The following is a 144,179-nucleotide window of genomic DNA, read 5'->3' on the forward strand; positions in this document are numbered from 1 at the left end:
CCAAGTCTTATCCATATTCTTAATCAAAATTTTAAAACATCAAAATCAAAAGCATAGAATGACTACCAAGAGATACAGTGCTGTGAAAAAGTATCTGTCCCCATCCTGATTTCTTATGTTTTTGTGTATATCTCATATTAATTTTTTTCAGAAATTATAACAAAATCTGAGCTAAAACAAAGGCAACTTGAGTAAACACAAAATACAGTTTTTTAAAGATAATGTTATTTAATAAAGCAAAAAAAATTAGCCAATACCAACTGAGCCTGTATGAAAAATATATTTGCCCCCGTAGTCCATAAAAAAATTGATGAAAATGCATTCATTATGGGGATCAGCTGGACTAGACACAACCAGGCCTGATTACTGCAAACCCTATTAAATCAAATCAACACTTAGAACTTTTTCAGCAGCATGAAGTCGGTTAAAAGGACTTACTCAGTAACACAGTTGAAAGAAATTCCAGAATTGATGAGGAAGAAGGTGAATGAAAAAACAAAGCTATTTCAAAGGCTCTGGGACTCCAAGGGACCATCCTGTTACATCACATTGCATTACAACACAGAATTCCACAAAAAGAACATCAAGCATGGTGGTGGAAGTGTGATGGTGTGGGGATGCTTTGCTGCTTCAGGGCCTGGGCAACTTGCAGTGATTGAGGAAAACATGAATTCTGCCCTCTACCAGAAAATCCTAAAGGAGAATGTCCGGTCTTCAGTCCGTAAGTTGAAACTCAAGGGCAACTAGATTACTGTATGCAGCAAGACAATGATCCAAAGTGTTGGAGTAAGTCCTAGTCCTAGAAGTAAGTGAAAGACCGATCTCCAGTTATCGGAAGCAAAACCAGATTTTAAGTTTAAGGTGGCAATTAGTTATTCCCATTGGTGATAGGTGTTGGATAACTTCTTTTTTTTTTTTGCTTCAATAATGTTGGTTGCCTTTATTTTATGTTATATTTTGGTTGAAGATCTAAAACTGTTTAGTATGAGACATACACAACCAGAAGAAATCAGGATACTTTTTCACAGCACTGTAAATGACTGGAAATACAGAAAACATGTACACAGACTCAGTAATGCTCATGAGGGATATAGCAAAATGACTTAAGTGACTAATGAGATACTTATGATTGGCGTGTCTGTGCTCAAGCCTCCATCTTGCATGATTTCATAATTCAGATTAACATTTTAAATGCCCAATATGTTAAAACTATACAGCATCCCTGTGTATTTCAGCTGTGTGTATATAATACATATAATATAATAATAATATATATAATAATAATATAATATAATAATAATAATAATAATATATATATATATATATATATATATATATATATATATATATATATATATATATATATATTATTAAGGATGCCAATATTTCTAGAGCTGAATCTATGTGGTGTGGTAACAATCAAAATGTACTGGTCTTAATTGCATACAGATTTGAGAGGACTGCATTTTTTCTGAGTTTCATGAAAGGCACATCGAGCTGAGAACCTTTCACCTTCTCTCCTTTGTTTCCCGCTGCAGGGATGCTCATTTTGAGAAAGTGATGACAGCCAGCACTCTGTGTGTGGAGGAAAATCTTTGTTCTTTGTGCAGACAGGTTTGATTTTTACCTGTGTGGATTTGAAAAGGAGCTGGTAGCTACAAGGCCCAGTGATGCAGTGATGTAGCTTTCCTCTAAATAAAAAACTAATAAATAATAATAATAATAATAATAATAATAATAATAATAATAATGTTGCTGATATTGGGAAGTGGTATCTGATAAATGTCAATGCATCAGTGATGGAATAACATCATGGTGAATAGCACTGTGAACATTATTATTATTACATTCTAATTGTGTTATTGAATTTATTTTCTTGTAGGGATGAAACAGAAATTAACCAATTTCAGTGTGCACATAAGCCTTTAATGCCACTAGAGGGCGCTTTAACCTTAAATATACGATGCTGTAGGTGAGGGTATTTTAAAGCTGCCTCTAGGATAGTATGTGTAACTAGGTTTCTAAGTATGATATAAAGTTAGTCAATTAATACAATATAAAATCCTACACCAACATTACAGCTTTTATAACCCACCATTGATAAAAAAAAAAAATAGAAGAAAAAAAGAAAGAAAAAAAAGATTATACTCTTGAACTGGAAAGATAGAAGCCAAATTTCTATAAAACCTAGAATGGATCACTCCACTATAGAATCACAGCAAATCTAAAAATGATTTGAGCACACCTGGTCACACTAATTACAGTGGCCTCATTCAGCAGGATAATACACCATGCCACACTGCAAAAATTGTTCAGGAATGGTACCTCTATACCGCTTATCCTACACAGGGTCGCAGGGGTCTTGGGGCAAAGGCGGGGGACACCCTGGTTGGTGTGCCAACCCATCGCACATCCAGTCACACACACTGCAGACAATTTGGAAATGTCAATCAGCCTACAATATATCTTTGGACTGGGGGAGGATATCAGAGTACCCAGAGGAAAGCTGCAAAGCACAGGGAGATCACGCAAACTCCACACAGGACAGAGGCGGGAATTGAACCCCCGACCTTGGAGGTGTGAGGCAAACATGCTAACCACTAATTTAAAAAGTTTTTTGTTTTTTTTTAATATGCTTGGAGAGTAAACGATTTGATTAAGAAAAATGTCACGGATCTATTCAATGTTTACACAGAGTTCTACAGGACACACTTCCACAATGACTTCCAGTGATAGTACATGGAGTGGTACGTCAGTGGCACCTTTATCTAGCTCATCCCTCAAACTCTATTCACTTTGTGTATTCAGTAGAAGAGCGAGAATGGCATTAGCATTGCACAGCTCTATATTAAACACGAGACATCTACACTCACGGTCCACTTTATTAGGAATACCTGTACACCTGCTCATTTATGCAGTTATCCAATCAGCCAATCACGTACCAGCAGCACAATGCATAATATCATGCAGATGCAGGTTAAGAGCTTCAGTTAATGTTTACATTAAACATCAGAATGGGGGGAAATGTGATCTCCATGACTTTAACCATGGTGTGGCTTTTGGTAACAGATGGACTGGTTTTTTGTATTTCAGAAACTGTTGATCTCCTGGGAATTTCACATACAACAGTTTCTAGATTTTACACAGAATGGTGTCAAAAAAACAAAAACCCATCCTGTGAGCGGAGGGTCTGCAGACTGAAACATTTTGTTGATGAGAGAGATCAGAGGAGAATGACCAGAATGGTTTGAGCTGACAGGGAGTCTGTAGTAACTGAAATAAGCACTCCAATTGCGGTAAGCAGAAAAGCATCTCAGAATTCAAAATATAGCAAATCTTGAGGTGGATGGGCTACAACAGCAGAAGACCACATCAGGTTCCACTCCTGTCAGCCAAGAACAGGGATCTGAGGCTATCATTGGCACTCACTGAAACTGGACGGTTAAAGACTGCAAAAAGGTGATTTTTTTTTTTCTAATCTTCAGCTATCCAGTTTGGGTGAGCCTATGCCCATGATAGTATCAGTGTCCTTTTCCTGGCTGACAGGAGTGGAACCTGATGTGGTCTTCTGCTGTTGTAGCCCATCCACCTCAAGGTCTGATGTGTGGTGCATGCTGAGATACTTTTCTGTTCAGTATGGTTCTAAAGAGTGATTATATGAGTTTCTATATCCCTCCTGGCAAGTTCAAAGTTTCATTCCTGACATATTTACTGACAGCAAATAAAAGAACATTATTATATAATAATAGAACAATGTGGGTGAAAGCTCTTGCCAGAAGCAAAGGATTGAAATATGATCTTCAGTAGACATAGTGGAGGAAAGGAACAGGTCATTTATTCAGTCAGTCATCTTCAGTAAGCACTTTATTCTAGTCAGGGTAGAGGTGGGAATGGAGACTATCCCGGGCCTGTCTATCACATGGCAAAATGCACACACACATTTGCACATTCATTCACACCTAAGGAGCATTTTAGAGTCATTCAATCTCCTACTAGCTTGTTTTTTAAGAGGTGGAAGGGAACTTGAGAACCCAGACAAATCCAACACTGAGTGTAAAATAAATTTCACAGACACCCTTTGGATATAATCCAGCTGTTCAAATAATAGGGTCATTATTGAAATGTATACGATAATATTTTGGCCATAGAGCTTTTTATTCCTTTCATTCAAAGAACACATTATGTCTATTTCGACATTATTTGTAGGCCTTTTGGATTAAACACATTCAGGTGAATAGGGACCCTGCATGTCCAAATTTAAAGACAGAAGCAACAATCTAAATTCTTATTACTATTTCAAAAATTGATGTCTCATCATAAGCACAATGAATGTCTGAACCTTTTACTGTCATTATGTGTGCATTTCTTGAGCTACTATATAACCTGTTAAATAACGTTTGAGTTTGTCATCTTTCGATTAATGATTACATGTTGGTGTAAATCCTTTATCATGTGTAGCATTTTGTTTTATTTAATAGACTTTCGTGTTCAATGCTTAGTGGGAAGCACATTTGACTCACACCTCTGGGGTTGGTGGTTGGAATCCCATCTCCACCCTGTGTGTGCGGAGTTTGCATGTTCTCCCCATGCTTCGAGGGTTTCCTCCGGGTACTCCGGTTTCCTCCCCCAGTCCAAAGACATGTGTTGTAGGCTGATTGGCTTTTCCAAATTGTCTGTAGTGTGTGAATGGGTGCGTAGATATGTGTATGATTGTGCCCTGCAATGAGTTGGTACCCCGTCCATGGTGCCTTGCAGGCTCCAGGCTCCCCATGATAAGTGCTTCCTGTGTAGGATAAGTGGTATGGAAAATGGATGAATGGATGGATGGATGGATGGATGGATAGTGTCCGAAGAGGTAGATAGTAAGGCGCTACATTTAAAAAATATTACTTTTAAGAGTAGGTTTAACTGGCCATACTCAAGTAAATTTTTTATCACAGATATGTACTTTTACTTCACTACATTTGGTGGCGTTCCTCCGTTACTGTTAAATATCAATGAATATATGTAGTTTTAATAATTACTTCATATCACGTATAATGAGGTCGCGAGTCTCACAATACGCTGCAGCGGTCTGAATGCAGATACAACAACTGCTCGAAGAAGGGGAAGAAGCTAGTGAGGCATGACATACACGCAAGCACGCACGCACACACACAAACATACTAACATACACAAACACTCGCTCTCTCTACACACACTTTCTATTCTGTTCTGTTCCACAGTCTGGTGTTTTGTTCTCCGTTGTCTTGGTTAAATGCAGATGCTGACAAGATTGGGCTGTTAACATGTTGTGAAAATAAAGTCAGTCAACCACTGGGAAAATGTTTTTTTTTGTTTGTTTTGTTGTTTTTTTTTTGGGGGGGGGGCAAGGGGAGATTTTGTGCTGAAAATGACATGTTTTGTGTTATTGTACCCATCACAGGACTGGGATATGCTGCTCTATCTTGAACCCAGGTTTTATATCATATAAACAGAACAGACAGATTTTCAAGGAGAGGTGGGACTCCACAGTTCTCAGTGTAGTCTGAGATTTAGGATTTTCCCTTTATTTGAATCAAATCCAAAGTTACTAATAACTTGCTACTTGAGTAGTCTTCTCTTCAGCTACTTTATTACTCTTAGTGAAGTAATTATTAACATTATTACGTTTACTGTTACTTGAGTCATTCTTTTTATAAGTAGTTTTACTTGTACTCGAGTAAACATTTTTGGCTACACTACTCACCTCGGAGTGTCCAATGACAAACATTTATTTCATTTGGGTTACTGACCAGAAGGTCAGGTGTTCAAGTCCCAGCACCTCCAAGCTGCCACTGGGCCCTTAAGCAAGGTCCTTACCCATATCTGCTCCTGGAGCACCATATCATGGCTGACCCTGCGCTCTGACCCCTGGTTCCTAACAAGCTGGGATATGCAAAAAAAGTATAATGTATATGTGACAAATAAAACTTCTTGTTATCTTTCTCCTGTAAAGGACATTGTGTGTATGAATGACCTAACATACCTGTTTATAGGAATTTTAGACCTTATAATTTCTTGTTGCTCTGGTATATTATCCCAATTCAGGTGCTACCAATCACTCTTTTATGCACCAAAGAATACACTCTGTAAACAAAAAAAGAAAAGATCTTTCAGGGTATTTTGGTTTGACCCTCAAAAGAAATCGTAAAGGTTATGTTTGGGTACTTACAACAGATAGTTTCCCATTCTTGAAAGGTTTTAAGTAGAATCCCTTTCAAGAGCCAGAACTATCCAAAGAATCAAGGAATAATCTCTTTCCAAAGGGAATAAATTAGTAACTGTGGCACAGACAAGAAGTTACTGCTCTAGCGAATCTCACAATATAATCAAACACCCCTCCCCACAGTAACACTTACTGCTATTTTAGCTCTATGGGAGTATTTTGGGAATAATATGTGATCAAGTCTGAGAGAATATGTGTGAATTCATCAATATTCTCCAACACAGAAAAAGATTTAGAAAGCATTTCACAGGTATGCACGTAAATTCTAATCGAAGGTCTTAGAACAATTTATAATGCTATAATTTCCTGAGGAGGTACTCTAGGGGAATGTGCACGAATGACCTCTATGTGTTGCTCTAAAATGCCACTTTGATAGCCGGCTGTCTGGCTGTTCAGTCCCAGCTGCACTTTCTGGGTGCAGACGTCACTGTTGTGCCAAACACTGCAGTGAGATGCTATTTCTGTTTCCATTGCTCACAGGTGTTCTGAAATGCCTGCGTCTTAGTAAGAACAGACCCAAATTAATAGCAAATTGAATTCATTTTATAGGGTTCAACCCAAATAAATATCAATTTGGCCCTAACATCAACCCAGGTCACATTAAATGTCAGCCTTTTATTGTTTACTAATAATTTCCAAGGCTTGGAAGGTTTATGGAGTAGAACTTTGGCACTTTTTGCGATTCTAGTTTTATTAGGCCTGTTTTTAAAAAAAAATTTCCACATTATGCCGTGTATTTTCACAAGGGGACTCCCATGTGTTTATGGGCTTTTATTGCCTATTTTATTGCTATTGTTTTGTTCAAAATCATGATCTCATTTCTGTTGTAACTATTCATCTAAAGGCACAAAGCATCCGTATATCAGAATGTGAAGCGTTGGTCTTTGTGCAGACCTAAACGTTACAAAATTCCCCCAAACTGCTCATCCTTTATCCTCAAGCATCACAATTTTTATTTTTTAAACGTACTGTACCTGCTGTTAAAATTAGTATGAAGTATTTCAGGCTGTAAATATAACTTGAAATACCCTTTACCACTAGCTGCCAAACGCAGAGACAATAACGGCTCTTTCATGCACACATTTTTAAAGTGCTCTGTGCCACCAGGGATGATAGACATTATCCTCTCTTACATTTGCATAGAAAGGGCTAATTAGGAGAAGCACAAAAGCTGAGACCATTTATTGCAGAGGCACGCACCGGCTTATTAAGTCAGAAAAAATTTCTTTGACAAATAATGAGGAAAACTGAGCTAACATTATATTACAGTCGCTGCAAGCTGGTGAGTGTTTTATAATTGCAAACCGATGAACGCTGAGTTAAAAGCCACTTGACATTTTAACCAGAGTTTCTCAATGTAAATGTGAGGATTTTTTTGTGTTCCAACAAATGGCATCCTATGAGGTGTATTGATGGATCTTTTTCTGGCTTTGTCAACAGCATGAACATCTCTTCAGACTGAACCCAGTTGGTGACAGAGATGCAGATGGCTGCTCGGATGCTGCATAAGTAGGAGTAGTCTTAGCTTGTACAAATATGATGAAAAGGTTTGTGGGAGTGTGGACTGTGTATCTATGTGTGGAGTTAAACAAAGGGTAGTGTGATGTGAAGGTCATCTGTGTGGTAAATATTTCATGCTTAGTTCTAGCATGGCGCATGGATTTAGAGAAAATCGTTATATCATTTTAGAAGTGCTGTTTCCTCAAGTAATCATATGTGTAAAGCAGTGGTATTATGAAGAAGAAATAAAGTTCGGTGTGTAATGTGCAAGTGAATCATATACTCTGATTCATATGTAGGTAAGTTGACTTTTGTCTTACAGTTTGGAAGTTTGGAAGAATTATTGCGTCAATGCAAATTGTGAAAAATTTTGTAGGCGATTCTCTATGGATGGCCCATATTGAGGATGCAAGATGGCGGATGTTGGCGGCAGGAATGCACAGAGTGCTTCGAGTAAACTTTCGAGTAAATCTTGAATAAAACCAGTGATTTACATGGCTACTGATGGCCAAGTTATAATGGAGGATGAATTTTAAACGTTCTTGTTATTAAGATGAAGTCTTTGAACTAGGATGACATTATTTCATTGGCTGTGAATCACTTTGGGTCAGAATGGATTGAGAACTCTAAAAATGATCTCTTTGAACTCTGGCCTAGCTCTGCTCAACACTTTTTGTACCACATAAGTGGCTGCAAAAGGATGTGAATAACGTTAAGAGCTGTTTAAAACTGCTTAACGAGGCTGACGAAGACATCCCTCATTTTCTGTCACAGTAGTTGGTTGAACTACCGCCGATGACTTTTAATAGCCTTGATGTTTCTTGCCTGCTTGGGAAAATTGAACATTTAAGCATGGATACTTCTGCTATGAAACAGGTCATGTCTACACAGACTAATATTTGTGAATATCTTTGGGTGGTGACGGCGGATGTAAATCAACAGCTATGTGTGATTGAACAACCTGAACCTGACAGAGAGGATGCGTATAATTCCCCAGGTAAACGAGGAGGCTCAGAGCCTGGGTGTGGAGGCTCATGCGTCCTCAGTTTGTGAGCAACCTGGTTTGGATAGAGCGAGTAGTGCGACTGACCCCCTGATCAGAAAGGAGGCCCCAAGTCGGTGCACACAGAGTACTGCATGGATATTTGAAGCTTTGGCCCTGGATGTCGGCATAGTAGAAGGAGCACCAGATGTGGAGCCGAAAAATGACTCTGGTGAAGGAGGTTCACCGTTTTAAATATGTGAGTGAGAACGTATTGTACATCCCAAACCCTGTCTAAACCAACCCAGAGGGAAGAAGCTAACAAGTATTGTTGGAACTTGTGCTGGGGGAATATACAAGTTGTGAAGACTAAACTGGTGAGTCTTTTTGCCACAGAATTTTCGCCTGACTTAGACTCAGGAGACATTTGCTAACTATTTGAAAGCTAAACTCCATTGTGATGTTACTTATCGAAAGATGGACACTACTCAGAACCGATACAGTTCTTTTAAAGTAACTGTTGAGTGTGATAAGGTGGACAATATACAGTATATGAGCCACAGCTCTGGCCTGATGGGGTATTTGTATGTCGATTCTATGAGGCGTGCAGGTCCAGTGGATGTAGAAACCCCTAGTGGTGTAAGAAGTGTGTGGGTATCTGAGGCGCATGGGCCTGCTGTAATGAAGTCGTGAACATGATTTCTGAATCTTATACTTGTGTCATATAATTCGCATGGGTTGCGTTTGGGATTTAAATTATGACGATGAAGTGCCGCACCAGTGCTATAAGTTGTAGGGACAGGCAAATATGCTGGCTTGTAAATTTTATAAGTGTACAGATGATGTTAAAATAGCTATTTTTTGAGCTTACTGTACTTCTCTTTATACTGCACACTTCTGGTGTAAAACACAAGGTGGCATTTAATGATGTGTTCAGAATTTTGCTTAAGCTCCCAAGGTGGACAAATGCAAACCAAATGTTTGTATTTAATAATGTACCCACTTTGTGTGCTGTATTAAGGAATTACAATGGGGGAAATAAGAATTGGACGCATAAATATTTTTTCATAATATATTTCCAATGAGGCTATTCACATGAAATTTTCACCAGACATCAGTATTAACTCAGGAAATCTGGAAATATAAAGAATTCACAACATTAAAGTCCATAAATAAAGTTATGTGTAATAAAGTGGAATGACACAGGAAAAAAGTATTGAACACAGGCAAGGAACCAGCTGAAACCACCTGAAATCCGTAAGTAATTGTACCTCCTATCTGTGCAAATTAATATCAGCTGGGTTAGTAAATTGATGGTCTATAAAAAGGCTTTTCGTTACTAAGGTGTCACACAAGAAACATCTCATGATGGGTAAAAGCAAAGAGCTCTCCCAAGACCTTCACAACCTTATTGTTGTGAAACATATTGATGGAATCGGATACAGACGTTTTTCAAAAAAAGAGATTAGCAAACCTGTACAAAGTATATGGATAAAGTCGTAAATAGAATTAAATGAATGTCTACAATTTGTGCTTGGATGAGTTTACTAAATAACACACCACAAATCAGGATATCCTGAAAAGAATGCAAGCTTGAAAATAAGGTATAGGGTATACAGTATACGTTTCAATTCCTATAATAATTGTGTGTCGTATGTTATATGAGAGAGAAAGATATAATGAGAGAGGAAAGGGTGGAGGAGAAAAATATGGGTTTTCTCAGACCAACAATAAGGGCTTGTTGACATAATTAAACAGTAGAGGCCACCCTAACCAGCACAGTCCATAATTATCCAGACAATCTTAAGGAAAAAGGTACTAAACCATACCTTTTGCTGGGGTGGTATGACTATGCTATGAAGCTTATCAGGTATACGCTCACCTTTTGTATCTTTCTACAAAAAGTATATATTTCCTAGAAAGGTGCATGTAGTGTACCTTTAAAGCTTTAGTATAAAAACTAGGGTCTATTATGGGCCATTAATGTTCCTTATATCAGTGCCCCCATGTATCGGTAACCCCCCAACATGATTCAACTATGATTCAACTATTTCTCTCTATATATAATATTTTGGCTGTTTAATAGAGCTGTAGAGCTTTTTAATCCTTTCCATTCACACAACACATTAGATCCAAGTTGCCATTATTTGTAGGCCTGAGTTGTTGATGTTCCTAATCCATTCACTTGAACTAGGGGGAAAGGGGGGTGCATGGTAGCTTAGTGATTCCTGCCTCCCGGAGTTTGCATGTTTTCCCCGTGCCTCAGTGTTTCCTCCGGGTTCTCTGGCTTCCTCCCCTAGTCCAAAGGCATGCCTTGCTGATTGCGATCTCTAAATTGAACTGTTAAACATGCTATAAGAACTCAATAATAAATATGTTTGATAAAAGTAACCATAATGTGTGAATGTATGTAAGATTGTGCCCTGCAATGTGTTGGCACACCTAGGGTGTCCCCCACCTCATGCCCCAAGTGCCCTGGGATAGGCTCCAAGCTCCTCCCCTTGACCCTGTGTAGGATAAGCAGTACAGAAAATGGATGGATGGATGGATGGATAAAGGTGACCTGTAATTTTCATCACTGTGACCAAATGAATGGGAAGAAAACCAAAATGTCTCTGCTCTGAGAACCTTCAAATCATTTTAAAGATATTCACGTGATATTCCAGGTGAAAGATAAATACATAATAAAGGTACAAAAGATGTATGTCCTCTTAAAGGTACACCAGAGTGACAAGGAAAGGTGCAGTTTAGTACTGTTTTTAAGAATGCCTGGTTGTTATTATTGTCACGTAGGAGGGCAGGTGGAGAGACAGAGAGAGAAAAAAAGGAAACAAAACTGTCCAGGTTTTAAATAGCATGTGATTTTAATAATATGTGGTCTTTCCAGTTCTAGATACAACCATGCATGATTCAGTAGTTTGAACTTTTGTTTGGATGTATGGTATGACGATCTCGAAACGGGAGGCGGGAAGGTCCTGGAGCGCTCGCGCTGCAGTTCACCAATGAGGCGCGCGCCTCGAAACTACCCGCCACTTTGAGCGCGCTCGAGCGGAATTACGGCAGCGACCGCACACGCAGTGTGTCCGTGTGTACAAACATGAGGGGATTATCATCCGTGAGACGAGCAGTGTGTGCGAATGTGCAGGAACGCGACGGAGACAAATAGAGACAAATGTGCGGCACGTTGCGTGTCTCGTCTAGCCCGGTTTCTGGCTGACTACAAACTGTCCTCCTCGGTGTCTCGAGAGAAATAACAGCAGCCATGGAGAAGCAGCGCGAGCAGCAAGTGAAGGGGACATCGCGGAAATCCAAGGCCACTAAGCACAAGGATAAAAAGCGAGCCGCTGGGAAAGCGTTCCGTAAGAAGTCGTTCAAATCAGTCGGGACTTTCGTGGCGAAGATTTTCAAAAGTTTAGGTGCCTGGACTCACGGCAGAGACGCGGCCGAGCCGCTGGACGCAGAGGACGATGACGGCGGATTCCGGGTTGGAGCGCCTTGTACGAATTTAGCGAACGTGAAAGAAGACGAGAGGGAGCGTGGAGTGAAAATGTCCACGCTTCAGTCGCGCGCTTCACTGAAAGAGCGGCTTTCATTGTCTTATGGTGATAAGACTCCCGGGGTTTTGGGGCTGAAGAACCACGGGAACACCTGCTTCATGAACGCGGTAGTGCAGTGCCTGAGCAACACCGACCTGCTGGCTGAGTACCTCGGATTGGAGCATTATAAGATGGATATTGGTGAAAACACGATGAATCACGTGAAGAAAGTGAGGAGTGAAGACGCGCAGCTCGCGCCGGGAGAGGTGACTGAGCAGCTGGCGGCGCTCGTGAGGGCGCTCTGGACGCTGGACTACACTCCTCAACTCTCAGTGGAGTTTAAGGTGACACAAAACTTCACTCTTTCTCTCATTAATTCAATAAAAAAACATTTCCCCTACTCGTGTTAGGGAACTCGGTGTGTTTTTAACTTATCTTTGCGATTTATCACGCGTATAAGCCACAACCTTTAGGTTAGTAACTGTGGAAACTAAGCAAACAGGAAGTAGTTTTTTGTTTTGTTTTTTTACAATCAGCTGTGCTGGGAATAGCATACTACAGAAAGTATCAGTCACATGACTACCAAGGGTCAAATTCACTTGTGGACTCCGTGTTACTTCAGAATTGCGTTAGACTGCTTCTATTATGTGTCGGATATTTTCAGTAACTATGACCAGACCAGAAATGAGACCCTTTTTTGACGTTTAGCGCCCCCCCAAAAAAAGAGAAAATGATGCAATGTCTCGACAGAGAAAGTCAGTTCTAAGCCGGTGAAGAAACGCTGTAGCTTTCATTCTGTAACAGGAATGTAAGGTAATTACAGGTAATTAGCATAAATAGCTCTTTCTCGTGCATTTAGCGAGCTTTTGTAAGAAACTAGGAGTATTAACTGTAGCATATTTCTCAATAAATTCCAGAAATCATTCGTATTATACAAGTAGTAATCAATTCATTCAGAAAGGTGTACAAAAATCACCATTAAATATACTTAACACAAAGAGAAAGACGGATTCATGCATATAATTGGCTTCTGCTGATGAATTTGTGGTCCCTGGTTCAAGTCGCATGTCCATATGGGTTTCCTCCCAGCTCCCGAAAGCATGGCCTTATAGGTGGATTGACTGTACTAAAATTGCCCCAGATGTAAATAGCTATGTTTCAATCCATTTCATTTTATGCAACTTTAGAGATACTGCATTAAAAAAAACACTAGGTGGAAACGCCAGATGTGAAAAAAATCTCCAAAATGTGCATAAAAAACTTGTGCGCTCAATTGAGGCGGATAGTTGTTTGATTAAATAAGAAGACAAGCGCATAAGCTACGATGGAAACACACAAAAAGTCATGTGACTTTGACTCAACAAATCATGTGATTGGATACTTGGCTCAGAAAAGTAAAAACCAGGGCACAGTGGGTCAGCGTACCTGGTCTAACCAGAGGATCAATCTCATACACAGCATCTCAAATGTTGTTTTTGTCGCTCTGAAATGCCTGACCCAAAGTTTGTCATCAAAATGATTTGGTACAATTACCTCCCAGAACTGTCTCACACGATTCAGTTCCCAAATATCAGCCATCCGCTTCTGATCACAAGATCATATGACGTTTCTGATAGCCGGATAACTGAAGGATATGTGAAAACCAAAGTTCAATTTCTTACATTCATATGGCTGTACTCGTGTTTGACGCATATAAATCGAAGAGGGCTTTGGCTGAATGTGTGTTCTGATGATGTCACATTACACATCTTGGTCCAAGTCTGCGGTAATCTTGAAACATTGCAAGCTCCTCTGAATATTGCAGCGTTTGCTTGATTTTGCATTCATTTCTGTGATTGCAAAAATCTTGAAATCCTGGAGAGACTCATTTATTTATATATATAAATATATATATATATATATATATATATATAGGGGAGAAAATAGCTACAGTGGCTTCCTTGGTTGCAACAACTTCCATTTCCAAAATCCGAGGACACTTATAATAAAAGAGTAGGGGTATACCCCGGTGTCCTGGTGAAATTCCCCCATTGGCCCTTCTCTATCACGGCCCCCTAATAATCCCCACCTCTGAATTGGCTACATCACTCTCCTCTCCACTTATATCTGGTGTGTGGTGGGCGTTCTGGCGCACCATGGCTGCCGTCGCATCATCCAGGTGGATGCTACACACTAGTGGAGGTTGAGAAGATCCTGATCTTCTCTAATCTAATGAAATGGGAAACAAGCGTGGACCAAAATTTCAGACCCCATCAATGTTAATGGCAAGGTGTTGACATTTAGCAAGTAAAGATTTAGGGCCTTTTATTTACTTTTATGAGCTAGAGTCATCCAAAAATTACAGACTTTGCCTTTACTATTTGGTTCACCTTGTGATACAAAAGCCAGTTTATGGACTATTTGGCAAAAAAGCCACAACGTTGAAGGATAGATACCAGATGCCACACCTTTTGCAAATCACACACTGCACTTGAGATGTGTAGTATCAGATTATACCCTTTTCTTCGCATGTTTATTTCCTCAGAAATAACATCCACACATCGTCTACTGCTTTTGGGATAAAGAACAAAAAATCCACCTAAAATATTTAGCACTGTAGGGCTGAAATAATCGATTTGCCTGTCTGCTGAAATGGGAAAAAGTGCATACTAGGGTTTATTCACCATATCAGTGTATCAGGTTATATTTCACAGTACAAACTACATTCGTAAGCCTTTTTGATTGACTGCTATTAATATGATCTGTCCAAACCCCCCCCCCCCCCACACACACTCACACACATTTTCATTTATTTTAAGACCTTGCTGTTTTGTCTATCATAAAATCTGAGGTCATCGAGTGCGTCTACAGGCACTGAGCTGGCATTACTCATAGCGCTGTAGTCTCTCACCACAAACCTCCATCAAATTCCTGCAAATAGTCTACTCTTTTATTGAGAATAAAATAAATTGTATTTAATAGTGACATACAAGCATTTGTCTGAGGACGTATTTAAATAGGACAAGTCTCAGAGTGTAGGTACAAATTGTTGTCGGTGTGATTAAATGTGCTGTATGTAGTAAGTAATTATAAGACAAAAAGCTCAACATCAGTTTTACATCAGATTTTATTATTTTGTGAAATTGGTAAGGCAGCTTGACTCAAAAAATTAAATGTGTTGAACTCAGATGTTGGGTGAGGAGCACTGGGGTTCACTTGGCGTTCCAGTTCATCCCAAAGGTGTTCAGTGGGGTTGAGATCAGGGCTCCGTTCAGGCAACTCGAGTTCTTTCACTCCAAATTTGTCAGACCATGTCTTCACGAAGCTCGCTTTGTGCACAGGGGCATTGTCATGCTGGAACAGGTCTGGGCCTCTTTGGTCCAGTGAAGGGAAATTGTAATGCTACACAAAACAAAGATACCTTATGCAAATGTGTGCTTTCAACTTTGTGGCAACAGTTTGGGAAAGAACCACATAAGGGTGTGATGGTCAGGTGTCCACATAGTGTACACCCATTTATTAGACTTTATCTAGCTGTTCCTATACCCGTTCTTTGGGGTTATATGAGGTCGGATTGTGTGAGATAGCCAACTTTAATTATGAACACTAATATAACATGATATAACTGTTAGGAAAATGTTAATTAGACAAACATGTAAACTTACATTTATTCACTTATAGCTGGAGTTCTGTCTTCTGCACCAGATTTTCCTTTCAAATTTGGGCCAATGAGGTGAATGGGAAGAGAGCTATCCTTATGCCTTTTGAATAGGACAGCTTTTATTTTCAGACCATGCAAATGCTGCCTACTTAGGCAACTGTGTCCTAAATTCATTAGAGAGGCAGTAAAGTTTCCATGATCGCAATATTTTTTTGTATTGCATATTATGGTGTATAGTATTTTTTTTTTATATATATATAGAGAAGAAACAGTATTGGACTTGCCTGGTTGTGGGAGCAAGCTTTGAGCTTTTATGCTTTCATTATAAAGTAGAAATAAAGGTGGCATCTGTTAGGTTAGTACTGAGTAGACATTTTCAGGTCTCGTTGGGCTTTTTCCTCTCAGACTGCATTAGGCCACTCCTTGGAGGAAAGAATAATCTCACCTGTTTTATTTAAATTTATAGATGACTGCAGATTTTATAACAAGTTCTCAGTGCTAAGTGTTTTTTTTTTTTTTTTTTTAACTGTTTGTGCTATGCGTTACCTGCTAGAGACTCAGATCCGCTCTGATACATTACCGTCATTATGGAGGTCTTTGTACTGATCATTAAAATGGAGGGAGAATAGTTTTAACGTAGTGTTAAGGCTTGTGATGGCGTAAAGGGCTGGGTGATAGGACCAGAGCCAAATAATGAACACAGCATTATTTTACATTTTTTAAAGTTCCAAATGAAAGAAATCTGCTAACCCAGGGCTGTACATTGCACCATTATTGCCACACAGTCACACATGCAAGGAGAAATTCATCCTGTGGTAAAACAGCTTAGGTCACAGTTGTATGTGTGAGTAAGAACTGTGCGCATGTGTCTGTTTGTTTTTGTGGTCTACATATCACGATCCAAGTAATAGCATGTTAATGCTAATCATGGGATGACGACATCAAGTGTACTCTGAATCACAAATGATCTGTTTCTCGTGGCACAAACAAAACAACAAGACGAATACTTTATACTGCTATAAAAACATCCTATTTTACACTCTAAAAAGCCTAAATATATAACATAATTGGTGACAAGACCACAAGACAAGAAAGTAGAAATTGATACGAAAGGTTTGATTGATATAGTATGTACAGAACCAAATAAATGTTGTGGTACCCCCTCCTGACTACCATGGGCAGTGAAAAGATATACACCTGTGTGCCTTCTTGTGAGCATGCTCATGCATGCAGAGACCTTTCAACAAAGTCTCACAGTAATATGTGATGCAGTATTTGCAATAAATACTGCTGTCATAGTGCCATCTTTCTCTTTCTTCTTCTCGCCTTGTAGACAAATCTCAGTCCACACATACACCATATGGAGTTATTCTCTCAACAGCTTGTGACTGCATTCTGAGCTACAGGTTTCCTGTCCTCCAAAGCTTTGCAATAGCATGTGGTTCTGTGCTGCTAGCCTGGTCAAGTGATTTTTCCGTCACCAAACCATGTGCTGTTCAATACTATGTGTGGTAAGTTAGATGGATTTCCGTTAATACTCAGCTCTGAGGCTGGAGTCAGATTTCCCTCAACAACAGACCCCTCGTTATCTTCACTTGGGGTCAGATTTCCATGATTTTGTGGTTTCTCATTACACACAGGCCTCTTAGCCAAAAGAGCCATGATGCCAAGAGCCAAGACTTGCCTTCATGCAGCCGGTGTCTGAATCCTTTAGAAAACAGACATCCGCTTTGTGCTCATTTCCGTGGCATTGACCATCTGAAGGACGCAGCGTCTGACTCGGACATCTCCTACCCTGACTGTGCAGTGATGCCGACCGACACAGCATGCTCGTCTGGCATATTTAGATCCTGATTCACAGTCAAATCACATCCAATGTCAACTGATAAACATAAGAAATCAGTCCAGAAAACAGTCGTAGCAGTTTTCGAGTTGGCAAAGCTGAGTGGGTGGCTGAAATCATAGATTCAGGATCTGAGATCACACTAATTCAAGACTCACATCCCTCAACAGAGGTTTCCGTATAGCCCGATGACTAATCATCCTCCTCTCTCCTCCTCGACTATGTCTATAGCCACATCCAGGAGATTGTTCCAAGCTGACATTGAACTAGCATGTGAATTGTCATGTTCAATACTGGCCTCAACGCTGTCTGAAAATGGGTCTGGCTCGGTCCCTGCTAAGTCACAGACATGACAGCCTCTTAAAATGGCCACAGCCTAAGTAGGACTGGATGGTGCTAGGCAACTCAAAAGTGCTCTTTCAAGCAACTTACTTCAGAATTCACTACGCAAGCAGTTCAAGCATTTTGGACTCCACGCATTATAGCTAATATGACGGATCATGAGCAGGTCAGGCTCAATCACTTTTCTGCCATTGATTGCTCTGTTGCATAACTGGTAGGTTCACCAGACGACGAGGCGACTCTGTGTTGGTCTGGTTAATGACCTAACACCAACTTGTGTAGGTCGGATGGTCTTAATTTATGCCTTAATCTAGAACTAGAAGCGAGTTGTTTTTAAGCAATGAAATGACCCTGTAATTTAAACCTCCCACTGTATAGTACACTTCCAGCTTACTATAGCTATCATTCATCCAACACATTCCATCATAACGAGGAGATGAGGTAGCAGGAGGGGCTAAACTGAAGAATGTGTGAAGTACTGATTTATTTGATCCTGGTTTGTGCTTTAGTTAATATCAGCATTGCTGAAGCACAGTTTATATTTAGTCAGCTCTTATTATGGTCTAAGTGACATAATGAGAGCATTATAGATGAGGGTTGGGGGCAGTGAAGTTAGTTAGGGTTGAAGAGTGTAAACTGCTGATGCAAAAGATTACTGAAATGCTGTATAAGCAACTAAATAATATCATTTCTTTCAAGTTTTTCAGAACAATTACTCACTTTACATGATGTTCTGATTTCTATTCCCTTAGGGGACAGACAGCTTGTCTAGGCTGTGTTTTTTCTTGCTGTGCTGTTATTTTAAGTGAGAAATGCATCGTGTTCCTCGTGGTTATGGTTTGGGATGTAGCAGAGGATGTTACTCCGTTATTCTTATCATTGCGTAATGCTATGTTTATTGCTTCTTAAGTTGGTATCATTATATCTAAATGTATTTAATTAGACTAACAGATGCCCATTTGTTCTTGGCAACTAGATGTAGGCGATGGGCAACCATTTAATGCATTTAATACCCCCCTTGGCAATCATATTTTCTTTTTTCTTATTTCAGGGCAATTATAAATAAATAAAAAATTAATAACATTCTACAAAAGCTTTAATGATCATCTACCTTGAAAGTACTGGCCAAATGCTTGAGTTTCAAGAACCCTGCAGGCAGTGTGTGTGCGTGTGTGTGTTCAACAGTTTTCAGTTTTGAAGCTTCTACACGCACCAAATACTTTTGGCATGCTGACACGGCGAAACAAACTTGTTTAACTGCGGTGTCAAAATGACAAATACCCTGTTCACTTTGCAGCATAACACACAAACTGATGCAACTTACAATGACTAAATTTGCCTGAGTGAAAGAAAGTCATGAATTTTGTCCACATTAGGAGCACAGTATCCTGGTATCTTTGATGGAGATAAAAAAAAATATATATATCCGAGCAACTCGCAGTACAAACACCTCCATCAGCTACAAAATATGCTTGCTCAGTTCAAGAAAACACATAATTTACAACCACGGAGAAAAAAGTTGGAGGCCAAAGCCTTGTGAAAGGGGTGCTAAAATATATGATGAGCTAAAAGGCAAATGTATATACCCTGTATGTCTATGAACACCACAATGCCACAAATCAGGCTTGCTTGCTATGATTTTTCAACATAGTTTTATAGTTGTGAAAAATGGGAAAACCTTTTATACGGCTTTACCTGCTAGATTTTCAAACGAAGAAGAGATGTTGAAATCTGATGCTGCAGACAATCTAGGGCTGATCGTGCTTACAGGAGGAAGGCCTGTTTGGCCTGTTATCAGAGACGATTAATTATTAGTTAAGATGTTCTGTTAATTTTACAGTACATGCACCACTTGCAGCTCCTTGAGCAACTTTATGATTGGATTGGATTGGATTCTGTGTCACTTTAAATAAAAGCGTGTACCAAAAAGTTCAATGCAAAATGTAAATGTAAAGCAGGAACGTCCGGGATAAGATGTCCAAAGTACTGAAAGTATTAGTATTTATTCTTTTCTAAAAACGTCAGCTCAACCTTAGTTTTGCCCTAAGAGAGAATCAGGTGGAGGATGAGACATGACGTTGACCGTCGAAAGTGAATGCGAGGGTGAAGATATGGCTCAACCTACTTCCTAACTACATAGTGGTGTCTCTGTTTCAAGTAATGTGGGACCAGAATTGTTACAGCTAAATTCTTAACATAGTTGTAGAGAGATAAGAGTGTTTGGAGGTTACACGTGAGCAGAAACTCAAACAAAGCAGCTGTTTAATGGACAGGTGACCCGTGTAAACCTGAAGGCAAGGCTGGCCATTTCCTAGGTCTTGTATTTAGTTGGTATAATTTCCTATTTTTTTAGAACTGCTTATGTTTCATGTTGTAGTCACATTGTATCACCTACATATAAATGAACTGTGTCACCGTTGAGTCCTCGACAGTTGGGTGTAAGCATGTTGTCTTTTGTTTGGGGTTGGAAAGCATACAAGGCTTATCTTTCCACAGCATTTGTGTCTTGTTAGGGATGTAGTATTGGTTTCCAATTTCAAGCCTTGTTTTATAATATAGTACAATTCAGTCAGCTGCTCTTCTCCACTTAATTAATAGGATGATGAAAAATAAGCGCACCCATGTCATTACAAAATTTTAAAGTGTAGTTTATCTACAGGATGTCCCAAAAGTCACCATACATAGGTGTTTGCCAGCACCACATTGGTTGTGCCTTCGTCAGTGGATGTTCGTAGACGTCCTTTCCTCATTTGCTCCACAACACTTCCAGTCTTTTTGAATTTGATAATGAGATTGGTAAGAGTGTGGTGTGTGATGTGCTTGCCATGTTTCCTGCTAAAGTCCTTCACAACGTTGTGACAGCTTTCAGCTCCAGCCATGAGAATGCTTTCAGTACATTGTTCTTTTGTTAAAGTCATTCTTAAAGGCTGAAAAAAAAAAATAATTAATATATATATATATATATATATATATATATATATATATATATATATATATATATATATATATATATATATATATATATATATATATATTAGAACCTAAGTATGGAAAATTTTGGAAGACATTTTGCCCCCATGCATTGTACAAAATAGCACAGTTTGAAGGCTCCTTATTGGAGACAAAAAAACAACAACCACCAGCTGGTTTTACTCATAAAATCATCAGTGCTATATGTGTTATTCAGAGCTTAATAGGCATTATTGCCGTGTACATAGAATTTGGCTACTTTTGAATGACCGTGTTTTTTAATAAATCATTATCAATTATGACAAAATGTGTAACAATACAAGACCATTTTAGGACCGTTTTGTCACATAGATGTGGCAACCCTGGGCATACCATGTATATTAGGAACACGTACATCAATACCTCCACATCTAAAAGAAATTCATCACAGTAAACAGGAATTGGCTATTTTTCAAATAGTCAGCCATATGAAAAATAGGAAAAGGTTTATTTATATACAAGTATTATTATATTATATTTTATATTTTTATTTTTACATATATACAAAGCAACATTCTGTACACTGTTGTCTTTTTTTTTTCTTTTTTTTTAATTACACTAATTAGTAACCAAAGGCTTTATTTAAGAGGAATTTAAGTTATTAAGGCATTGTCATCACTACTGAAAGATACTTTCTTTTGCACAGCTCTGTGGTTGACCATTTCCATTGAATTGCACTTCACAAAGGAATACATTTATTAGGCAGTCCCAGGCAGTTTTTTTTTTTTCTGTTAAACGTGATGAGCTACATCCTTAGCACACTGTCTGTTCATTTCAGACAGACTGTGAGAGCATTTTGCAGCTGCATCAAGTTACATTTTGTAACTCCTAATGTACGTCCATCTGGTACGGAGCGTCATTCCTTTGCTATACCTAGCATGCTGGGGTGAAGAGGTTCCTAAGGTTTAGGTCATGAAATTGTAATTCTGTTTATAAGGTGGTGTTTTTATAGCACCATTTTAGATGAAAGTGTGCTGCCCTCCCTGTGCCCTTTGAAACCCATAACAGCAGTGTTTATACTTCAGAGTCAGGTCTGAAGCTCTACAGCACACTTAAAATCTATGGTAAATGGGTCAAGTGGATCATCTACAAAAAGCTAAAAATATAAAGCTATCACTTTAATACAGTGTGACTTTTGGACAGCATGGAATTGAAAAAAAAAATCTCAAAACATTATTATAATAATAATACAGAGTGATGCTGGATTAATGCTCAATTGGGTTAAAACATAAATGAACATCTCTCACTGTCTAAATGTATGTAAGGAAACATTTCTAAAGCTTAACTGCTTAATACTGCCATTTATCAGATTAAGTCTATTAGATGAAGCACTGGCTGACTCACTTCACCCTTGGGAGAGTACAGTTTCGTTCTGTCAGCTCTGTAATATGATACCCTGGAGAGCAAAGAGCAGCTTTTATGATAATAGCCCTTCATAAGTTACACTTATCACATTCACAGTCACAGTCCCATTGTTCTCTTTCTTAATAAGACTATTTTAAGCAATGACCTATGGGAATTTATTAAAACATTCATAAAATAATCTTTTTCACCTTCTTGACTTCCAGGTAAAGAGATCCAATTTTAGCTCGGTTAGTATTTCATTAGGTGCCGCTTTCAGTTCGGCGCTGTGATTTATTTCAGCCGTTAGTGTGAAAGCCGTGTTTTTTGGATTCCACTGTGTGAAAATATTCAGAGGAACAAATCAAAAAGGTGTTAAATTGTCCTTGCTGTGGCATTTGCAAGGCTGCTGATTTACTCTGTGCTCAGAGTCAGCTCAGCAGGCTGTGTGAATGCTTCTGTGAGGAACAGAGTAGCGTGAGGGGGAGGAGAATGTTTACTGGACTTCAGATGAAGAAAGCATTCTTCCCCAACAGAGCTGCAAATGTCAGACCTTTAACATGTAGCTCACTCCCAGGATGTTTGAGGTAATATTTTTACCAGCAAGTCAACAAAAAATTCCCATGCTCCTCATTTTACCCTGACACTAGCTACAATATTTAAAGATCCTCTTGTTGTTATTATTATTACTATTATTATTATTTTAAGGCACCTTTATATTACTCCTGGTGTCCAGTGGGTTCTACCCTGAAATAATTACTACATATGAATCATCAAAATAAATTTGTAATAAAATGTATATCTACCTTTCCAGCCTGTTTTCACTGAGAATGCCCATTAGTTATTATTACTAAAGTCCCCAATATTCATTAGTTTTCATTAACTTGCTCAGCAAAGCGAAGCGTTTTACACATCAACATATGTAAATGTAAACATACACTGTCAAAAATGTCCATGGTTTTAACTGTAAACGAATGTAAAAAAATCAAAGTTAAAAAACAGTAAATGATCACATTCCATTTTTACTATTGTAAGCCCTGGATAGCATCACAAATTGCATACTAGCGTACTAAATACTATGAGCAAAATGCACAGCTATTATTTCATACAGTAGCATAGATGTACTACATACCGTATATACTTAGAAGAATAGTATACCGTTTGGGACACAGTTTGTCAAGCAATGTCTTACTTCTACAGGCATAAGTTCAATAAACCTACTCATTATTCAGACTTAGTAAATGGTTTTATTTTGTCTTCAGTTGGTTTAAACAGGCTTCTGCAAATTTAATCTCTCCCCTTCATTTGTATTATTTTGCTCATGCAATCTAGTTACTGGAGTAACTGTGTAAATTCACAAAGTAAAACATCAAATAATGTGTTAATGTGTTTTCAATATAGTTCAGGGTGAACTGAATTTTCAAATAACTCTTTTTGTTTTTGCATTTTCCATACTGTCCCAACTTTTTCGGAATTGGGGTTGTATTTCCCGGTGTTTACATCTAGATGTGTTAAACAATATAAAACACAGAACTTTTTGTATCAGACCACCCAATATTTAGGTGAGCAAAAGTATAGGAACAGATAAGTCTTGAAGTAAATTAAAGTAAATAGCACTTAATATTTGGTTGCATAGCCCTTGCTTGAAATAACTGCACCAAGTCTGTGACTCAATGACATCACCAGGCTTTTTACTGCAGCCTCTTTCAGTTGTTGTTGTTGTTGTTTGTTTCGGGGGGTTTCTCACTTCAGTCTCCTTTTCAGGAGGTGAAATGCTGCTCAATTCGGTTGAGTGGTTTGCATTTTGTGGTTTGGCCTCTATATTTCTGCTCTCAAAGTCTTCAAACAGTGGACTGTGATACCTTCGCCCCTACCCTGTGGAGGTTGTTGATGTCACTGACTGTTGTATTTGGGTTTTCTTCGAAGCTCTCACAATTTTTCTGTCATCTGTTGTTGTTGTTGTTGTTGTTATTGTTGTTGTTGTTGTTTCCTTGGCTGACCCATTCTGTATCTGTTGCTCATTACACCAGTGGCTTCTTTCTTTTTCAGGACATTCCAAATATGTATTGGATATGCCCAAAGTTTGTGCAGTGCCTCTGATTGATTGCCCCTCTTTTTTGAAAATGGCTTGTTTTTCTCCCATAGACAACTCTCAGATCTTCATGTTGGCATATCCTTTTTAATAACAAAGGCATTCATCACAGGTGAAACTGAAGGCTAAAACCAAGAGTAGACATTCAAAGCAATTTATTGTTTAAACAATCAGTCTAACAGGACACACCTAGGTAACAAGAAACACCTGTCAGTCACAAATTGGATGGTCTGATGCAAAATGTGCTGTGTTACATCTTGTTTAACACATCTACATCTAAATACCAGGAAATTAAAACTGAAATTCTAAACTCTCTTCTCATATTCATCCTTTGATCTCAAACCCAAATGTCTTCAGTCTGCAGCAAAAACGAATGAATGAAAATGAATTGGCCTTGCCGTTTCAGTAGTTTTGGAAGAGATTGTAAGTAACATTTAGAGAATCAGGACCCAAATGGCCAAGATGTATAGTTATCTATACATTTACTAGAAAAAAAACAAACCAAGGTAAATGAAGCTCTTATATCTGATGTACTGGAATGTCAGGCATCAACATGGCAGAAGATTTTACTTACTAGGCCCAGCTTTGCATTACAACACAGAACAGAGGTCAACTTGTCCCATGCTTGCATTTCTTGAAGCTGTTCCATAAAGTTCATAAAGTGTTCAAGCTATATTCAGTATGACAAAGCACCAAAATGACCTCCATAATACTGTAAATATATCCTCTTCAAGGTGTTAATAAAAACAAAGTCTTTTTATTGGTTAGGACCGTGTATGTGAGTTATACAATGTGTCCTTACACATGCCTGCTTGCAGCAGATGACTCTTATAATCAGCTCTGTTTCCCTGAGGTGAATCAGCAGGCCCTGTCATATCTTAATAATTAGTAGCATTCACCTTGAACAAAGTTTACAGAACAACTGCTTTGAAGATGAAAGAAGGGGGTGGCACATCCTGTGGTGTGTTTTATTGCGAAGACCAGCTTTATCTCCTTTTGATGGTGGCTCTGAAGTAGATGATTGTTTTTCAATGCTTCTCTGTGTGTCTGATATTTAGGATTATTAAATTATCTTAGTCGGTAGTTCTTGTTATAATCTGTCATTTCCTTCCAGCTGTTAGCTGAGGTTCAATCAGTATTAAAATAGAGATTTATGCAATTTTATTCACACCTAACTTGGTATAATGTGATAGCTGCCGAGAAGAAATGTTAACATGCTGAAAGATGAAGGTGTTTTTAAAATGGATTATTTAAAAATTCTAATGTGGTTCTTGGAAATTGCTTATTTAACATGGCACAAACATGGCATTGACATGACTCTGTGAAAACATGCTAATATTCTAGAGTATTATTTATTTAAGTAACTTCATAAATATGCTAATACAGGGTTGAAAAGCACAGCTAGTGTATGGCAAGTTTGATTGGTTATGCTAAATTCTACCTAGGTGTGAATGAGTGTGTGAATGTGTGTGCGCATGATGCCCCGTAATAGACTGGAGCTTAAGCTTGACCAAGATAGAAAGCACTTACTGAAGATGAATGAATGAATGAATGAATGAATACACACACAATACTGTGATTGTGGATTCATCAGGATATTAACACTCGGCCTGCGTTGCATTGGGAATGAGGTTACCCAGGCAGAATTTTGTCCAGATGAAAAGACCTGAAAGAGTAGCTTCAAATTCAGTCCACACTGAATGCATTGCATACATCATGGAATTGGCAAGCGCCTTTTTTTTTTATCAAGAAACTGAATTTCCATTTCCAAATGTACAGCAGTTATAACATCAATAGAATATGGGAAATGCCGACGACTGATCTTGGGCCAGCTGTAATTACAACACCGCTAAATTAAAAACATGACATGAGACAAGTGGACAGGTCATGACATATCACTAACATAGAAACATTTTGCTTTGCAACTACAGATTGCACTTAAAATAAACTCTTAAAGATTCTCTAAAAAAAAAAAAAACTCTTTTAAAGACCATAAAGATGATTGTAGTGATATCAATGATCATATAGTGTGATTTAAAAAAATGTTGGTCTGATTTTATGTGATTAATTAATGGTTTTTAATTAAGACTAAAATTATAACAGTATAAAAGATGAATAAGTAACGAAAAAATCCAGGCTATTGGTTTTTCTTTTATTTGGGTCTCAACTTAAACACACCGCTCCCACAGCGTCTGATGTCCTTAGTAGACTTTTCTGTCTTGAAGTCCCTGGATTGAAAAAACGTCCACAGCATTCCATTATAAATTTGATCTTTTATCTTATATTTCATAAAAGAGTTATAAAAGTTATAAAAGAGTTCTACCATATCAATGGTTTCTTACCATGACAGTAAGTCGTCCACGGAGACATAATGTACCAGACGATGTAGCAAAAGCAAGCGGACTAGCTCGTGAGGCTAGGCATTCCTTGAATTTCAGCTCTTGTTTCCTCTAAGAATTTGAATTTCAGTGAAATAATAAAATGATTTGTATTTCATTTAAACATGCTTGGGTTTTTTTTAGATACAGAATGGTGAAGAATAATCAGAGCTGTTGTTATATGTCTATGATTGCTCACTTCCTATGCTAACAAAGTAATGATTAGCAGCACATAAACATCACTCAGCTATGCAGCAGAATGCAATTTACATCCACCAGCTGGTCTGTTTTGCATCCCAGTTCATAGCAAGCTGTCATTTTCTGTATCAGATCGCTGGCTGCTATTTTTGAGCATCACGCCTGTTTGAGGTATTAAATGGACAGCACACAAACAGGATACACAAAAAATTATGAAAAATTCATGAAGCTGGAGTTTGCTGACAGCAGAATTCAAATAGAAGCTTGCTTGTTACTTTGTGGTGTGAATTTGATTTTATGATAAACACATGCTCATACCTACTGATTGAGGTAAGTGAAAGGCTTTCAGATGTACTGAATCAGACGTATCTTGCCTCTTAATTCCAGACGATTGTGTCCAAGTATGGCTCTCAGTTCCGAGGGAATTCCCAACACGATGCTCTGGAGTTCCTGCTGTGGCTGCTTGACCGCATCCATGAAGACGTCAACTCCTCATTATCGTCCCCATATGGAAAAGACAGGATCAAAACCAGTGGAAAGGTCAGTGTATATATAATGGGATTTAATTAGATTAATTTAGGCTGCACAGAACTCAGTTTTACAAGCGAGGGTGAAGAGATGTTGACGGAGATAAATGCCTCAGGATTGAAGTCACGTATTCTGAGGTTCATTAGGGCCTTTCCACACTTGGCTCAAATAATCGACTCTGTACACAAAATTTATTCTGAGCTTGTTTGTTGGGGAGAGCTTTTCATCTCAGGTTTATTATCATACAAGAGCAGTTCCTTCCAGACCATGGACTGATTAGGAAAGGAATAAGACAAGACAGGGTGTGCTGTTCTAGGAAAATAATTAATGACATAGTTAATAGTTTTCCAATATTAACACATCTTGGCGTGAAACAAAGCAAACCATTAGGGTTTGCTATTTCAAATATAAGGATAGCTACAGTAGCAAACATTACCTACCTACTGTAGCTAGGTTAGCACTGCGTAGGTTTACCTACAGTTTAAATTCTAGTTCTTACCTGTGTGAAATAATTGATGCCATGCTCCTTTATTAAAACTTTATTAAAACTTTTAAATTAATAAACTAATGGAAAATGAAAATTAAACAGATTTCTACTTCAGGTAAATATTTTGGCACTTAGATCTACAGTAAAATTAACAATACGGTATGTATCGCTGTATTATTTCAGTAGTGGTGTTACTGTAACAGTATACTACGGTTCTTTGATACAGTATGATCTGCCAGAAGTGCAAATATTTTCTGACAATACATGCTGCTGTTTTGAACTGTTAAACACATTACATGGGTTTGTACAGGTGTTTTACTGTAAAAATGACAGAATTTTCTTACAGTGCACTTTCAAAAGTATGCAAATTTAACCGAGTGGGGAAAAAACTTCTCTCTGACAGAAACTTCATTTAATTTGGCCTCAGTTGACTATTTTTTTTTCTGTTTTGAAAGTTTTTAGTTGACTTGGATGAGATACTTACTCTATAAGTAAGTACCTAATAATTATATATGAATTTATTAATAATAATTTTCTCTTTGTGCCTTTGTTGAATTCCCTGCTAGAAAAAAATACCTCAAAACAATAGAAACATCATAGAATTTGTAATGGTTTTTATGGAAACTGTAATGGTTCTTGTGGGTCTGTATTGGTAGTTTGTTGCCTTCTATTGGTGGCATGTTGTGTTTTTTGGGTACCATTAAGGACCTATGACCTTACTATAACCTACTACATAATGGAAATCCTATAGTAATCGTTTTAATGGTTAACAGATGATGGCTTATAATGGTATTTTAGTGGAAACCATTAGAATTTATCTGATGGTTTCTATTGTGGTTTTTTTTAGCAAGGTTGTTGCTTTTTAATAGAGGTTGGTCTGTGTGAGAGAGAGAGAGAGACACTAAAGGAGAGAGCTGATGAAGCTTACGTTTCAGAACTGGGTTAGCATTTCTCATTCTTCTTTCCTACACCTCTAGGCTATGCCTTTGGTTATAGCCCAGCATTCCCCTGTTTTGGGTAGTAATTAGGCAGTGCTGTCATCTGTACTACTGACACATTTTTTTAAACTAATTTATTATTGAAAGAATGTTTTATTCACACCTGTTTTCAGAATCTGAATCTTTTGGTGCATCAGGGTTATCTTCGTGCAGGTGTTAAAAAAATTTCAATAAGATAAAAATGTGTTGATTAATTTTCTATAACAGCAGCTTTGGCAGTAGTGCTGGCTGCAAGGCAAATCACAGCTGTATATTATTGTTCTTGGTCTAATTTGACTTTGTTTCTATATTAACAGCTGAGTCATTAAATATTACAAATCATGACCAGATTAAAAACCTTGTGTAGTTGTTGTTCCAAGGGATTTTGCATTATTTTGGAAGGCGTCTCCAGTGTCAGCTTAAGAAGATACGGTACAGTCAGAGGTAAAGCAGTAATTTAGTTATAATGTAAGTGATATCTAAACTAACATCTCATGTACGTTCCACAACATTAAATTGTTAGAATGGTTAGAGTTGTAAGGGAAATAGCCCGGGGGGCAGAGCACAGATACGCAGGAAACTGGTTGCAGTGATACAGTGATTAATCTTTTATTTTCTCTTAGGTGGTGCTGTCTGAAGTGAGGAGGTGTGTGTGGGTGAGTGTGGGAGGTTTTGTGGGGGGGTGTGGCTCACGTTGCGACGCTCTCGAGGGCTTGTCGGGATTCCCTAGAAGTGTGTGGGGTTTTCCCTGCCGTCATCCACCGTCGGGTGTAAGCTCACCAGCTGGCGTCTTCGTCCGCACCCGGACCTTCGGGAAGAGAACGAGAGAGAGAGAGAGAGAGATTAGAGAAATTGTGTTGCCGTATCTGAGGTCGGAATACCTTTAGGCAGCAAAAGGACGCACACGTGGTCTGCGAGTTAGTACTCTCCCCTGCACGGGCGGAAGAGTGTCCTCTTATACTCTTCCCCCGTCGCCTGAGTGGTGGAATTCTCCCGACTGACTCCCCAATCGCCGGCCAGTGTTGTGTCGGCGGTTCCGCCCCACTGTGACGGTCCTTCCAGCTGATGTTGTGTTTGGCGCGAGGCTGTCCGCTTCGTGCCTGCTCGGCAGTTGGGGAAGGAGCGACTTTCTTATCCTGCGCGCCGGCTGTCGGTCCGTCGCGACAGTACCCCCCCCCCCCCCCCCCCAGCTCCGAGCCTACTGCCGCTGGGTGGCGGGCCCAGAGCGTGTCTCGCTGCGAGAGCCCATCTGCATTCCCACGTTGAGCCCCCGCCCGGTGTTGGACCTGGAATGAGGAGTCCTGTAAGGCGAGGAACCAGCGGGTTACCCTGGCGTTCGTGTCTTTGACCTTGGCCATCCACTGTAAGGGGGCGTGGTCCGTTACTAGGACGAAGTGCAGGCCAGCCAGGTAGTACCGCAGCTCCTCGATGGCCCACTTTATTGCCAGGGCCTCTCGCTCCACGGCTGCGTATTTCCTCTCAGCGGGGGACAACTTCCGGCTGAAATAGAGGACTGGGTGTTCTTCTCCGTCGATGGTTTGTGAGAGAACGGCACCAAGCCTGGTTTCGGATGCATCGGTGTGCACCGTGAATGGGAGGGTGAAGTCCGGGTTGCTCAGTACTGGCGCGCTGGTGAGGGTACATTTCAGGGCTTGGAAGGCCCTCTCCGCTTCGGCTGACCACTTAACCTGGTCCGGCTGGCCCTTCTTTGTGAGATCTGAGAGGGGGGAAGCTACAGCAGAGAAATTAGGCACAAACCTCCGGTAGTACCCCGCCAACCCCAAGAAGGCACGTACCTGTTTCTTTGACGTGGGTCGAGGGTAGTCCTTTACGGCTTCGATTTTCTTTGCTTGGGGCTTCAGCATCCCCCGGCCAATACGATATCCCAGGTACTGGGCCTCAGTCAGCCCTAGGTGGCATTTCTTGGGGTTGGCTGTCAGGCTGGCCTCCCGGAGCCCCTTCAGGACCTCCCCCAGATGAAACAGGTGGTCCAACCAAGTGGAGGAGTGGATGACTACATTGTCCAGGTAGGCAGCTGCAAACATGCGGTGGGGCCGCAGGAGGATGTCCAACCTCTGGAACGTTGCAGGTGCTCCGTGCAGCCCAAAGGGGAGAACCCGGTACTGCCAGTGGCCGGTGGCCGTGCTAAAGGCCGTCTTGGGCCTTGCGTCTGGCGCTAGCGCGACTTGCCAGTAACCTTTGGTCAGGTCCAGGGTAGATATGAACCGGGCCCTCCCCAGTCGCTCCACGAGGTCGTCCACTCGGGGTAGGGGGTAGCTATCAAACTCCGATACCTGGTTCAGCTTCCGGAAATCATTGCAAAGCTGTATACTCCCGTCCGGCTTCGGTACAACGACGATAGGGCTGGACCAGGGGCTGCTGGACTCCTCTGACGCGATCCTGCAGCATTCGGTCAATCTCTTCATCGATGGCTTTGCGCCGGGCCTCTGGAACACGGTAGGGCCTTTGTCTTACCACTACGCTGGGAGGAGTTTTAATCTCGTGGTGGACCAGCTGTGTCATCCCTGGGGAGGTAGAAAACACATCGGAGAATTGGTCCACCAACTCGGTGAGCTCCTGTTTCTGTGCGGGGGTAAGGTCCTCCCCCAAATCGACCAAGGTACGCTTGCCGTGATCTGTGTCCCGGGCCGCATACGCCGACACTACCGGTGCCGGTTCTACCCACTTCTTCAGAAGGTTCACGTGGTAGAGCTTCTCTTCCCCGCGCTTACCCACTGTTGCAGGCGGTAGTCGACGGGGCCTCGGCGCTCGAGGAATGTATGAGGGCCTTGCCACCGGGCCAGGAATTTACAGGCACTGTTGGGTACTAGTAGGAGGACCTGATCCCCCGGTTGGAATTCCCGGGGCTGCGCCGGGCGGTTGTATACCCTTTGTTGATCTTTCTGCGCGGTGCGCATGTGCTCCTGGACTATTGGTGTTACCCGGTCAATCTTCGCTTGCATTTCCTGCACATATTCAACAACTGAGCGAAATGGGGACGGTTGCTCCTCCCAGGCTTCACGGGCCACGTCCATTAGTCCCTGAGGGCGCCGTCCAAAAAGGAGCTCAAAGGGGGTGAAGCCCGTGGACGCCTTGGGGCACTCTCGGACGGCAAAGAGCACGTAGGGAAGGAGGAGGTCCCAATTCCTCCCTTCCTTGTCCACCACCCGGCGTAGCATCCGTTTGAGTGTCTGGTTGAATCGCTCGACCAGCCCGTTGGTTTGCGGGTGGTAGACCGATGTCTTAAGGTGCTTCACCTGTAACAGTCGACACAGATCAGACATTAGTTTGGATACAAAAGGCGTACCTTGGTCGGTCAGCACGTCCTTTGGGATCCCCACCCGACTGAACAGGAGTACCAGCTCCCTGGCGATGTTGTGGGAGGTGGCTTTGCGCAGCGGCACCGCCTCAGGGTACCGGGTGGCATAGTCCACAATGACCAGGATGTACTCATGGCCCTGGGCAGACTTGGGAACGGGGCCCACGAGGTCCATGCCCACTCGCTCGAAGGGGACGCCGATAATGGGCAGAGGGATAAGGGGTGCCGGCGGGGGCCTACGTGGGGCGCTGCGCTGGCACTGAGGGCATTGCTGGCAGAAGCCCCTGACCACCGCGTCCATCCCGGGCCACACAAAGTGATCCCTCAGATTTTCCAAGGTGTTTCGCGCCCCCAGGTGGCCCCCGAGGGGATGGGTGTGGGCCAGATGCATTACGGTTTGTGTCTTCGATTTGGGTACCACCAGGAGGTCCACCTGCTCCCCGCGGTGGCAGGCCCGTTGATAGAGGAGCCCGCCCCGGACGAGGAAGTAAGAGGTTGGGAGTCTCAAGTTAGGGCTCTGGTCGACTCCCTCCATCACTCGCACCTGGGCCCAGCAGTGCTTCAGGCGGTCGTCTTCCTTCTGCTCCCGTCCGAACTTCCCCTCCCAGTTCACCTGGAGAAAGACAGAGGATTAGCGTGTAGGGGGGTCTTACCTTCTGTGGCGGCGTCTCCGTCGTCCTGGGCCAGGTAGGCCTGCTGGGCCCGGGTCCTCTTCGTGCGTTGCCGCGGCCTGCCAGATTCGATAGCCGAGCCCATCGGGAATCCTGGCCAGTCCCTTCCAAGGTGCAGGGGCACCGGGAGATCGGGGATCACGCCCACCTGGAGGGGCCAGACCCTGGCTTCATCCCGAATCTGGACCTCAGCTGCCGGAACTTCCCGGGTGTCCCCATGGATGCAGGTTACGGGGAGAACCCCCCTCGGGCAAAGTCCTTTGGGGAGAATGGATGGTCGGGCGAGGGTCACCCTGCTCCCGGTGTCCAGCAGGGCAGTTACAGGGCTCCCCTCGACCCACACCGTCAGGATGGGGCCATCCGGCGGTTGCCGTAAATGGAGGGCGCACCCCGCTAACCACGGCTTCTGGGTCGGCCTGGCGGGTTCCAGCTCTGGCTCCGTGGGCATGGGCTCGTCCACGGGGGTTACACGGATGGGTGACCTCCGGCGGGTCCTCCAGGTGCCGGGACGGTGTTGGCAGTCGGGCCGGGGGCCAGAGGCACCAAGGGTCGTGTCGGGGGGCCGCTGTTCACCTTGGCCGAGCTCCAGGGTGGCCATTGTCCGCTCGAGGGCAGTTAGGAGCTCCTGGGGCGTTGCCTGCACCTCTACGGCCTGGCGTTCTGTGCTGGGTAACGCCCTCAGGAAACGGTCTACGGCCACTTTTTCCACCACCTTTTGGAGCCACCTTTTGGTTATCCGGACGAGGGTGTTCAGCTGTCCGCATGGTCGGGACCCCGGTCGATAGGCCCAGCGATGGAACTCCGTCGCTGCCTGTTAGGGGGTTCGCCCACACCAAGCCAGGACTCCCTCCTTCATCGCCCTGTAGTCAGCAGCCTCCTCCGGCACGAGGGCATAGTAGGCCGTGCGTGCCTCTCCCGTGAGCAGTGGGCCGAGGGCGTGGGGCCAGTCATCCTGGTCCCATCCCTCTCGGCGGGCAATACTCTCAAAGGCCTCGAAGTACGCCTCGAGATCATCTTCGGGGGGGAAGCAGGCGGCGGATCTCGCGTCCCGGATCGGGGAGGGGCGTGGAGGCAGCGGGGGTCTCGGTCCTCAGGGCAACCAGCGTCTGGGTTGCGACCTGGAGGCTTTCGGCCAGCTGCTGTGTAATGGTTTGCTGCTGGATGCTAGTTTCCGCAGGTGTTTTAGTGCGGGGTCCATGTCTCCCCCCCCCCCTTTTTCCCGTTATTTATTTATTTAACCCCCCCCCCCTTTTTTTTTTTTGGTTGGCGGGTCTGTGCTCTATGCCCACATCTTCCACCAGTGTAAGGGAAATAGCCCGGGGGTGGAGCACAGATACGCAGGAAACTGGTTGCAGTGATACAGTGATTAATCTCTTATTTTCTCTTACGTGGTGCTGTCTGAAGTGAGGAGTAGTGTGTGGGTGAGTGTGGGAGGTTTTGTGGGGGGGTGTGGCTGGCATTGCGACACTCTCGAGGGCATGTCGGGATTCCCTAGAAGTGTGTGGGGTTTTCCCGTGCCGTCATCCACCGTTGGGTGTAAGCTCACCAGCTGGCGTCTTCGTCCGCACCCGAACCTTCGGGAAGAGAACGAGAGAGAGAGAGAGATTAGAGAAATTATGTTGCCGTATCTGAGGTCGGAATACCTTTAGGCAGCAAAAGGACGCACACGTGGTCTGCGAGTTAGTACTCTCCCCTGCACGGGCGGAAGAGCGTCCTCTTATACTCTTCCCCCGTCGCCTGAGTGGTGGAATTCTCCCAACTGACTCCCCAATCGCCGGCCGGTGTTGTGTCTGCGGTTCTGCCCCACCGTGTCGGTCCTTCTAGCTGATGTTGTGTTTGGCGCGAGGCTGTCTGCTTCATGCCTGCGCGGCAGTGGAGGAAGGAGCGACTTTCTTATCCTGCGCGCCGGCTGTCGGTCCGTCGCGACAGAGTGTACATATCATTCTTTAATAAATAAACAATTGTCAGTGTTGGAAGATAGCTGTGGTATAAGAGGAAGAAAACACTTCAGGATGTGCTGTTATTGTGTTGGGCTACATCTCACAACCATGTCATAGACCATCTTTTATTCCTTTACAATATATACAAACTGATACCTTAAAAAGTTCTGTTTGATTTTCTTTAGCAGAAATATTCTGATGTACTAGGATTTTCTTAGTAAAGGCGTTAACAAAAGTCCAATAATATAACAACATTTTATCTTCTTAACATCTAACTGAAAAAGTTTTTCCATGCCACAAAACGCATGAGACATTTTGTAAGTATTAACATATATAAAGTATCTACAATGGCCTTATTGAATGCTCCAACTTCGATGTTTTGGGATTTTTGGCGTGAAGGAAAAATGCTACACAGGTGATGCTCTCACTGGAGATGAGGGAGGGAGTGCGTGAGTCTTCTGACCCATTTATTTTAATTCATACTGTCCTAGCTCCATTAACATATATACAGAGGGATGAAATATCATGCCTCTAGGGTCACAGAAGACACCACAGAGCTTACAGGACCACAGATGACCATCTGAATGTGCAAATAGTGCGACAAAGTAAGACAAGAACAGAGCAAGTACAGTACAATGCACTACAATACATTTTGGGAACACTAAGGATAAGTACAAAGTAAACACTACACTGAATAACAGGATAATAGAGATGGCATAATCGATTGTTTGACTGCACATTGAATGCATTATAAGCAAATATTGCATGGGCCCAGTTTCCTAAAAGCATCAGCAAGTTAAGGCCATCTTTAACTTGTGTTCACTGTGCTGCTCGCTCTAGCATTTTATAGAGCATTGATCACACATCGGGAAAGATGCTGTACTTTCCTGAAAGGCAGGATTGGGTTTCGTTGCCCTTTTGCGAAGAAGCAGAGGTCAGAGAACATGTCTGTCATCATGATCACCATGATGATAAAACCACTGGTCTCAAAGTCTTCCATCAAAGATAAGTCACTTTGATAACAAAATATCATCTTGACTGATATTTAGTTCACGTCAGTGCGTCGCTTGCATTAGCTTATAGTGATTCAGCAGACTGGTTGGAATTAGACCATTAAGATTAAGATGTTTACACAGGTGAATCTTCATGTTCAATCTAATCTGTTTTTATTATGTTAATGCAAACGTAGTTTTAGGTGGGGCAAAAAAGGGTTCTAAAACCAAAATGTGTGACATGTTATGGTAATTATACTTGCAAAGACACACACACACACACACACACACACACACAGTGTCCTGTTAATATACTAGCATGTACAAGTATATATTTGAAGAGAAGTGCAAATGTTTTTGACCATACTATTGTTAACTATTTTTGTTAAATTTTGGTTTAAGATAAATAGACCCAGATCTAGAAATACACCATATGGCCAAAAGTTTGTGGATACCTGACCATCACACCCATGTGTGCATGGGTTGCTGTTGTAATGACCTTTACTCTTCTGGGGAGACTTTCCACTAGATTATGAAATGTGCCTGTGAGGATTTGCCCATTCATTCCACAGGAGTATTAGTGGGGTCAATCACCGATGTCAGATGAGGAGGCCTGGCACATTGTCGGTGTTCCAGTACATCTTGCAGATGTTCAGTGGGGTTGAAGTCAGGGCTCTGTGCAAGCCACTTGAGCTCTTCCACTCCAACCTTGTCTTTATGAAGCTCGCTTTGTGTTCAGGGGCATTGTCATGCTGGAACATCTTTGGTTTAGGCCCCATAGTTCCAATGAAGGAAACTCTTAAGACAGTCTAGACAGTTGTGTGCTGGCAACAGCTTGGGGAGGGCTCACATATGGCTGTGATGGTCAGGTGTCCACATACTTTTGGCCATATAGTGTAGGTCTATGTGAACTGCGAAATGTTGGAGACTTTATTTTATTGGAAAACAAATCTAGCTGTAACTGGGAAAGGGTGATCTGGATCACTCTAATCATAGCACACAAGATACAGTATATTTGTTACAGTTGCTGCTAACACTGTCATCAAATATTGGATTATAGTAGCTTACAGTCTTAACTGTGATATAAATGTTTCACTAAACAAGTGCACTTGCCTTTACTAAAGCACTCATTTAGAGTCTCATTAGAATCTCAGAGTGCAGAATGAATAAGTCCTTATGTACAAAGATTTAGGTATTTGATGGAAAGCGTGTTTGTTTTCTAATAATAAAAACCTCAAACCTGATTAAGAACATTTGACTGGGAGTGTAATAGTTTACTTGCTTTTCCTTTTACACACATTTATATTAAGTTAATATTAATAAACGTAATATATAATATGCATACAGTGGTGCTTGAAAGTTTGTGAATTTTAAATTAGAATTTTCTATATCTCTGCATAAATATGACCTAAAACCAGATCAGATTTTCACACAAGTCCTAAAAGTAGATTAAAAAGAACCCAATTAAACAAATGAGACAAAAATATTTTACTCACTTATTTATTGAGTAAAATTATCCAATATTACATATCTGTGAATGGCAAAGGTATATGAACCTTTGCTTTCAGTATCTGGTGTGACCCCCTTGTTCAGCAATAACTGCAACTAAACGTTTCCGGTAACTGTTGATCAGTCCTGTACATTGACTTGGAGGAATTTTAGCCCATTCCTCAGTACAGAACAGCTTTGGTTGGTGAGTTTCCTATATGAATTGATTAGATTAAGGTCAGGACTTTGACTTGGCCAGTCCAAAACATTAACTTTATTCTACTGTAACCATTCTTTGGTAGAATGACTTGTGTGCTTAGGGTCGTTGTCTTGCTGCATTGACCCTCTTTCTCTTGAGATTCAGTTTACAGATGTCCTGACATTTTCCTTCAGAATTCATTGTTCCATCAGTGATTGCATGTTGTCCTGACCAAGATGCAGCAAAACAAGCCCAAACAATGATCCCACCACCAGCATGTTTCACAAATGGGATTAGGTCCTTATGCTGGAATGCAGTGTTTTACTTTCTCCAAACATAATGATTATCATTTAACAAACAAAAAAAGCCTTCTGGCTTTTCCACGTGATCTTTAACAAACTGCAGACAAGCAACAATGTTCTTTTTGGACAGCAGTGGCTTTCTCCTTGCAACCCTGCCATGCACACCATTGTTGTTCATTGTTCTCCTGATGGTGGACTCATGAGCATTAACATTAGGCAGAGAGAGAGAGAGAAATCTCCTTTGTTCGTGCCATGATACACTTCCTCAAACATGTGTTGTGAAGATCAGACTTTGATAGATCCCTGTTCTTTAAATAAAACAGGATGTTCACTCACACCTTTGCAGCCTATTGATTGAAAACACCTGACTCTAATTTCACCTTCAAATTTGCTGCTAATCCTAGAGGTTCACATACTTTTGCCACTCACAGATATATCACAGAGATCATTTTCCTCAACAAAGTATTACCAAGTATACTTTCTTTTTGTCTCATTTATTAAATTGGGATCTTTTTGTCTCCTTCTAGGACTTGTGTGAAAATCTGGTCATATTTATGCAGAAATATAGAACATTCTAGAAGGTTCACAAACTTTCAAGCCCCACTGTACATACAGCATATGTCAACCAGGAAGAAAAATATGTGTAGTAAAACCAGTTTGTGGACTCGTAAATGATTCAGTGGTAAAATGTTCACCTCTCTTTGGAATCCCATCAATGCCATAGCAAGAATGCCCTTCCTTTCCCCCGCTCAAAAAGCTATGTCTGCTTCACACATCTCAGAGGATACACCATTACAGTTCGGAAGCCTTTGTGTGATAGAAAGTGAACTTAAAGTGAGGTTTCAAGTGTACATTCAGGTCAATGTTTAGTTTACTCTGCTATAGTGAACTAAAGTCATTAATAAGTATATAGCAACTGTTTAATAACATCTTAACAATATTCTTCAGAGTAAACTCAAAACTGTAGTTTTTATACTTGCAAGTATATAGTTCACTGATAATATATAAAGTAGTCAAACATAGTATTTTAAATATGGCAAAACATACTATATTGCTGTAGCACATGGTTAGATGAGGCAGGATATCAGTGTGAAAACTCAATATGTGAGAGCATGGGTCAACACTCAGGCAGGCTTGACATATCCATATACAGAATAGAGGAAGTGCACACAGGAAGGAGCACAGCAAATGTATGGGACTTGGACTTAACACAGAGCAGCGGGACCTCATTGGGTAACATAGCAATGATGGGACATGGGTGGATACAGGACTAGAACAGAAATAAAAGCATATGGAAATTTAAATTAAAGCACATAACATGAACACAGAGCAAAATGATATGAAAGAAGCGACTGTCTCACATGGAATTCCTGACAATCAGAAGACAGGCCAGTTTCGTTGCTTGCTTATAGGTCTGCTGTTTGTCAGTTCTGATATTACTGTAAGCTAAAAGCTGATTAATCTTCATCGTTGGCTGTATGACTGTGTAAATGATTGTCTTTCTTCTTCATGTATTATATATTTTTGCTTGCTGGTTCCAACTTTGGTTTCTGCATACACTCCTTATATGAGTGACTTTGTAGAGCGTAAGTTCTATGTGTGCATCGACACTAAAAAATACATTCTTTCCATCTTTAAGTGTTACTTGTCAAACTGTTTCCAGTTTCAGAGTGTAAATGTGCTATGGTGTCTCAGAAGGGTCTCTTCTAGGTCCCTGTTATAATATCCAGCCTCTTGGACATGTACATTCACGTCTACTTTTAATGGATTTTAGTAAATCAAATCAAATAAAAACTAGAGGCAGATTTATATTTAACTTATTAACGATTATAAATTAGTCCATTACCATCTTTACCATGAATACTTTGACCTTTTTTATCTCGTGTAGGTAAACCACTTTGAGCAGTGGGCCATAAATTTCCAAACATACTGTAAATATATACAAGTGCGAAGGGAAGAAAATGTCATGTAACAAGTATCTAGACTGTGTAGTGAGTCCTGTACAGAGTAAGCAATACAGGACAGTGTGCAGCCACCAGAGCTTCTGTGCTTCTCATTTTTATCAGTGCGAGAACACGTGGGCTGATAGGGCACCGCTTGGTACTGGAAGAATCCAACTCCCACAGCACTGTAACTTTTTATGGGGATTTGCTCACGTAGGGAGGATGCCTACCGCTCAGCTTTTGTCCTTCATGACTTCCTTTCTTTCTCTTTCTTTATTCACTGTTGTTCATGGTTCCTTGCCAATGTAAAGTTGTTTCCTTTGAACCCCAGAGTGGAGCACATGGAGTGTGATTGAAAAAGGGGAGGAAAATCTCGAGGCCCTCCTTCAGTGTTTCACACTGTTGGACTGAGTTACTGCATGTACTTTATGGAGAGCAGAATCCCAGAGTTTTGTGTCCTGACAGCTTTTTTGTTTTCAGTTTCACGGTATCGTGAACATTAAGGGGAAAAAGTGACGTGAAGTGTTGGTCAACTTGTGTGGTTGCCCTAGAGTGAAAAATTAAAGAACACTTGGGGGAGGAAAAAAACAGCGCTATAATAGGTACCAGATTCAATTTGGGACAGTATGATGCCCAGAAGGCCAAAAAAACCCTCATTTGGACTGTCAAGCACTAGAATTATTAAAGCTGCATGGTGACTTAAAATTAACTCAGCAAAGCACCTGCTATGGGCCAAAAATGCTGCTGTTTTCCTCTGATCCTGGTTTTTGGAGTCAGGCGCTGGTTAGTATGAGGTAGGCCCCTGAAAATCCCTTCATTCACGAGTCGCTGCACATCCCAGCAAGGAGGAGGGTGAGGAGCCCAGGCTTACCCCCTGCTCTTGTTTCTGTAATTGTTTTAAACATGCACTGGGTCATTTAACAAGCAGTAGACTCCAGAAAATAGGGGACTTTCCTCATCTGTGGCCCATGAGGAGACTTCTGTCAAGATCTCATATTATATCTATTGCACAAGTTTTAATGGAGGTTGACAATTTCGCCCTTGTTAATATGCAAGTTCACCCTCTTTTGGCATTCGCTTTGGTTTGTTTACAAGGCATTACTTTGGAAACAGAGCTGGTGTGAAGCCATCTCTAGAAGGAATGAAAGCAGGCTTTTGTGAGGAGGCCAAAGAAAGAGGAGCTTGTTTCACACATTTGAGCTTTGAAAGAGAAGAGAAAGAGAGGTGCGAAAGTACATTGCTGTGCAGGGGAGCTTCAAGAGATAGAGAAAGCAATTCCATGTACAAAATTGAGACAGGCAGGCTCCAAAAATAGTTTCAGCAGTATAGACATACTGTCCTTTTCTCCGGAGTTTTCTGCAAGGCTGCTCCAATGATATTGCAAAATCTGGAGAGAAATGATTGGTTCACTTTTTTTTGCGTCATGCGATGTGTAATCACTAGAAATCTGCCAGTGGATAAATTGGGATGTGTATCCATCGTCAGAATGGGAGTCTCAGATATGGACTGCAGCTCAAATCTCAGTCAGCACTAAAAGACAGACAGAAATGACTGTGATAAAGCTGTGTGAAAGACCTGAGCCCAGCTGTGCAAAAGAGGAAATAGGCAAGAACTCTGTGGGGAGAACCTGAACCAATCACCATTGATTACTCCAGGAAACTGGAGCACAGTGCATATGTCTGTGGCAAGAGTTCAGCATGGGCACAAAAAAGAGAACCATCTGGCACAGAAATTATAATCGTTTCAGGATATATTGGATTGCATTGTTCATTGTCTATTTGTTTATTTGCTACAAATGTGTCTGAAATATCATGACCCTGCCATGACTATTGTACTCCTCAGACATTTTCATTACACAACTCAAGAAAGAAACCTTCCGGTCCTGTGGCTCCTACTGTATGTGCATTGTGTAGCACACTGATGTCAGAGTGAAGTCATGTTGTACCTCTGGATTTCCTCTTCCTCCGCTTTGATTTGTTGAGTCCCTTCGGATGTAAATGACTTCCTGTGAACTTGAGCAACCCAGATACAAATTCTGACCTAAGAAAAATCTGATCCCCCCCTCAAGAGCACCTTACAGAGTTTAGGGGTGCAGTTTTGAAGAAGAAGCTATGCAGTTGAATCTTAACTGTAGTTTGAGTGGGTTCTTGTGTCAACACTTGTGTCTATGGGATAATGCTCATTCTGGTGCTCTATTATAGTATACTATAGCTCTACTTTAACTGTCACTGTCTCTGCCTAGAGCCTTATTCTTGAAAACGGTCTTTTCTAATTTAACAGCCGTCTGCAGGGAAAGCGCAGACTGCAGTAAAAGACATAATTACATTTTGAGTGTCCGGAAAGCAGACACACTTTTAGACACCGCTTGAGAATACTAATACATTACCTGCCAAGCCAAAAAAGGACAGTATATCCAGTATATGGTCAGGGAGGTACTTTATGACATGTAGTGCTTTTCCACCAGACAGTGCAGTCGGGCATGACAATATAACAAATCCTAGTTCCCACATTTCCGTTACCAAGTGACCCATACTGTATTGTAAGTATGCATGCTGAATTTCCTTTCACTTACCAGGCTTCAATGCATGCCAACTCGGGATATGTGGGACCATCGTCACAGAATCGTCTTGATAATGTCTGTGGTTAGAATTGCCTTTCTACCTTAACGGAAAACAGATTTTTATTCTAAATATTATTAATTTTATACCACAACAATTCTGCCAATGCAAACCATTTTTATTTATGCTGTAGAAACAAGTTACTTCCTGTTATTACTTGCGTTATAGCAGTACCAGCCTCTCGTTTTCTCTCTCTCTCTCTCTCTCTCTCTCTCGCTCTCTCTCTCACTCTCTCTCTCTCTCTCTCTCTCTCTCTCTTTTGAAGTTAACAAGCCAAAAAAGCAGCTTGTTATGTTGCAGAGAAATGCACAAAGGAAAGGCATGAGGTGCTCTATTGTGAAGACTTTCCTATGTCAGAAAGCACTGACCGTAGAGGCTCCTTCCAAAACTGCCAAATAAACTTCACAGAAAACTGATAGGACTACATCCCTCTGATGTAGCCTGGAGCTGCTAAGAAAATCTGCCTTAACAGAGATCATTTCCATCTGTTCAGGTGCTTCTTAGAGTTATGAGTGCATATTATTCATTTCACATATTCATATCCAGCACTGAGCATCAATGGGGAGAGCTGAAAGGAAATAAATGCCATTTTGTGTCTGGTTCTGAAAGGCTGCCAAGGACTCTTCTCCATGGAGGACGTTTTTTTTCTCTTGCTTCTCTCTCTCTGTCTCTCTCTCTCTCTCTCTCTCTCTCTCTCTCTCTCTCTATCTCTCCCACCCCCCACCCCCCCTTTTTGCATTAGGCCTGCAAGAATCTCCATAGAAACCAGCACTGGGCAGGACCTCAGTTCCTCTCAGTATGAAAAAGGTGGGAGAGGGAGAGACAATGAGACAGACAGAGAGGGGCGGTGGGGGACAGGGAGGTCGGGGGTTGAGGTAAATTGTACCTCATCGATTGCACCCAAATTGGATTGCTGGATTATCCTGCAGAAAAATATAACTGATCCAGATCTGCGAAGATCCCATTTGTGTGATTGGTTGGGCAGCTTGGTTTTGTGAATCAAACCAAATATGCTATAAATAGCATCATCTCAGCCCAGTGTTTTTGGTTCTGATGGGAAAATGAGTCACTAACAAATGAGTCAGCTACTGTGTTCAACCTATGATGACTCTCCTCATATGTCAAGGCTGGGGGGTGGTGATTTAAGCATTCTTAAAGTACCATGTTGTTAAAAATACCAGTGATGCCATGGTGTAGGACAGAGAAAGTATCAAAGTCTTCCAATGACTTTGTCAATCACAGGCACATTCTGATGGAGTTGCAGTTCTCCTTCCCTTAGGCTATTTGGAAATCTGTCTTGGCTCTATTGGGTAGTCAGCAAAAGAACTATTCAATGATAGATGGGCCTTTAAAGCAAAATAAGCTCAATTAGAAGTACATCCTGGCTTTCACAAAGCAATAAAGTGTCTCTAAAAATTGTTTCTCCAGAGAGTGTGAGAAGGAATTGCCCCTAGGGATGAATGAGTATGTGAATGTATGTGTCCATGGTGTGTTCCTGTCTAGATCCACCAATGGCCCTGACCAAAATGAAGCAGTTACTGAAGATGAACAGGAAGGAGTGCACTGATACATAATTATACTTCAGACACATCAGTAATTTTTAGACCTTTTATTGTTCTTGAAGATCAGTTAAAATTCCAGTTTGTTACTAAACAAGTGGCGCATGTCTGTCTTTCCACCCTCAGTCCTGCAAGCTCCTCACTCATAGTCAGCCATAATCCATGCAAGCAGTAGTCATGCACTCAGAGTTTCAGCTACATTCTGGTTACTGCTCTCAGTGAGACTCCCAATAGAGTCTTTCACTCAGTCGCAATGTCAGATGCTCCGTCCATAGCCCGTGAAGCATCTGATGCCTACTGTTCACTTTGCTGTAATCCTTGTGTATTGAAAGATGGTTAGTCATACTTGTGGTTTGAAAGGAATGTCATACAAAACAGGGTTTGATCATATTCTTCAGATAGTCACATGCTGGTGCCTGTTTGTCTTTGTAGGCAAGCTGTGTTGTAAGTCTGATTGGAATGGCTACCGGAAGCTACTGGAGGGAGCACAGCAATGAGGTGTTGTGGAAGAACGTGGGGAGGATGGAAACCTGCCAGGAGCAAGTTTGAGTAGTTCAATCTCAAGATGATGAACTTCATAAACACCCGAGTCGATTAGGTAGCTTTTATATGAATGCATTTTCCATGGCCCATGTAATGGATTTGATGCATAATGATCGTGAGAGATTTATAGGAACAGGACGCAGAGCAATTGGTGAAGTGAAGTAAAAATCGATGCAATAACGCTGAACAAAGTTTGACTTTATGTAAATGAGAAGTGAAGCGAACAAATGGCTAGAGTGAGGGTTGGTGACCCTTGGTTGGTGAATCCTTTCTTGAAATAACTCTTGGAAAAAATGCTTGGTTTTTAAAAAAAATAATAATTGTGTCCTAGTTGAGTATCAACCAGATGGTGATGCACAAATAAAACAAGCTCTCAAAATATAGCTGGTTCTAAACAAGCCCAAACACACCTTAAACAGTGCATGAGCTATTTGGCGAGGAATGACTCGCACAGTCATCTGACCATACCCTAATAGAGCTGTTCTGGCTCAAAACGTGTCCAGTCAGCTCCACAAACCTCCAGAAGCTCCTGCAAGAATCTCACAGGAATGCTCCGACAAAAACAGCTGTTCATAGGAAGAAAATATTTAATGGTTATAGATGATTTTTAGTTATTTTCACAAATATTCGTGTGTGCGATGGTTTTCGTCAAATCAAACCTGGTTAGTCTTTGTTATATTAAGATATTGCAAATCAAAAAAAAAAAAATTTTGCTAGAAAAATTTGGAAGATCTAGGCATCCACAACTATTTGACAGGCAGTCGCTGTATACTTGGTGCACTTAAATCTATTATTGGCCTTGCTTAAGTATCACCCTCAACAGTCAGTTTAATAGTGTAGTTGTCCTGGGAACAGCTGCTATAATATGCCCCAGGTAGAGGTGCTCTTCCTCTTCCCCTCTTCTCTCTCTCTCTCTCTCTCTCTCTCTCTCTCTCTCTCTCTCTCTCTCTCTCTCAGTCCTCTGAAATGGCTATTTTTAGAGAGGACCTCAGCAGGTAGTCTTGCTATCACTTGAATAAGAGGCCCATTATTCATTTATACTGTGTGTGTTTCTATGTCTTTGTCAATTCCGAAGCTGTGCACGTTTTTCATGCACCTTCTTTTTCCATCGGAGTTGCACTTTTCAGGGGTGCTTGTCCATCCTTCTGTTTTCACGAACCTAAATTATTCATCATTTTGCTGATGTGGAGCTATAAAATTCTTTCAAAGCCCATCAGCACGATTGGCTGCACGCTTGTATGCATGACTGGTGTGTGTGTACCATGTTGGATGGCGTAATGTCACTAGGGTTAATTCAAGTGGATTCAAATCAGCCAGGACTGATGATACATCCCTTTTGGGCACTGGGCTATGTTCTGAGGCCGTGGTATGGACTATGTGATCTTTTGCTAATCACTACAATCTTGCCTCAGTTATAAAAAGATGTGCTTCTAAATGATCCTGATGGTTATGATTATGATTCTTGATTCATGAGGCATCGCATCCATTTTTAATGCTGGCTCTCTCAAAAGAAAACGCACCTTCAGCTGAGTCCTCTTTTTATTTATGAACATTCGTAAAGTGAATGCAGGTTGTCAGAGCCCTAACTCTGAGTTCTGCTGCTGCATTAGTCCAATCCACTTGCTCCAGCCTGTGTCTATGGACAGGCCTTCAGTTCAGTGCATTCAAATCAACAGCCTACTCATTCAGCACTCTGCTTCATTTGACATGCCGGGTCAAATTAGATGATGACAGCGGCGCCTTTTCCAGCCTACACAATAGCCTGGGGTTTAAAGTTCCTGTCAGTTGTTTTAGAGCTAAATCTTATCTGCATGAGCTTTACCGCTATAGTCATTTCAGAGTGTCAGTGGAGTTCATTTTGCTGTTGCAGACAAACCTTTGATACAAAAATCCCTAGTTTAAAACAAAAGTGAGTGTCAGGCTCTCCAGTGGTGGACAAATCATAAATTTACTAGCACCTCAAATAAAAGCGCTAATGTTTTGCCTAGTCCTATATTTTGGTTGCCTGGAAACTGACTAGGCTAAAAAAGTAGTAGTGATTGTAATGTAATAATGTTTGGTAAGCTACAATTACAGACCAAGGGAAACTAATGAATATTCGTTCATTATCTTCATGTAATAAAGTTTCTAACGTAGCACATTGAGTTCACGCGCTTGACAAAAAGTTTGCAAACTGTTGGCCAGTGTTTCAGCTGTTGCATGTGTAAGAAATTACAGACTGCCTCTAAGCAAATTTCACGCCACAAGGTAGGTTTTAGAAGAAGCTCATCCCCAAAAAGGCTTACTTATCATACAGTTCATCTCAGTCTCAGCAATATGTGGAGCATACTACCTGAATTGACTTTCAAATCTATTATAGCGTGGGAGCAGCAGTGGAACATCAAGAACCGTCTCTGAACAAGGGGTAAGTGTCCGTAATTATCATTCAGAAATGCATCTTTCTGGACAATAGCATCACCCAAACATTTGGGTGTTTGGGTGACCCAACCCAAACATTTGTGGTCACATCTGTAACGGCATCAATAATGTGAGACCGGAAAGTGATCACTTCGGATGTTATCCTTAATTTACATTTAGAGCGAGACTTCATTTACATTGCAAAACTGGTTTGAAAAAAAATGTCTGAGCTGATATTAATCGAGGTTCACTTTGACTCCGGTGAACCCGAAGTGCTTCATGTACTTTATCAACACTGCAATAAAGTTACTCTTCGTTGTGGTCTTCGACATCCTTGATTAAAGTCTGACTCGTGTCTTTATTATCTCTTAATATGTTTAACTATGAGGTGACTGCTATTTATTAGTCTATATGATTGTTTTTCGCATGACATTTTTTGTTGGTCACTGTTGCTCAGTTCATGATTGGCCGATAATATCTGGCCGATATCTGTGTGTTGCAGCAGGCGGCAGGATTCAGAACGACTAACACGTGCTATAGTTACATCATCGAGGTGCATCGCACCACCATGAAGCACATTATGTTTATTCATATGGAGCAAATGCGAGCGTTTGTGTGCAAAAGTCAGTTGAATGCTTGAATGTAAAGCATTTCTCTTTTTGTCAGATTCCATTCATGGGAACAGAGCAGTTATTTCTTACGCAAGGTTTGTTTTCACAAGACGGTAACGACTAGGGATCATCTATTCTTTGTCACTGATCCTCCAAGTAAAAGAAATTGTAACGGTTGTGTAGATTTATTAGAAAGGTATTTGATTGAGGAATGTACAGTGATTGTGGGCTTTTAAAAGTCATGTAGTGGGCAGTTAGTTCTAGACAAAAGTTGCCAGTCACTCTGAGTAGATTTGATGTAACCTTAAAGTCTGTTTTCCAAATAACATGGTGTTAGTTCTACCATGAGAAAGAGACAACACTGACAAAGTCATTATTACTCTGGCAGTTTGCTACAAAGACACAATCATTTCTTGAATATAGAAAAACACTGGATGTGTCTTGAAGTCTCATTTATATTTCTTAAAATATATGAAATGTACTTTAAATGCATGAAATAACTATAACTACTACTCATCGCTATCTCCACCCCTCCAACTCACTGTCCATCACACTTTGTAATGTAATGCATTAACTTATTTGAACGTATTTTCAATAACCAAAGAAAACATTATAACCTTATAATAGATTTCAACTGACAGATAATTTGACTTCTTTCTAGTAATAAATGCTTTAAATGAGCAAAATTTACCTGCCAATAGAACAAGACTATTTCAAGTTTGAAATTAGTGTTGTTTTTATTTTTTAAATGTCTAGAAATAGGTTTAATAAGCCACCTATCCATCCAGTGCCCGTGCCACTTATCCTACACAGGGTCGCAGGGAGCCTGGACACCCTGGATGGGGTGCACACACATTCACACACTAGGATTGATTTGGAAATGCCAATCAGCTTACAATGCCTGTCTTTGGACTGGGGAGGAAACCAGAGTACCCAGAGAAAACCCCTGAAGCACAGGGAGAATACCTAAGCTACACTCACACAGGGTGGAGGTGGGATTTGAACCCCCAATGCCAGAGTTGCGAGGCAAACGTGCAAACCACTAAGCCACCATGCCTTCCTGATCCTAAATTCTGTTTGTTTTCATGCTATAATAGGAAATATTAAATAATATTGACTATATTGAAGATATTTTCACTTGGTAAGATGTCTGAAATAAGCCTATTTTAAATCCTGTTTCACTGCTTTGCAGAGTAAAATAAATGTATGTATGGAGATAATTCTTGCATTTTGGCGTGACTGATTTTTCTTAGAATGGTTCTGCATGAACCGTGTAGCCCTGCTGTGTTACTGCTGTCCCCTTTCCCATTCTCTCTACTGTATACTATGCTCCATGAATACAAATGTGGGCCATGTCTATTGCCAGGGGCTATTCTGCATGCCCTCCCATGAAGTGCGAATGGTATATATGATTTTAGTCCACTTCAGCTACACAATGTAATTTGAAGCAGCTATCCAAATCCCAGAAATGTACTACTCCGATGTTGGTGCAAACATGCTGGATTGGAAAGTCATTTTTTCCCCCAGACTCTCCTAGTGACTGTCAGATTACGCCCAGTTAACAGTTCTCTACCTTAACATTTTAGACCATTAGCTTTTGCACAGCAAGATGCCTGACGAGTTCTATTTGAGGAAAATAGTACAATTCTGACGTTAGCATTATTCATCCGCTCTTACCTGTTGCGTAGTTGTAGGCAGGAGCCACTGGGAAATATGACTAAGAGGAAAAGAGGGAAAGGCTATTGTGGGATGTTGCCATGTGAAAATGGAACAACTGATGTTAAAATGCAGTAAATAAGTACATCTCTTGTGAACATTTGACTTTTATTTAATGAGAATATTGTTGAGATGAAGATGATGAGACTGCCATATATGCTTGTAGCAGGTTTTGATCCATAATTCTAAATCACTACTTGCAAATATGTCAAAACTATAAATATGTTTTAACTATAACTTTTAACAGTATAAGCCTGTGGTACTAGCATCAGAGGATGCAGTGTATACACTGTCCGAGGTAATTAAAGTCTAGTAATATACACTATATACAAATTTTCAGGTGAGAGACACAGTGGATAGAAAAAGATTTTTTGATGAAAAAAATTTAAACCAATGTGAGTTCTTTTCTTACCTTTAATGTGACATAACAACCAGCAAAATTCAACTGACACACAAATAGAATTGTTTTGGGATTCGGATATTTGTATTAGATGCATGTAGATATCAGTCAGTCAGGTAGCTTAGTTTCCAAAATAAAAATGAACATAAGTGGCTGGTATTTAATATAGCATGTTTTACAAACCCAAGGTCACTTTGAGTTACTCTTTGAGGTAGATCTTCATATTTGTAGGCCATTCCTTATTAAGTGTAGTTTTTCTTTTTCTTGACTGCTCAATAATAAACTCGCACTAAATCCATCAAATTCTGGTGAGTTTTGATTCAGTTACTGATGAAACATGAGCTGTTTCATTAATACCTGAACAGGAGGCTTTAGACGAACGATGTCAAAGCTCTGGCCAAGTCCGCCACTGAGAAGTGACACCTTTGCCAGCCTGCAGGTTTGGCAGTGTATCAAATGATTCCTGAGTGGACCTGCTATCTCACACACCACCAGACTGGCTTTTTCCTCCGGGTCTTTTGATGTTGTTCACCTTCCTGCTCTCCCTCAAGGAGCTCATTAGCTGTAGATGATGTTTATTAGTGAGAACTGGACTGGGCAGCAATAATATTGAAAGTTTCACACACCCTACAAGCTGCTTTGATCAGTTTCTCTTAATGGTGGGATATTCCCCAGCAATTAAATGCTATGAGAGACGGACAAATAAGATGTTATGAAATTTGACATTGAAGTCTTAATCTGTTAATTGGTATGAGAGAACCTCAGACACGACAAGAGGCAGAAAATATCAGACCAAGGTTTCTCAAACCTTTTGTCCAAACGACTCCAAATGTACATGATACATTTTCTCTGAGCCTAAGCCTCAACATTTTGGTTTCTCCTTGTTATTGACCATCATGCTTGTAAAATCCATATTCAGTAAATATTTCAGCATCTTTTCAAGATTCCTTTCTCGACGTTCGTTATACCACGGAGTCAAAGTCACTCATTGTGATTGAGGAACTAGTGGAGGTAGATGGACGGAGAAATTTGTCCATTTTTGGTGCTGAGCTCCTATGCTAGGAGGAACAGCATGTCAGAATAGTGAAGAAGACTATAATAGCATTTTACAGCTCATAATTTAAATGTGACTTGTTTGAATGTGGCTCCCAGTTCAAAATAGTAGCATACACAATCCAGCTTCATAGTTAGAGCTATATTCGTAATTATAATTTGTAAAACAAATGAATAAACAAAAGAGGATATTGTGAGTTTCTCGCAATACTCCAATTGTAAATCAAGCGACCCCACATAGGATCGTGACCCGTAGTTTGGGAACTTCTGTAACAGACCGTGTGGAGGGTACTGTGGCAACTGATTCCTAAATTAATTGGTTTTACAGTCATGACTGTAAAGACTGCCGTGTACTGAATAAGCTATTCATATGAAAAGATTATCATTTTAATTGTATTGCATTTTTAGAAGTAGTTCAATAGGCAACACTATGTTGTTGTTATTGTTATTATTATTATTATTATTATTATTATTATGTGCTTCCAGTGTCGATGGCTCAAATAACACTGGATATCACAAAAGATTCTTCGAATTTCTTTGTTGGGTGTGGGTAAATTGATCTATGTGTAAGATGCTAATTTATCTGGTATTGGCAAATGTAGAACATTACTTGCAGGAGATGACCACAAGTTTTCAAACTTTCATAAAGTGATGTCACACACGTCCAGCTGTTAAAATATGTAATCAGCCACAATTCCAATATCTCAACCTTTTTTGCGTTGACTTCCTACTATTTGTGTAATCCTCCATAAATGCATATGTATGAAGCAAACACACTTGTGTGTTGCCATGTACACTGCACATTTAGGCTTGTACACTAGTTTCATATACAGCACACATTATTCCTAATTTCTTGGACAAAACTAGGCACCTGAGCTTGTGACATGCACTTATGAAGTGGCTGCCTGTATACCTTTGCATATCTGGACTTTATTATATCATTATATTAGCTATTACAACACTGGACTATTCTATTACGGGGTTGGAGAGAATGGGGTTATTTATGGTAAGCTCACCTGTACCACACGGTGTGTGATTTATTAAATGTCTTGATTCGAGCGTAAAGTGATTAGAGATTTTTGAACTCTCCTGCTGCGTGTTGCAAGAGGATCCTGCAGTCTTAATTGTTAACCTTGAAAAAATATATTTGTGATGGTTTAACCTAGGTAAATAAGGTTATATGACTTTTATGAAATATGATATGGTTACATGTAAATTTGTTCCTGAATATTAACCGCATGCCGTGTTTACTTGTAGGTAACATTCAAAACAAAGTCTATTCCTTTTGTACTTATTTGAGCCATTGGCGTGACAGTGGACATGAGAATAGAAGTCCAACTTCCTAGTCAACCAGCAGCATCGGAGGGGAAAAAGCATACTTCTTAACCCCTGGAAAAATAGATGTAAGCTGTTTTATTAATATGGTCTACGGAGAAGTCCATTCATTTTACCTCTTTGCAAGTTGGAGTGATTTAACCTCAAACCGAACTTATTTTGTGGACAATCCACAACAGTAAACATAACTATAAATGATAAACTATAAAAAGTATATGTCATCATTTAATTTAAAGGAAAGAAAGAAAATTGTAATCATTAGCTAATTGTTGTGGTATACAAGGAAGAAAACAATTTTGTTGGAAAATAATTTTTCACATTTGGCACCTGACTACTCTGTCATGAGTTATTTTCCTATAACCGTATGCTCCATTGTGGTTTACTACGTACTTAAGGTTTGGCACAATGGGGGAAAGCGATAAAGCATTTCATCCTTTATTACTATACAGTATGTTGTACTTATTTGCCTTCCCAGTACGTTAATATGAAAATAAACAATTAGACAGGATTATCGCATGATTGCAGCGTGACACGTATTACAGTGTCAACATCATTTGTGATCACCTGTGCTTTTCTCAGAACTCTCTGGGAAACAGTTCCTGAAAAGCACACAGTGGCCAACTTCATACTACAGTAACATTTTTGGCATTTTAACTTAATACATTGTAAGAGCATCGAAGAAGAAGAAGACGTGCATATGCATGTTTATATGTGTGCCTACCTGTATATAGTATTATTTAAACAGACTGAACCCATCATATGAACCCGCACTCTGTGTTTCACTCACCACAGTGTCCAGGCCAGCCAGGAGGATTCAGTGAGGTGATAAGGTCGTGTGCAGAATGCACGCTCTGAAGTGTTTTTCCTTTGGTCTGTGGAAAGATAATAGCAGAATGTATTTATGAAGCAGTCCACTTAGCACAATGGCACTGCTAATAGAGCTGCATGCAGAATTGTGCATGGAAATCTGTTGAGATCTCAAAAGTTACTGAATTCAATAAAATAAGGGCTTTAAAATTTTGCTACACTATGGTATATGGCCAGATGTTTGTAGACACCTGACCATCACACCCATATGTCTGCCTTCCCAAACGGTTGCCAGACACTTGGAAGCACACAATTGAAGAGGACCAAACCTGTTCCAGCATGACAACGCCCCTGTGCACAAAGCAAGCTCCATGAGGACATTGTTTGCCAGGGTGAGTGTGGAAGAACTGGACTGCTAATCTCAACCCCATTGAACACCTTTGGGATGAACTGGAATGCTGACTGCACCTTAGGTCTTCCTGGGGTGAGGTCTGCCTGACTGCACTAATGAGCACAAATCCTGACAGCTGTACTCCAAAGACTAGTTGAAAGTCTTCCCAGAAGAATGGAGGTTGTTATAACAGCAAAAGGGAACTAAATTTGGATGGATGTTCAATGAGCACACACAGGTGTTATGGTCAGGTGTCCACAAACTTTTGGCCATGTAGTGTACAATTTAATGCATAATTGAGTCCTGATATACACTTACCAAACAAAAATCAATACCTGATTTCAAATTTTTTGATTACACTTGTTTTGATTACACCCTATTATATGACTATTGTTTGCTCGATCATGTCTAGTAATATTCTGTTCTGAATATTCATTCAGTATGGTATGATCTGTATACTGATAAGACATTATGATTCCTTTTAGTATTAAAATTTAACTTGTGTGGATTTTATCCTGGTTTAATGTATTAGGTTTCCATCCTTATAAATAATTCATTCATAAATTTGCTGCACCAGCAGCACTGAAAAGCTCGTCTCTGCACCTTTAACTCCACCAGAGACGCTACTGAACCTTTCAACCTCGCGAGCTATTAAGAATAGAGCTGTAGAGTATTTTGTCCCACATTGTATGCTCAAGTGCCACTTTGCATGCATATCAAGACCCTAATTATTGGCTAAGGAGACTTGGATTAGAATGGGGGAGGAAGAGAGAGAGAGAGAGAGAGAGAGAGAGAGAGGGGGTAATAAAAGAAAGGAATATGAAAGAAGAGATGCATGAGGAAAATGCCAGGGGAAGGTAAGAGAGATTGGGTGGAGCAGAACTTGAAGTGTGAGAAAGCCTAATGAAAAAAGGAAATGCATTTCCCAAGTGCAAAGACGCCTCTTTGAGAACTTAATGAATAGTTTTCAATCACGTGACTGGCGCGAAGACCTGGAGGGCAAAACATCGTTCCAAAATGGCAGCTAACACTGGACACTCCATATGGAACCTTAGTACAGGCCGTCAATTATCCATCTGTTTCATGACACGAATATTTCAATCACCTCTCAAAAGAAGAAAAACAAAGATATTTGAACAAACTGCAAGTTTTGGGCACTTGCGATCCATATACAGCACCTGCCGCAGTATTTCAATCACTGAAAACAGCACAGTCCCTGCCAGAGCTCCACTTTGGCGATGTTTGCATATATCTTGTGAAGAATCCATCCTCTTACACTGCCACCAGGATGAAAGCGTACTTCGTTGTCAGAGCAAAGGTGAGCGCTATTTAGCTAATGTTAGTTTCAGGTTCACCGTAGTCCACGTTCTAGGGCAGTAATATTTCGGTTAGGTTAACACAATATCTAATGACCTTGGAAAAAAAAAAGTTTTGATTTGATTTATGTCAGGTAAACCATTCCTACAGTTTCAAAGTGTTAGTGCATCCGACTGAACAAAAACTGTCTGGCATTTTGGCTGACAAATCTGGTCAAAATAACTCCCGGGTAGCGGAAGAAAGCCCTCCAGAATGGTGTTCCCATATGAATGTGATGTCACGTGAAAACTATGAATAAGATCAGATAAGATAATACTTTATTAATCCCCAGATGGAGAAATTAGGGATAGATCAAGTTTCATTCATATGCCACTACAAAATGACATTCTTCCATATTTTAGATTATGCACTTAGTTAGATTACACATACTTGAATTTGTGGGGTGCACGGTGGCTTAGTGGTTAGCACATTCGCCTCACACCTCCAGGGTCGGGGTTCGATTCCCACTGTGGCCCTGTGTGTGTGCGGAGTTTGTGTTCTCCCCGTGCTGCAGGAGTTTCCTGCGGGTACTCCGCCTTCCTCCGCCAGCCCAAAGACATGCCCAAAGACACACAGTAGTGTCCGGTCTAAAGTGTCCGTAGTGTGTGAATGTGTATGTGATTGTGCCCTGCGATGGATTGGCACCCTGTCCAGGGTGTACCCCACACCGGGTGTGCCCGATGCTCCCTGGGAGCTCCAGGTTTCCCTGTGACCCTGAAGAAAGGATAAGTGGTATAGAAGATGGATGGATACTTGAATTTTGAATGTGCTGAGGGTTTTTTTTTCTAAAACCTAGACCTCTAACTTCTTTTCTAACTTTTGTGTGTTCATTTTTTAATCTGCTTTATATTTATATTTATACAGCACATCTCTGAATTCGACATGTCCTCTGTCTCCCTCATAGCTGGTGTAGGCATCAACTACTCACTGTGCTGCTGCTTCTCCATGATAACCTAGTAATGAAGAGTCAGTTGTATCAAACACTATCAACGATAACCAGATTCCCCTCCTTTCCTCTACTCAGCATCACTCCTTAATTTACATGCCTGTTGTGAGTAGCTCAGTACTCAACTGTCTGTTGACGACCTTGTGGCGATTGTGTGATTTCTCTTTGTTGGTTTTACCTGGCTTTTCCTTTTATCTACTTCCAAAGCTTGTCTCACTTTAAATGAAAACATGACCATGAGTGCTGGAGAGATGTACTTTCTATGGAAGGGTTCAGAAGTGGCCTGTTTTCTCACTCTGCATTACAAAGGCCTTTGGTTAATAAACTTGGAGAAGTTTCGAGGTGCATATCTATGGAATGAGAAATTTATTTGTATTTACAGTTAAATTGTAATTGTATTTCAAGGCTTCAATTTGTGTACAAGGTTTCAAACAAAATGCACTAATAATCAGGCGTAGACATTCAAATTCAGTTTTTGCTGGCACAATCCATTACAAATTCAAAAACCTAGTTCAAAACACTACATCCGGGGTCTTCTTTCCAGAAATGCAAACAAGAACAGATTTGATCACCACCATTTCAGCCATTGAGCAGTGGTTTGATTCAATGATGTAGTGTTTTGAAACTTTGAATTTAAAGAACTGAATTTAAAGAACCCCCATTTTTAATTTTTTTTTATTTTCCACACCTCTTTATACCAACCCATCGCAGGACACAATCGCACACACACATTACAGACAATTTAGAAAAGCCAATCAGCCTACGATGCATGAGGAAGGAAACCGGAGTACCCGGAGGAACAGGGAGAGCACGCAGGCTCCTCACACACAAATTCAAGCCATCAGTTTCAGTTTGACGTAATCAAACTAGAAAATTCACAAGCATAAAATACAGATTTGTGAATATAAAATTTAGATTGTAATGTTGACATTTTAATTCACATTTCTCATTCCTTTATCCTGTACTATAGCTGGGTGTAAACACATTGTAAGGTTTTATATGACATATGTTAAACACTCTATTTGTGAAGGGATAATATATCCATGAGAGGTCCGATTTTCGATATGAAAGTGTAAGGGGAGGAGAAACAATGATGCTTCTCTTTAATCTACTCCCGTTCCCATCCCATGATTTTAATTAGATCCTGGTGTAAGTGTGAAAGTGAGGCCAGACCTTTGTTTGTTCCCATGATGATTAGGACATTTGGTGTAGCAGCTCAGTTTCACAGTGTGGAAGAGAGGAACCTAAGGTGTTTGGCTTTAGATCACACCAAATGTAAACCCACTTGTCCAACAGACAGCTTACAAAAGACTTCAGGCTATTGATCTCAGCTCAGGAAAATCCATGCTGTAAAAAGGAATAGTAATAATAATAATGGCACTTGAACGATACATTTACTTTTGTCATCTCCAGCTAGAAACGAATGCTTTTCTAGTAAGACGCGTTTAAGGAAAAAATGACGGTATTTGACAGAAACTTTAAGTGTATATTGAACCACTGTTTTTTTTGTTGTTGTTTCAGGATATTGCAGGAGGGGAGGAATTAGCTAACTCTGAGCTTCCAGATCAGCAGCCTGGTGTACGTCACAGCTTTGTACAGGAGCACTTCCAGGCCCAGTACAAGTGAGTGCCTGTAACCACAACTATACTGCACTACAGCTACACTAACGTGTGCAGCTCAACAGGGTGTTTCACTTCATACAAGCTGCACATACAGTAGGGTTGAAATGTCTGCCTTCTTTAGAAACAGCTTCCTCAGATGATACATTATATTCCAGCAGAGTGTATTTAAATTTTAGAGTATATTTTTCATTCAGCTGGTCATGTGTTGTTGGGAACTGATATTGACACTGTATAGTATCCTATGCATCATGTTATCATTACTCCTGATTTTAGTGCTACAGGGTGTCCCAGAAGTCTCCATACATCAGGGACTATGCTTGTCAGCACCATGTCGGTTGTACCTTCGTCAGTGGATGTTCATGGACGTCCACTTCTCACTTGGTCCACAACAGGCTTTTTGAATTTGCTAATTAATAAGTTTGGCAACAGTGTGATATGCTTGCCATGTTTCCTGTAAAAGGCCATCACAACCTTGCGAGAGCTTCCCGATCCAGCCATGAGAATGATTTCAATATGTTCTTCTTTTGTCAAAGGCATTCTTAAAGGCTGTCTCAAAAATATATACATATATATAATATAAACTGAGTATGAAAAAATTTTGGAAGAAGAAGAATTTTTACTGAAAAGTGTTCATTTCCCCTATGTGTGGTAGTGTTGCGCGATCTTCTCTGTAGTCAGATCGTCCTATCATCAGCCTGTGAGCTCACATGATATTATCGTGCGCGAGGACAGGGTAGGACTGGGTAGGAGTTATTATTTGCTAATTTATTAACTCATTTTCTACTCATTTATTGACTTCTTTATTTACTCTTTATCTACTTATTCAGTTATTTACTTACTTATATTATCATTGGAAATGACACGTGGAAAATGAGAATCGTTGTGTGTCATTTTGTGAGCAAAGGGAGTTTGTGGTAACGAAAAATGTCATGTCGCCTATTTGGCAATATTTCGGTTTTAAACCAGACGCCAAAGGCATCCCAAGTTCCCAAGTAATATTTCCCAAGTTCGGGGAGGGAATGGGGAAGGTGGAGGCAGGCTTGAAACAAGTTAAAAGGCTCTTTATTCTTTTACTTTCACTTTTCGGTGGTTCGACTTTATACAATACATACACACACACACACACACGGCTCGTTGCTGGTCTGCTTTCTCTCTTTCTCCCATTTCTCCAGGGCTCTCTCTCCTGAAAGCACAGCAAGACACAAATAAATCACTTTCCCTAATTACACACAGGTAAGAATAGTCACGCGTCACCTGTCGGTCCCCCCACCCTCCTTTCACAGCCGCCGCTCCACCATGCCCCTGCTGCCACAAATACTGTACATTAATGGGAAAACGCGCCAAGTATCATCTTCACATATCGTCAAAGGCATCAGCTATCCACCGTATCTCTGATTGTCACCGAACCCCGATATCGTCTATTGGCACAAGCCTAATGTGTGGAGACTTTTCGGACAACCTGTATTATAAGTTTAATGGGTGTCACGGTGGTAAAGAATGCAGTATTAGTACAACGTAGCTCCAGGGTATAATTCTGAGCTCGGAAAAATGTATGAATTTTCTTTAACTTGTGAAATAAGAACTGTCCTATATAGTGGATTTATTTGTAATCTCTGTGGAACACTGACAAGAGTGTAAAACATCCAAGAAAATCTTAGCCCAAAGTGGAGTTTTAACAATGCTCTTGTTTGTTTTTTTGTTTTTTGAAAGTCATCTTGTTTAGAGCACTACAGTGGTATGACTTTCCGACACAGGCTGGGCAACAGCGAGCAATATTTGAGAGCATTCCATAACGTTAAGGTTCATAAGCTCACGGTTTGGGATTTGAGTCCTCTCTGGACATATGAAGAGAGAGATTTGTCTTTTTATCTGGTTAAAATTGGAGTGTCTTTGAGGTAGGATGTTAACCCTGCATTCCAACAGCATGCTCCACTCTCGCTTTAAGGCAAGAACATCCAGGAGGTACTCATCATATACCCTCCCACACAGTGTAGTTCAGCCTTAAACTCACTCACTCACTCACTCACTCTCTCACACACACACACACACACACACACACACAACACAATCAATGATGTTTTCAACCCCCAGGGAAAATTAATGCCCCGTGGCCAGGATTTTTAAAGCTTGATATCAGCTTTTTCATTTTGGTGAGCTGTGAGGTTGGGATTTGTTATATAGTGGTAATGTGCTACCTCATTATAATGATAGGGATTTAGGATTTCAGCAGGATTAGCCTGTTTGGACACAAAATATAGTGTTCAGGTGCTTTAATTTTCTAATAGTTATCCACATAGTATATGCATAATGTCTGTCACAATGATCTTCAGTTTGTGTTTGAGACAGACAGCTCACAATAATCTACCTCAGTTATACACAGAGCCCTCCAGACAGCTTGTAAACGCAGACCAGCACACAGATGGATCATAATAGGGAGAAACCTGTTCCCTTCAACAAGGCCTTGTGTTTTAGCTAGCATGCTAGCAGAACCTGGCTAGCTTGCTACTACTGCCTTTGTGCTGTGACATGACATGAGTGATTTGGTCAGCAATTCACAAACTGTTTCCAGTCACAATGAAGCACAAAACAGCCGACATTAGTAAGCTAACGCATTAAGTAAAATGCAAATTGTAGTTAAAAGAGAGTGGTTTTATACTTTAAGCTTGTAAGTTTTTATTCCCATAACTCTTCTGTAATACTTGGGAGATCTTGATAACGGCAGCAGATAGAACTATATTTTCAGGTTGGGGGCACGTCACTTAACCACATGCTAACAAATGTTTATGACTAGATCAGTGCTAGCACTCTGACACTAATGGTAATAGTAGTAATGGTGGTATGTAATGTCTGGGAGCTCTAAGAAAAGGTGGGCAACTCACAGACCTCCATTATTTAAATTAGAGTGAGTATACAATGTCCTTTTTAAATGTGGTTTTTGTTTTTTATTTTCTTAATAATCTGCCGGTGCTTGATTATGCCTGAAAGCAAGCTCCTGCTGGACTGAACCTGCTTCACTGTTGGCTAATGTGAGTGAATAGCAAAGAACGAGAGAAACACACACTGACTGAGACACATCACGGCATGACCAATATTATCAGTGACTAAGTGTGGGATTTAATGATTTAGAGATTAATTAAACAATTTGAGTTTAATGAGACATGTAAGAGTATTTTTTTTTCCTGGACTGCCATCATTTTTGTGATCAATACCCATCAGTCTCTGTTTCTGTGGAGTTGTTTTCTGTCGGTCTTAGAGGAGCTACCGCACAGATATAGACCAGTGTTTCTGACAGATCTGAAATGTACGAGTCAGGAGGGCAGACGCTGGTTTATACACATTTTTATAGATATTTTGAGTAGGATGGATATTGTGTAAGTATTACAAATAACCCTCATGCTGCCTCAAGAGAGTCAAACACACATCAAACATGCTCACTAGAGCTGGCTCTGGCTCTGCATTCTTACACTTTGTGCTCTGAGAAACAAATGTCGATAAGATTGACTTAATGCCGTTTGGTCACAGTTGCACTGTGTGATTAGCGACAAAAGGACATTATGGCTCTATAGATATGCAGCTGTAGATATGCAAGTCGGCTGTCTGCGTTCACAAATGACACATGACTTACTTGCACAGCTGAAGAAGAGCCGTGGAATTCTGAGCACAGACTCACTGAGGTGGTTTTAAAGCATGATTATTTGAGTTCACCACAGTTGTAAAGAGTGATTATTTGAGTTACTGTAGCCTTCCTATAATCCCAGGTGTTTCTAAAATACTCCGACCAGCCCATCTGTTACCAACAGCCATGCCATTGTCAAAGGGGGTCAATGGGATCACATTTCCCCCACATTTTTTCTGATGTTCGATGTGAACATTAACTGAAGCTCTTGACTTGCATCTGCATGATTTTATGCACTGAACTACTGCTACGTTATTGGCTGATATATATATATGTGTGTGTGTGTGTGTGTGTGTGTGTGTATATATATATATATATATATATATATATATATATATATATATATATATATATATATATATATATAATATAAATTTTTATATAAGAAAATAAATTTGGCACTCGCTGAATTATCTGGGCAGGGCGCCCAAGTATCATCACTGTGGTCCATCCCTCCACAGCACTGTTACTGGAAAGCCTGATTTTATAGTTCTGAAGAAGTTTTGATGGCTTATGACATGCATATTGGATTTTTCACGGGATTGCAAATGCCTTTTTTGGGGACTGTGCCAACTCATTGCCAACTCAAATGCTATGAAAATGATTTAACCTAAGAAGCTGTGTTTTTTTTTTTTTCTTTTCTTTTCAGTGCCAACTTTGGAAACAGCTTCAGTTCATGGTTGCTAAATAAACTTTATGCTTATGTTTTAGTAGCAGTAAACTATCATGATACATCGTGTAACCAATTACTGACTCATATCCACTGTTAACAGCTGTTAAAGACAACGTCCTATAAACATCTCACCAGACATCCTTTATGTTTTTCCACTCACTTTCTTCTCAAAATGAAAGTGGCAGATAAGTGGTTTAGTTTTCAGCCAGTGACGTCTATCCAACCTGAAACAGTGTAACTTTTCTACGTCAGCACACCACCTGAGCGTGTCCAATCCAGACTGCAGAGATTGTCACTCACAAACACGCGCGCACACACACACACACACACACACACACACACAAAACTTCAAGTTACACAAACAGCCACAACTTTGATTTATTTGGGGATTTGTAATGGCTTTATCCTTGCAAATTTTTCTTGATCCGGATAGGTCCAGATACTTTCTCTAAGTTATCCAGCTAGGATATGCAGCTACCATCTAGTACATTAATGTCTGTGGTCCTGTGCTCATTAATACTTTACAAAATGTAAAACAATAAAAATAAAATGTTAAAAATCATAAAGTCCTTCTACACTAAAAAGAAATTAGCCTGCAAACATGTGTGTGTGTGTTATCATCCGATAATCATCTGCTCTGGGTTCCATAATGTTCACTGTAGTATATACGTAAAGGTTTACTGCATGCAAAATGAAAGTGTTAAAATTCATTTAAAAAAAAAAACAGTCTTTTATTTATATATATATATATATATATATATATATATATATATATATATATATATTTTTTTTTTTTCTTAAAGTATACATTATAATTTATCAGGGTAAGAATTTACCTCTGTTTGTGGTCTTATTCCAGTATTTTAAGTGGGACGATGTACAGTATGTGCTCTGTCTTTCATAACCCTAACCCAACACCTAGAGTGTTCATACATACATCCATCCATCCATCTTCTATACCGCTTATCCTTTAGGGTCAGGGGGAACCTGGAGCCTGTCCCAGGGAGCATGGGGCACAAGGCGGGGTACATCCTGGACAGGGTGCCAGTCCATCGCAGGGCTCAATCACATACACATTCACACACCAATTAATACACTATGGACACTTTGGACATGCCAATCAGCCTACCATGCATGTCATTGGACTGGGGGAGGAAACCGGAGTACCCGGAGGAAACCCCTGCAGCACGGGGAGAACATGCAGACTCCACACACACAGGACCACGGTGGAACCCCCGACCCCGGATTGAACCCCCGACCCTGGAGGTGTGAGGTGAACGTGCTAACCACTAAGCCACCGTGCACCCTTCATACATAATACTGTAAAATTGCTGAAAATCATTACAGTGGTATTAAGACAAGAAGTTTTATTTACAGACCTCTAGTGCACTGCTCTCTGCCAGAATCTTAATTTTGGAAACCGTACATGCTCTGGTTTCCATAAGCCTAACCCTAGTCATAAATAATATTCTTGATTATGATATAGTTCAAACAGTGTTACATAACACCCGCTATTATGAATCTGAAGCTATATGTAAAACGTGTGATGATATCAGCTGTCATTATCCGTGGTGTTCTCCAATATTTGCCATCTTGCACTTGTCACATCGCTGCCAATGTAACAAAACATGCTAGGTAAACATTTATGTTAAAAACATGCTTATGCCCATTAATCTATTCCCAGCGCACCTAAAAGAGTGTTGTGAACACTTAACCAGGAAACAGGAAGCAATGTTCTCATCTCGTAACTCATTAACCACTGTTATTTCACCATAGTGAATTTCTCTTCCTTGGCATTTCCCTCGCTGCTGTTTCTGACTTGTGCAGTTGTTAATGCCTACTGTTGTTTATATACTATTTAAGATTCTAAGTAAGACATTTGACGAAGACAAGAAAATAAACAGCAATCTGATGTGTTGTAACACATGGGAGCCAGATGCAGCTGAAGATAAAAATCTTTTTATTAAATGTTTTCCAATAACCATGGTTCAAATTTAAAGCAGGGGTGAGAGTACAGATATCACAGCCAAATACACAATCACACCCACCAACAAGTCTAAAAAAATAAAATAAATAAAAAACAAACAAAAAAAAAAAGGCTGAAACCAGCAGTGCCTCGTGACCATAGATTTTGGACGACACTGATAACAACACAGCCTCAAAAAAAAATTCGAGAGGCTTTCACAATTGATTTGTGTTAAAGGCTATTATCTAGTGATTTTTTTTTTCTTCCAGCAACTCATTCTGAACATAGACATACCTTTGTTCAGCTGTGTTCGATTGAGCAGATTATTTTCCTTTCACTATTGTCAGTGTACAAGCTGTACACAGAAGAGCAACCAGGGTTGCCAGGTTTCAGCAAAATTTCCAGGGAACTGAAAAAGGGAGACTTTTTTTTAAGCATTTGTGTGGAAAACAATGCACACACTTTTCTGATTAATTTGTATTATCCACTAATTAATCCTCCTTTCAATCTTCCAATCTTTGCATGATAGGCACACTATCTGCACTTTTGTCGGTAGAAGGATTTAATTTAGATTATTTGTTATAAACCAAGAACTTGGTGGCTGTGGTGTGCCCCGGTTTGGCGTATAAACCGTACATGTAACCCTGGCAACTCTGTAATTAACAATCCTGTCAACTGTCTCTCTTAAAATTGAAAATGTTCATAGAGCTAGCACGGGGCAGAGTGCTTGCTGCCCCAATGGGCCTCTAATAATGCTTGTTACAGTTTCCATTGTTGACCACTAGGTGCAATAATAATTAACCTAAGTGGACCTTTCTAGATGCAAAACATCACTGGAACATCTGCTTATATCTGTCAAATACCAACATTATTTTTTACATCATTGGCCACTCAAAAGAGGTCATTATTATTTCAGTGGAATTTAAAATGTATGGAGCTGTGAATGAGGACTTTTCTAAAATTTGTTTTGGCTCCGTCCCATGTTTGCCTATGGAAGAGCCACCACTGAAGAGAACACCAGAACTATCTGAAACAATGCAACATAAAAACCAGGACATTTGTAAAACATTTACATTTTATTAAAGTTGAACCACTATTGCCAATTAAATAAGGAAAGAAGTGAGAACCAAGCACAAGTGTTCCAAGTGCATTTTCAATTAAAATAATATATTACATTACAGATTTTGGCAGACACCCTTACCCAGAGCAACTTACAATTATCTCATTTATACAACTGAGTGGTTGAGGGTTAAGGGCCTTGCTCAAGGGCCCAGCAGTGGCAGCTTGGCAGTGCTGGGATTTAAACTCATGACCTTCCAAGCAGAAGGTCAACGTCTTAACCACTAAGCTACCACGTCCCTGTTCCCTATATATATTTCTTGCTTGGATTTTCTTATTGTAGAGTATTTAACTTGAACAAATTTATTGTAATTTAACCTAATATACAGGGTGTTCAAACAAGACCTAGATCAGAAGAATCAGCAGCAGGAGTGGCAAGGGTGAAGCAGGAAAAGTCTTCACCATGGTTTTTTTTTTTTTCTTTTCCCCTCCCAAGCTGTTAGGTATTTGTGGTCATTCATTTATTTGTGTTTTCCTTCCTGAAAGTGTCCTAATTTAAAGGGAGCAAATACCAGAAAGATGACGTGTAGAGACTCGCAACAATGTCACAGCACATCTTCAGTCTTCTGTTGCCTAATATAGTAAACCAGTCCTGCTTCATTACATCCACAGTCTCATATCGTGACGTCATGATGGCTTTAGTACACGCTCCAGTTTATTTAAACAGGACTTGGGAAGAGATCTGTGGCATAAGGAGTGGCCTGGTCAAAGCATGACTACACACCCAGTACAAACATCCACCAAATGTTCTTCCAAAACACTGAATTGTTTTAGATAATCCAGAAAAACTAGTCCATTGAACATAGTTTCCCTTCTTTATCAAGGTTGAGCAAACCTGTTTTCCTACCAAAGATCCTTTTTCATGATTAAACCATGAAACAGAACAGTATCGTATTCCTGTAAAACACGTTCCTGCATCCACAGTAGGGTTTTCACAGGGACATTCCTGTCCAAAGTTCACATTCGACGCTTGGTGTATTGACCTCACAACTCGGTGCTATTTAGAGAGACACGTATGTATAAGTTTAGTTTATATCTACACAACTGGTTTATAAGAAACAAGACAAAGTAAAAAGTGTAAACCATTATCAGCTAAACATTTAACTTGCTAACTTCATGCCCAATAAATATACGGTCCAGTTTAACAGGAACACCTGTACATCTGCTCATTTATGCAGTTATCCAATCAACCATCATGTGGCAGCAGCACAATGCATAAAATCATGCAGACACAGGTTAAGAGCTTCAGTTAACGTTCATATCAAACATCAGAATGGGGAAAAGGTCTGATCTCTGTGATTTTAACTGTGTCTTGGTTGTTGATGCCAGATGGGCTGGTTTGAGTATTTTAGAAGCTGCTGATCTCCTGGGATTTTCACACACAACAGTCTCTAGAGTTTACACAGAACGCACAACACATCAAACCTTGACGTGGATGGGCTACAACAGTAGAAGACCACATCAGGTTCCACTCCAGTCAGCCAAAAACAAGAATCTGAGGCTATCTTGAGCACAGACTCACTCAAACTGGACAGTTGAAGATTAGAAACAATAATCACCTGGTCTTATTCCAGTCTTCAACTGTCCAGATTTAGTTGTGAAATCCCAGGAGATCAGCAGATTCTGAAATACTCAAACCAGCCCACCTGGTGCCAAAAACCATGCCACAGTTAAAATCACAGAGATCACACGTTTTTGTTTTTTTTTCTTCTGATGTTCGATGTGAACATTAACTGAAGCGCTTGGCGTGTATCTGCATGATTTTATGCATTGGCTGACTGGATTACTACGTAAATGAGGTGTACTGGTGTTCCTATTAAATTGGACATTGAGTGTACATGAATAATGAATTTGGAAGCACCTCAAGTGAGTTAGTTGGCTAGTTAACAGCAAATAAACTGGCTTACAAGCTGATTCTTAATTTCTACTGTCTTTTGCTTATTACCCAAACATCTCAAATGTAAGGTTGCCATCTTAGGTAAATAAAAGTTATTTTCTCTGTCTGTCCGAGATCCTCTTTAGCGCAATGTCTTTTTAAAAATATATTTTTAATTGATCCAAACCGGGTCAAGGTCACAGCAAGGTCAGTTTTTTTCAATTGCTTCCTTTCTGTTGGAGATGTATTTTAAGGGTATTTGGCATAGAGACTCGTAACAAGACGCATCTCAGCCGTGAATTCTACTTGTTTAAGTGTGTTTATAACCATGATTTAACCCTGTCATGCATGTAGGGTCTACACTCATGGGCAGTCAGTTTGATGCTCTTTTATTATATTTTAGGAAAGCATAAGATAAAAAATTACCTCCAAATCACTTATTTGTTAGTTATTTAGTTTTTATCAATCTTTAGTAACTTTATACATAAAATATATATATATATATATATTTTTTTTACATAAAATAAAAAAATAAAATACACAAAATTAAAAAATGTAATCATGATGAAAGAATTTAAGTAAAAATGTTTTTGATCCAGACATTACTTAAGATTTTTTTTAAAGGGTTTTGTTTGTTGATTTTTTTAAAATAACGTTTATTTGTTTGTTTTTTACCATTTTGCATCATGCAGCAGTCCTACACTGTAAACTTTGTACGGTCCGAAGCATTACATATTTTTTATTATTTCTGCATTCTGTTTTAACCTCACGGACAATCGGTTTCCTTTTTTTAATATATAATATTTCGACAGAATCAAAATTCATACATCATGCAATTTTAGAGGTTAGCACATTTGCCTCGAACCTCCAGGGTTGCGGGTTCGATTCCTACCTCCCGCCCCGTGTGCACGGAGCTTACATGTTCTCTCTGTGCTTCAGGAGTTTCCTCCAGGTACTCAGGTTTCCTCCCCCCGTCCAAAGGCATGCGTTGTAGGCTGATTGGCATCTCTAAATTGTCCGTAGTGTGTTTGCGAGAGCGATTGTTCCATCCAGGTTGCCTGGGATAGGCTCCGGGCTCTCCGAGACCCTGTGTAGGATACAGTACAGAAAATGGATGAATGAATCTGGATATGCATATAAATAATTTAGGCATGAATGGGTTACTTAACAGCTGATTTGCTGATATATTTTTAATGAAATTGTAAAGTATTTAAAGTGTAGATGTTTCAAGTGTAAAAAAATAATTAATTGCAGATTTTTTGTGTGTAAACATTAAATAAAACTTTGAATTCACTTAATTAATTTCTTCTATGTATGCATGTATACATATCATAGAAAATTATTGAAGTATCATCATATTATATATATATATATATATGATATGATATATATATGATATATATATAATATATCAGATTATATTTTTGCCCTAATTCGATCACTTATTTATATTGATAACAGCATGTTTGAAGGGTGCTGAGTTGTTATATGAAGTTCAATCCTTTTTGCATATGTGGTTTACAAGCGTCGTGCTTTCAGTGCATACAGGCAGCTCTAAGTAGAGCACTCAGCAGCTCATCTGTGCAGCTGGAGTGAGATGTTTGTATGCAGGGAGCAGCTACAGCTGATCGGTGTCTTTTCAGGAATAGAGACTCAGTGGGTGAGCTTCAGCTCTGTTATTGAAGGAGGGAGCAGGCAGCTGGCTGGAGCTGAATAGACCTTTCTTAAGCCTCTCTCTCTCTCTCTCTCTCTATTCCAGCTGTTGAATATTGATGCTGTTATTGTTCCCATTTGTCTTATTAGCTGTGGTTTTGTCTTCAGTTGTCATTGAATTATTAGTAGACTGATATTTTAACATGTCTGGATCGGATTAATTGGATCATCTCATTATCTGTTAGCGGGAAACGCTGCATTATTTTCAGAGAAAAGTTCATGTGTGACTTAGGAGTAAGCTACAGAGCTTTTAAAAAGGCAGTGGTAAGAATGATGCAATAAACTGGAAACGTTTGTCTGTATCCGTTCCATCTGTCTAGTCAAACAAAATTCTCACTTGTGGTTTTTTTTTTTTCTTCTATTTCTTTCTTTTTTTTTTTTTACTCTCCTGTTTTCTGACATCACATCCTTTACAATTGATCTTACTGCCTTTAATATTCCCGTACAGGTATGTTAGTTTGTTAGTAATGAAAGACGACAGGGCGTGCTGTTATAGAAAATAATAAGCGATAAGGTGATGGAGTGGAGGATTGCTCCCACACTGAAGTCGATTATTTTCCTCTAACAGCATGTGCCATGATGTTTACACTGCAGCAATTTCCTACCGTTTATACATTTTTGTTTATTAATGAATAATGAACATCTGTGAAACAAGTTATCTCCTGCTTACATTGTAGGAGATATAAACAGTTGTTCCCTCACAGCTCTCTATTTTTTTCCCTGTCATGAAGTTAATAATCAAAAAAAATGTATATTAGTGCAGTTTTAAAAAAAAATTTGAAATAGAGTATTTCAGATAGGACTTTCAGGTAGAACCCCGTTAGGAAGTAAAACAAACAAAAAAAAACTTCCAGGTGAACTCTATCCTAATATCCGAATTTTTATATGCATATATTTTGTTCTTCTCTTTCCTAGGTCATCTCTGACATGTCCTCATTGCCTTAAGCAGAGTCACACCTTTGATCCATTCCTTTGCATCTCTCTTCCCATCCCTTTGCGTCAGACCAGGTGAGTATAGTTCAACTCAATTCCATGTGTTTATATATATCATAACAGCTGACCTCAGATAATCTCTTGGTGTCTTAATATTTTTGACCTGCTATAGAGCAGGGGTCATTGGGTTCAGTACTGGAGAGCTGGCTGACATTATTTCCAGCAATTGAGTTTCAATCTTGCAATTCTGACTTTTTTCTCACAATTATGAGTTTGATATTTTTTCTCACAACTGCGAGTTCATATCGCACAATTTTGACTTTATTTCTCGCAATTACGAGTTTACATCTCACAATTCTAATTTTTTTTCTCGCAATTTATATGTCCACTAATATCTGTTGATATTTGGTAGAGTCCATGGTGCCATGTATCCTAACAAAATGTCCAGGTCCTCTGGCAGAAAAACAGTCCCAAAACGTTAAAGAGCCACCACCATGTTTAACCGTGGGCATGAGGTACTTTTCCATATGGCTACCTCTCTGTGTACATCAAAACCACCTCTGGTGTTTACTGCCAAAAAGCTCTATTTTGGTTTCATCTGACTATAGAACCCGATCCCATTTGAAGTTCCAGTAGTGTCTGGCAAACTGAAGACGCTTGAGTTTGTTTTTGGATGAGAGTAGAGGCTTTTTTCTTGAAACCCTTCCAACCAACTTGTGGTGATGTAGGTGACTACGGATTGTAGTTTTGGAGACTTTCTGACCCCAAGATGCAACTAACTTCTGCAATTCTCCAGCTGTGATCCTTGGAGATTTTTTGGCCATTCGAACCATCCTCTTCACAGTGCGTTGAGACAATATAGACACACTTCCCATTCCAGGTTGATTCATAACATTTGCAGTTCACTGTAACTTCTTAATTAATGCCCTGATGGTGGAAATGGACATTTTCAGTGTTTGTGCTATTTTCTTATAGCCACTTCCCATTTTGTGAAGCTCAACAACCTTTTGCCACACATCACAGCTATATTCCTTGGTCTTACCCATTGTTATGAATGACTAAAGGAATTTGGCCTATGTGCTACCTCATATTTATCCCCCTGTGAAACAGGAAGACATGGTTGAACAATTTCCTGTTCCTAGTCACGCAGGTGTACTGAAAAATGTAAAATATCAGTGGGAATATACTTCAAATATATTTTTCTCATATGAATTCATGGGGTGCCAATAATTGTTGCACACCTATATTTAACAAAGATATTTTTTAATAAACCTGTTGTATGTGCAAATGTTTTATATCAATGAGAGCAGAGTATTACATATTTTTAAGTACATATTTTAATATATATATAATATAGCTATAGATATGTGGGGTAGTGAAGCTACCTCCCTCAAATGAGTTTTTTGAGGGTGGGTTGTCTGCTAGTGTTAAAAAAGTAAACAAAAATCGAAATACTTTGCAGTATCGAATCGCAATTCTGAAAAATCGCAGTACATATCGATTCGGCACCGACATCATGATCGTATCGAATCGGGAGATAAGAGTATCGTTCCGGCCCTATCACCTGTTATGCAATACATAGGAACAGAAGAAATATCTATTTATAGTAGCACTCCTGGAAGCTAAGCGCATAGAAGAACAGGGCCGAGCTGTTTGGTTACATTCAGAGACAATCGACTGAAAGGGCTCCTCCTAATAACAGAAACAATAGCGTATTCAGACTGGGACCATGAGGCACACCGCACCCTGTGAGCACTGTGCTTGGGCCTGCAGGGGAAATCCTGACATTTTAGAGGAGTAGCCTATTCACATGTATAAACACTCAGATGCTCGGAGAACATGCTCTCATACACTAATTTACATATATTGCACAAGTAGATATGTGGACACTGGTATACACTTGAATTGTGTTTGAATCGTGCGTATTTAAACTGTTACTGCTGAACTAAAGGTCACATGATAACACAATGGCTATTGAGTTCCACTAATGATAAGCCTTAACAATAAGGACAGCACGTGACAGTTTATGAGATTTCCCTTCTGTTCAGTACAGTGTTTGATCAAGATTTTATTTACACTAAGAAACAGTGAGCTGGAACGTCAGGGCTGTTTTCGCTCACTTTTTTTTTTGATACAATGCCAAGACCGTGTGAATGACACGGGCTGCTCCAGCAGGGAGGTAAGTCTGGTAATTAGAGAGGCTGATTTAGTGGTAAGCTGCCTTAGTGTTGTCAGAGGTGGGCAGCCTCTCCGTCCTACACTCACACCCCTCCTGTTATGGTGCTAGGGTGTGCTTGGCACTGCATCTCTCTCTCTTTCACACACAAACACACACACAGAAGGTTAATAAGGGCTTTTCCTCAGACTTCATATCCTCTGCATCCAATTTACTTTCTTTCCAGCTGAGTCTTTTCAAATGTGTCTCTTAATTGAATTTAGCAAATGAAGGGTGCACTGCGTTAAAGAATCTATCGCCTGAGATGTATTTGATACACAATAGTAAGCTGCATTTAAGGCTTCTTTTTTTTAACTTGCTATAAATGAGGGCAGACAAGCAGGATGCAGCTTTTATCACAGACACACACACACACACACATGCACACACATGCATAAACCCAGATTATTCTCAACACTTCACTGTTCATTCCTAGTCTACTGAAGCAGTTCAGTAGGCAGATATCTCTTAAGTAGATACGCTTCATGGGTGTAGTCTCGGCTCTTTGTGGCTTATCAGCAGAAAGCCTTTCAGTCTTAAAATGTGAAAGGATCAAGGTTAAGTACAGCACCCTGCTTAAAATATATGCAAAGTTTTGTTTTTTTTTAAATTACATATATATTTACATTTATTCATTTAGCAGATGCTTTTATCCAAAGCGGCTTACAAATGAGGAAATACAAGCAAAGCGATATAACAAGCGGAGGACAATACAAGTAGTGGTACAATACAAGATTTATAATTGAGTTCTAGAGAAGCAAAGTGCGCAGAATAGAAGTGTAAGAGCCCGAGAATTTTAAAAAATTTATTTACATATTTATTTTTATAAATAATGTGAGGGTTGGCATTTTAGATGTTAGTTAAGTGTTCACGGAAGAGGTGGGTCTTTAGCTGTTTTTTGAAGATGGTGAGAGATTCTGCGGTCCAGATTGAGGTTGGAAGTTCATTCCACCACTGAGGGACAGTTAGTGTGAAGGTTCTGGAAAGGGACCTTGAGCCACGCTGAGTAGGCACTACTAAGCATCGGTCGTTAACCGATCGCAGATTGCGTGAGGGAACGTAAGCCTTCAGGAGAGTGTTGAGGTAGGGAGGTGGTGTTCCAGACTAAGTCTTATATGTGAGCATCAAGGCCTTGAATTTGATACGGGAGGCTACTGGAAGCAAGTGGAGGGAGATGAAGAGGCGTGTGACGTGGGTCCTTTTGGGCTGGTTGAAGACGAGGCGTGCTGCTGCATTCTGAATCATCTGAAGGGGTTTGATGGAGCTGGCTGGGAGGCCCAAGAGTAGTGCATTGCAGTAGTCCAGTTTTGAGATGACAAGAGCCTGGACTAGCAGCTGTGTAGCCTGTTCGGTGAGATAGGGTCTGATCTTCTTAATGTTATACAGAATGAACCTACAAGATCGTGCAGATATAAAAAGTCATATAAATTTAATATAACAAGTAATATAAATGTTATATAAATGATTTGAATTCAGGAAATGAAGGGTGCGTTGAGGTTACAGAAGTTATAGCCTTGGTTCCCTGGATTATTCTTGCTCTGGTACATGGGCATAACCTCGTTTGGAAAAGTGCTAGACAAGAATGATGGGGAAAAAAAGAACACCTGCATGATCGATTGGTAACCAGGCCAAATTGGGCCATTTTTCTCATCTCACAGAAGAAAAGACACACTTTGTTTAGCTGATATGGTTTACATCAGCTACATTGTCTCTTTGCCGGGAGCTAGGGGTGGGTGATATGACAAAAATAACACATCATAATTCTGTGATGCACGATATGGATCACGATATAGGGTTGCTAACAAATTGCAAATAAAACAGTAGTTACATTTAAAAAATAAAAATAAAAACTTCTTGAATGCTTCAATTAATGTCTACAAACATTATTTTCTTCATACATTTTATTTAAATGAGAAATGAATTTAGAATTTTTTTTTTTTTTTTTTTTTAATGTATTAAAGATGTCATATATCAAGGAGGTAACTCTGGACTTCAGTTCCCATCAGCCACTGCACTGTACTACAATATGTCACATGACCACCTGCACCTGAATCACATCTCTGTTAACGAGCACACTTTTTTATTTTTATATATATATATATATATATATATATATATATATATATATATATAGCCATTGTTCGCACTGCTTCCCCGTCTTACGTTTGCCTTAGACTACCGTGTTCCATGTTACCGTGTTTTGGTCTTGTTAATTTATTGTGTAGTCTGTACCACAGTGTTTTGCATCAGTCTAAGTATCCTTTGTGTTTTGGTTGGTTTGTATAATAAAACGTCGAAATTCTGCGATTGCTTCCACATCTACCTTTGAAGCGTGACAAGATGAAGTAGAAATTGTTTATAAGTTAAATCTGTTCTGTGGTATGGATTTACCGACATGTATTATTATGGTGACCTACAAAATCCTATCTTTGTTGAACTCAGTTTTCCATTTTCCTTTTTGTTTAAACTGCACTCCAAAATCAAGTACAGATGTAGGTAGAAATGGTTATAAAGAACATGATACAGGGAACTATATAAAAATATCTACAATGGCCAGGCCTTTGTAGTTGAAGTTGAAGTTTCGGGTCAGTGAATGGAGCTGAGTTTCTCCCAGTGGAATGCCACAAAACTGAGTCATTACCCAGAATTAGGAACATTTCCCACAGCCAGGGAGAACATTAGGAACACTTCCCACATCCAATCGATTAAACGGCAGCCTTCTCTGTTTATTGTGACACAGCCTTGGTGGGTGTCCATAAACAGATTAGCATGTTTGTGTGTAATAGGCTTTTGTCAGGTTAATTGCATGTCTGAAGGTTTTCATTTACAGGCTTGGATTGCATTACCATTTCATTTCATGGATGTGTGTTCTTCTGGAAAGAAAAAAACACACACACACAAACAGCCCGTAAATTGAAGGGAAGTAGGATATGTTATGCTGTACACTGCCTTTCTCTGTACATGGAGAATATTTTTGTCTTCACCTGCAAAGAAGGAATCCAAACCGTGTTTTTAAGATGTTTTTCTTTATACTATATGTCAAATATTTTAATATGGTTTGTTAAAAAAGATACAAAGAACATTGGAGCTGGAAATATTGATTTAAATGAATGTATTGCTATGACATGGAAATGAAACTTTAACTGAAGGAGTGGATAAATTAGTAGTCCAGGCACAGAGGACAAGAAAATGATGTGTCTAAGCCATTATTTTTTCATTTTGATTTTTTTTTCATAGTTGTCAGGTGGACAAGTAGGCTAGCTTGTGTGATGTAATGATTTAATCATCCATACATGATTTTACAGTGCCACAGTGTCCAGAAACATTTATTCTGAATATATTTTACAACCCCAACTTCGAAAAAGTTGGGACAGTATGGAAAATGCGGGAAAAAAACAAAGTCTCATTTGAAAATTCAATTCACTCTGTACATTATTACCACATTATTTGATGTTTTACTTTGTGAATTTAATTTCTTTTTGAAAATATACACTCATTTCAAATCTGATGACTGCAACACACTGCAAAAAAGTTGGGACAGTTGACTGTTTACCCCTGTGTAACATCACCTTTTCTTATAATAACACGTATTAAGCGTTTGAGCTTCGTGTTGAAGTGATGCACCTCAGTCCTGTAAATAAAGAGCACACTACGTGTTCCCATTGCTTGCTGCACTACACACATTGACCTTTTTTTACTAGTTACTAATAATTGCCATGCACAGATGACCATCAAACTTTTCATAATCAGGAACACAGCAATGTGGAAACACGAAAAAAAAAGTGCAGTACAAATCTGTCATGTAACTCTGCTCACCTTGCATTAAACATGTCAACAAATAATAGAGATGCTGGTCAGACTCACATTATAGATATTATGTACTGTTTGCAGTGAAAACACCACATCTCATAGCCATATTTGCTGACTATTTGTCAAGGGCACAAACACCATGTACTGAAAGGATGATGATGATCCTACTCAAGTCATCCATAGACTATCCTAGCCGAGTCATCCACTATGTGTATGCATCAGTATTATTACCTAACTCTCTTTCCATACTTTATTACAATATATTATGGATGATTAGGTTTCTGGACAAACCAAAAGTTGTTTTCTATTACTTTCACTAAATAATGGAAGTATTCATTATATATCATTTATCCAGCCCGGTATCCTGGATGAAGGGTTTCACACACTGTGTAGAGTTCAGACAAAAGTGCACAAGTTCTTTAGTCATGGGTTGTTTAACGATCACTGATGCACGTGCAGATTTTAAAAGGAAAATAACAGGAATATACAGTATAACTATATAATCTATTTAGAACCAAACAAAAGTCACACTATTCACATATTTTAAAATTCAGTACTAAAGTAGGAGCGTCCATAAATTGTGAACAGTATCAGTTTCGGTTTCTGCACCATTCAGACCTCTGTCTCCCAAAACGCTTTCATCTGGTTTTCGTCTCTTTGTTGTTCTCGGCTGTGTGCTGAGCTGTACGGTTCACTGCACTGGACCTCTTGAACCCTATTACTTTCCCCATGCTGTCCCCCTTTAAAGCTGCTGACCCACAAATCCTCACCCCTGACTGACACAACACACATCGTCCCTGCTGTGTGACCTCTGAGTTGTGACACCATGAACCAAGTGTATACTCAACCAACAATACTCAAGGTCACCTGGGACAACAGCGATAGTCTAATAAACGTCATACATGTTACATATTTTTTCCATATGCTTGATTTTGTTGAAATTTGTTGATCAGTTTCTCTTTGAGAAATACAATTTGCTTTTATTTCCAGAACATGGCTTTGATGTTGTCTGTCAGTTCATCCACAAAGTGGATGCTCCCATAGGTGTAGCATGTGTAGAATGTCAATGAAAAGTGATCTGTGAACATTACCTAGAAAGTAACTGCAGTTTTAGATGAGCTGCAGACTCATCCATGTGACCAAACCAGACTTGAACTCCCTGTTGAAAAATCTAGTTTAGTTTTTCAAGCTACCAATAGACAAAACAAAGGCTGAGCTGGTCAAACTGGTAGGCCATCTTTGTCCGCTGGTAATTGGTGATAGACGGAAACAGTTTATTGTTACAAGATAGATGGAAATGTTTATTGATCAATTTGGTCAACTTTCTAGCTGGCAAAGATGTTCTTCCAACTGCAGCAGCTCAGGGATGTTAAATATCTATACATTTTGGAACCTTGTCAACTGGTTTATTATTAATACTGTACTTACTTACATTTTCTACAACATCAATAAAATAAGTCTTCCATATAGTGATGGTATAAGCCTATGGTTGGTGATCTGTTTGATATACGGGAGCTGCATTTAAGGCTCCTATCCACTAAAAATGGGCAGTCAAGCAGGATTTGAGTTATCATCACACATTTGCGTATACACAGATTATTCCTAGTCTACTGAGGCAGTTCAAAAGAGAGCCCTCTTTTAAGTATATACAGTGGTGCTTGAAAGTTTGTTAACCCTTTTCTAGAATTTTCTAGATATCTGCATAAATATGACCTAAAACACCATCAGGTTTTCACACAAGCCTAAAGGTAGACAAAGAGAACCCAATTAAACAAATGAGACAAAAATATTATACTTGCTCATTTATTTATTGAGGAAAAGTATCCAAGATAACATATCTGTGAGTGGCAAAAGTATATGAACCTTTTAGTATCTTCTAGTATCTGGTTTGACCCTGTTGTGCAGCACTGACTGCAACTAAACATTTCTTGTGACTGTTGATCAGTCCTGCACTCTTGGGGGCATTTTAGCCCATTCCTCAGTACAGAACAACTTCAAGTCTGGGATGATGGTGGGTTTTCTTAATAAACTGCTTACTTCATGTCTTTTCACAGGATTTTAATTGGATTAAGGTCAGGACCTTGGGGAGCTCCTTGTCTACTTTTAGGACTTGTGTGAAAACCTGATGATGTTTTAGGTCATATTTATGCAGAAATATAGAAACTTTCAAGCACCACAGGTTACATGCTTCATGGGTGTATTCTTGGCTAAAGTCAATCTGTTGTCAGGATCAAAAGGTCAGAGGATCAAGGCCAATTCAAAATGCACGTGAATAATGATTCAATTATTTAGATATTGCAAATAAAACAATGTAATTTGTATATAATTAATGCTGAATGTATTGATTTATTCATTCAATTGTTGACATGAACTTTTATGATTACTATATCATTATAATCATTGTATTACTTTGTGTGTGTGTGTGATTTAGGCCAGTGTGTGTAACTCTGGTGTTCAGCACTAAAGGGCAGAGGTACTTAAGAGTGGGACTGGCTGTGCCTTTATTCGGCTCTCTGGCCTGTCTGCGCAGAATGGTGGCAGATGAGGGAAAGATTTCCCCGGACCAAGTGAGTGCGCGCGCACACACACACACACACACACACACACACACACATATTATTCTCATTTACTTTTATTGTCCTTGTATGGGTTAAATTGAGTTCAACTTTTAAAAAATGTTATTACTCCAGAGAACATCCAGTGCTTTGCTCTACACTGAAAAGAACAGGCTGTAGTTACAGATAAATCAGGCTTTATATGTACATGTACAAGCCCACCAAGCTTACTTGGACAAACCCCCATGTGCCCCCAAAGAAACCTACACATACACGACGTCAACGTCATATTCAATATGCCTTTAATGCTTTCATGAGTGAATAATGAAATCCTGATAAGAATTTTTTTTCTCTGTGAGTTTTTACTCTTCTTTGAGCATAAAAAATTATTTTACCTTCATTTTACTTTTACATACATTTTTCAAAAAGCTATTGAAGTGTCCACTCCAGTGGACTTCATGCTTTCAAACGAAGAATTAATGTAGCGGTGCAACTACTAATCGATATTAATCAATTATGAAAATCTTTGACAATGAATCTCATTATCAATTAGTCGGTCTGCAGCACGGGGTACATTTACTACGTTATTTCTGTTCTGAAAACACGCATCAGAGAGTAAATACTAAAGTTGTGTCCCAAATGACATACTACTCAACTGTCTAGTGTATGAACTTTAGATAATATTGTCTCAAATGAAACACTAGCGTTTTTTAACTAACCGGAAGTATAAGCCGCTTCCCAGTCGATGGCACATGACATCATACGCACACTATGCAACACTGCTAGCTTTAGCAGATACCCAGAGTCAACATCAATATATTTCTTGTTAACTGTTTGTTAGCGTTACCGTTTAAGCCCAACATGACCTCCGTCACCATCAGACGGAGGCGTAATCGTCAAGTGACGGCGGGAAAAATGTGTGTGACCTCCAAGTCCTCTAAGGCAAGGGAGCATTTTATATTAAATGCCGTGGAGAAGATTGTAACCTGCAAACTTTACAAAGCGGAGTTTGTGTAGCACGGAAGCATGACAGTGATGCACGAGCACAAACTTGCTCCACTGTATGCAAGGGGTTGAGGATACTGGTGTGAGTTCTTAAAAGGTTTAGTTTAATTTAAGTTTATTGTGATTATACACTGTATTTGTACTTGCAGTGTAACTTCTGTCCTGTATTAAAACGGAAGTGCTCTATTAGTAGTGAGGCCACGTTGCTCCTCCCTCGCGGTGTAGATGCGGTGAAAAAGAGTGGGAGTGCAAGTAAGATCTGTATTGTCTAATTAAAATGGTACGATGAAAGTAAACACGAATAAAAAAAATATGCCTAAAGCAGTGAGTTAACCTTCTTGGGCCTCCCACCCTGCCTGGCACCAGGACAGCTTCCCTGCTTGTCCCCTACTGTCAGGTACTTTCCCCCTTTGCGCTGAGTGTCGGAGCGCTCGGCACGCTTAAGCTGCCTGTAGCACGACAGCGCACTTCTGGATTGGCGTGACTTTGTTTACTTTGCCATGTGTGATTTGTTTTGGTTTCTGTCCTCTCTCCACCCCTATTTTGTGATTTGGTTGTTTCCCTTATGTGTCATCGTTGTCCATAGCTGTTTCTGTTTCCCCCTTTGATTAATTTTCTATTTATACCCTTGTGTTTCTGCATTACGTCGCGAAGTATTGTTTTTAGTGTTTGCCGCCTGAGCCATACCGAGGCTCTGTGTTTATTGTTCTGGTTAGTTTCGAGTCTGTGTCAATGACCAAAGAATGAGCTGTCTGACCAAGGGACCAAGCATTAATGCATACAGCACTCTAAGCTGAAAATCTGAAAATCCAACACCAAAAGTTCCTGTTTCTCTCTCTCTGTCCAAAATAAGTGTCCATTCCTCCATGAGTTTTTATACCTCAGTCTCTAAAAATGTAGAAGAACAACTCATTTGCATTCAGAAGCCCTGTCTCTGAGGTCGATGCACTGAGAGCACTTGCGTGTGAAGGGTATGTTGAGAATGCAGACATGTACAGTGTGAACTGCACAACGTACATCGTGGCCGAGTTCCAGCTTCCTCCACCGCTCTCTGTCATCCTTCCTCTCCTGCTATTCTGCTCTCTTCTTTTGTTTATTGTTCAAGTGTGCCAACTGTGCCACTGCCTCCGATATTGAAGTGAGAAATCATTCAATTTATTTCAGTTCATTAGCACTTGCTGTAGCAGCTGGGTACAACAATTGAAACAATATGGAGGCTGAAGTTTAGTCATTATTGATAGTGCTTTTTACAGAGCTCAAATGAATGAGCATTAGATTTAGTAGCTCCACTAATATCTCATATAAGTAGGAATTAGCAGGCGATTTAAAAATATTTGCTAAGGCCATTAGTTAAAAGTGGTTCAAGTTTGTCACACTCAAATACTTTTTTGGATCTAGTCTTTTAGAGTAAAAAGCACTGTTAAAAATATGTCTGCTCTGTCTCTTTCTTGTCCTCTAGGTGATTTTGAGTGAAATTTACACGACTGGTTTCCAGCGCTCTTTTTTTGATGATGATGACTTGACCAGCATCGCAGAAAATGACGTCATTTATGCCTTCCAAGCCCCGCCCCTTTACATCCGGGGAGGATCCACTAGAATATCAGGTAAACACAAAAATATTATCTAACACTACTTTTCTTAGTCAACCCAAAGGTAGTATCTGCGAAATATCTCCCCAAGCCACAGATGTTCTGGCATTCTGCCATCAACCTATCCACTTATTGTCAATGAACATAGGTTACATAAATTCTCTAGACTCGAATCTAATCTAAAGCACAATATACACTCTCAGATATAAAAGTACTTTTTCTTTTCATTGGGCTGATACCATCAAGGGTACATCATTTGTACTTTTAGTGTGCATATTTTACCTGGGACGGTGTACGTTGTGTATCTTTTAATTAGCTTTTACTCGAAAGCTTTAAAGGTAGTGACTCAATTATGTACCTTAAATTATTTTTAAGGTGTACTGTAATCACATTTCCAGGTTAAATATACATATCAAAGGTAGAAAAGCCTAGTACAGATTCAACAAGACAAAATGAAGATACAGTTGTGCTCATAAGTTTACATACACCATGAACAATCTGCAAAAGTTAATAATATTTAAAAATAATAATAAGAGGGGTCATAAAGAATTTGTTTTTTATTTAGTACTGCCTTGAATAATCGATTTCACATAAGATGTTTACATATAGTCCACAAGACACAGTAATAACTGAATTTACACAAATGAACCAGTTGAAAAGTTTTACGTACGCTTGATTCTTAATACCGTGTGTTAAGTGGATGATCAACGACTTTATTTTTGTCATAGTTGTTCATGAGTCCCTTGTTTGTCCTGAGTAGATAAACTGCCCACTGTTGTTTTTCAGAATTTTCATTATTATTAATAATACTTTATAATTTAATACTGTAAATTATTTTTACAGTATTATTGACTGTATTATTTAATCTTCTGAGAAATGTGTAAATATCTTGTGTAGATTGTATGTGAAGGGCAGTACTACATGAAAAATATAAGATCTTTAAACCAAAAATGAATAACAATTTACACCGATCATCCTGTTCAAAAGTTTACATCCCCCTGGCTCTGAATGTATCGTGTTGCCTTCTTGAGCATCAGTGAATATTTGCACCTTTTATACTTTTATAATAGTGTATGAGTCCCGCAATTTTGTATATATCTTAATATAAACATAATAATTTATTTTCCTAGATGATTGTATGGGCAATGGTGAACATTTATCTGTGCTGATGGAATGCTAGTAAAAGTGTTTATTATAAAAACTGCATTATAAGAACATTATTGCTTTTCTAGGCTTTGAAGGTTATACAGGTACACGGTTGACGTTAATATAATGACAGAAACGAGTATGATCTCAGCACTTACCGACGGCTTGTAGGTCACGCGCATGCCATTGCTGCAGACAGCCTTCCCTGTTTTGGAGTGGAATAAAAGGAATCAGTATCATTCATGTCATTTAATATTTTAGAAACCCCTGTTTAACCTCTGTCTTCAACTACATAAAGTTCTAATGTGTAAAACTGAAAGGTATGTGGCATAAATATGTGACAGCAGTATGAAGTATTCTGACACTTTCCAGGCTGGCGTAGAAATTGGCTTTGTAGCGCGTTGCGCATTTGATCTGTCCAGATCACATAATGGTGATGATGTGACCAAATACACATTACCATGTCACACACTGTAAAAAATCTTGATTAAAATATTTATAATCTCATAAGTAGAATTCACTTTAGTTAAGAGCTAGAGAAAAAATGCAGAAATCTGTATTCATGACATTATAAGAAGTTTTCATAAAAAAAATGAAACTCACTATTTCTGTCTGTGTGCCAACTTATTACAATAAGCTTTGACAGAAGTTTTTTTTTTTAATGTTTACATATGTTTATATTATATTGTTTGTAAAAGTTTTATATCGTGAAGGGCTTAGGCAGGTTTTATATAGGCCTATGAACTACATATGAACTGTCCTTAACATTTAACACAATTAATAACTGATGCCTGTAGGAATATTGGAATGGATTTCATGAAGGGCTTATGTAGGTCTGTATGAGTGCTGCCTTTAAGTAAAGTGTTATAAGAAGTGGAATTAGTGGATTTTCATCAGCACTGCCTGTGTGACCGTCCCCACACTCCACTTGTCCCTGTAGTGTATGTGACGGCATATTCTTTCTGTTTTACACAAACGTTACACAAACACGCTGAAGCCAGGACCGATCTGTGTTTTTCTCTACTGTCTGCACCACACAAATTACAGATTGTTTTGAACAGACCCACACATACACACAAACAAAGACGTCCTTCTCTTCTGTGTTTGTGCTATTCACAAGTGCTGCGCTTCACTGAAAGACAAACACAGTACACGTGGTGTTGGTGAAGGGGCTTAACACTTGCTGAAAGGCCCCCATAATTAAAGCAGGCTCCATTGTATTTACATGCCCGTCTGAACCTGTGGCACATGTTTACTAGGAAGCGACAGACACAAGAAGGCTGGAAGATGGAGTCAGGGAAGGAAGACAGTATTCTAAGTGTACCGAGTGTGGTTATTCTTAGTCTCTTCCACCTTCAAGACTCTGGCGGTCTGAAAGCTGCTCCTGTAATATTATTTAGCTCAGTGTGTGAAGCCAGCTTGGGTTTTGGGATTGTCCTTTGGTCATTTCTTTGTGGACGTAAGACAAAGGATAGCCCTACAGGGGGGCGAGGTGTTTAATTAAAGATCTGACAGTTTGGGCTCATGCTGACACTCAGCTCAGAGGAGCTCTCAGGCAGCTGTGAGGGGATTTGGATTGATGCTCAGTGTTAGTCACTGAAAGAAAGGGCGAGATGATAAAGATGATGTACCTTGAACTTGTCCATTGATCCTTCGATGTCATTTCATTAGAGTTGTAAGGTAATTAATATCATTCATTATGAGGTGTTAGACGCAGATAACATGATTAGATTGGAGGAAAGTGTGTAGCCTATCTATAATTTAGGTTCTTTTTCAACCACATACACACACTGCACAAGTTTTACTGCACAGCAATATCTTCTGGACTGTACTCATTTACCACACAGGACTGGTTGTTCTCTCTTAATGAAGTCATTTTTAGAGCCCTGTGCTGCCTTTGATGCAAATCATAATTGCAGTGGAACAATTTGTTGAAAGTTGAAGTTCAGACAATAAGACAAAAATGCAGCTTGTCATGTTACAGAGAAAACCTCCTGCAACTTCTTATTCTATGATAGAAAAAAGTTACAGCTTTACTTCTAGCTGTTGCAAAGCACTGACACTGGAGACTCCTTCCAAAAAGGCTAAATAAATACACTATATGGCTCAATGTATATGGACTCCTGACCATCGCATGTATATGTGGGCCTTCCTCAAACAAGGTTTGAAGCACACAGTTATATAGGATGTCATTGTGTGCTATAGCATTAAGAATTTCCTTTCACTGGAACTAAGAAGCCCAGACATGTTCCAGCATGACAGTGCCCCTGTGCACAATGCGAGCTCCATGAAGACATGGTTTGCCATGGTTGGTGTGGAAGAACTCAAGTGGCCTGAACAGAGCTCTGACCTCAACACCACTGAACACCTTTGGGATGAACTGGAACACCGACTACGTGCAAGGGGCAATGTCTCTCCCCTCATCTGAAGGGAGCGTCCCATCCTTTCGTAGGAGAGAGCTATCTTCATCCCAGTCACTTCACACTTTAAAACATTCGTGTGTGCATGTCAAAGGTCCAGTTTGAATGCTGCCAAGACAATACGTCATCTGCAAACAACAGCCGTTCCCTCTATTGGACATCTCTCCAACCTTGGCTGCATCCTGAGACAAGACACGCCCTTGATGGTGTCTGATACCTTAAATTGTTTTGAATGAATGCCAAAAATGTGGACACAACTCTCACTGTACTCATACATACACTGTATTGCACAAACCCAGGTACTCCTGCAGTAACTCCTGCAAATGCTGAGGAACATCATAATATGCTTTCTCCAAATCCAAAAAAATGCAACAACAAAATAGTTGAATATTGTCTCAAAGTACTGACCCATGTATTTACTGTATTGTTTTGCCCTTGTTGTGTTTTACTGGAACTGTGATTTGCACCTGGTTAGTATCTTACATTGTTGCAGTATTTCCATTTTATGTAGTCATATTTAAACAGCTCCTTTATTATCTTTAATGTTGCAATGTGTTACTGAAGGCACCATCCATCAGGAATCATCCTATCATCCCACAGTATTTGTGAGTATGAATGATATGACAATAAAAATATGATAGGATAAAGTGTATCTAGGTGCATGCATACCATGAAAGATGAATGAACGGCAATCATTTTGATTTCAGGTCTGTCGTGTGGCAGAAATGGACCAAAACTTGTTCTGGCAACAGAGTGACCTGATTTAAAGCTATCAGAGCACTCTATAGTAACATATAAGGAGATCTTTCTGGGTTTTTTTTTTTTATGAATGTGCTTCACCTCTCACTACATAAAATCAGTCCAAAATAACTTGGAAGTTATTCATGCAGAAGACCGTGCATGATGTACCAAAGGAAAGCCATAGCTCAATTGTAGCGTTGTAGATTGTGAATAAATATAGAGTGCCACTTATTTCCCCTCAGTAAAAGAAAATGAATGACCTTGGTGTTTGGTGTTAAGTTTGTGTGAGGAATGTGATCGACTCTGCCATTCATGCAAGTTTTCCTCTGAGGAGAACCGAACAAGGGTTTTACTATCATGAGAAGGTGGTGCATTCTATGGCGGTATGAGATATTCTGGAGATGTCGTGAAATATACACTATGTTGTTTTATATATATTGAAACTGGACAGATGAAGATTGGGAAAATGTAGTCTTTTCCAGATTTGGTGAGCTTGTGCACACTGTATGCTCAGATTCCTGTTCTTGGATGGCAAGAGTAGAACCAGATGTGGTCTTCTGCTGTTTTAACTTCAGTGTTCAAAATTTGGTGCATTCTGAGATGGTTTTCTGCTCAACGTGGTTGTAAAAAGTGTTAATTTGAGTTCCCGTTGCCTTCCTGTCAGCTCAGACCAGTCTGGCCATTCTCCTCTAACCTCTTCAGGCACCATTCTGTGTAAACTCTATAGGCTGTTGTGCATGAAAGTGTTCTAGTGGAGGAAAGTATCAGTAGTTGCTTCTGCTAATGATCACCAGAATGCAAGGAGCTTGAAATATTATGATTCAGTGATATTCTGGGATCAATACTTTCTTCCCGTTTTAGAGCACCATTACTCTTCAGATCTATGTGTACCATTGTTGCATTTTGTTTAATGCTACTTGTTTTGGTGTAGTTCTTTATTGTCTCCTCGGTTTTGTTTTTCGAATTCAAGGCTCTTAAAAATGAGACAAATAGTCTCCAAGGGAGACTGTGTAATAAATATAATAAATGCATTCTTTCTGCTAGATAAATCTGCTGTTCTATCAAAATGCTTACCGAAATTTAAGGTTCCTCCTAAGCAAACTTTATTCTAGGCAGCAAGAATATTCTCGGCTTAATTAAATAGACATTTCACACTTTTTGTGAATAATGAGCGCAGATGACAAGTCTCAAATGGGTCAGTTAACAGGCGAAGTCTTGAGATGTCCTGTACTAACTCTAATGTTTCTCCTCTTCCCTTTCTCAGGCTACCACCACAGTCTCCCTTCTTCACCGTACTCATCGTCTGGGCCCGAGGCTCAGAGACTGGCTGCATCCGGGGCACTCTCCTCCGAGTTCCTCAACCATGGAGGCGGAACAACAAAGATTCTAATGCTGGTGTGTAACGCAGCTGGAGCAGGCCAACAAGCTGTGAGGTGATGCCTATAGAACTACCTTACACTATTTACGTCCTAATTTACTGTATGCTGTATAAAATATGAACAACGTGATGATACCTGGAAGGATCTGTCGAGGACTGAGTCTTTCACATCAGCAAAATACATCTGTTATTTTGTGTGTTTAAAATATGCAATTTGAGGCATTTCTACCTGTATTACTAGCACAAATTCAAGGCAGTGTTAATGTGAATTACCAAATCTATCACTTCAGAAAGAGAGATTGCACTCACAAATCAATACTACCATTAGGCAAGTATTAAGTTTGTGTTTAAAATCTGTATCTCATCAGTATTGCAAGAGAGGCCTGTAGGTCCTTTGGTGTTGTCCTTGACTCTTTTGTGGCTTGCTGGATGAGTCGTTGCTGTGCTCTTGGAGGAATTTTGGAAGGTTGGCCACTTCCAGGAAGGTTCATTACTGTGCCGAGTTTTTCCATTTGGAGATAATGGCTCTCACTGTGGTTCTTTGGAGTCCCAGAGCCTTTGAAATAGCTTTGTAACCCTTCCCAGACTGATGTATTTCAATCATCTTCTTCCCTATCATTTCTGGAATTTCATAAATGTATATAGTGAGTTACTGGGTAAGACCTTTTAACGTACTTCATGCTATCGAAAAAGTTCTATTTAAGTGTTGATTTGATTGAACAGGGTTTGCAGTAATCAGGCCTGGTTGCGTCTAGTCCAGCTGAACTATTATGAATGCAGTTTCATAGATTTGGGAAATTAGTAACTACGGGGGCAAATACATTTTCTCACAGGCCCAGTTGGTATTGGATAACTTTTTTGCTTCAATAAATAACATTATCATTTAAATCTGTATTTTATGTTTATTCAGGTTGCCTTTGTTTTCTTAGATTTTTGTTTTAGTTTCTGAAACAATTTAATGAGATCTACACAAAAACAGAGGAAATCAAATACTTCTTCACAGTACTGTATTATATAGATCTAATCCTGACTGTAGAAACTCAGTAATAATATGAAGTGACACATTGCCTGACGTAACAGCTGTGAAAACTCCCTGCCCCCAGGCAAAAAAAAAGAATATGGATTGACAGACTTTTGTCCCAGTTTCACTGTCAGCTCTTGAGGGGTTTCAGATAAAGTTGACATGGAAACGTGATCCATCAGATAGCCTTTAGTCAGTGGCAGTCAGCTAAAGATCAAGAGTCCCCTATCAGTTCCTTTCTACTTATAGTAACAGTGAAATAAAAAAGACAAGGAGAAAGAAAGAGTGAGATCAGGGTAGGGGACAGTGTTCATATAAGCCGCTTTTCCACTGAAATTACCCGGAACAATTAATCCCAGGAACTTTTTTCAAGGGACCATTTGGTTCCACCAGACCTTTGTTGTCTGCGTTTCCATGACGGTCTAAAGTACCGTAAAGATTAGGCAAATTAGTCCGGTGACATACGACTGTGCGCGACAAGCCCTCAGCGAGGATGTGAAGCCTCGAAGTATGCTACAATCAAACTGATTATTGATGCAATGTAAGCTGATTTTAATAATGTAATCATGTAAAATATTTGCTCAGCTCATAAAAACACATAGCAGGTTCTGATTGGAGTGCAAACCTGTGAACAGTAACAAACGAGTTTGCTGCAACTAAACCGGTGGTGTAGTGGTTAGGATTCGGCGCTGTCGCGGCCCGGGTTTGATTCCCGGTCACGGAATCAAATTTATTTATTTTTTATCTTTGGATAAAGGTTTGTGTTTTAAAAGCGGACAGTCTGTTTTCTGAAATCTGATAATGACACTGCAGCAACAACAAGCGTGGAGGAGATTCAAACTGTGTTGCTGTTGATTGTGATGTATTGCTTTGCTAAAATGAAAAAGATCATTGAGAAAATGCTGGAAAAGTGATGAGCAGGGGTAGTAAAGTGAATTCCGAACGCCGGTTATGCTAGACTTAAAGCAAAAGGATTTTATCAGCTATCGCTGAGACGAACGTGCACACGAGCTTCTCTCTCCACTGTTTTCCTGTGTGAACAACGTCCACCGCGCTTAACCCACTTGATATTTTTAACTATACTTTTTCATTTGCAGCTCGCCATTTCCAGTTTTTAAAAATGCTGGTTGAAAAAAAAAATGCTGCGTGCACTCAACCAATCAGCATGTTCAGTGCCCAAGTCCCACCCCACAAAGTTCTTGGCTTTTGAAAAAGTACCACCTCCAGAGTAGGGACTTTGCAAGGGCTAAATATTTTACCCGGTACTTAATTAAACCCTGGTCACTGAGTACCTCCAATAGTCCGTAGTTCCTGGGGAAAGTTCCTTTGTTGGAAAAGCAGCATAAGTGTACATTTGTGGAGATAGTACCACTTCAAGTGGTCCTTTCATGCCATTTATCTACTAACACCTTTCAGACTGTGACGAGAAAATCATGACATAAAGATATGGAAAAAACAAAGAACTGACAGATCTTATGAGCATCAGTAAGAATGAAAAAAATAAAATAGATTCATGTATAATGAAGGAACAGAAGATAGTAGTTAGCCAGCTTGCATAAGTCATATTTACAACCAAAAAAAAACCCACGATCTGTAAAAAGCATGTGTTAAGTCTTTCTGTGAGTCTAAAGATGAGGACACTGGCACTGATATAAATGCATTAATGCTAAAAACTTGTTATAATGTGCTCCAGGATCATTCAAGTAGTTTAATAGCTTACCGTTTATGATTTTGGCTCTTTTCCCAGAGTATCTACTTAAAGGAAAAGTCCTCCCTGAAACAAATGAGATATACTTGCATTTTTATAACATTTATAAACATTTGTGATGTGCATAATGAGTCTGGTGGTAATTTGTTGGTTATTTTTGCATCGTTCTTGTTTTTCTCTTTTTCATTATTCCTGTTCGAGGTTAGAGGTTGTCTCTGATGTCACAGATGGACATTACAAGTGCGGTTACAAAGGTGTTTAATAGGAGAAAATGTTTGCGTGATCTCAGACATCAGTGATAACAGCGAGGTTTTGCTGTTAGCTCCAGAAACAAAAGAGCAAGAGCTTCTGTTCTCACTCATCATTTTCCAGCGATATTCAATGGGATGTTAATGAGAAATCCAGCGTAGGAACAGTGGGGACGACAAAATGTAGACGCCAATTTTCACAATGCAGTGCAGCTGTAAGAGACAGGCACACTGAGTTAAGGGACATATCGGGCAACCGACTTGGCTTGACTAGTTTGTGATCTACAAGATGTCAAGCGCGATAGCTTTGCTGTGAAGACATCAATATTAGTATTCTGTATTTAAGCCAGATTATACAGACGAGGACAGACTCAAGGATTAACATACAGTTTACTAAGGCTGTAGCTCATCACACAAACAGTTTCCAAATTAACCGTTGTCTCTGTGTGTGTGTTGTGCCCAGAAAGCTATGCAATTTTATGTTGCTTCCTTGTGTTAAATGGCAGTCCCGTCCCGTCCCACCCCCCCATCCCCCGCGCTGCTACATTAGTCTTACAACAGTGGAGAAGAGAAACACTGACGGTAACAAACGACCCGTCACCTGTTCGAAGCGCTGTGGTTAGAAACCTCTGCTGTAGGGTATTGAACATGACAAGGTCACAGTGTGAGAAATAAGTTTCTGTTTAGATATGGCAGGATTTGTGGCACATCTGCATTATTGGCTGTTGTGGAAATCAGTCAGGTCCTTCACCACGCTCCCTCCCTGACTTCCTGTTCCAGCTGGAAACATGTCAACATAGAGAATCAAATAACGGCTCTGAAGTTATTTCATGGGCACTTTAAGGGGAAGGACAGGAGCTGATTTGATTGGATTATTTCCGATACACACATAACCACAATTCTTAATAATGTATTCAAACCCAATATGTATTAATATGTATGTATTAAAAATGACCCATTTTCTGCCTTGTTTTTGCGTGTGCTACGATTACAAAAATACAGCCCATAATTTGATGGAGTAGTTCTTCCACAAAAGCCTTAAAATGATCTTGTTTTATTACACATGTTGTCAAAAATAAAGAAGGTCTATAAAAATGGAAGAAGAAAAAACTGCCAAATATAGGCTTGTGTAATATTGATTTTTCCCTGCTTGTGATTTTTTTTTAAAAGTCACAGTTAACAATTTAACAGTCCAGAACCAAAACAAGCATTTCCACCATTTTAAAGAGAGCAGGAGAGGGCGTAGTAATATTACTAGCTGTGTAGGAACTACTCACTGGCAGTGGCAACCATGAAAACTCATTAACAGACCTGTTTAATCTTTTTTAGGTCAAAATTTTCACCTTTTTTTCAGTTTTTGGTTGAAAATGTTTGACCATTTTCGACTAAAATTATTCTGTACGTTATATTTCCACATAAATATAATTAATTCATGTTAACCAGTGTTACTTTTTTATTGTTAGCTAAGTCAAACATACAGCAATCGATTTTATTCCACATTAACGAACTCGATTTTATTCCACATTAACGAACTCGATTTTATTCCACATTAATGAACTCGATTTTATTCCACACTAACAAACTCGATTTTATTCCACATTAACGAGCAAGAATGTCCAATGAATCTAGACCAGAGCATGTGAGATGAGGAGAATGTGGGCGGGGTTTCCAGGTAGTGTCAGTTAATATCAGAGAGTTCAAAACACCTGTGAAAATCATTCCAGATTCACATGTCTATGAACTCATCTCGTGTTTTTTTTGTTTTTTTAAAAAAAAAAGGAAGGTCAGATAATATGATCAGAGTAAAAGTCATTGGACATTGTGGCAGCGTAAAATCATTTGCAGACATCGAATCGTTATACCGCACAAGCCTACCCAGTTAGCTCAAATGTATCCCAAATGGCACCTGGCAAAACTGGCTTTACTGCTCCTAGTAACACAATTTACACCTGATTTGTTGGAGGCAGACAAAACCACAAAAATGGCTGCCAATATTTGACCACTGAGGCACAGTTCTTGGTTTGTGATCAACCTCAGTACTCATTTCTCAAGCCTTTTTTGTGCTAACCTCCCACATCTACAGTATATATGATGTTCAGAAATACACCTTGTCTGTTGCCTTGTACACAGTGCTTTAAGTACAATGCAGTGCTTAGGCTCAAACAGCAGTTTTGTTCATAACACAAAGTTTTACACACAGAACATGAGCTAAGAATCTGAAAGTAGGTCCACACACTGTAATACACCAGGCCGAGTGTATGCATAGAACTAAATACCTTCTAATAGAAAAAAGTGCAATAGACCGTTACAAATCAAAAGACAATCAACATCACAGATATCGTCAGGTGATGTTTAGAAGAACTGACAGTTTTTAAGTTTTATAAAGTGATCTTCTATTCCATCTGTCCTCTCCCTTTTTCCACCTCACTCCTTCTCTCGCTCCCTGAAATCGCACAGCATGAGAACGCGTCAGAGAGGGCTTTCTTTCAAAATCAGTGGAGAACAAGACGGAGGGAGGGGAAAGGAGTCAGAAGAGTTTATGGTTTGTTTTAGTTCATGACAGTGGGAAGTCGCTGTGACTATTACGCCAGCGTGAAATTACCCAGCCTTCTTCCCATTCCTTTCAGACAGCCTTGCTGTGCTCAGCCAGGAACCCTTTTTCATACATTTCCTCTTTCAGGCAAACTGTATCGCAAGCTTTTTCAGCCTGAAAATGATTCAGTAACTGCCACCTTGATTCCTCGGTGGTTCTTAACTATCATTATGAGATTCACTAAACTTGAGGATTCTAAATGCTTGGCACTCAGGATAGAGGTTTCAGATCTTTGAGAATTTGCCTGGGAACACTCGCTGTTTCCCAACTTTAGAGCACTACCAAATAGTAAGATAAATTATTAAATAAATAGACAGGTCAGTCCTGGGGAAATCTCTGTTGTACCTAGGGCAAAGAATCAAGTCAAGTGGGTTTTTATTGTCATTCCTCTATATAGCTTGTATACATTGGAATGAAATGTCTTTCTCCATGGTGCAACAGAGAACAGAACGCAAGACTACATAAAGTGCAAATACATAACAGTGTGAGACGAGTGCAAGACAATAAATACACAGAACAGAACAATAAATACCCAGGACAGTAAATACACAGAACATGGATGTTAACTGTAAACTATTGTGAAATGTACCCACAAAAGTATATTAGCAATATTGGCAGCAAAATGAGTTCCATAATATAAATGTGACTGATGCAGCTATGTAAAGTGCGGTGTGCAGTGATACTGAGTCTTACTGGGCTAGGTGTTTGACTAGACCAGGTGAGTATTAGGAGGAAGCAGAGTGTTGAGTAATCTGACTGCCTCAGGGAAGAAGCTGTTGCGGAGTCGGCTGGTGGTGGCACAGATGCTCATCTTCCAGATGGCAGGAGGATGAAGAGTCCATGAGAGGGGTTCGAGGGGTCGTCCGCATTCCTGGTGGTTTCGCGGATGCAGCGATTTTTGAATGAGGTGTCGTTGGTGGGTAGAGAGATCTTTTCAGCTGTTCTCACAATTCACTGTAGGGTCTTGAGACTGTGCAGTTCCCCTACTACACAGTGAGACAGCTAGTCAGAATGCTTCCTATCGTATCTCTGTAGAAGGAGGTGAGGATGGGAGGGGGAGTTTGGCTCTCTTCAGCCTTCACAGGAAGTGGAGGCGCTGCTGGGCCTTCTTGGTTAGGCAGGTGGTGTTGAGTGTTGGAGTCAAAGAGCGGTCCTCTGTCATGTGCACACCAAGAAACTTGGGGCTTTTGACTCTCTCCACAGTTGTTCAGTTAATGTTCAGTGGTGAGTGGTCCACTTGGGTCCTCCTGAAGTCGACAATCATCTCTTTAGTCTTATCAACATTAAGAGATAGATTGTTGTCTCTACACCATTCTGCAAGTGGTTCACCTCCTTTCTGTATGCTGACTCATCATTGTTGCAGATTAGGCTCATGACTGTAGTGTCATCAGCAAACTTGATGATATGATTAGACCTGAATTTTGCAGCACTGTCATGAGTCAGCAGGGTAAACAACAGTGGACTGAGCACACAGCCCTGGGGGGCGCCGGTGTTCATTGTGGTGGTGCTGGAGGTGGAGTTGCTGATCCTGACAGACTGGGGTCTCCCAGTCAGAAAGTCCAGGATCCAGTTGCAGAGGGAGGTGGTCAGACCCAGCAAACGCAGCTTTGTTATCAGTTGTTGTGGGATGCGTGTGTTGAATTCTGAACTGAAATCTACGAACAAGATCCTTACATAATTGTCCTTTTTGTCTAGATGGATCAGAGGCAGATAGATGGGAGCAGATATGGGATCCTCTATTGAGCAGTTTGGATGGTAGGCATACTGAAATGTGTCCAGTGTGGTGGAAAGACTGCTCTTTATGTGTTTCATGACTATTCGCTCGAAGCACTTCATGGTGACGGGTGTGAGTGTAAAAGGCCGGTAGTCATTCAGGCAGGACACTTTCTCCGGCATAGGGATGATGGTGGTCATCTGGAAGCACAAAGATTGCTTGGCGCTGGGAAATGTTGAAGATGTCTGTGAGGACATCTGCAAGCTGATCAGCACATTCCATGAGCACCCGGCCAGGTATGTTGTCAGGACCTTCAGCTTTCCGTGGGTTAACTATGGACAGAGTTTTCCTGACGTCTACTGCAGATAAAATCCAACCAATGAATGGAACATCCAAGCTTATAAGAGCAGAGGAAAAAGATCTGCATGCGGTGTGTGAATGTATTGAACTGTATCAGTTCTGTAACCTGCCATAGAGAACCTCCGCAGAGTAGTCCTCATATGATAACTGAATGTGATCAATTGTTTGCATTTATTTTAGCACATAGAATTGAACAGGTCTTGCCTGACCTTGGACCAGGCTGGATTCATTCTATGAAGACAAACTCAGGATAGTATACGAAGGACATAATGAGACACATTACTAAAAACGATACACAAGCAGTGATTTGGGGATTATACTGAAAGAATGTGTTTTTATCTCTTTCCTATACAAAGTGTTGAGAAGATTTCAAATTCACAACATGTTTATTGAAGTAACTCAAGGAATATTCGAAAGCCTTAGTGTGAGAATCAAAATAAATGGGAGACTTTCAAGTGAAATGTGGAATGAGGCAAGGAGGCCTGATCTCCCCATTTTATTCACTCTATTCATTTGAACCTCTGAGCCAGACAATAAGATAGAATGATTAAAAGTGCCATTGAACAGAAATTGCCATCAGGGCCGGACTGGGAGTCTCACACTCATCCAGGCCACCCCATACACCCATAACAAATTTTGAAACCACTGAGAACCCTAATTTTTCTTTCATAAATTTAATTTATTACACCCAGTGTGGCCAGCCCATAAAAACAATAAACAGTCAACCTCGAGGTAGTGAAGAAGTCCTAATTCATATCAGCTTACATGGCTATGCCAAGCATTTAACAAACACCAGAAGTGCAAAGCTGCCAGTAACTCTCTACTTTTCACTCACAAAAGTACGTTAAATGCAGATGAGAGGTCAACAAAAGACACTTTGTTTTTGCTATTTTTCATCTACCTGTCACTTCTTTACCATGTCTACTACTATGAACAGAACTGTTTCCATATTGTCGGAAAACGACAACTTTTAAACTTAATGTAGTCTGTGAGCACAGAATCTAAATTTATTTTAGTTAAAAAATACTTAAAATACCTGAGATTTAACCATACTATATTTTATACAAATATATTACCTCTACCTGTCATCTCAGGTTGACCCTGAAGTGTGACCACTGCACCAGAGCTGGTGCCAGGTTGACTCTCTCCACCTTATTGTGGAAAAATTGGAGAAAAAAGTTGTTGTTTTCAACCTCACATATGGGCAGGCATAATTTTCTAAATTGTCTAAATATCTGTTAGCACAATACTAACTACATCATGACAATATCTTTTTAGAAAAATCCTAATATTGAACATGATGTTGCCTTTTATGACTCATAGCTTGGGAAAGTGTTTTAGTTGTTACTGCTGTCGCTGCTGCTTGCCCTAACTGTATTTGTAGCTTCAACATTTAAAATAACAACATAGAGGGCTCCCTAAATGTACTGTACGTAAATTTGGATCTTTATCTGTGAAATTACTTAGTATTATAACTATACAGTAGATAATGCTGTCCTTTAGCATATTTTGAATGCCGATATAGTGCTATATTTGCTAGTAGTGAAACTGTGGTTAATATCTGATTATATAAGTTAGCGAACACAAAGCTACAGTATTTACAGATGAGATTGACCTGCACTTGAAGCCCTGAACTGGTCGTTAATTTTGCTACATTTTGCTGCTTCCTTTTGGATGGCGTTCCTCTTGCGTGTCCTTTCCATCTCTGCTCTACCTGGCCGCTTCCTCTCCATACTCGCTCAGTGCAGTGATAACTCTTTTTGAAACTGTTCTCCAGAGCTGAGGCCAGTGGTAGCGTAGCAAGTCAAGACAAACGGATTCATGATTTATTATTGATTTGAGCACATCGGACACGCAATATTTTAAAATAATAATGATTTAATTAATTAATTTTTTTTTTTTTTTAAAAATAAAGCAGAGTAGCGTGCCATATCAGTCGTCAGGCCACCGGGACTTCTCCCGGTGCTCCTGATGTCCAGTTCAGGCCTGATCGCCATTATTCAGAGCTAATGCTTTGGTGTTTCAGGAACTGTCTGTTCAGTCATTTCAGATCTTAGTGACAGTCCTGGAAGAGCTGAATCTATATCAGCTTATAAACACAAATTGGCCTCTACATAGGTCTAGGATTTGTATTTTTGCCTGTATTTTTCTCTTATGTGTTTTCTACCGACTAGTTATTTTTGCCTCATCGCACCACAGCTACCAATCTGAGAGGGTGAGGGTTAGCACAGGTTTCCACCAAGACACAAAGCCATCCACTGCATCTTTACGAAATGCTGCTTATGCAACATCTTGGAGATAAGCACAAAACCTTCTTCTTCCATATGAAATAGCAAACAGACATCAACTATTAGCTAGTGTCATTCTGATTTAGAGGGAGAGCAGTACCGAAAATGCAGGACTATATTCTCTTTGTCTCCAAGTCATGTATGGCTATAATATTGTCAGAATCAAAACTCAATAGGTTTACGATAGGTGCAGCCTACACTAAGCCTCAGCAGAGATTTAATATTGCTACAAATGACTTATACCTATGCGCAAATATTAAACCTCACCTCTGTTTCCCCATAGGTTTGGACCACCGTTCCTGATGAGAGAGGACAGGTCAGTGTCATGGGATCAGCTGCAGCAGAGCATCCTCAGTAAACTCTACTATCTGATGATCAGTGGAGCACAGCCACAGGTAAACAGCTCCCTTTAAATCTACCTTCGCTTTACTGACACAACCATGTGTTTGACACTGGCCTGTCAAAGCATTTCAAACATTCGATATCGGAGATATTCTGCTAAAATCTGTGGATGTCTGGCTAAAAAATTCTTTCCTCAGAAAGGTCCTGATAACTACTAGGACTGAATAATGGCAACCTTTTAATGCTAAACCATTAATGATTAGTTAATGTGTGGCATTTCTGGTTACCACTTTTTAGTCGCACTATGACCAGACCAGACAAATCGGTTTTGAAATTGACATGGGGACAATAAATTTCTCTGTCCAATCGACTTTAAACATTCTGTTTTTGCTGTTGATTTTTCTGCATAGAAACCACGTCATGAGTTCACTAGGGCTGTAGCTAGTCTCTGGTCAGTTTTTTTCATATGTTTATTAGTTCTGCTAAAGTGTTTTTTATATCAAATATTGCTGAAATACATTGCTGAGTCCACGTTCCACCAGTTCCCCCATTCTATATATCCATTTTGGCATGCATCCATCATATACATACTGTATGCTATATACACCAATCAGCCATCGCATTAAAAGCACCTACCTAATATTGTGTATGTCCCCTTTGTGCCACCAAAACAGCTCTGACCCGTCATAGCATGGATTTCACAAGACCTCTGAAGGTGTGCTGTGGTATCTGGCACCAAGACGTTTGCAGCAGATCCTTTAAATCCTGTAGGTTGTGAGGTGGGGCCTCCATTGATCAGACTTGTTTGTCCAGCACATCCTACAGATGCTCAATCAGATTGAGATCTGGGGAATTTGGAGGCCAAGTCAACACCTTGAGCTCTTTGTCATGTTCCTCAAACCATTCCTGAACAATTTTTGCAGTGTAGCATGGCGCATTATTCTGCTAAAAGAGGCCGCTGCCATTAGGGAATACCGTTGACATGAAGGGGTGTACTTGCTCTACAACAGTGTTTAGGTAGGTGGTACGTGTCAAAGTAAAATGTTTCCCAGCAGAACATTACCCAGAGCATCACACTGCCTCTGCCAGCTTGCCTTCTTCCCATAGTGCATCCTAGTGCCATCTCTTATCCAGTTGAGCAACACACATTAACCTGGCTATCCAAATAATATAAAAGAAAATGTGATTCATCAGACCAGGCCACCTTCTTCTACTGCTCCATTGCTTCATTCCCCACAGACATCAATGAGCCTTGGGTGCCCACGACCCTGTCGCCGGTTCACCAGTTGTCTTTCCTTGGACCACTTTTGGTAGGTACTAATCACTGCATACCAGAAACACCCCACAAGACCTGCCTTTTTGGAGATCTGACCCAGTCATTCAGCCATCAAAATTTGGCTCTTGTCAAAGTCGCTCAGATCCTTACACTTGCCCATTTTTCCTGCTTCCAACACATCAACTTTGAGAACTGACTGTTCACTTGCTGCCTAATATATCCCACCCCTTTGTCAGGTGCCAATGTAATGAGATAATCAGTGTTATTCAATTTATCTGTCAGTGATTTTGATGGTTTGACTGATAAGTGTATAATTATATTATACAGTCAGAATACAGACAGAAATTCTTTCTTTCTCATGATATTTTCAGGTTCTCTCTGTCAGGAATTTAATCAAACACAAGGAACACAAGAAATACTTAAAGTATTTCTCACAACCGAATTCAGTCAAACAAAGTAGCTGGCGCAACTTTTTGGCACTCCATGAAAGTAATTATGTCCTTGTCTTTATTTCATTTTTCCGTTCTGCTGGTGCCTTTCCAATTACCTTTCATCATGCAGCGAGTAGCACGCTTCATGTCACTCTGACAAGGTGCATGCCAATTAACACATCACTACTGGAAAAGTCAAAGACACTTGTAAATCACATCAGTGTTGTACACTGTTGGAGCCTAAAGAATTGCCTTATCTTTATCTCAGCATTATCATATACACTGAGATGTCAGTTTATTAGGTAAACACCCACCTTCACGCAGGTTATACTTTCCAAGTAATACGTCATGTGACAGTTTTTAGCATCAGTTAGTGTTCAATTGAGTGTTGGTATGCATAAAACCTTAGTGACTTTTAACATGGTTGTCATCCTTGGTGTTCCACACTCTACTGTTTAAAGAGTTTAACGTATGGAAAAAAAATTCGGGTGGAAACAGCTTGTGGCATTTGTGACAACAAACAGAGAAAACACAACTAGGCAAATCTAAAGTGTCTAAAGTAAAATTGTGAATGTCACCGCAGAAGATAGCACTTATAGGACTTACTAATAGGACCCAAACAAAATAAAGACCATGTTCCTCAGCTGAGAACGGAAAGAGCATTTCCACTGGACACAGGGACATCAGGATTAGAGGAGTTGGGCGGGTCAAATAAATCCAGGTTTCATTCTGATTTAATGATCAGAATTTGCCACAGACAGCATGAGTCTATTGAGACATTCTCTTTGGTGTGTATGGTATTTGGTGTGTATGGTATGGCAGTGGTGGCACTGTGATGGTGTGGGGAATGTTTTCCTGGCGCACATTCCACTCCTCATACTCATTGAAGGATTTCTGAAAAGCAAGACATATGTAAATAGATTCTTGCTATTGAAAAGATTTTTGATGACTGAAAAGGTTTTTCAAACTCTGGCAACCCTGTCATTAACTGTCTGTATGCTGCTCCTCCCCAAAGCATGGGCAGCGTGATCCCTGGCCCAGTGGGACTTTATCAGTGTTTGTTGCAGTTCATGTTTGATTACTAGATGCAATAATAACTAGGACAATGAGATTTCATTGCTTCACTGTTCTCCAGATCACCTTTCAAGCATATTTTTGGACAGTGTGGGAAGGGACATGTTGGCTCAGGAGTTATTGGAAAGTTATGAGTTCAAATCCCAGCACCACCAATTGCTAGTCACTTTGGATAAAATCAGCAGCCAAATGAATAATCGTACGGTTCCTGCCCAGGTGAATTCATGCTGTTCTGAGAGTGAAGGTCGAGAAATATGATTCTAGGTAGGTATATTTTGTTCTATAGTACAGGCAAGCACTCTCCTGTCCACTAGAGTGCATTGTTTAGTTTCAATCCTCTCTCACATTCAGTGTTCTTGAAAGATCCAAGTAGATCTGAGAATATTTATAAAAGTAACTTCATGAGTATAATTTTTTTTTGTGGAACTGGATGGAAATGGTGTTTTTTCCTCTGTTATTAATTCAGTTGCGTTCTCAGAGAGTAGGCATGGTGTATACATGTGAACATTTGTGCATTTAACAGCTCATGTTAACCTACGTTACTATAGTACATGCAGTATAAAGTATACATACACTAAATGGTGTGTAACATGGAGACACGTGAAAAGGCACCTACTAATTGCAGTATCTTATTTCAAACACGTGACTGAGCTGGGCTTTCTGTTTGAAAAAGTTTCTGACATACCTTGTTGGGTATGGGTGTGGAAGTAAAAGTTAGAAAGAACTCAAAGGTAATTATGTTTGACTTTACAAACAAGACTGGTTTTATTTTGTCTAGCCCTATCTTACTACTAAAGCAAACTTAGCTAGAAGCAAACATTTGCACTATTACAATTAAGTCATAATATGGGGTTAATGGATATGCCATGGGATTGATTTACTGTAATGGACATAAGACTTGGTAGATGTGTAATTAGTATTTTGTTCTGGCATTTTCTCAAAAGTAGAATTGATCTTTCTCTAAAGAGATATCGCAAAAGTAAAGAATAAAGTTAGTACCTCACAAAATGTCTTCTCTTGTACAGTATTTAAAGATTTTGAATGTAAGAAGTCAGCTTTTTGTGATTGATGTGCCAATAATTCTAAGATTGTTTTAGCAACTTTTCTATCTGACTTATATAACATGTTCATAACCTAACATATTCAGACTTCATATAAAAACCACAATGAACTTTCTTTTACTTTCAACCTATCCATTGTTACCCAGATGACGACGGGTTCCCTTCTGAGTCTGGTTCCTCTCAAGGTTACTTCCTCATATCATCTTAGGGAGTTTTTCCTTGCCACCACCGGCTTGCTCAATACGGATAAATTCACACACTTAAAATCTGTATCCTGTGTTTATATGTTTCTGTAAAGCTGCTTTGAGACAATGTCCATTGTTAAAAGCGCTATACAAATAAAATTAAATTGAAAAATTGAATTGAATTACAGCAAAGTATTCTAAAGGCCACAATTTCCTACAGTTTGACTGTTTCATTATCCTGAGAGAGTATCGTATATGATTATGCAAGTTTTCTATGGGACTGAGGTCCCACAGTAAATTTGGAGGCCACTCAAAAGTGTTCCAGTTTTTGGTTTTTTAACAACCTCTGGCATAATTCTTATGCATGAATCTTCTGTAGACTAATTAAAGTGGGAAATTTTTGCACAAATTGAAGTTCATACTTACTCAATAAGCTCACTTAATGAAATAATTAGTCACTGTCGACTCAAAATAGTTTAAATCCTGTCAGGATACTGCCATTGTCTTCAAATATGTTTTTTTTTTTTTTTTTTTTTTTTACTTTTTTTTTTTGGTTTGGTGATTTTGTAGGCCCGTCAAAATGTCCCAATTTTCACTTATGCCTATAAAACCAGTCATCTGGACCCTACAGTTCTCATCCTGAAATGTGGTAGTGTCAGTGTTGCGTTTTGCGTTGACATGAAGCTCAAAAGTCAGCCTCGGTGTTTTGGCCAACAACTGACAACCTGGTTTTACGCAAAGTTATATTCATCTAAGTGTGCAACTTACTATTGGTGGATGCCACAAATGCCACAGCAAATTTCCATTGCTTCCATCATGACACCTTGGTTACACAGTGCATCTTCATACTCCATAAGCAGTCAATGAACTCCCTCTACTGGATGCTCTGAAAAATACATGCACACAATAATGTAAACATATTGGATAAGGACCATTAACAGTGCAGTTCAAACGTGCTGGGTTTGATGTCCATCTCTCTCTCTCTTTTTTTATTTTCGCCACTTAAGGGAACATAGGCTTCTCAGCCATATGTCTATATGCATGAGGCACACCAAATGTGCCAGTATCCTTGTACCAGCTCATATTTCAGTTTGAAATATCAGCGCTTCATAAAATAAATGAAACATTTCTGCATTTGTCCTTTTAAGCACTTTTTCATCATTCTTTCTAGTCTGTTTTTACACATACACGCTTTCCCAGCAGGAGTCTTTTTTTATTTTATTTTTTTATCTCAGGCAGCAAAATGTAGAATTTTATTTAGAAAGGAGAAGAAATCAATTTCACTGTTGGATGGAGTGGTGTTTCATTTTCAAGAGTTCAATAGATCCTCACAGAATGCAGAAGCACACAGGCAATTTTAAGAACAAGTAGAATATGAGACTTCAGACGGGGGTGGATGTAAATGCAGGTTTATCAAGGAAAACCAGGGCAAACAAATCAGAGCAGAAAACCAGCACTCAGAAACGTAAAACAGGTCAGACGATCTATAAACAACTGCACTAGGTAATGACATACTCAGTGAACAGGCTGAACAAAGCTGAAGCTCAGAAACGTCACTGACCAAAGCAGGAGCGAGACTTTACAATGTGTTGGTGAGAGTCTGGGATCTTATGCAAGGAACACAGAGTGTGAGGTGGGAATACACTCTGGATGGGACCCCAGTCCAGCACAGTGCGCCATGCACACACTCATTCACACCTAGAATCAAAATAACATTGCCAGTCCACATGCTGGCATGTTTTTTTGGGTATTGGGAGGAAACTGGAGAACCTGGAAGAATCCACAAGAACACAGGGAGAAACTCTGCACAGACAGTAACCCAAGCTCAGGATCAAACCAGAATGAAACTGTATGATGTTTGGGCTGGGATTTATGGACAAAATCTTATTTCAAGATAAGATTACAATATATACCACAGATTATTATGTTTTCTCTGAAATGATGCAAAAATGATCAATACAAAATAACTGCATACATTCATGACTGGTCTGTGGGGATATCTTACAAATGACCATGTTACAAACAACAGAATTACGGTGTTGAGTTGTTGTGGGGAGTTTTGCTGCTAGCTCCGACCTCAGTGACGTAAATCGGCTGCCAAAAAGTGACTTTTGCAACACTGGCGATGTAAACAATATAAAAAAATATCTAGCAAAACACATTTTTTCTGTTGTCCTTTCTATTTCTATTGTCCCGTATCACCCAGCCCTATTTGTTGGCTACACTTCAAGGCACTAGAACAGCTTTCATGCACCATGGCATAGATTCTACACATCTCTGAAACTGTACTAGAAGGATGAACACCATTCTTCCAAAGGACATTCCCTCAACTGATGTTTTGATTTGTATTGTGGTAGCGCGCGCTCACATCAATGAACATATTTACCATTCAGAGAGAAAAACATTCAGTAAGCACCCGTGCCCTGTGCATGGAGGCGGGTCAACCTGGACGAGACAACTCCCATCAGGATGGAAACGTTTCATCATAAGATAATGGTTTTCAGTCAGAATAGCTTTATATTGATTTGCACTGAGAATTCTCTCTAAGGGGACAAGTGAACCCAAGCCATGGCAGTAAAATGTCTCCCACAGCATTACAGAGCCCATCTGTATGCAACTGTCAGTGCAATTTATATAATTTTACGGTTATTTATTAAGGGCCTTTTTCTTGTCTATTGTGTTGCAGAATAACAGAGTCCTGTTTAAGATACGTGTTGTTGGGGGATCAGTGTCCTGTAGCTACTTGAATCCGCAGGATGGACGTCCGCTTTACCATCCCGCAGTAGACAGGTAAGAGGGTTCTCTCTTATGTTAATGATTTATGGGAGATTATTGTTTGGAGTTTTATATATATATATATATATATATATATATATATATATATATATATATATATATATATATATATATATATATATATATAATTAGAATGCAGATACAGAGATACAGAATAGAGTTTTGTGATCAGTAAGTGGAATCCTTGCCATCAGAGGGGCTTGAATGAACATATCTTTTTAAACATTTTTTATATTTGACAAATATGCCTACTGAATGTGCATAAAAATCTATTTTACTCATTTTCTATGTATTTTACACAACCCCATGTATTGCAATACACACACAGAAAGTTAATGCTGTAAACGTTGCTGTATCCCCATGAGAGGTCATTCATTTGCAATTCCTCCACACACTGACCTACCTGGTCCCTGTGTACAGGAATTAGCAAGTGGTTGTCTTTTACCTGAGAATTAAAAAGGAAAAGAAAAAAACCTACAGCATACTGACAGCTAGTAATGAAAAACTATTGATTGTTCCCTCTACATTCAGATCATGAACAAAGCCATGCAGTTTAGAAAAGACCTGAATAATATGTTTAGATTGTGTTCTTTAGGAGCTCAGTGCCTTAAGCCAATAACTAATAAGCAAAGTCAAAGCTGCATTCAAAGAGCTGAGCTGGACTTGGGCCAGTTCTTTATTTACTGCTACGAGGTCCAAGGTCATTCTTTCCATTCACAATATACCTGTTGACACACTTTTTGTTGTTTTGCATCTTTACGGAGAGAGTAGGTCAGATGAGTTCAAACCTGTGGACTGCCAAAGAGTCAGTTCTGAGCCCTTCAGAAAGACCCTTGATATATATAAAAAAAGTGTCTGTCTATTAAATACTAATAGTGTAATAATAATAATAATAATAATAATAATAATAATAATAATATCTCTGATAAAAAATTATCATCACTGTTAACAAAGTTTAACATCAGTGGTTGCTCATGGTGAAAACCTTCCAGCAGGATGTAATTTGTTGTCATATACTATTATGGGCATCATCAGTATATGAAGGACAATCGTGTTTTACATAAAATGTAACAAATATGTTAATTGTTCTAAATGAATCTTTCATGAGAACTGAATAAAACCTCTGGTATATGGTAGAAGGCAAATGTTTTCTTTGATCAGTTTCTACTTTTGGCATAAAGTACCAAATTCTGGTGTAGTTAAATTAATAACCGATCATTTAGAAAATGAATACAGCAGTCTAATTATATATTATCATCCCAACCACCAGACACCATGCTCTTCTGGAAATAGAAGGGACACATCTTCAGCATTGTGGTTTTGTCTAAATGCTTTAAGAGGGTAATTTAATAGCATAGTACATTTCCAGACTAACAGCATGGTTCTTATTTTCAGCATAGTCATCATTTTGGTATAAAACGACATCATACATAATATTGAGTTATAACAGCATGTATTGTATAATATAATATCAGGGGCTCTAATAATCACAAGTTCCTCTCCATTTTTATAGTTGTTTTTTTTTTTTTTTTTTTAATAAACAAAGTAAGTGATGAAGATGTGTAATCCCAGATCTTGATTGTCTTCAGTGATGGGCTTCATTCGTCATTTTTTCACAACGATGTAAAATCGTAAATAATGTATACTGTGACGAGGAGAAATGACGCTTTGGTTTGGCTGAAGGTTTCACTCCTCTTGCCTGCTGTTTTTTTGGCCATATCGGCACAGGAATCCGAGAATCAGAGCAAGAGCCTCTTCAAAACTGGCTCGTGAAAGATCTCCAGCAGGGATGCATATGGCAGGCATGCTGAAGATTTGCTAGTTGCATTTTAAAGGACACTGAACAAAGCAGGATGAATAATTGCTCAGTATTATCAAGTTAGTTTATTTGTATTTTTGAGACTCACAGCCAAATCCTTTTTTCCCCCTTTTTTTTTGACATCCTACACAAGAGCATTAATTCTTAGTCATGTTACATAGATTATAATGAAATTGGACTAATTGGCCTACAGTCTCCAGGACCTAAGAATGAAGTCTAATTGTTGTTGTTAGGTGGCAAAGATTGCTGCAGTTGTGGTAATAATGTTTTTATTAAATTTGGCAAACAACAAACAAATCTGAGAACACTTAAATTTGGTAATAGGTCAGGCAATTCACAAACAGCATATTAGAGTCAAAGGCAAAATCACAACAACAAAAAACCCAGAAAAACAGACCAGATCAGAAACCATGAAAACTGATACAAAGGCTTGGTAAAGCACATGCAAAATCCCAGCACTGAGAAGATACTCCACAATGAGTGAATGTATGGATAGTGCAAAAAGTCCAAAAAACATTTTAAACCATACTTCTAAATAGACTGTATCCATGCATTTTATTTATTGCATCTGAGGGCTAATTGCATTAAAAAAATGTGAAAATTGGACAAAAAGTTGGATTTATCATAAAACTTGCGTCGGATGTTTGCAGGACTACCAGACTGATAAAATACAAAACTTTTTGGCTATCTAACACGAGACTGGGTTAGACTGGTGTCGCTGACCACGGGGAAGCACAACTATCATTGTATGTGTTTAGCTGCTACAGTGTTCACGTAACTTGGAACCTATGTAGCCATTTACACACCTGGCACACCTGATATCCTTGCTCAGCACTTTCAACCCCTTTACTGGTAAAATGTGTGTGTATGAATCTGTGTATATCACTTTCTCCCTCACACTAACTGACTGTGTGAGCTAGTATTTGAGATCTGTCAGCCAATAAGACAGGAGTATTTCCACGTATTTTCCTGTAAGCCTTGTCTGATTGGTATTGCCTCCGTTCACTGAAGATAAAATACAGCACTCAAAATTACAAATTGCCGTCTTCTTTTACTGACATTCAGTTACGTAATGACAAACCACTCCAAGTGGAGAATTCTTCTGGGCTAAAGTAAATGTCTGTGGGGATACAGCCCTGAAAGCCCAGACCAGGTTACACCCCTGGAGTGTGCTTATATAGGTGAATGGTGATTGAGTCCAGGTGTGTGTGATCAGTAATGTGGTGACTGTGAAGGTGACACTGGGTGTTGTAGTCCTTGGCAGGCATGTTTTGTATATTTGTAGGCCGTGGTGTGTTCTCGGAGATAACAATTATTACTACTAATAGTATAATAGTATTAACTAATAATATAAAAGTATAATACTAATTATTTTAATTAATTATTACTAACTATTATTGCTGCTGCTGTTCATTTTTCTTATGGAAGTATTAATAGTCATCAGCATTATGTGTGGAAAGATATGAAAAATTCACTACAATGATACAAGTCCTGTACTTAGTACTAACTAATGTTTTCCTCTGTTTGCTCAGAGCTCTAAAGCTGTGTGGCTCTGGTGGTCCTCCACATGTGAAGCTGATTGTGGAGTGGGAACACAGAATAAAAGACTGGTGAGTCAGTCCATTATCATCTATTCATCTAATCACTTTATGGCAAAAAAAAAAAAATGAAGGAGAGTGCACAGTCACATTAGGACTGTTTTAAGTAATGTATTCAGTTGTTCCACTGTGACACACATTGAGAAAACAATTAGATACAAAGTGGGGCAAGATTGAATTCTTTAATATGCTGATCTTGTTCATCGTGAATATGAATACATGAACAGACTGTTAGTGAATATCAGTATTAGAACATAATGTTATGAAAATACAACTGCTTTACAGGAACATGAGGATAAAATGAGTATTGTGTGTGTGTGTGTATGTAGTCTCTTTGGTAACATCCAGGAGGAGGTGGTGAAGGATTGTGAGAGTGTACGTGCCCAGCAGCAGCAGCATGTTCAGCAACATAGCTGCACACTGGACGAATGCTTTCAACTTTATACTAAAGAGGAGCAGGTAACACACACAGTCCACAATTCAGCAGCTTTTCTCTCAGAGATGTTAACAGACCCTTTGGAGTCAGGTTCCAGCTACATAACACAACTAAAAATGTCTAAACGTGTTTAGAATTCAGTAACAGGCCGATATGCGCATAGACTCTTGTGAAGAGTCATTTAATATGCAAAGAAAATAGAAGTTGTTACAACATAAAAAGTTTGTTTAATAGGCAAAGGACGACTACAAATGCAGAAGTGAAAATAAACCTGAAGATAAGAAACTAAAGATGAACTTTAGATAAGAAGAATATACTAGTCACACGAGAGTGACTATAGAGAATTGAGAAAGAACATGATACAGTGTCAGAATGAAGGTGTGACCAAATACAACTAAACCAAACTCAGTCATAAGCAACTAAACAATTACATGACAAGATTTAGAGTGGGACCACTTTATGCTGACTTCTAGAGATAAAGGTACAGAGGGATTTGTATGAGGCTGTGTCTGCAGCTGAGTATTTGCTTCAGAAACACCAGCTTTCCTATCAGCTCATCTCACCATGGAAAGAGTTTTCACTTTTGAGGACGAGAGACTCAGTGCTTAAGGCTCCAGGCTACTGGTTAGAAGGATGTGAATTCAAATACCAGCTCCTCGAAGATACCAATGTTGGGCTCTTTTGCAAGGCCCTCTCCTCACTGTGTTCTAGGGTCTGTGTCATGGCTGATTTTATTGTACTAATATATATATATATATATATATATATATATATATATATATATATATATATATAATGTATGTATGTGTATGTATATGTATGTATCTGTGTGTGTGTGTATAATGTGTGTACACATTATTTATTTATATATATATATATATATATATATATATATATATATAATATATATAAATTATACTGCCCATTATATTGTGTCCTGTGCATGCAGCTAGCTCCAGACGACGCATGGAAGTGTCCTCATTGCAAGCAGCTGCAGCAAGGCATGGTTCAGATGAGTCTGTGGACACTCCCAGACATCCTCATCCTCCACCTCAAGCGTTTCAGGCAGGTGGGCGAGCGACGAAACAAGCTCTCCACTCTCGTACGCTTCCCGCTCACAGCCCTGGACATGGCACCCCACATGGTCAAGAGGAGTAACTGCACCCGCCTGCCTTCCGCATGGAAACAGCAGCTTCATCAAAGGACTGAAACAGGCCAACATCCTGAGGACTTCCTGTATGACCTATACGCAGTGTGTAACCATCATGGAGGCATGCATGGAGGTCACTACACAGGTTTGTGGATTGATAAATCACCTGGGATTAAATCATTATATACTGTATACGGTGAATTGTCTAGCACATTTATTTGAAAGTGTCTTTGTTGAGAAATGTGGATTTGTGGTAATTGAGTTAGAGTGTGTCAGCAGGCAAAGGTGTATGCATGAGAGTATACTGCCGGTAATCTCAGTCTTTCTGTTGTTTCAGCATACTGCAGGAATTCAGTGGATGGCCAGTGGTATGGTTATGATGATAGCAGCGTAGAGCTGGTGCCTGAGGGTGAAGTGTGTACCCGCGAGGCATATATCCTCTTTTACCAGAGACGCAACAGCATTCCTGCATGGTCAGCCAGCTGCTCGCTCCGAGGTCAGACTTCATCTCCATCGTCACTATATTGTAGAAAGATTCGATCATTCAAATCGATGGTCGCTGTATTTGTATTTTTATTTTTCAGGTTGGTACTCTGACCACAAATGAGTTTGATTATACAAACACACCAAAGATTAAATTGATGACTAAAGAAATTGTTGGTTAAATATGTGCAAGTTCATGTCACTATTTGCTTGAACAGTACACAATTCTGATGAATAAGGATTGATGTGTTTTATGGAAATTGAAGAGTATGGCAATGAATAAGTTATACCAAGCTGGATCTATCTACAGTTATGATTGATACGTGTGTTGGGGTTGAACATGCCATTGAAAATGATATATCACTGGAAGCTAAATGTGACATTATTTGAGTCAGTTCAAGTGAACTGTTATCTTTAAATATGAAAAATAAAACATAGTTACATGACAAGCTGAGACACAGCACTTTTATCAATGAAGATGAAAGTCCACTAGCACCTGGAGCTATTATTATTAGCAGACTTCCTTTTTCCTTGTTTTTTTTTCTGTTGTTAGTGAGGAGAACTGACATGATCTCTTCTTCCACAGGCTCTACAAGCTCCTCCGTGTCTAATCACTGGCTCGTCCGTTTGACGTCTATTTCAGAAGAAAGCCAAACCTTGAGTCCCACGACCAAGACCTCCTCAGCTCCTGAACCTCAAACGCCAACTTCCCCTGTTTTCTATGAGCAGCCAAAAGGAGATGCTGGTACGTTATTTCTTAACAAGCACCCATGTGGTAGATGGTACCGGGCAACTGGAGTATCCTGGTCACGTTATTTATTGCTTTTCTTTATATAATATTGAAGATATTATAATATGGTTTTATGGTTTACTGTTTTGTTGTTTCTGCTAGCAAAAATGTAACATTTATCATAGCTTGGGCAGTTTTGACAAATGTCTTCATTCAGAGCATTATCAGTAGTTTTCAGTTAATCTGAGAATCACTACGGATCCTAATTTTGTTCTTCATTCTCCACCCATAGATGGATTTGGGTCGAGACCATTTGTCCGTGGCACCCAAGGCCGTAGCGTAAGCCTGCGTTCACCCACCAAGAACAAGGAGAACCTGGCCAAAGTGCTTCCTCTACGCTGGTCTTTTGGTTCCAAGGACCGCAAGAAAGTCACCTCTGTCCCTCAGACCACACCACTGCAGTCTGGAGAACTGGTGGAGTACCTGGAGTCCGGACGGAGGCCACGGTGCACCAAAGAGCCCATAGTGAGCCTGGTGGCTAGTCCTGCTCAAAGTAAAGCCCAGCTTCCTGTGGAAGACTCGCTCAGCTCGCCTAGTGGTAGCAGCGGCTTTAGTGGAGCGGAGCGTGGAAGTTGTCGTGAGCCAGACTCGCCTCGAGTACCTGAAGGCCAGAGCAGACCAGCTTCAGACAGAGGCACTACTAAGGGCAGAGATGAAGGTTTACTAACCAGGAGGACATCAAAGAGGAGACAGGAGCAACACGGAAAGAATCAAGACGGTCAGTCCCGTCGGGAATCCACTGCTGGGCATCAGCCTGGGACTAGCACAGCTCAAAGTTTTGCGAACAGCACAAGTGAAAGCAAAAATTCCACATTAAAGCAACACTGGAACCAGCCAGCTGGAGCTACCAGGACTTTGTGCAGTCAAAACCAGCAAGATGATGTTGCAGGGAGCAGGAAAGAGGAGACTCACGACATCCCAGCATTCCTTATGCCAGGCAATGTTAAGAAGGACAACCAGTCAAAGGACGTACGTGCCAAAGAAGCAGGTCAAGGAAGAACGCTAACAAATAAGAGCTCAAACAAGCCGTCCGTGTCCAACGGCACTCCAAATGGACTGGTAGCAGAGGCGAAAAAAGGCAATGGCACCCACAGGAGCAGCAGTGCACGGTACTACAACAAGACTCTGATCAATGGAAGGGAAACCCACAGTGGTGGTGGTGGTGGGGATATTAAGCGAGCGCTGAGCTCTTCCAGCCTTCAAAGCAGACTGGATCTGAATCTGAGGAGGACAGTGTCCCTCCAGAGGAACGGGTTGCTGGTTCCTCCTCAGAAGGGACACACTGCTGATAAACCGTCCTACAACACATTGCAGAGGAACAAATATAGCACCACTTCACTAGGCAGACAGAGACCAGTGCCCGAGTCCTGCTTCTGATATCAGGAAAGCTGAAGCACGTGAGTGTCTGGTTTAGGTGAAAAATCATTCCAGTCTGAGTGCCTCCCCTGAAGAGAAGATATTTAGGGTACTTTCACAAAGGCTCCAGTTGAAGGCAAGAAAACAGATACAATATTTTTACTAAGAACAAAAAAAAACGAAATAGCGTTTTTAAACAACTCGTTTTAAATTCTGTAACAAGACCAGTTAATAATGTGATTAGTTTTATAGAGCCCACAAATGAACAAGAATTTTAACTAGCTTATTATTTATAAGTTATCTCCAGACTTTCACATAGCTTTTAGGTTAACATACTGTCACATGTTTGTATTCAGCGTATCATCTCTGTGCTGTGGCTCTACACATGAAAAGTAATGGAAACATGAAAAAATCACACAATATGTAGTGTAAGGAATGAAAACACAACAGGACGTGCCATCATAGCAAACTAATCGACGATGTAGAATGCTGTTGGCTTCTAAGAGTTTTATTTATCTTATACCACAGCAATTTTCCAACATTACAATTCTTTATTTATTACAGAAAAACGCGTCATACTTTTTAACAGTTTTATATTAAATCGTTATATTTAATGTTGTGGAACATCCACAAAAATTAGTTCATTCCTGTTATCACTTACGCAAATGGCAGCTATAAATCGTCGTTCCCACACGTTATCTCGAAATGAATAAGCTTGTTAAAGAGAAACCGTACAGAGCAAAGACTTTCCCACTGCACGTCGGACTGTTACACGGTGCTGACACTGGAGACTCCTTCCATAAATCTTTATTAACATCTACTGTACGTCCCCTGGAATGAGCTGTTATTATAAGAACGATAACGTATTAGAACAAGCACATTCATATAAACCTGTGATCTGCCGTGCAGTCAGCACTACTGTCAGAGCCATGCTGTTAAAGAATATTAATCAATATCTTCTGAACAATCAGAATCGATAACTCAAGATATAATGTGAGCCAATCGGGAGGGATAATAACCGCAGATAATGACAGAAATGTCTCAAATCACATGAAATCAAATGTAATTGCAGCCTTTTAGGTAACTTTGATGTGCAGCTTTGTTATCAAAACTAAGAAATCCTAATTATTTTTGAATCCTCCCCCGTTTATTTTTATCCAGAATAATGGTCATCGGTAGGTTTGCAACACCATACAAACCAAGACCCTGGAATTGTATGTTTCTATGTGACGCTTCTGTGATTTTCAGATATTCATCCATAAGGTCTTGACTAAATAAGATACAACTGAGATTTAACCTTATTTTTTTTATGTTTAAGGAATATTTTGCTGTAATATTTCTCACATAGTATATTCAGTGTCATGTAAATAACATGTTTATAATATTAACTCGTTTTTGCCAAAAAGCTCAGCTAGAACCCTACATTCATAAGGTTTATAATGTCAATCAAGAGGTAGACCTACAGATTTCGCAGGGATTTGGTGCTGCAAAAAAACAACAGCCGCCAAATTTCATTATATGTGTGTAATACAAACAAAACTACAGGTGTAATAACTTTAGAAAGCCAACATTATATTTTATGTAAAACACTGAGATGCATTGATACAGATACTGGGATCAATTATCAGAATAATACCATGGTCATTTATTTATACTCGTACAAATGCTCCGATACCAGTGTCTTATACTGCGTTCTACTGTGTGACGTAATCCTAGTGTATGTTGCAGTGCTACTGAACAGACAACACGAAATGACAATGAATGATCATCTTGTGAATACTGTATATGTGAAATTATCAAGAGTACAACAGAATCTTCCTGCGATACAAGTAGCCTGATAAAACACCTTGTGGCGTTTAAGCAGTATCTCTAATAGAGAGCGCGAGAACGGCCAACCTGGCAGTACCAGCAAGTGCCGTCATTAAAAATCGGCTGTAAATCGTGCACACGACGGTGTATACTTGCGTGTGAAGCAGTGAAGTGAGCGTGTAGAGAAACCGTCGCACATGAGCGCACTTCAGTTCTGCGAGCACTGAGACACGCACACTTTCTTTCGTCTAGTTCTCCAGGGTTGACACTTGCTTGTGGCTCAGCACTTTGCACTTTTAATGACCGCACTTGTTGATACAGCTCTGCATGCTCAAGCCAGCTGTTCTCATGCTCTCTATTAAGCATACCATTTTAACACCATTATACACTTTATGACCAAAAGTATGTGGACACATGACCGTCACACCCATACTGCATGTGGGGTTCTTCCCCAAACTGTTGCTACAAAGTTGGAAGCACAGAATTGTGTAGGGTGTCGTTGTATGCTGTAGCTTTATAATTTCCCTTCACTGGAACTAAGAGGCCCAGACATGTTCCAGCATGACAATGCCCCTGTGCACAAATCGAACTCCATGAAGACATGGTTTGCCAAGGTTGGTGTGGAGGAACTCGAGTGGCCTGCACAGAGCCCTGACCTCAACCCCACTGAACACCACTGGGAGGAACTGGAAAGCCAAATGTGCCCCAAGCCTCCTTACCTGACTTCACTAATGTTTCTGAATGAGCCACGCTCCTGTGGGGGAGGGGGGGGGGTACTTTACAAGTGCATGTTCGGGGGTACTGAATTTATTCAGTTCTGTTTGTTTTGGTTGCTGCTTAAACATTAAACTCAACACTAGCAGTTCATTGGTAGCAGGAACCAACACAAACAAAACTGTACAATAAATTGTTCAGTGATGCCTCTGCTTGATCAATACTAAGTAAGCTATTCATTTTGTTATCAGTATCGGTATCAAGAAGTACCACGAACATGCACTTGTTCTTGGCTGGGAAAAAAAAAGGTATCAGTGTGTCCCTAGTAAAACGGAAGCATTACAATATTTGTTCCGCTCTGATTTATTTGTTTTAAATTGCACTTTAGCTTTGATTTTCACATATATCCGTGTATATCATGTATATCTTGATCTATTTCTTATAGCATTTGTAACCTGAAAAAGCATGTGAGGAACTAACCGCCCCTTTCACAAAACATTTTCTGGTACTGTCTGTATACATGGTTTCAGACAAGCAAGGATTTGGAATATGCTTCTTTGTCAAGCAGACCCTAAAATATTTCAAGTCTTTTTTTTTTTTTTTTAATGCTTCAGGGAACTGCACAATGGAAATGAATGCAGGAGTCATGGTGTGCTCTGCATTTTTTAGGTAATATTTTGTGGTTTTAAATCAAATATCCACTCAGTTTTTTTTTTGTTTTTTTTTCTTTTCCCCCCAGAGCACAGCACTAGTTACTTTCCTAATGTACACTAGTTGGATCAACAAGCACTTGGTTTGTTCCTTGTAAAATGTACCATAAGTGAGATACGTATGCCAGAGAAGCTGATAAGTATGCAATTAAATCTACAACGTTTATGCAATTAAATGCAGCAGAACAGATCAATTCTTATAAAAACAGAAACAGCAGTCAGTGTCTATTGGCAAAACAGCTCAAACTTTGATTGTGATATTATTTAAGTGCCTTTTTCTAGTGTTCATGAAGGAGCACTGGTATTAATGTTTTATATATAGACATGTGCACACTCACAAATGTGTTCTAGACGGAGTGCACGATTGCATATGATTCATCACTATAGTTATTACACAGATTGAAGATTATGGCACCATATACAGACCACACACACACACACACTGTTCACATCACCTCCATCATCTCTCTTGTTCCAATCCAGATGCAGTTAGAAAGAGAAGCAGCTGCAGTTAATGTATGAATCAACTTTTCTACTTTTTTGTCCTTTATTCTGTCAACATAGTAAAGATCTCAGAGTTTCCTAAAAGCATTACTACACACGTTCAAATAGCAACATCACATCGAACACTCCAGATAAGACTATTTTTCGGTTTTTGGGAAATTGGGCCTTTGTTCACTACATTAAGTTCATACAAGCTGTAGATCTGTTATAATATCGATAATATTACTATTGACAAAATGGCTGGTGTGCATTTTTTCACATTGTTTGAATTCAGCAGCAATATGTAGATATATAGTGAGAGAAATTGCACTTATCATGTAGCCAGGAAGTCAGACGACAACTCTTTTCGTTTATTTTTATTTTTATCTGAGAGATTGATGTCAAGCTTTAGCCCTATCTGTCCTGAAAAGCTAAGGGTTGTTATAGTGGGTGGCACTGAACAGGAACCAAAATATATTTAACTTTATTATTTATTTATTTTTCATTGATGGATTCATTACTTTTCAAGCAACTGTATCTATTTCCATACAGACTTCCTTCTGTACAGGCTTTCCAAGGAGTTTAGGCTTGTCCAAAGATGAAGTAGATAAGTGACAGGTGTTAGTAGATTATTTTATTTATAGTGATCCAGTGGAGAAGTACCCTCATTTAGCACACACCAGGTTTTTTTTTTTTCTTCTCTCATCCCACAACCTGATGAAGGATTTATATACTTATATAATTAATACAATCACTTAGCTCGCCATACATTATTACATTATTTAAGCTACAATAGTACCATTTTTAGTCTAGTTAATTAAATTTCTGGACATCTGGAATTTCAGTCAAACCAGTGAAAGCAGAACAGTTTCTGTTCAAGTGACCAGACGGTTGAGAGTTCGAATCCAAGTACTGTTAGAGAGCCACTGCTGAGCCATTGAGTGAGACTCTTAACTGAATTCTGCCTTACTTCTGTCACTTTGGATCCAAGCGTCTGCCAAATGAGTAACTGTAAATGTAGGCATATACAGTATACTTGTCACCCAGCTCCCTGGTTAAATGAATTCTGGTTTTATGACTACAAAAAACTGCATCCAGCATTTCCCATTTCAGATCAGTAACTATGATGAGAATGAATTATGTTTTGCATTTGAAGTACTATAATGAAGGAACATTGTTGCTGTTAAGGGTTAACGGTTGTGGATATATTTTTATGCAAACTTTTGTATTGGAAAACTTTTTAACTACTCTGTAATTAATGTAAATATAGTTGTACAATTGTGTAATGAATCGTTTTGCTCAAGATACTGATTAAATGGCAAAAGACAGGAATGAAACAGATGTAATCGACACACTGGAAAGAAATCTTATACATGTTTGTACCGTCACTTTATATAGCATATTGTACTTTATTTTTAATATAGCAAATTAAACACTCTATTTGTCACTGTAATGTGTAGACAGTGCCTTTGTGTGTTTCTAAGTTCTTTCTTTCTGAGTGTAACAAGTTCCTGTTCCTGTTCCTAAAACATGCCCAAGATGAGCAGTTTTATCTGCATTCATCTTCTAAGCTGCTCTTTTCTGCTTGCACTCTGTTTAAAGTTGCGCTCATAAATTTACATACCCCTTGCAGAATCTGAAAAATGTTAATAATGATACAAAGGGATCATTAAAATTTTTATTAAGTACTGCCCTGAATAAGCTATTTCACATACAGTAACAGATGTTTACATATAGTTCACAAGACACAATAATACCTGAATTTACACAAATGAACCAGTTCAAAAGTTTACACACCCTTGATTCTTAATACTGTGTTGTTACCTGAATGATCCATGACTGTTTTTTTTTTTTGTTTGTTTTTTTTTTGTTTTTTTATTTGATGGTTGTTCATAAGTCCCTTGTTTGTCCTGAGCAGTTAAACTGAAAAATCCTCCAGGTCCTGCATATTATTTGCTTTTCCAGCCTCTTCTGCATAATTGAGCCCTTTCCAACAGTGGCTATATGATGTTGAGCTCCATCTTTTCACTCTGAGGACAACTGAGGGTCTTGTACACAACTATTGCAAAAGGTGCAAACATTCACTGATGCTCAAGAAAGCAGCATGATACATTAAGAGCTGGGGGGTGTAAACTTTTGGAAAAGAAAAAAGATAATACACAATCACCCATTCACTATTGCATGATAAACCCCGACAGGGGTTGGACGCGTCAACATTTTATTCAGTAAATATATTTCCAATGAGGCTATTCACATGAAATTTTCACCAGACATCAGTATTAACTCAAGAAATCTGGAAATATAAAGAATTTGCACCATTAAATTCCATAAATAAAGCCATGTGTAATAAAGTGGAATGACACAGGAAAAAAGTATTGAACACACTAAGAAAAAGCAGTTCTCCAAGGCAAGGAACCAGCTGAAATCTGTAAGTAATTGTACCTCCTATCTGTGCAAATTAATATCAGCCTGGTTAGTAAATTGATGGTCTGTAAAAAGACTTTTCATTACCAAGGTGTCACACAAGAAACATCTCATGATGGGTAAAAGCAAAGAGCTCTCCCAAGACCTTCGCAACCTTATTGTTGCGAAACATACTGATGCAATCCGATACAGATGTATTTAAAAACTTCTGAATCCTCCAGTAAGTGCCATTGGGGCCATTATCCCCAAGTGGAAGCAACATCACTCTGTCATCAACCGGCCACGCACCGGAGCTCCTCACAAAATTTCTGACCAGGGATTCAGAAGAATAGTCAGAAGAGTAGCCCAAGAGCCCAGGACCATTCAGAAAGGGCTCCAGAAACACTTGGAGGAGCAGGTGCCATCGTCACAGAGAAAACAATAGGCAATGCACTCCACTGCTCACGCTCACCCTGCAAGACTCCATTGCTAAAGAAAAGGCATGTCGAAGCTCGTTTAAAGTTTGCTACAACTCATTTGGACAAGCCTATGAAATACTGGGAGAGTGTAGTCTGGTCAGACGAGAGCAAAATTTAACTTTTTGGCTGTCATACTACACACCATGTTTGGAGAAGAAATGGCACTGCACATCACCCTAAAAACACTAAACCAACAGTGAAGTTTGGAGGTGGAAGCATCATGGTGTGGGGCTGTTTTTCCATTGCATGGTACTGGCAGACTTCATATAATGGAAGGAATGATGAACGGAGCCCTTTACCAGAAGATTCTTGAGAAGAATCTGCTGCCATCCACCAGGATGATGAAGATGAGACGTGGGCGGACCTTCCAGCAGGACAACGATCCAAAGCATACAGCAAAGGAAACTCTCAGTTGGTTTCAGAGAAAATAAATCAAGGTGTTAGAATAGCCCAGTCAATCACCTGACTTGAATCCAATTGAACAAGATTTAAAGACAGTGTGTTTAGAAGAAAGGGCCAAAATCACACCTGAATACTGCAGCCTATTAATTTCTTCATACAGGAAGCGTCTTGAAGCGGTCATTACAAACAGAGGCTTCTCCACTAAGCATTAAATAAATTTCAGTTAGCGTGTTCAATACTTTTTTCCTGTGTCATTCCGCTTTATTACACATAACCTCATTTATGGACTTTAATGTTTTTTTATTTTTATTCTTTATATTTCCGGATTTCTTGAGTTAATACTGATGTCTGGTGAAATTTTCATGTGAATAACCTCATTGGAAATATATTTGTTGAAAAAAATGTTGACGCGTCCAATACTTATTTCCCCCACTGTATATGGGGGAAAATGAAAAATAACTCAATTAATTGAATTTATTCAAGTCAAAAACTTTAAACATCACTGAATCAATCTAAATACATTAGGTTACAGCAACAAAAGATCAAGTTGAAATAGTACCTTAAGGTAAAGTTTGCAGCTTACTACCTTTTAATAGTGTATTTTTTTTTCCATAGTGCGCATTTTTGTCACTGAATGTTTTATTAAAGTGAATGGTGAGTGTATATAAAACCCTGTGTGTATTACAGGAACTCATAAACTTTGTGAGCTTGTTGCACTACTGAACTAGAATATGTCCTTCCTTCCATGCAGTAATGGTGTTTTTTAACAAATTTGCCCCATTCAGTTTGACCATTAAATTATACTAAATAATCCATGATGAAGCTGGGGGTTTTTTTCTTGGATGGTTTTCTTTAATTCCACAGAGACTTGTGCCACTTGCACTGGCTGTTAGCTAACATGCTCGAACACAGACACACATGCAAACACAAAGGCGTGTATTTGCAAAGTTGTCAAGGACCTTCAAAGCATTTGTTGAAACCGCCCCATTGAAATCTTCAACTCTTTTAAATTGTTCCCCTGCACAAACTTCCCTAGGGGTTATTTTACATCTTTGATACTTAACTCTTAAAATAAATACATAAATTACCTTAAGTAGAAAGACTTCTCTATAAATACAAGTGATAAAGACTTGATGCCTGGATTACAGTCCTAAGAATGCAAAATCCAAATGAACTCTTAATGACACTTCTACACAAAGTGCTGATTAGCACTGAATGGTGCATTCTAAGTGATAAAATTATGCTTTCACCCAGGCTGTGTTTTACAAAAACAAGCAACTGTGCATGCAGTGTGCTCCTTGTGTGTGTGTGTGTGTGTGTGTGTGTGTGTGTGTGTGTGTGTGTGTGCAGCTGTTTTTCAGACTATAGCCTTCCAAAGTTTTAGGCTTTTTCAAAACGAAAATAAATAAATAAACCAAATTCATTGTGAACATCCATAACATGAGTCAGAATCCATGCAGTCAGGTTTAATATGGGCAAATTCATAGTGATAAACCAGAAAGCATGCTGGAATTAAAATCGCAAGAGAACACAGTACTCTGCAAAAACTAGGAATTGCAGGAGGATAAACTAGGAGGAAAGCAAAATGTCTAAACCAGGGAAGACACAGCTTAGGTGTCTGAGATAAACACACAAGATTTCACAAGCATATGAGGACACCCAAAGAGCTTAAATGGGTGGTGTCACAACCAATCAGACATGGAACAGGAAACACTGACCACATAGAGTTAGAAAATGAAAAGGGACAGATATGGTAGTGAACAGCAAGGTCAAAAAATGGGTGGATGTTAGTTAGTTAGTCACATTTATATAGCACTTTTCTAGACACTCATAGCGCTTTACATAGTAGGGGGGGGGGGTTCTCCTCAACCACCACTAGTGTGTAGCATCCACCTGGATGATGCGATGGCAACCGTAGCACACCAGAATGCCCACCATACACCAGCTATTAGTGGAGAGGAGAGATTGATGTTGCCAATTCAGAGAGGGGGATTATTAGGGGGAATTTCACCAGGACACAGTGGTATAACCCTACTCTTTTCACTAAGTGTCCTTGGATTTTTAATGACCACAGAGAGTCAGGACCTCAGTTTAAGGTCTCATTCGAAAGACAGTGCTGTTTTTATAGTATAGTGTCCCCGTCACTATACTGGGGCATTAGGCCCCACACAGACCACAGGGTGAGCGCCCCCTGCTGGTCTCACTAATACCACTTCCAGCAGCAACCTTAGTTTTCCCGAGGAGATCTTCAATCCAGGTACTGGCCAGGCTCAACCCTGCTTAGCTTCAGTGGCACACCAGAAGGAGAACTGCAGTGAGATATGGCTCTGGCTAATGTAACATTAATGGGGTATTAATCTACAACAAGAACCACAAATTCAGTTTGTTCCAGTTTTCACCATTTCTTGTTGGTTAAGGGGTGTTTTGCCCCAGTTTAACCCAGCGGGAGCCACGGTGGCTTAGTGATTAGCACGTTTGCCTCACACCTCCAGGGTGGGGGTTAAAATCCTGCCACTACCCTGTGTGTGTAGAGTCTGTGTGTGCGGATGTTCTCCCTGTGCTTCATGGGTTTCCTCCAGGTATTCCAGTTTCCTCCCCAGTCCACAGACGCGTTGTACGCTGATTGGCATTTCCAGATTGTCCGTAGTGTGTGAATGTGTGCGCGATTGTGCTCTGTGATGGGTTGGCACTCCATCCAGGGTGCCCTGAGTTCCCTGGGATAGGATCCAGGTTCCCCTGTGACCCTGTGCAGGATAAGTGGTATGGAAAATCTGCGGTTGGGTTTAACTCCGAAGCCGCACATCAGATTAGGGCTGAATCCCAAATGGTTCGTTACTATATCAAATAATAATAATGTACGTGTATAAATGTATACTGATGATTTGATAGATCGGTTAAAACGTACTAACGTTTATGAAAACACGCCTATGAGAAGCCTTTCCAGAACTTTAAATGTATTTAGCCATTTCTTATTGTTTGCCCATTGTGGCAGTGTATTTACTAGAGGCGGCCGGCAGGGGGTAGAGTAAACACACCGCCGTTTCTCCAGAGGAAGCGGAAATGTTCTCGCTCAATCCAGCAGCATAACAAGCGTCTGGTGAAAAGCCCCGTCTCGGCGAAACGTCCCTCCTTTGACCCGTTTATTGGAGAAATAAGCGCAACAAATTGAGTATTACTCAAAGTTGGATTTTACGTGAAGTGAAAGAAGAGTGAAGGTTCTTCATAAGTGTGAGTATAACCCGTTTTAAAGGTCTTTAAAATCGACAAAACTGCCGAAGCACGAAATGTTTCCTCCACGCCTCGGCTCAACTAGCTAGCGTCGAGTTAGCAAAACAAGCTTGTTCTGCCATTACGAAGTCCGGCTGTTAGCCAGCTCCTGTAGCTGCGCGGTTTGTTTCCTGAAATCTTACAACACAGCGCGCTATTTCACTGCTTATGGCTAGACTTCAATTAAAACTCTGATGGAGTCAGTATACTCATGGTTTAGCTGTATTTTCCCAGGCGTTCCTCGCTGCTCGCCGCTTTAGCAGAGTTAGCATGAACGCTTTAAACGCGTCGAGATTGGTGGAGGCTGGTATCTGTGCTGTTTGGCAAAACTCTCACAGCTTATTTCGGGGTTTTTATATACAAGTACATCTTTTTATTAGTTCATGTTCATGTGCATGTCTGTTTGTGCATTTTGCTGGACAAAAACCTCAAGTTTCAGGGATTTATTTCCTAACCGTTACTCCGGTACTGTTGTCTATAGCTGCTGTGCTGTGATGATAAACGACCAGAGAAGCTTCCAGACAGCTCTCCAAACCAGCCTAGTGTCGTTATAGTTATATTTATCATTAGCAAACCGGTTTAACTACATTTCTAAGGTCATATTCAGAGTTATTATTATTATTATTATTATTATTATTATTATTAACGCTACGTACTTATTTTAATGAGCGCAGGATAAAATATTTTGATAAGAGGTGTATTGTGTAAAGCGGTGAAACTGTCAGCTGTTTCCGGTAAATGAGGACCAAATATATTTTAAAAATATATAAAAATAAAATACTTTCTTCAGAAGTATAGACAAACGTATAAGTCGTGAGTTGTTTTATTTTATTAAGCTTAAATTCTACTCGGTAAAAGTTAGCTGTGCTAGTTTATTTCATAGACTGTATATATAAACATTCTCTCTCTTATGCACTTTAATTGCTAAATACTCGCCTCTCCATGTCGTCATCGCGTTTTCTTTCTTTTTTTTTTTTCCTGGGGGGGGGGCTGTAAAATGCTGCTCTGCCATTGGCCCAGCGCCAGCCTGCGCATAGCCAATAGGATTGTACCTGCTGGTTTTCTGCCCCGTTATTGGGGAGCGTCTGTGTATGCGGCTCTCTGATTGGTCGCTTTTCAGTGCTCGGTCCACGCAGTTGGTCGCTGGAAACGTCAAATACGCGGATTTCCTTCCTCTTTAGGGGAGTATTGGATTTTTTTTATTACGCCTGGTATTGTGGGCGCGGTCCATTGAGCGATCTGGGATTGATTGTGAGTCTGTGCGGTTCCAGGCTCGATGGTGAACAGGGCTTTTTGCAGCCGGGGTTGGTTTTTATGCCTTTGGTTTGTTTGCAGGAGCTTCACCAGGTCCTTTATGTGAGAGGACCGTGCTGGAGAGAAACCGGGACAGAGACTGGAGGAGAGACACCGGGAGCTGCAGAGATTTGTATCCTGGACCAGTGCTCGTGTTTAGAAAGTCGAGACATCGTCTCCTTCATCTGACCACAGGGAATAAACTCAGGGGGGAAAGAACTCTGTCGAGACGTTTTCCACGTGCTTTGGTGTAGACACACGCAGGTGTTCGAGCTGAATCATGGAGGCCATTGCCAAGTATGATTTCAAAGCCACTGCTGACGACGAGCTGAGTTTTAAACGAGGAGAGATCCTAAAGGTAATGATGCCATCTTTCATCTCCTATACTTAAAGTGCAAGTTAAACACTCCCCGAGCACTACTGAAATCTTCAAGAGCATCCTTAAATACTTTCGTCTAACTTCTGAACCAGTTACCCGAAAGCTGTTGCTTATGAAAGTTTAGATCACAGCGAAGCTGAATTCCTGAATCTGACTGGTCAAGAGGTGATTGATTGATTGATTGATTGATTGATTGATTTCCTTCAACAGGATAACCGGCTGTAACTCGAATGATGTTTCTATTGAAGCGCTTATCCTAATACATTTTCAATTCTATAGTAAGAACTCATTCACGAGGACTCGGAGGCGCCACATAAATGTAAAGCTAATAATAAAAAGATGAAGTGTTAATTAACAAAGAAAAATGTCTGTTGATATGATGGGGTTTTTTTTTGTTTTTTTTTTTTTTTGGAAAGTAGCTATTTATCATTTTATAGAAGGATTCTACGGTCTCGGCACTTTCGTAACAGTAACTTCCTCCATGGAGGAGGCTTCAGGACAGATGACTATGCACTTTCCTGTTTCTTGGTAAAACGACAAGCTGCTTATTAACTTCTAGAGAAAGAAATAGATAGAAGAGGGGGGCGAGGGAACAACTGTTTATAGCTGCACCATCTGAAGCAATAACAGGAACTCACTTTCTTGCAAGACAGTCCACAGAAAGAAATGTAGTTAGAAATGGTTAAAAATGTGATGCTGTTGATGAATGATTTTAAAATTGTTGGCTGTCACTGTGGTGCAAGACGAATAAAAACGTCAGGATTCTAGCAAAGTAATAATTCAGGACAGGCTTGATGCGAAGCCTGTCCCGCCATGTTTTCCTTAGTTATTAATAGTAGATTATTTTGTGCCGGAATCGGGATTTTGACATTGGGGTATGTCCTTACCACCAAAAAAATATCTAATGCATGGATACATGTGCATACTCTGATACATGTCCTGAGTGAAGGATCTTGTTAGACTTTCGTGTTCAACAAGTGGCTTTGTTTCGAGAATTTAGCTTCAAGGAGACTGTGTTTGTGTTCTTAAGGAAAAGCTTAATTTAATTGAACATTATCCTTGAATAAGTTACACATTGCAAGGTTGGATTTAATATTCTTTGCATTTCCTTATGTTACTGCTGTGCCTTGGTGAAATTGAGGCAGTAAAAACTTTGAATAATATTGACACACCTTTAATTAGTCGTGGGTTTGCAGTGATTAAGATTTCATATATGTGAAATAATAATAATAATCTTGGTAGAAATGGCTGTCGCTTTAGTTCTCTTTTCTGTTCTGTCTCATGATAAAACATTTCACAAAACACAATATATGTTGCTGTGTTTAGGTTTGGCAATAAAGCATTACTGCTGTATTGAAAAGACGATTGGGGGAGAAAACAGGATTCAAATGATAGTTTTATATCTACAGAAATGAATTGATTGCATTTAAACACCAGCATCTGATCTTCAGTGGTGTAAAAGTGCTCTTTGAAAACTATATTGTTAAATCATTTATACATAATTCATATTGTTATATCGTCGTATCACTCGCATTTATTGAATTGCCGTTTCTGTTGAGCTGCTCTTTGTCCTGTTTGTTCAGAAACAGAAGCCCTGCCTCAAGACCTCGAGCCGTCTCCGTTTTCAGCCCAGGCCTGAGATTTAAATGCAATCATTATAATCCCTCTCGTCAGGCATCACGGGATCTATGATAAAGAGGACAGCATAAGCACTCCTCGTATATCATGTACTTTATCTGTGTTCCGCTTGAATCGACAGCCTGATCTTTCTCGAGAGATGGTTTAGGATTAATGGCATCAACAGTTGACTTAGATTTATATAGAACTTTTTTTTTTTTAAACTTTTTTTTTATGTCATGGATGTGAAAGCGTAAGCAGGGCCACATAAATGCTTCAACGGGTTTTAGAAGTGTCACCTATCTTTTGATGGCAGTTCTGGAGTTTTTCCGTGGTACTTTTGTTATTTAATTTTTTTTAAATCATGTGATCTTCATCCACTGCACAACTTTCATTTGGCCCACACACAGGAAAGGAGGACAGATGCTTTAGTAAGTCTGCAATGGCAATGTGCGATTGTAAATCAAACCTGAAATTGAAACTTTATGAAATTATTGCATTTGCACTTTTGAAACCTGAAGGGGGAAAAACATTTTGGGGGAAATTTGATTCTTGGGTGTCACACCTTCAGTTTTATGTAGAGATGGCATGACGCCACTTTCTTTTCCAATACTAATATAGATACTGAAATTTTAAGTATCCGCCAAAACCCATATCCGTTTTGTATTGTGTTCTTTCAAAACGGCTAGATTTTAAAATGTTTTTTTTTAACGCGAGCATAGTTATACTCAATGCAAAAATAACTTTAAAAATAATTACTATAAAGTATAAATATGAGTCAGTCTTACCAAGAAAAAGCATTTAAGTATCTTTGTGTAATTATTTCCAGTTCCAACAACAGATTTCCTGTCCAATTCAGTCGTTGCTAGTTTTTTCAGGATCTGCTATCAGATGTGTTTTCTCTCATATATCTGATAGCATTTTTTAAAAATATTTTTTTCTGTACTCAGCCTGATGACGATACTGGGGATCGGAACAGCTCTGTCTCTATTTTTAATCGAGTAAAATTGCTCTAGTTTTCAGATTAAACTAAACCTTAAAATAACTAAATGTCTAAAATATGCATATAGCTATTGATCAAAGAGTGAAACTAAACTGATCTTAGCTGTTAACAGTGAAGAATGAACACTGAAAATGAGAAGGACACCTTCAGAATCCGCTTGTTAAGTCTGACGTCAGGCCATTTCCGGGTCCAAGCACTCCTTCACTGCTTCACAAGCAAATGTTGACGTTTATTGGACGTAAACAAAGATGGAAAAAACTCAACATGCGCCATCCAGGTATTGGAGGGATAGTGAAGTTAGGCTAGTTGACACATAATGATCTGCCACCCCCTGGCTAGCTACAGAAGTATCGTTGGTCTAATATATAAACACAGCACTGGCAATGTCTTTTAGAAATATTAGGCTGAGCGTTAAATTGTTTTCAATATAGGTGCATGTTGAGGGTCAGTCAGTGAGGTACAGCACTTGCGAGTGCCCAATCTGCAGAGGTAAGTGCCGTCATATCATATATGGCAGCTTTATCGATTTGGGTGGAGAAAAAACGCGTCCTGCACCGACGTGGCGTGCATGCAGAACAGGCCGATGACGTCAAAAACGGACAAAATTTCAGCCAAAGATCGTCAGAGATGACCCGTTTACAGCTGATGCTACTGGATTTAATTATTTGCTTAACCTTTTGTGCTTTAAAGCTATTGTATTATGTGAAGATGAATCGTGTTTACCAAACGCTGCTAAAATACACTCACGGTGTGCTGTAGTACTCCTGAAAAATCATGATCCTAAGCTTTATAGTTTTTTTGGACTCAGATCTGTTCAAACAACAAGGAACACAGTACTGCAGCATGTTAAATACAAGAACGTCAGCCAACACCATAGAAGCTTGGACCCAGAAACCGTATTATCGGAAGCTCTTTTCGTCACGACTTAACAATATAATTATTATAATACATTGAATCTCTCCATTAAAACGTGAAGTACAGCTCTAGCATTTTGATAATAATTAACGTTACCTGCTATAACCTCAGCTGATGGAAATATCTTTAGGATCAGGGGATTAGTTTTACCCTGTAGGACTGCTGCATCTTCTGTGGAATTTTTCCTCTTTGTTGTATATCTTGGTAAAAGGAAATAATCGACTGTGTAAATGTCAGGCCTTTTTATTACACCTTTTTTAATCCCAGTCTTCTGAGGCTTCTACGGAACGACATGTTCTGGGAAAAAATGCTATAAAGTCACATTTGAAAAAAAGTTTTACCATGTTGCCTAATGGCAAGAAACACCACAAAAGAGGAAGTCTGCTGTGTACGCTGCTATGAGTAGTGCGATTCAAACCAAAGATTGATGTTTGACAGCAGTTATGCTTAAGTTTATGAGATTCAAGCAAATGGCCTGATGTGCAATTGCTTTAGTTTTGAACTTGTGCAAACTCATTGCATGGAGAAATGCTCGACGTTATGGCTTCAGTCATTGTGAAGTTAGCTATAAGGTGAAATTATAAGACATTAGCTGTAAAATTAAATGCTTGTAGACCTTTTTAGTTACAAAAGCGGTGTTTGTTTTGTGCCAAAGCTATTAACCGTAATTACTCGACCTGCAAGCAAACTATTAAACCTCATCTCTATCCGCCACATCTTAGTATGATTTCAAAGTTGCCCTTTATTAAGAAAAGAACGCAAAATCTTACCGTTGAAGTAATTCAGTAAACATTTAAATACCCAACTAAAATGAGATCTCAAAACGAACACTTTTGCTCTTTAAAATGAATCAGAAGAGTTTTTATTAAACACTGTAGGCAGTAGACAGTAAAAAGCGTAACTGATTGCAGTACACTCAGAGGTGTTAGAAACCAAACATGTTGGTTTTCTCTCAACATGTCAATACTTATAGTTATTACTATAAAAACTATTAACGTATTCAAACGAGTATGTTAAATATGAATATAGAGCTATTTGAGTTATTATGCATTCTCGAATATCTATTGTCTCTTCAGTAGAGCGTTGCCATTTGGTAATGAGAAGTGTTTGATCATTTTTCTATTATGTTCTCGAAGTTTCATGTTTACTCCCTTTGTCCCAAATGTCAGTATATTCCAAGGTTCAGCAAGGGCTGAAGCTTTTCACTGAAAGGGCAGTCGTTCCAGACCTGTTTTACATTTACTTCATCCTAACCCTCAGGGTTTGGTAAGAGTCCGAACACTCAAGCATGCTACATTTTTATGTTTATTTTTTGCTCTCCAGCGTTTGAAGCGAGAGCGATTCAGTCAATAAAGTTTAGCCCCCAAGTATTATGGTCCTGTGGTTATGCGAATGACGTACTAAATCATGCCGGTGAGGGAAAACCCATTAGTGCTGTGGGTAACATGGCAAACGTCTCATCCTTATTTCTCATACAGAAATATTTCTGCGTTGACTGCTTTATTTCTTGGAATATACATATTCATTTTGTTTGCTTGTTTTTCTGTCAAAATCATTCAGGTTAGTCCTGTCTTTATCTATAAAGGCTTCATTCAGACTTGGTAATAACTAGGGTTGTCACTGCTGATTTTGATAATGGATTAGTTGATTATTTCCTTTGGTTAATCATAAATAGTCTATCATATGACCTCTTAAAACGCTCTGTACTGATGATTGTTCTTTTTTCTTTTTTTTCCCCCCTTAGATAAATGCTACATATACGTGCTATATAAATATACTATGGGGTTGTTTTTGTTTTTTTTATATCCTAAAATTATAAGTTCCCAACAATTAATGTCTATTTTTATTATTATTAATTATTTATTTTACAATTTTTATATATATACACACACACACACCCATACATACAGTACGGACACTTTGGACATGCCAGTCAGCCTACCATGCATGTCTTTGCACTGGTGGAGGAAACCAGAGTTACCCAGAAACCCCCACAGCATGGGGAGAACACACACACACACACACACACACACACACACACACACACACACACACACACACACACACACAGGGCAACGGCAGGAATCACTAAGGGATTTTCACACAAGAGTCTGCAGTCGCTCCATTTGGAAAAGCAAGCATCCTGAGAATCCTGAGGAGTTGTACCCGAGACACCAACACTTTGTGCTTCTGTATTAAAACACTATAAACTTTTGAGGTAACTTTTCTCCTGCTGTATGAAAGAGCGGGAATTCTGCCTTTTCATCCAAGAAGAGCGCAACAGGATAAGCAGAGAGCCATGTGAAAAGCTTTAGCTAGAGCCTTTGGTTTCTCAAGTTAGTGTTAAGCGGTGAATTGTACAGGTAAAAATGCAGTCCTGTGTTTAACCCAAGTTCTACTTGCAGCTTTTGTAAAAACACTTTTCTGTTCAATGTTGTGTGGGGAAACTTGCTGTAATGGCAGGTGCAAGTCCATGTCTATGGCTCCATTGTGTCTATAGTTTGAAGGTGTAACCGTACACGGATAATACCTGATGCGTGCCTGTGCGTTGATATTGTATTTCAGTAATCATGGACTTGTGTGGAAGAATTTAGATTTAAATTTAGTCAGCTCACAGATTCATCTTGAATTGCTCAGATCAGTGTTTCAGTTCATTTAATGCAGCAAACGATGGAAACTAGTCCTGTTTTGGATCGCGTGGACTTTTAAAAAGGGAACCATGGGAAATTCTTACTTAGTAAGTTTTTTATTTGCTCCACTTCTCTTTTAAAATGTGTCTACTAGGAAAGGTGCATCTTAAGTTTTGTGTACATTTGTAATGGCAACAGCTAATACACGTTCTTAGAAATAAGTAGCTGTTTACTGGTAGAAATGTGACACTGGTCGAAACAGAGCTTACATGTTAGAATCAGATGGATTCTCAGTAAGAGACCAAACCGTTAAGAAAACAGTTCACTATTATTCTTAACTCCTGGTATGTAAAGTGACTTTTTTTTATCTGCACTGACCAGTTTTTTTTTTTTTTTTTTTATTCCCAGGAATTAATTGTTACTTTAGCATACCAAATCCAATGACAACCCCATCTACTGTGGAATAGTTTAAAACACTTCCTTGAGCGTCAGGTTCTCTCTGAGCTCACCAAAGGATCGATTGTTCATACAGCAGATTCAGCACTGAATGTGAGCAGTGTGGTCAATGATTGATAAGAGGAAATAGAGCTTACCTTGTTTTCTATCAAGCTGAGGATTGTTCGTTTGCTTCTCCAGTCAGATATGACTGCTGTTTTTCAGGCTGTGCAGTATGGCCAAAAAAATGATATGGGTTGACGTTGTAGGACATCATGATGTTTCAGGACCTCGATATGTTTGAGCTATTATAATAGTGCAGCATAAAACACACCAAAGTGAGCTTCAGTAATAGCCATGCACAGGCTACAATGGTTTTTGGGCTACACTGTTAATGACGAAAGTGAATAAATCAGTGCAATAAATATGCAAAATGATACATTCACTATATGGCCAAAAGTATGCATGCACTTGCCCATCACGCCTTTACGTGCTTGTTGGACATCCCATTCCAGAACTTTTTACGGGGATTTCTGTTGTAATATCCTCCATTCTTCTGGGAAGGCTATCCAGTAGATTTTGCACTGTGACTATGGGGATTTGGGCTCGTTTAGCTACATGAGCATCTGTAAGGTCAGGCACTGATGTCTTGGGTGCAGTCGGTGTTCCAGTTCATCCCAAAGGTGTTCAGTGGGGTTGAGGTCAGGCCTCTGTGCAGGCCACTCGAGTCCTTCCACTCCAAATTTGGCAAACCATATCTTCATGAAGCTCGCTTGGTGCCCATTTGGTTACACTTCGTTACTAAACTGTACATGAAGCAGTGTGTCATTATGTGATATTACAGCTGGCTGCTTTGGTTTGTCCAGTATTTCAATATTTGTAAACAGGAAGAAGCATGCTTTCCCTCCCACATCAGCCCTTAAAATGTCATTAAATGTTCTTAAAAAGTATGCAGTCGAGTGTCAAAGTGATGTCTATGGGTCAAAAGTGAAAGAGTTAAAAACAAGGGGAGGTGGAGGATTTGTAGCAGATCTTAGTCCTTTCTCCCTTAACATGTATTTTGTCACTGTAAAAATGTTCCCGTTTGAAAAGAGGAGTAAAAATGCATACTAATATATATATATTCCTGAAAAAATGTGCAACCTTTTAACCCATATCAGTAAAGATGCTTTGGGATAATTGAGCTCTTCCTGTAACCAGTAATCTCTGGTTTCAGTCCATGGTGATTCAGCCTAATTACTTCACCTGTTTCTCATCGATTACATGTCCTATTACATGTATTATTGAAGGTTTTTCTTAGCTCTCAGTTTAAACACACTTGCATTACGTGTGTGTGTATGACCAGCGGGAGTTTTCTTGCATCATAAAAGGCTCCATTTCAGCACAGAGATCTTGTGGTTTTGAATCATGCTTAGATGGAAAAATGAGAAGGAACTTTATTTTTGTCCATTTCAGCTGAACTGTCTAAAAAAGCTCTTGGGTTTGCACCATGTCGTCGTGTACTTTGAGCAATTAGAAGAGGTTTGCACTGTATATACATATAACATTAACCTAGCGTTAATGAAAGCTGAATTGTCTTCTAATTAAAGAAAAGGAACTAGGATTGCTCGGTTGGGTTAAAACCATTTAAGAGAATTTGTGCTCAATGCAAAAATACAGAAGTAATTACAAAATGGGAATTCACACAGATGTAGTTTCTGGACCTGCATGGTTAGTCATTAGTGACCTTGTCTGAAGTTTGGTTAAACTTTGACTACTTTGGCTTTTTTCACCCTCCTCTGCTTTGATGGTTTACTCAGTTTGCTCTATGTGTGCTTTTATTTCACATTTAAACAGAGCGACATTACCTGCCAGCGGTGGTCTGTTTCTATCAGACCGGCTTCACTTCACACACGTTCTCTCACACACAGATTGGTTCTTCTGACTGGTTTCCCAGAGCTCACAGCTCTGTAGTGAGTTTTATGGAATAGCTTACTGCAGCCTGCATCATGTTTTTTTTTTTTAATGCCGTTAGTGAGACTGTGTGAATGTAGCAGTAAACCCATTGACGTGCGCATGCAAGCTTGCAGCCGCCCTTGATACTACTTTGTTCTCACTTCCTGTTTGGTGCCTCTTCCACCCCCATCACCTTCCTGTCTTCATGGAGCAGCATGTGTTGTCTTTACTCTCTGTCTGACTCTTCTAGAACTTTCCTGTTCGGTTCTCTGAAGGCGTGTCCTCTGCCCTTGTCCTCAACTTTACCACCCTGTTATTTTTTGTGTTTTATTTTAGTAACCTGAGCTGATTGCACTGACACGTTCCATTCTCAGATTTCTCCTTCTGCTTAATTGCTGCTTTCTCAGATGGCGATTGAGTTCGCTTTCTGTAAATCACCTCACTCCTGTTTAAGCCCGCCCAGCTTCAGACCTTCTCTTGATGTCTCGATGTCGATTAATTCTTGAAGAGGAAATGGAAGGAAAAAGAAGTGCACCTTGGCTTCTTCGGGTCAAGCCTCAAGAGTTAATTCTTAGTTGAATTCTTCCATCTAGTTAAAATAAGAAGCGCTGATTATTCCTGGGAAGCGGTCATTGCACCCCAAAAGCCTGAACGCATTTTCCTTTATCTGCTGTTTATCCCGGTCTGAACCCTGCTGTGAGAAAAGCTCTCTTCCCACAGCAGGATAGGAAGCTTTTCCACGTGTAGTATGTGCTTAGGGACTACACAGCAGGCCAGATTATTTCTTAATTAAAGTCTTCCTCCCTTCCCTCAAGCAAACATTCTTAATGCTTCTCCTCCTCCCCCTCCTTCTGTCTGACATTGACCCAGAAAAGCAGAATGAAAGCTGTAGGCTGCACCAGTGCAGTGTGTCTTGCACTGAAACAATCGAGTTTCTGTGGTTGTTGACGTTTTATAGTAAAGGATATGGCTTTTCATCACTGATTGTATGCTTAAAATGCAATTACATCTTTATATTTGAACTGGGAAAACGAGTGCAGTGATATTATGATTCGGATCAAGCTCTGTGTCCACTTCATTTCTCTCTCTTTTTCAGCCAGAACGGCACCAACGCGGGAGCTGGTGAAGCCTGTAAACACCCAGCAATACTTTAAGACTCAACACAAATTCCAGCCAGTTTTAAAAAATCACATGTGACTTTATGTATTTATTTATTTGTTTGTTTGTTTATTGTAAAGCAGTTAACCAGGTGTAGGTTAGTTCTTGCTTTGAGAACGAATTTTACTCGCCATAGACTAATCCTTCAGTGTTTACACATAGCATGATGATTTGCTCAAGATGAGAGACCTCTTTGTATTACTTTTATGCATTTAATATGTAGATGCCATTTAGTGTCAGCAGTGTCGATCGATTAGCAATGGCCAGTAAAATGGCTAATATTTGTCCTCAGATGATTCACTTTGCTGTGTTCATTTAGATATTTCCTTACATTTTTTGACAAAAAAAAGTATTTAAAAAAATCTTTTAACTGTACAATTTGCGCAGAGCTATAATTTTGTGGAGATCCTCTTGACTTCATACAGTCATGTGAATAAAATAAGTACACAAATTGTTGGCTTTTTTTGACATATTTGGACAAACATTTGATCCTCTTTGAAACAGTGTCTAATCATAAAGTTGATTTACTTGAACAAAACCACAAGGAAAATTATCTTTGCAATCATTTATTCAACAGAAATGTCAATAGATGTGTGATTCTTCTGTGTAAAAAGTAAGTACACCCTTGGCCTCAGAAATATTGCCCCCTTTAGCAGAAATAACTTCTTGTAGGCGTTTTGCATAATTGTCCACCAGGCTTATTGGAATTTTTGGCCACTCTTCCATGCAATATTCTTTCAGTTGTAAGATGTCTGAGGGTTTTCTTGCATGTACTGCCCGTTTCAAATCCCCCCACAACATTTCAATGGGATTCGAATCCAGGCTTTGACTAGGCCATTCCATAACACTCCATTTCTTCTTTCTGAGCTGTTCCTTGGTGGATTTGATAGTGCGCTCAGGATCATTATCCTGTTGAAAGGTCCACTTTTGGTTCAACTTTCTGATGGATGCCCTCAAATTATCTTCAAACACTCTATGATTCAGAATTCATAGTCGAATCAATGAATGCAAGCTGGCCTGTCCCTGAGGCAGCAAATTATGGCCAAACAACTCTATCTTTGATTCATTTGTCCAGAGCACATTATTTCAAAAGGCCTGGTATTTGCCTATATGCTCATTGGGAAACTAGTCTTGGAAAGGCTTTTTCCTGGCACAGTGCATATGCAGGTCAAATTTGTGCAATCTCATTCTGATTGTAGAACCATGCACTTTGACACCAACAGTTTCAAGACTTACTAGCAGATCCTGTAGTTCCTGGAGACGTCTTTTTGCATCGGACGGTCTGCTATTAGGCTGAATTTGCTGGGACAGACAGTCCTGGACTGACTGACAGTCGTTTGAAATCTGCACCATTTGTAGATTATTTTCCTTACGGTGGAATGATGTATTTTTAAATAATTTGGAGATCTTTTTAAATCCATTGCCAGACTCATAGGCATCCACAACTTTTTTTCTGAAGGCCTCTTTAGATCTTGGCATGATGACACCACACACCTCAATAACAAAGGGAACACCAGACACTAGATAGGAGAGGGGTATAAATAAGACAGGTTCCACCAGGTTTCACTTTTGTGAAAATTACTACAAAATGTCAATTTTATGTGTCATTTGATAGTGCATCAACTTTATTAAGAGACACCGTGTCAAAGAGGATCAAATGTTTGCTTGTCCAAATATGTAAAAAGAACCAACAATTTCCATGAGGTTTTCCATGTGTGTATGCAATTCACGCAGGCTCCCTCTTTCTAATCATATTTCATTGCTTGGTTTGTGTGCACTGTTTGCGCCGAGACAGATGAGCGCAGCTCTCCCCCCTGCCGTGATCACTGGGATGTGAGCTCATCGACATGAAAGTACAGTGCTGAGCTGCAGTGCTGAGCTGCAGTGCCTCACTCATGCATACGCTGTATTCTTTAGAGATGGTGAGAAACAGTGACCGAGGGGAGGGGGGTGCATTCAGAATCTCGGCTGTATGGAATAAAAATAAATGAAACTGCATCAGTGATTGTAAGATCGCAGCTAAATTTAAATGCAAGTCTGCAGTAGAGCTGCACAATTTCTTCAGCTTAGAATCGAGATCATAATTCTCATCATCTCGTGGTTCTTTGACGAGGAGTAATCACATTAGCAGTACATGGTAGCTATATTTCCTTGGAGATGTTTGTGAATGATGGCTCATGTGCATTTTGATGTACTGATTTGTACTGCACAATTTGAAAGTTGAGAGCAAATGCTGCTGTTTCTGGTTTTCTCCAGCAAGAGACTCGTAATCAGGTGTGGGTGAAAATTGCTCTGGATGAAAGCGCTCTATATGTAATGCCTCACTGACATGTTTTACGTGAAACAGTGTGTGTGCAACATCACTCGCTCACACCTTAATTTTCTTTGTACGTTTTGGTGTTTGCTTAGCGATTGGGGAATTTAACTTTCATTACATTTGGTCTAAATAATGTAAGTAGGCAGTAGTCCTGCTGCAACTGTGTGCATTTTAATTACAATCCAAATGTAGGGAAAGTACTAATGGCCACAGAACGTAGCTGGGAAATTCCTGTAGAGTCAATACATTTTATGATTACAGAGCGGTTTAAAATGCTCCGAAGGTCAGTACAGATATTTGCATGTTCAATTTCTTCTTCTATTTCTTCTACTTCTCCGCCTCCTTTTCCTTCCCCTTTTTCTTCTGCTTGTCTGCTTCTTCCTCCTCTGTCTTCTTCTTTCTGCTTCTTCTACTTCTTCTTCTTATTATTATTATTATTATTATTATTAGAGCTTTCGTTATTTCTATGCATATGTATGGACACAATTAAGTTAGATTTTTTTTCTTCTTTTTTTTTCTTTCTCCCCGTTAAATTTATAAACCTTAATGATATTGTATAGAATTAATCCTAATTATCCTTTTGTTAAACATCTGGTTTAGATCAGCTTAGATAAGTCATTTTGTGTTGCTTTCAACACAGTGTTAGTACATTTAATACATGCTGTGTGTTAAACATTTCTACACAAAGATGTCTCTAAAAAATAACAGATGTTTTTTTCCTACAATTATCCTAAAATGCAATTTGTTTGTATGCTAAAATTCTACTAAAATGCTTCCAAAATAAACAAACAATTGCATGAAATTCAGGTGACATTTAAATTTTTGACAGATGTAAGAATTGGAGTTGCTGCATCTTCTTACAAATCTCCCTGCCATCTAGGAAGACAAGAGTCCCACTTCCTTCCATGTGAAAAGCTGTAAAAGAGTGAAAAGAGTGTTGGTTAGTTTTTTGCTACAAAATATGGACAAATGCCTTTGGGTTTTAAGTGAGAAAATTGCATTACGGAATCCCAAATTGTGTAATTTTGGAATTGTGCCCTCGACTCTCCTAATGAACAAAATGGCACTGTAGCCTGACCAGGAAAATCTAGCTAATTTGTGAATATTTATTTTCCAGCCTTTAGCACCTCAACGCCAATTTTTTTGCAAAACCTATTTAAAGTCAACCAACGTTGCAGAGATAGTGGAAAGCATTACAACCTAAACCCCAGCCTCTCTTTTTGTCATGTTAACTTTGTGAAGAACTTGTGGCCTCGACATTACTGAGCTAGCTAAGTTCTGTTAGTCACTGACTGTCTGCACCTGTTAACCAGCATTAACATTCACCAAATACATGAAGAAACACTGCTCTAACCTGTCCTCCTAATGCTAATTACTACAACTTGCCTTGTCCAAAACACTTGCTAAATGTAGTTAACATTAACCCACTCTCTGTATTACATCATGGTGAACAGCTGTAATGCTACGCTATCGTTAACTTTCAAAAAGGGAACGGGAATGTCTAACATTACCACAAGCTGTATGCTAAAGTAATGTTATTAACTCAGGTGAGCGTCTACGTTAGCATCACTCATCCCTACTGGTGACAGCATCCAGCTAGATAACCCTAACTCGGAGCCTCAGATGAGATGCAGACTCAGAATTATAAAATAATCTCAGCCCATATTTCACAGCCAACATAAACACATGACACTACTGTAGAAGTAGAACACCAACACTCAGGGAGCAGTACATGATATTCACTGTTGAAGCCGTCACGATAGGTAAAGTTAATTATCACTCGCTGAGTTTTCCAGTGAATACATTTATGAGAGATCTCTGCTTAAATATCACAAACTCGGCCAGGCTTTTTCAGCAACGTTTACACTAAATAGTGATGAATGCTAACTTACCGGTCATCATTTGGTTTCCCCTCCTCAGGACTCCGACTCTGCGGTCACAATCAAAAGGTCAAAGCAACGAACTTTCAGTTTGAGGCGAGTTCAGAGTCGGATGTTGACGTCAGCAGCACAGTCCGCAACTTGATCGGTCAATAATTTAGCACGTGTTGGTCTTTCGTGTGAATTTTTTTTCTTTTCTTTTTTTTAAAAACACATTTATTGAGTAATTTAACACGTGTTGAAATGGTAATAACGCAAAAACTGTGTAGGATATTAACATCCTTCCTGAGCATGCAGGCTGAAAAGATCAAGGAATGCAAAACCCTCTAAATCTTTTCAAAACTTATTTGAGTCTTGTTTTGTTTTTATTCCAACCCTCCTTGTTTTAAGAAGTAGTTTCGTATTAATGTAACGTTATTGTAACTAGATAAACCACATGGCCCATTGCTGACCTTCTTTTTATTTCTCATTTGATCACATGATACATCCCTTGACTTCCCCCCCCCCCCCCTTTTTAGAATTGTCTCTTTCTACATAAATATGAGCTAAAACATCATCGGAATTTCACACGGATCCAAAAAGTAGACAAGGAGAACCCAATTAAAGAAACAAGACACAAAATTTTACTTGATTAATTATTTATTGAGCAAAAATGATCCGGTATGATCCGGTTAATATTTATGCAGAAATGTCAAAAATTCTACAAAACTTTCAAGCACTTTGAAAAACAAGTGTATGTCAAAATTATTGTTCTATGAACAGAAAGACACGAGTCATCTTGTATCCAGGTCAGTGCAGATCACTGACTGATCTTCATTTCTGGAATCATCAGTATTGGCTGTCGAATAATATACATGTTTGTTTTGATGACCAACATCCTGTCTTTGAAAACTGTTTTGTAGCTATATTTAGTTTTTGCTTTATGTAGCTTGCCAGAAAACAATGTGATTCCAATAAAAGCACCCTCATTATGTTTCTTTGACATCCAAAGGAAGAGTACAAATAAGATGCCACCAAAGAGATAAATAATGGCTATGAATAATGAATGGCAATGAATAATGTTCTACTTTTGTCTTTTTGACTGGGCTTTCGTCATCTGAAATGCTGATCGCGTGCACATCGTGTGAGATTGTCACTTAACTCTAATCAAACCTGTGTTTTAGATAAATTGCAGTAATTTCAGCAGAAACCTGCCACCCGTTTAAGCATCCCTACAGAGGGGGTGACGAGTGAGCACAAGCCTCTTGTGTGGAAGATGTCCAAGAATAATATTAAAACTGACATCCTGTTTATGAAATGAGGCTTAGTCACTCTTAGTCAATCAGGTTGAGCCTTTTGCTGCGCTATAGTCATCGAGCTCCGTCTTCTTTTACTGGAGCTCTGCTGTGAGTTAAGTTTTTCTTTTTATGTTTGAGGTTTCAGTGGCTTGGGGTCATGTGATTTGCTCAGTCGACTTCGGGCAGTGGCCGATGAACACGAAACTATCGTTTGTTAGCCTGGTCTTTCTCATTTTGACTTCATGGTAAGCATATTAATGCTTGTATTGGATGGTGTAATGGCAGCATTGCCCCAGATCTGATTCCTCTAGTTGGTTGTGTGGCAGGTCTTATTCTGTCTTGAGGCCAGGCCTCGGGGTTGGGTTGGGGCATATGGTCTTGCATAAGCGGTGCTAGATGTTCATTAGTCACTTGAATCTGTTCAATTTTTTTTTTTTTTTTTTTTTTTAAAAAGTTTGTTTATGCATCATTCAGAAGTTGCATGCATGTTTAACGTAATATTAATACATGTTTGACTAAGTGTAGACAAGTGCATAGCTAATCTATATTTATTAGGCAGGTCACTGAAAAATCTTGACACAGTTACAACGGCACTTTTTTTGACAGACAGAATAAACAGGCTAAAATCTAATGTTACAAATAAATTTAATGATGAAAAGAATGTGATTGAACTAGGGTTGCAACAACTAATCGATAATTAAAATGATCGACATAGAATTGATTAGAATGGATTAGTCGGGTCTGTGACGTCACTGTGGATTCACAATGGTGAAAAACACATTTGTATGAATAAAACAGCGGAGGTCACGGAGTGAGCTGCTGTGGGAAAAGTGCACGATCCAGGTCATCCGAAACATGAGTGTTTTTATATTAAGCTTTTCAAACAAACTCGTAAGTGTATTAACGTGGCTGCGTGTGCTGTTTAACGTGTTCCAGACGTGTTTTCTTCAGCACAGAAATGACATTTTTACCTTTATATCCATATCTGTAAACGTTAGAAATTCACGCCAGTATTTCTATTTTACATAAAGGCTCGTCCTGATAGCGAGCGAGTCTCCATTAAACTTCACTGAATGAGCGCGAGTCCACAGCGCGTAATAGAAAGGAAGCACAATAACACTGACTAAAATATTCATTTGATCAAATATGTTTTATGAGAGGAGTAACTGTAACGCGGTTAGAACATGTAATTGTATATAAATGTAAGAAGTGTTTACATTTACAGAATAAAGAAACTGTGTTCAGATGAGTGAATGTGTGTTACTGCAGAACATTCAACCTCTTACCAGTTAACACTGTTTTTCTTTTTTAGCATTTTTAATATAGTGATTTAACTTCTGTTTTAAAACTTGTGGACAATCAGTTGTTTTTATGTAAATTTATTTTTTAATCCTTTACACAGTGTATAGCATAATCCCCATAGATACATTTAATAACTTTTTTCATAGCCTTTTTTCAAGGACAACAATGGGTAAAATGTGATAACATTTTTTCAATAAAAATACAGAAAATAAAAACGCCTTTTAATCCAACTAATAATTGACAGATTAATCCATTATGAAAATAATCGTTCGTTGCAGCCCTAGATGCAGCCATTTTTGACAGCATGGTCAGATACCACTGAACGTGTCCAATGGTTACCATAAAACCTCGTTAAAAAATGTACATGCTTGGCAAGTCTGTGTTTTGTGTTTCAGCTTTGTGCATATACATTTTAAGGTAGTACTTCATCTCTTGCCTTGATCAGGACACAATGGAAGCCCGTTCTTTGCTAACAGAGCAGTTGCACATCTCAGTTGCTTTCTGTAACCCAGGCTTGGATTAAACCTAGGCTGACAGTTGGCCAGACACACATTTGCTGTGTTTGCTTTTGAGCTAGACATTTATTTAACGAACCCCAAAAACCTGTCACATTTTAAATGTCTGATTCTTGTAATGCTGTGTTCTGTATAGAAACTTCTCCAAGTACTGATGAATGAAGCTGTGGAGAGGCTGGTACTAACACACAGCGTTGTGAGAGGAGTTATAATTGTGCGTAGCTATTATGATAAGCCTTGTGTAGTGTACTTTACTGTTTATTATAGTGTACAGCTGTGCTGAGGCAACCTTCTGCTGAGTCACGTGCTGGAGTGTTGTAGTGCCGTGTGAAAGATACAAGTGGCTCCCCTTTTCGATTTCAATTTATTATATACTTTATTATAGTATATAATAAACTTTAATAATTCTTTCTTTTATATTCTGTATTTTTGTCCTACGGTTATGCTGTACGTTGTCTGTTATCCATCCATATGGAGATCACTAGGTCATACGTTAATAAAATAAATAAATAAATAAATTTATTCAAATAGTGCAGCTGGCAAAAATGTTTCACCAGATTTTGTTAATGCTGTCAAATGATTGATCCTCATGATACCCTGATGTGGCTTATTTATTTATTTATTTATTATTGATGTTCTGGGTAGCAGCAGGAGGCCCAACCAGCTGTGGACAAGATTATCCCTGACTTCAAGCACAGAAATAGAAACTGTCTCTGTTGTTGCAGCTTAGCAGGATCAAACGATGGGGGTGAGGAAAGAGAAAGCAGCTCAGCATCCTCATGCACTATCTCAGGGTTTGTGGTTAATTGAAATGTGTAGAATGTAATGCGTTACTTTACATTACAGTATAGTATAAGTATATATTCTTTCCCCTCAGTTATAGAAATGATTCTATTTAGTTCCTTTCTCAGAAAGTTTATGACTGACTCTTGTTTATTTCTGTATAATAAACAATCCAAAACAATGTGCAGTGTTATATATATATATATATATATATATATATATATATATATATATATATATATATATATATATATATATATATATATATAAATAAATTATTATATAACTAAATTATATTAGCTACAAATGTACTCCAGGTTTACCCTATCTTAATTTTATTTTATTAATTCTCCCAAAAACGTTTGATTGAATAAACCAAGTGTCTGACCTGGGCATATGGAAAATGATCGACTCAAACACAGGGGACTCTGTCGCAGAAATGGAGCTCCAAAGTCGGCTAAAATGTTTGGATTCTGCAGCCTGTTTCTGGGGCACCATCAATCACAGGGAGCGGGACTGGTGTCATCTGAAAGCTACTGAAGCGCTCCTTTTAACACGGTCATGTAACCTTATAGTGTGTAATATGCTTCATAAGTGCAGTTGATTCATAATCTCGTAGACTCTCCACTGAAGAATTACATGACTAGCGTGCCCTTTGTATGTTTTCACTATGGGTTGTGCAGATTGGGACCCCTGGTGTTCAGAGTTCATTGTATTACATGCATAATTGTTAGTATGCTGATATCACACAGTTCCACGATGCATAGTTTTACATCTTTTCATCGTGATGCATTATGTCACAATGATTCATTCCACCTGTATTCTCAGTGAATGAATTAATATTCAATTGAATTAATTGTCTATAGTGTAGAGACAAGCTGAAACAATGCAGGACTTGATTGTCCGTTTTCCTGCCTTTGAATTGTATGAATTGTTTTTGCAGCAGATCCTTGGGCCAGGGAAAGTTAGCTGCGGTGTTGGTTCTGCCCTCTCAAACTGCCACCATGTTGTTAGACACAGGGTGGGTCAACAGTTGAGGCTCTGGGTTACTGATCAGAAGGTCGGGTTCAAGCACCAGCATCGCCAAGCTGCCACTGTTGGGCCCTTGAGCAAGGCTCTGATCCCTCTCTGCTCCACGTACGCTGTATCCTGGCTGACCCTGTGCTCCTACCCCAGCTTCCTAACTAGCTGGGATATGCAAAGAAAAGAATTTCACTGTGATGTTGTATACCTGTATATGTGACAAATAAAGGCTGCTTCTGCTGCTGCTTCTTGTTCTTCTTCCAGCTGATTATAAAATCTGCCACTGTTATACAAGCTTAGTTGATAACGTAATTGTGCCGTCACTGTAGCATCATTGCACATATTTCCTTTCTAGCTAGCAGAGCTATTGACCGAAATGATCCTGTAAGGCAGCATGATCTATATTCTGATTAAATGCCTCATCAATATTTGATTTTAATTCTCCAAAGTAATCGGTCACATCATACCAGTACTACCAAACATATCAGTTCTTGGTTACATATTTTTCCATAAGCAATGCTGGCAAATGCTCGTTTTAGTACAACATGATGTCAGTGTGACATACAGAGGAAGGCTAAAGACAGCCACACACATGGTACGAGTAAAGAAATCTGTTCTAATCTAATCTATTTTGGTAGTGTGATGATACATGGCAACATACTTTTCATATCCTGACAGTCCCTCCAGGATACTGCGATATTGTGATTGCAGAAATGAATGCAAAATCAAGCAATCTCAACATTTGGAGGAGCTTGAAATTTTTTTAGGTGTGTCATGTGACATTACCACAGCAGACGTTAAGTCAAAGCCCTCTTTGATTCAAGTGCATCGACTACGATTACAGCTAAACGGTCTCATTTACCAACAAACATCACTGCAAAAGATTGTGTAAAACAATTCAGTGTAATTACAATTTCACCAATTCAAATAGTTTTCTGAAAAAAAAAAGCTTTAAAAAAAACTGCACGTTGCATCATACATTGTTTTTAAAAGCTGCAGCAAAATCAAGCGTTTTTGGCCGTACCAATCTCAACAAAAAATTGTTATTGTTTAATCTTTTGTTCAAAAGATCACAAAATACCCTGCTGTCATGGATATCAAACAGTTGCAAACAGAACAGACGTTTATCCAAAAACAAATATCTTTGTTAAATATAGGTGTGCAACAATTATTGGCACCCTTTGTCAATACTTTGTGCTACCTCCCTTTGCCAAGATTACAGCTCTGAGTCTTCTCCTATAATGCCTAATGAGGTTGGAGAATACATGGCAAGGAATCTGAGACATTCCTCAATACAGAATCTTTCCAGATTCTTCAAATTTCGAGGCCCACGTTGGTGGACTCGCCTCTTCAGTTCACCCCACAGGTTTTCTATGGGTTCCTAGTCAGGGGACTGAGATGGCCATGGCAGGACCTTGATTTTGTGGTCAGTAAGCCGTTTTTGTGTTGATTTTGATGCATGTTTTAGATTTTTGTCCTGCTGGAAGATCCAACCACGGCCCATTTTAAGCTTTCTGGCAGATTCAGTCAGGTTTTCATTTAGTCCATGATGCCATGTATCCTAACAAAATGTCCAGGTCCTCTGGCAGAAAAACAGTCCCAAAACATTAAAGAGCCACCACCATATTTAACCGTGGGCATGAGGTACTTTTCCATGGCTACCTCTCTGTGTACATCAAAACCACCTCTGGTGTTTATTGCCAAAAGGCTCTATTTTGGTTTCATCTGACCATAGAACCCGATCCCATTTGAAGTTCCAGTAGTGTCTGGCAAACTGAAGATGCTCGAGTTTGTTTTTGGATGAGAGTAGAGGCTTTTTTCATGAAACCCCTCCAAAAAACTTGTGGTGATGTAAGTGACTTCGGATTGTGGTTTTAAAGACTTTCTGACTTTCTGACACAACTAACGTCTGCAGTTCTCCAGCTATGATCCTTGGAGATTTTTTGGCCACTCGAACCGTTCTCTTTACAGTGCATTAAGACAATATAGACATGTGTCCAATTCTAGGTTGATTCATATCATTTGCAATGCTTTAGCTAGTTTCTTATAGCCACTTCCCATTTTGTGAAGCTCAACAACATTTTGCCACACATCAAAATATATTCCTTGGTCTTATTCATTGTTATGAATGACTATGGGAATGTGTTACCTCGTATTTTAACCCCTCATTGTCAAAAGTCATTGTTGAACAATTTACTGTTCCTAGTCACCCAGGTGTACTAAAAAATAAATATAAAATATCAATAGGAATATACTTCAAATATATTTTTCTCTCATGAATTCATAGGGGTGCCAATAATTGTTGCACACCTATATTTAACAAAGGTGATGTATATAAACTTTTTGTGAATTGTTTGTCCATGAGAGCAGAGTGTTTTTGCAGAAACATGTTAACAAAAGATCAAAAGGTTAAACAATAAAGAAAAATTTTCACAGCCTTCTTTGCTCATATTTACCAAGAGTGCCAATAATAGTTGTGGGCACTGTATCTCAGCGTTTAAACCATTAGGATGGATGACTGGGGAAAACCAACTCACCAATGGCTTGGTCTTTTCAGAGCTATTAGACTGATTTTTCTTTCTTTTGTAATTTATTGTT

General features: G+C 39.5%; 2 protein-coding genes across 2 annotated transcripts in view; both read left to right on the top strand.

Moving 5' to 3' along the window:
• Nucleotides 1-11,554: 11,554 nt before the first annotated feature.
• usp43b (ubiquitin specific peptidase 43b) lies at nucleotides 11,555-114,528 on the top strand. The gene is made up of 15 exons (XM_053610551.1): nucleotides 11,555-12,609; nucleotides 27,496-27,648; nucleotides 57,208-57,308; nucleotides 69,247-69,339; nucleotides 77,721-77,856; nucleotides 80,309-80,453; nucleotides 86,010-86,178; nucleotides 96,339-96,450; nucleotides 103,111-103,214; nucleotides 106,572-106,649; nucleotides 106,967-107,096; nucleotides 108,023-108,368; nucleotides 108,561-108,719; nucleotides 109,293-109,451; nucleotides 109,729-114,528. Exons 1-15 carry the CDS (start codon nucleotides 11,992-11,994, stop codon nucleotides 110,871-110,873), a joined length of 3,648 nt encoding a protein of 1,215 aa, XP_053466526.1. The 5' UTR covers nucleotides 11,555-11,991; the 3' UTR covers nucleotides 110,874-114,528.
• Nucleotides 114,529-120,923: 6,395 nt separating this feature from the next.
• The window catches only part of grb2b (growth factor receptor-bound protein 2b), a 35,348-nt gene continuing 12,092 nt past the window's right edge, over nucleotides 120,924-144,179 (top strand). Inside the window, exons 1-2 of the mRNA XM_053610597.1 lie at nucleotides 120,924-121,080; nucleotides 122,455-122,770. Coding sequence (XP_053466572.1) covers nucleotides 122,693-122,770 — 78 coding nt within the window. The 5' untranslated portion in view covers nucleotides 120,924-121,080; nucleotides 122,455-122,692. The remainder of the gene's footprint in view (nucleotides 121,081-122,454; nucleotides 122,771-144,179) is intronic.

Source organism: Ictalurus furcatus, chromosome 2 (genome assembly GCF_023375685.1).
Source record: "Ictalurus furcatus strain D&B chromosome 2, Billie_1.0, whole genome shotgun sequence".
Lineage (NCBI taxonomy): Eukaryota > Metazoa > Chordata > Actinopteri > Siluriformes > Ictaluridae > Ictalurus > Ictalurus furcatus.

Excerpts from the sequence above, each read along its gene's own strand:
- usp43b (XM_053610551.1), top strand. The coding sequence starts at position 11,992 with ATGGAGAAGCAGCGCGAGCAGCAAGTGAAGGGGACATCGCGGAAATCC. Across the intron at positions 12,610-27,495 it reads AACTCTCAGTGGAGTTTAAG|ACGATTGTGTCCAAGTATGG; the intron begins GTGACACAAAAC and ends TCTTAATTCCAG. Across the intron at positions 86,179-96,338 it reads GCAGGCCAACAAGCTGTGAG|GTTTGGACCACCGTTCCTGA; the intron begins GTGATGCCTATA and ends GTTTCCCCATAG.